The following is a 144,179-nucleotide window of genomic DNA, read 5'->3' as shown; positions in this document are numbered from 1 at the left end:
CAATGGTGACAAAGGACCACCTTGCTTAGTCATTGATTGATTCAAACAATATCTTTATCCATTAATCAAAGTCACAGTTGAACAATATTTTCAGAAGAAAATCTATTCTTAATAAAACCTGCTGGATCAACATGTATTAAACGTGATAAATACTTTGCAAGTCTATTAGCTACTATCTTATAATCTACATTTAATAAAGATATTGTTCGATATGAGGCAACTTTCAATGGGGCTCTTCCTTTTTTGCAATAACTAATTCTAGCTCTAGAAAAGAATTCTGGAAATGCTTTTGCTCTTCTGTAGATTGTTTAAGAACATCCATCAAAACAGGAGACAAGACTTCATAAAATTATTTATAAAACCCTCCTGTAAACCCATCTTCTCCAGGTGATATTCAATATCGCTTCTTCAATTTCAAAATCATTGAAAAGAACTTCCAATTCTGTCCTATCTTTATCGTCCAAAACCGATAACTCCAAACTACCTAAAAAAGACTCAACACGTTCCTCATCCTGACTTACATCAAAAGAATATAAATTCTGGGAAAATGAGTGAAATTCATCATTCATTTCCTGAGGTTCATTATCTCATCGCATTTATTGTCCTTGATGCCTGTTCAGTCTTTAATTGCCGAGCGAAAACCTTATGCGCTCTTTCTCCTTACTCATAGTAACGCTATTTGGATCATTGTATTAATTTTTCATATTTATATGTTTGCATTATATTATAACAGTTTGAACTGAATCAAAAAACTATTTTTATCCACAGTCAAATTTCATTGGAATTGCTTTTCCAACATTGTTATATCCGTCTCCAAATGTTGGCTCTCCGCCAAATACTGTGTCTTAATTCTTGCAGTATAATTGATTATCACACCTCTTCAATAAGCGTTTGAAGCATCCCACAAAACAAATTTACTTTGGACTGAATATGTATTAATTGGCAAATAAGTCTGAATATGGTCTTTGATATAACTTACAAACTTTGGTTGCTTCAATAACATCCCATTAAACCTTCACCGATAAGGGTCTCTACATTATGCAAACCAGAACATGTGCAGGTGCACAATCCTTTATCCAGAACCCTTTGTGGGGGGGTGGGTCACTGTGTTCTGTATTTCAGATTTTTCTGGATTTTGGAAAGCCAGATTTAAGCCCACCCAAATTATGCTGCTGTATCCACCCCCACTCCCTTTCAGTCACACTGCCATTTTCCCCCCACCCCTCGCCCGCCTGACTCGCGCTCCCATCTCTCTCCCCACTTGCTCATGTTTGGTAAAAGGATTGTGTACTTCTACTTAACAATGAGGAATGATCAGACAATTCCTACTCTTATACTCTGCATGTATAAATCTACCCTGTAATTGTGCTGACATTAAGCAAAAGTCGATTCTCAAAAAAGGATCATGTCTAGGTGAATAAAAATAAAAGACTTTTTCTGTCAGAATTAACTCCCTCCACATTTCCACCAAATTCAAATCTTTCATTGAGTCTTACATCCATTTAGCTATTTTGGTTCTTTGTACAGTTTTTGGAAATGTATCCAACACACAATTAAAATCCCCACCAACCAAAATATTTTCATTAGCTTGACCCAGATTCCAAAAAGTTTCAGAAATCGCGTCTTCATTATTTTCATTGGGTGGATAAACATTCATCAAAGTCCATGCTTCAGCAAAAATTTTACAATTCACCAACAGCTCTCTACCCAATGTGGCAGAGAATGATTCCAACTGAAACGGTATCTTCTTCTGAACCAAAGTTGCAACTCACCTCTAGCTTTCGAATTAAATGAAGATGCAAAAACATGTCCTACCCAATCTCTCATCAATTTCATATGTTCTTTCTCAGACAAACGAGTTTCTTGCAAAAAGGCAACATCAACCGTCATTTTCTTTATATATGCCAATATTCACTTCCTTTTCATCTGATTATTAAGTCCTTTAACATTGAAGGTCACAAAATTTAAGTGAGCCATAACTTAATTTCCTCTTGAGATTGGCACTTCACAGAGCAATTACATATTTTAAAAATCCTAACCCACCCCCCCCTTTCAAACAATAAGAAACCCCTGTAAACAATGTAAAAATCTACAAGTACAAAAGTCGGACCCCCCTCTGTGGTCCAGCTGCAGTTAATGCCACAAGTGGCAGTTGGCTTTAGAAGTAGCAGAGACGACCATCACCCCCCAACCGAACATTAAAACCCATCCGTCATCCCAATGGTAACACCCACATTGAGCATGAGCTTCATCTTCACCATCACTCACCAATTCTGATTCCAATTCTTTTCCCTGTTCCCTTCCCAATTTTAACCTCGGGCATTTTCCCCATCAATTCCTTCAAATCTGGGAAGGAATTTTCAAAAGATAATGCAGCATAAAGACTCTCAAAACATTGAGACTGATCTGGCCCATAATTCAACTTAAATATCGTCGGACACCGAAAAGTAAACTTATACCCTTTCTTCCACAGCACTGCTTTGACCAGATTAAACTCTTTCCATCACTTAATAATCTCCTGACTTAAATCAGGATAAAATAAAACCCTATTGCCTTAAACCATCATTGGGCTTTGATCAAGGCAAGCTTTCTGAACTGCAAGCCGCAATATAATTTCTCTATCCTGATATCACAAACATCTTAAAAGAACTGCTCTTGACATTTGACCCAGAAAAGGTTTTCTCCTTCACACCCTATGAGCCCTATCTAAAAAGACTCGACTCCCAACATCTCTGGAATCCATTTCCAGAAATAATTTTACAGGATCTGAACCATCAATATCTTCCGGCAGACCAACTATCTTAATATTATTACGACAACTTTGATTTTCTAACGAATCAATGTTTTTTAACAAATCTCTCTTCTGGACATCCAAGCCTGCAAACAAATCCTCAATATGATCCATTCTCTCTGCATAATGGCCCACACGGTCCTTACAGTCAATAAAAATGTCTTCTATCTTCTTAAATTGATCTTGTCCAGTGTCCACTGCTGTTAAACTCTTATTAATATCAACTTGAATAAATGTAATTTCTTCACACATACCAGCCATTATTTCCTTTATAGCAGCAAAATGATCATTTAAAGTTTCAAAATTTAAGGTCATAGAAGACATAATCTTTTCATTTGGTTGGATCAGTTCTATAGACATGAAGTTGACTTCCATCCCTGTTGCAGGGGCCTTGAAGACTGGGGAAGGTGTCTGTGGTTAAACAACAGCTTTCATTGGAGAAGGAGATGTTCTTAAAGCTTAAGGCCTTCCTTCAGTGAGTCCAACTGCAGCAAATAGTCATTCTTGCTCTTCTTCTTCTCGAATTTCTGAGTTGTCCTCCTCCACCTCATACCTGGCAGCCCTACTGCAGATTTCCTGCATGTGAGAACATCCATCCATGCTGAGAAGCTCAGTAGCACCAGAGGAGCATCTTCAGATGGGCCGCTGCATACAGTCAGTCGCCTTCCCGCGAACTCGCGCTCACATTCGAGCACCCACCCCCCTGCTCTCCTTAGTCAAGCCAGGCTTGGGTCGGATTCCACGCTCACTCTCCTGGCCCACCCCCAGGCCAAAGATCTTGGTGATATCTTGCGTCTCTGGAGGCGCAGAGGATGCAGACATTTCTTCCAGCTTCTCTTGGGTTCCACGTTGAGGATTTGGATCTATCTCTAACTGCTCCTGAGGTTCCTTCTGGAAGGTCGGCCTTGCTTCTTCTGCACTTTTCACAGGTTGAAAACCTAGGTTTTTTTCTAAGTTGCTGGTAATGAAATGGTATTGTATGAACTGACCAGTATAGGCATGGGCTGGCCCACCCTCCTGATGACATCCTCTCCGAGACTCCTCCCTGGACTCCTCCCCTGTGACCCAGGCCATAAAGGTCGAGCCACCTCTTCCATCCCTTCACTTACCTAGCTTGCACGCGGGCCTGCAGTCTTGTATGTAATAAAGCCTATCGCTCCCCTTAGTCTTTGTCTTTTTGATTTTTAGGGCAACTGTCAGTGCCCAACACTGCTGTTTTCCTTTCTTCATTTCCAGAATCCTACAGTAGTAAATTAATGTTCAAAACATTGATAAAGTCAAAAAATTCACTACAGTTCGAGTATTGAATAGTTCAGTCAGGGAGAGGTGTCTTCTCACGTCATTTTCTGATGCCATCTTTCCACGACCCCCCACCCCACCTCCCCTCAGCTGACTCCTTGAACACCATCCAATCCACAAACTCTAGGCAGGCCTGCAGCTGTATTCCCTCACGTGACCACCTTCTGGTTGTCCTGATCTCGTAAGTGTTGTGAGCAATTTTAGGCCCCATTTCTAATAGAGGATGTGATGGGCCAGAGGTGGTTTACAAGAATGATCCTGGGGATGAGCGGAATAATGTTTGCGGAGCATTTGATGGTTCTGGGCCTATACTCGCCTGAGTTTAGAATAATGAGGCAGGACCTCATTGAAATCTGATGAATAGTGAAAGGGCTGGATAGAGAGGATTTGGCCAGTAGTGGGAGAGTTTAGGACCAGTGGGCACAACCTTAGAATAAAAGGATGTCTGCTTAAAACTGAAATGGAGAAACATTTTCATCTCGAGCAGTGATTTTCAAACTCCTCCTCCACACCCCCACCCCCCGGATCATATTCCACTTAATCCCTGTGCCAGAAGTGCTCTGTTAGTAAGGGATTACTTAAGGTGGAATGTAATTGGAAAGAAAAAGTTTGAAAACCACTCTTTTAATTGTACGTCATTGACTTGTTCTGTGCGCGGTTTCATATCTCCAGAGGAAATGGGCCAATGACAATTTTTCTCAGGCAAAATATTTCCTTCACAATTGGGTCCACTGCAGTCTTTCTCAGCCTTTTTTCTCATTCATATTCCACTTTAAGCAATCTCTTACACATTTTTCGACACTCCAAGGAATAAAGTCCCAACCTGTTCAACCTTTCCCTGTAGCTCAACTCCTGAAGATCTGGCAGCTTCTTAGTAAATCTTCTCTGCACTCTTTCAATCTAACTAATACCCTTCCTGTAGCTAGGAATTATTTTTTTTATATAAAGAAAAATCCGATTATTTTTCCAGTAGATGACCCGCTGAGTATTTCCAGCATTGAGTTTTTATTTTACTGCCTTGGTGTATTACTGAGTGATTTGAATGGGAGAAGAAATGTGGGTTGGGTTAAGTAAAGATGTCTAGATTATGGAATGGATTTAGAAAAATAGACGTAAAAGTGGAGGGTTCATGGAAATAGTTAATTCATCTTTTCGAATTTTGGAGTCTCCTGCCGAAAAGCATGGGATAATCGCGGGGCTTAATTCAAACCTGCCGGCAGCAAATTCTTAATGATGTCCCACCTTGTCCCGTGGAGCCCAGCACATATAACCATAGAACAGTTTACAGCACGGAAACAGGCCACGTCGGCCCTTCGAGTCTGTGCCAGTTCACATGAACAACTCCACTATTTTTCCCCTCAACACTCTGGCCATATCCCTCCAACCCCCTCATATCCATGTACACATCCAACCTTCACTTAAATGACAGAAAGGACCCTGCCGCAATGATCCCTTCTGGAAGATCATTCCATTCTGCCACCACTCTCTGAGTGAAGAAACATCCTCTAACATTCCTCCTAAAGTTTTGCACCCTTACCTTGAACTCATGCCCTCTTGTTCCAACCTCCCCTGCCCTCAGGGGAAAGAGTCTACTCTCGTCTAGTCTATCTATTCCTTTCATAATTTTGACTACCTCTATCATAACTTCCTTCATCCATCTACGTTCCAATGAATAAAGTCACTGTCTCCTTAATCTTTATCTGTACTCGAGATGTTGTAAGCCACGTAACATTTTTGTAAATCCTTTCTGCACCCTCTCCACCTTATCTATTTCATTCCTATATTTGGAGACCGGAACTGAAAACAATTCTCTAAACCTGGCCTCACCAATGCCTTAAACAGTTGCAGCATCACTTTCCAGCTATACTCTAGTCTATGCTATGATTTATGAAGCCCAGCGGACCATATCTCTGGTTAAGACCCACTGTCTTAACGTCCCTCATATGCAAGATTTTGCCTCCCATCTGCACAATTTCTGTGCTTTCTCCAAGGTTGATCTTGTCATGAGATACCATCAGATCCCATCCACAAGGAAGACATTCCTAAAACGGTGATTATTACCCCTTCTGGTCTTTTTGAATGTCTTAGGATGCCACTTGAGTTGAAGAATGGTGTTCAAACCTGCCAGCGGGTTATAGACAGTTTGGGCAGAGATTTAGAGTTCCCTACGATCTACTTGGATAACATCTGGTAAAAACAATGGCATCACGAATATGCTGTCCAGACCGACTATATATCATATTCAGGGTGACATTGATATTTCTGAATTAGCCAGTGTCCAGGCAATGGACCCCGATGTTCAGGCATACAGTACGGCCATTACTAACCTGGACATACAGCAGAGGGCAGCACAACTGGGTGGCCAACCTTACGTTGTGACATGTCTTTGGGCTACATTAGGCCAATGTTTCCTGCATCTTGGAGGAAACACCTTATTGACCAGATACACAGCTTATCTCATCCATCCATCAGAACATCTGTCAAGCTCATGTCAAATAAATATGTATAGCATGGACTGAGAAAATGCGTTGTGCAATGGGTTTGCACATGTACCTCCTGCCAGACTGCCAAAATTCAGTGCCACACTAAGGCACCTCTTCAACATTTCCCGACGGAATGCAGACAGTTGGAACACGTGCATGTAGACCTGCTTGGACCATTGCCAGAATCTGAAAACATGAGATACATTCTAACAGTTGTAGAACATTTCACGTGCTGGCCAGAGGCCGTCCCGTTGCCATCCAGTGACACTGAGACAAGGGCCAGAGCATTCATCGTCAACTGGATGGCTAGATTTGGTTTTCCCACATTAATTCCGTCCGCGGAAAACAATTCACCCACGTTCCCACTGGCAACTGAAGTCCACTTTTAAGGCCTGACTCACTGGTCCCAATTAGGTTGATGAGTTGCCATGCGTTCTTTTGGAGTGCACACAGCTCAAAAGTAAGATATGTCTGTGTTGTCCGCAGAGATGGTTTATGGTCTGGTCCTAACAGTTTCATGGGACATTCATTTCACAACCAACTCTGATCTGAATATCCTTCGGCAGCTTCGACATGGTATCACGATCAGCAAAGCTTTTCCTACCCACTGGCTTTGATCCCCTTAACAGAATGTGCCCCACAACTCCTGGACGCTGATTTTGTTTTTGTGCACAGACAGTACACAGGAGTGTTGTTACAACGACCGTATGAGAGCCTTTTCTGCGTGGTGAAGAAGGATGGATTTGAGTATACTTTTGACATTGGGGGACATTCGCAGCTGTTTAGTTTGGACAGACATAAGCCTGCCCATGTGGAATCCGCTTCACCCATTCAGTGCCCCCATCCCAAAAGATGAGGGTGTCCACCTAAGTTGCATGCAGCTGGTGTTTTTCTTTCTGGCGACGGTTCTGGGGGTGTAGCAGCTGTGAAGCGGGCCGACTGGGCAAGGTTCTTTGGTGGGCACATGAAATCATAAGGCAGACAGCTGGGTACTCATCCATTTAATTGACCGCATGCACGTGGTGCTGTGTGCCGAGGAACGGCACGTTGATCTGTGATTTCCCCTGCTGGAAGGTGCGGGACACTCAAAGGGCTTACTTTAAACCTGTGGTCCCGTGGATCGGCAGCTAACTCATAATGATGTCCCATCTTGACCCATAGAGCCCGGGACATGCTGTAAATAGAAGAAGCCTGTAAAGACTGAATAAAGCAGTCTTGTGTTGACTAACCTGGTATGTGTGTGTGTGTGTGTGTGTGTGTGTGTGTGTGTGTGTGTGTGTGTGTGTGTGTGTGTGTGTGTGTGTGTGTGTGTGTGTGTGTGTGTGTGTTGCTTTTCATAGCTCTATCGAAGTAGCCGCTACATATATTAATATTTGGGAGGATTATCACACTTACAGGATACTTTTCATCCATCTAACAGCCTGTGGGAAGAAGCTATTCCCCAGCCTGTAAGACCTCTTTTTGATGATGTACGTGGTTAAAGATGCTGTTCACTAGATCAAAATGGTCTTTGCACTATTCCTTGAGCGCAATTTGAACAACACTCCCAGTAAATGTCATCTACAGAAAAAGGGAGAGCCCAGTGATCCTCACAACTCTGCATCATTCCTGTCTGATGCTTAACAGCAACTAGATCATCCAATGGTGCAACCAGACAGGAGACTCAACTGCGCTCCTGTAAAATCTCAGGATGAGAGCCGTTGGCCTTGACCTCCTCAGCCTCCTTGGGAAGTGTAGGCACTTCATGACCAATGAGGAGGTGTGATTGTTTTGTGTATTAATACGTGTGCTGTATGGATGGGAATTTTATGTGATTGTATTGTCTATTCTTGCTCTTTAACAATCTTTAGTGGATAGAAGTAGTCATTGTACTTTAGGATGTACAATCATGTACAGATTGTCCTTAAATAGCCATTTGGCCCAGATGTCTATTCAGTCCAAGAATACTTTCGATCACAGGCAGATTTTGAACAATAACACCATTCATTCTAAAACAAACATTGGTTTTAATTTTCTTTAAACAGAAAAACAAACAGGATCAAACTTTAACTTATCACTATTAATTTAACAGCCTTCCATTACCGCCTTCTAATTTTAAGTGCAGGTGTATTTAATGTGCATAAAGTTCTTTGACACAACTCCAAGTTCACCGGCATCTATCAATTCTTATACTGTGCACAGAATTCAACATTTATGAATTTTCACCAAGCTCTGGTGCTAAGAAGTAAATGTGTACCCTCCAGGAAGGTTTTTGTTGGTTTCAGAGAGGGATTTCATGCACATTGGACACACATAAAGTGATTCCCTCTGATCAGCCACTTTGGTGTCTTGCCAAAGAAACTTGACCCATCAGGGTTTTCCAAATGATAACCTCTTCTGCAGGTCACAATTGATTTCCTTTTGTTTCCCTTATTTCAGGTGAAACATCATTTCTAGCCAGCCATTTCCTCTTGTATGGACAACAAAGTTTTTCAACAGGCTGAACTGAGAACTCACAACCAGTCTTCAAAACAAGATGCCAGCTTGCCATCTCTCTCTCTCTCTCTCTCTCTCTCTTTTTTTTAGAAAAAGCCTATTTGGTCTCTCCTCTCTGCTTGCAAAACCACATGACCTTCTTAGAACAGCAAACTGGAACCAGCCAGATACTGCACCAGACCCAAATTACTGAGTCCATTCATCTGTTGCTTTAAAAACAATAATCTATTTACACCTGCTTTTGAAATTCTTTAGCAAAACAGCCTCCTTGTTTTATCTTTGCAAAGGCTATCGGCGCCTGAATGACTCACTCTCAGCAAAGCTCTTGCGTTTTAAATAAGATCTGTTTTGTGAAGTGTATGTGTTTGTTTGTGACCTAAACGACTCCTCCAATCCATCTCTTTCAAAAACATCTCTATATACAATGTAAAATATATAATCTGTCACAGGACAGAAGCAGCAGAAGAGCTGTGATAAAATCAATGGTGTCCTTGCAAAAAAAAAAGTGGGAAGAGGTATAATCCAGTTGGCTCTGGTGAGTGTAGTTTGTAATAGTTTGAAACTTGAACCTCTCTCTCTATTTCAGGAGACAATTTACTGTCATGTAATTAAAAAGTGTCATATCACACAAAATTGCTTTTTTCCTGCTGTCAGACAGACAGACTCACGTCTGGCAGAAATTGACTGAAATGCCTCTTACGGTCAGAGAAAGACTGAGTGCTACCCACCACCCCCACCACCCCAAACCCTGGGCCAAGTCACTGAGGGTCTGTGGATTGTCTTTCAATGCTCACAGACCAATCCAAGTCATTGGCAATGTGAGCTCCAGTTTTGAACATCTGACATAATTAGGAACCATTTAGCACTCACTCGTATCCCAGGTCTGATACCTGACACCCTTTTAGCCAGTTTTGACCCAGTCTCTAGCAATCTACAGCCTGTTGTGAGTTCCTTGACTGCTTTGTCCAGAAGCCCGCAGCCTGCGTGGGTTCCTCTCCTCAAGTCACCAACAGCCTGCCACCTATGTGGGTCCTTCAGCTGCAAAACCCCTCACTGGTCTGCTTCCTTGGACACTGACCCGTGGATTGAATCCTCTGCTTCTGAGATGTTGGTGGGGTGTGGTCTTTATGTTTTCTGGTGCTCTGCATTAGTCGTCCGCTTCCCCAGAGTTCACGGTGGTGAGGAAATCTAACAAATCTAAATTTAAAAAATGTAACTAAGAGGAGAATCTCACATGTCTAGAGGGATGGAAAGGGAATTATTACAAATTGAAGCCTGATATTTGAATATTCAGGTGCCAAATTTGCAAAAGCATATTTCTCAAGCTATATGTAATTTTTTCCAAAGGAATACAAGTTTGAATTTTTGCATGTCATCTTGCCATCCCTAAAAATATATATATATCTGATTTCCAAGTAAGTGCAATACATGTCCTCATCACTGCTAATGTTAATTTAACAAATTTCCATTGATATATTAATAGATTTAATTTGGGCCTTGTTCCTTCAATATTTTGTAATAAAGATAAGGTCAGATTCTGCTGGAAAACATCTCCTGTAACTTGTTCCAAAAAATTTGTAATTCTCCCCAAAAAGATCTCACATTAGGACAAAGCTAAGTTGAATGCAAGAAAGTTGCGACATCTTCACCACACCTAAAACATTGATCTGATAATTCTGATTTTATTCTAATCAATTTCATTGGTGTAAGAAGTCACTGTAGAAGAAAAACTAGTTGTGAATTCCTTCCTCACTGCTGCAGTGTGGAACTCTGGTCAATAGTTCCAGACTGCTGAGTTGAAGTGAATTAATACAACTCCCCTGGATCATGTGATCTCTTTTGCCAAATCAGCTTCCTGAGGAGCTTTTCAAATCCAACAGCCTGAGTCACCTGACTCCAGGTGCAGCTTTCAGATAAAATCCTTGCTGACATCTGCTACATGACTGATGTAAAAACAATTATACTGAATTAATTTATGGATCTCCCCATATTTGCCAATCAATTAAATTATTCAGATCCATTTCCCACCTTTGTCTCAACTTATGAACTCCTCATTTAAAAGTTCCTACTTGTAATAAAGAGGATATCATCAAATAATTTATTTTTAACAATTCCTCTTATAAGGAATTTCTATTTGAGTACAACATGGTTGGTCCTAACTTATCCTTCAAATATGCTCTTAGTTGGAAAGAGCAAAAAAGATTGTGATGAGTTATACGATATTTATTTCTCAGTTGCTCAAATGACATTAATTGTCCCCTTTCATAACAATCTTCAACATTTATAATCCCCTTACGAAACCCGCTATCCAGAAATTGATGATCCTTTAAAAAAGATATGAGGATTTTGAATCAAAGCCATTCTGGGTGATGTACATCCACTTACACCAATTTCATCATTTATTTTATTCCATATATTAATCAAATGTTTCAACAATTGTGTATCTTTATCACCAACCATTAATTTCGATTCCCACTTGTATATAAATTCTTCTGCTTTTCCCTCTCCTATTTTATTTGATTCTATTTTAACCCTTTCAAAAAAAGAAGCAAGAAATCTCATTTGAGCTGCTCCATAACAATTTTTAAAATGAATAAGCTGCAGTCCTCTCAATGCAGAATTTGCATTGGGTTACTTGTAACATGGGATTCAATTGGAAATGGGTTCACGTGACATAAACCCACAATGCAGAATGCTTTCTAAGAAGGGAATACAAGAGGAGGGTTGTCTAGGTCTCCAGCAGGATATAGATCACAAGATATAGGAGCAGAAGTAGGCCCGTCGAGTCTGTTCCACCATTCTTCCACTCACCCCCACTCCCCAGCTTTCTCCCCATAACCCTTGATTCCTTGACTAATCAAATACCTGTCAATCTCTGCCTTAAATACACCCAATGATCTCACATGGGTTTCACGACCACTGACAAAATCAATTTTTCCACATTTGTTTTAAATTGACACCCTTTTATCCTGAAATTATGCTCTCCTGTCCTAGAATCCCCTACCATGGGAAACATCTTTGCCATATGTAATCTGCCCAAGCCTTCCAGCATTTGAAATGCCTCTGAGGACCCTCTTATCCTTCTGTACTCCAACTAGTACAGTCGAAGAGTCGACAATTGTTCCTCATATACTCACCCTTTCATTCCTGATATCATTCCAGTAAATCATCTCTGACCTTCTCCAACTCCAGCACATCTTTTCTCAAATACGGTACCCAAAACTCTAATTCTGATTGAATGGAAAGCGAATTCTCCAATGACACAAACACAACAGTTAAATGATATTATGTCTTGTTAATATTTACAAAAATTATAGAAGAGTCAATTAATAACTTTCAACAGATGCTGGGACCCATTTATGGACCATTGTCATAACCTAAAGCATTAGGGTTGTTCTGAAGCTTGGTGCTGTGTTACGAGTCCAGAGGATCCCAAAACCCAGCAGCAATAGATATTCACCAAGACAAATGGTGACTTAAACAAAAGCTGATTTTAATTATCTTTCAAGATGAAAATGGAATAACACTTTAACTTATCACTATTTTATTACTTTAACTGACTTTACCCAACTTTCCCCCCATCTAATTCTAAGTGCACGTGTGTGTAAGTTCAGAAAAGTTCTTTGGTTCACAGTCCAATCTCACTTCTCATTAATCCAAGTTCACTGGTTGCAGGCCATTCTTCTACTGTGCACAGAATTTATCAAATATAATGTTCACAGGTTTGGTGCTCGAAAGGTAAATAATTACTGTTCAGGAAGGTTCTTGTTGGTTTTCAGAGAGAGGTGTGTTGTTCAGGGAAGTATTAGGGTGTTTGTGACTCAACGTATCAGCATCTGAAGTCTGTTATCTCTTCGGAAAAGCTCTGATCGCTTTAGCGTGGAGCAGAGCTGAACCAGGACTTTGCAGGTATTTAAGGGAGTGTGTGGGCAGGGTTTGTTCTGGACCAACAATCTCACCAAATGACTCTGCTTGAAATCAAGATTCAAATCATTTTGAGGAATACAACAGGAATTGTTCAACAAGAGCCTGGTGTTCCCTGAGGAGTTTTCTTTCAATAGTGGAAATGATTTATTTAAAAACCCCATTAATCTTCCTGATGCAGATCTTTGTATTTAACTTTCAGGTTGCTATCTGTTGTTAACTTGGAGGCCTTTAATCAGGTGACTGGGTGGAATCTTTGCTTTAACCAAGCAGTTCGCTTGCAATTTTCCAGCTGTAGGATGCAGTGCAGTTGCTTGCAAGTTTAGCAAGTGGGATTATGATGTGAAACAGCAAATCACAGCGTCATTTTTGTGTTTGAAAATGCCAATGTGAAAATTTTAACTTTGGTCTCCTTGGTTTGCTTAAGTTAACAGAGGAGACGTTGGGTCAAGCTGAGAAGACAGAGGTTGGATGCCCATTTGGAGAATCAACTGGGGAAAGAAGAAAGCACAAAATGAGGGTCTGAAAAAATAATGAAGCAGACTGAAGTGCTGTTGAACCAAACCCAGGTAAAGAATTTAATTTTGTACAGCATACTTAAGAGACCAAATGATTTGGGTTTTTAATCATGGGTCCTCTACCGGCACCACCTACGGCTCCTAGAACGCTTCCACCAGCGTTGTCTCCGCTCCATCCTCAACATCCATTGGAGCGCTTACATCCCTAACGTCGAAGTACTCGAGATGGCAGAGGTCGACAGCATCGAGTCCATGCTGCTGAAGATCCAGCTGCGCTGGATGGGTCACGTCTCCAGAATGGAGGACCATCGCCTTCCCAAGATCATGTTATATGGCGAGCTCTCCACTGGCCACCGTGACAGAGGTGCACCAAAGAAAAGGAACAAGGACTGCGTAAAGAAATCTCTTGGTGCCTGCCACATTGACCACCGCCAGTGGGCTGATAACGCCTCAAACCGTGCATCTTGGCGCCTCACAGTTTGGCGGGCAGCAACCTCCTTTGAAGAAGACCGCAGAGCCCACCTCACTGACAAAAGGCAAAGGAGGAAAAACCCAACACCCAACCCCAACCAACCAATTTTCCCTTGCAACCGCTGCAATCGTGTCTGCCTGTCCCGCATCGGACTTGTCAGCCACAAACGAGCCTGCAGCTGACGTGGACTTTTTACCCCCTCCATAAATCTTCGTCCGCGAAGCCAAGCCAAAGAAGAAGAAATGAACAAAATCTGATTAGAATAGAAGTTTATGGAATGTTTGGAAGTTGCCACAAAAAAATGGAGATATAAATTAAATGTTGTAATTAAGATAAATGAATAATACAATGAGCCTGGTGTCTCAGTATCTGCCTCCCTTGACTGAACATCACCGTTAAACCTTCTCCCCAATATGAACCTGATGTCAAAGTATCTGACACAGTTAATCGTACATCAATATTAAACCTTCGCACGAATTTGAATCCTGTCTCAAAGTTTCTGCCTCAGTCTATCGTACATCAACGAAAAACTTTCTCCCCCCCCCACCCGTGATCCTGGTGTAATAGAATCTGCCTCAGTCTACCGTCCATCACCGTTAAACCTTCTCCCCACTGTGAACCTGGTGTCATGGTAGATATCTCAATATACAGTATATCACCGTTAAACCTTCTCCCCAATGTGAACCTGGTGTCACAGTATCTGCCTCAGTCTACCGGACATCACCGTTACACCTTCTCACTACTATGAACTTGGTGTCACAGCATTGGACTCAGTCTAACATACATCACTGATAAACCTCCTCCCCACTGTGCACCCTGTGACACGGTATCTGATGCAGTTCATGGGTATATCACTGTTAAACCTTCTCACAAATGTGAATCCTACTATAAAATAATACTCCCCTTCTAAGTCTCTCTGTATTCTAATCCCCACCTATTTTAAAATTCCAAAAAAAAGAGAAAAATCAATCCCAAAACAAGCTACTCAAAAGTAGTAGCCCCCTAAAAATCTGGGTGTGGTGAAGTGCACAAGTGGCAGGTGACTAAAGGACTCAGTGTCACCCACCCCCAGTCAGACTTTCACAAAGTCCTGAAACAAAAACATTCAACCCAGTGATTCCAGTCCCACTGATTGTTCCAGATCTTCAATATCGAGAAGACTGCGTCAATTCAACTTTTTTCCCATTCTTTCCATATTTTCCAATCTTCCCATTTCCATTCCCATTGACCCTTCCCTTCGGTGACAATGGTGACGATCGCCCATTTCCTCGTCCATCTGGCAATGAATTAGCAAATAATCAAGCATCGTGGTCATTCTCAAAAAACTGAGATTGAAAATTCCCATAAAAATCTTTCAATACTGCCGCATGACGAAAAGCAAATTTATATCCCTTTCGCCACAGTACTTCTTAGGCTGAATTAAATTCTCGGTCTCTTCTGATAATTTCTTGACTCAGATCTGCATTAAAAAAACCCTATTATTTTGAACCATCAGTGGAGCCTGATTTTGCCGTGTTTTCTGCACCACCAATCGGAGGATCATCTCTCTGTCTTGATATTTAAAACAGCGAATCAAAACTGCTCGTGGTAATTGGCCTGGAAACGGTTTCTTCCTTAATGCTCTGTTCGCTCGATCTAATTCCAGTTCATCTGGAACGAATTACCTGCCCTACACTTCTGGGATCCATTTCTTCAAAACCTTCACCAGATCCGAACCTTGCATATCTTCCGGAAGACCTACTATCTTAACATTATTTCTACGACTTTGGTTTTCTAATGAGCCAAACTTCTTCAATAATTCCTTCTTCTGAATCCCCCAATCTACAAAAGGATCTTACACTATTTCCATTTTTTCTCTATTACACTCCATTTGACTCTTGCATTCAAGAAAGCCTCCTCAATCTTTTTAAAATGATCTTGCACAGTATCCACTGATCGTGTCCATCTCGTAACATCACTCTTAACTACATTAATATTTTGCTTCATAAAAGTTATTTCTTCACACACAGTGTTCATTTTAGATTTCATTTCTGAAAATCCTTGAGTCATCTGATGAGTCATCTGCATTGATATATTTGACATATCTTCCATGAGCTGAGCAATCCCTTCCAGAATAGGAAACACAGAATCCAGTCCAGGATCCATCACCTCCATTTGAGGCTGACGGCTCTCTTCTTCCTCCAAAGCAGTAAGTCCTCTTCCAGTATGGTTGCGGGTCTGGTCACCCGACAACAGCGTGCCGACCTCATCAGCTCACTGTCGCTCAGGCTCCCCCACAGCCCACATCGTCTCCAAAGGTTCGTGGACCCTCAACACACTTTGCATGCCCAGTAGGGCACCGACTGCGCAGGTGCATCTTCTGATGCTACATTGCACTCCCCCGGACCACCAGGCAATGCTGCAGGATCACGGGCCTGTCCTCGCTCAGCTGGCCCACACTCACGCCTGTGTTCATGAGCGCACGAGTCGAAACTGCCAAAATCATCGCTGAGCTGGTGCCATCTTGCGATTGCAGAAGCCGGGCAGGAGTCCTCTGAGACTTGGGGACTCCAGTCGATGACTCCGTTGCTTCAACTTGAACTCGGCCTCAATTCTTCAACACATTTGTAAGGTAATTTCTTCTGAAACTGAGTTTTCGATTTTTTCACATTTGCAGCCATTTCAATCCTCCACTATTTCAGTTTTTTTTATCAGTATTTTAAATCACTTTTACAACTTTTAAAATCGAGCATTTAATAGTCTAACTGGGGAAGGGTGGAACCACCCATCTACCCTCTGTGCCATCTTGTCACAGTATCTGACACAGTTTATAGTAAATCACTGTTAAACCTTCACATTACTGTGAATGCTGTCTCTCAGTTTCTGCCTCAGTCTACAATTCATCAATGTTAAACCTTCTCCCCCTGTTAACCTAGTGTTAAAGTATCAGCCTAAGTTTACCACACATCACCATTAAACTTTATCCCCATTGTGAGACTGGTTTTACTGTATCTGCCAAAGTTTACCGTACATCACCAGTAAACCTTCTCCTCAATGTGAGCCTGGTGTTACTCTATCTGCCACAGTTTAGTGTACATCACCATTAACCTCCTCCCCACTGTGAACCAGGTTTCACAGAATCTGCCACATTTATTGTACATCATTTTTAAACCTTCTCACTACTGTAAACCTGGAGTCACAGAATCTGCCTTATTCTTCCATACATCTCTGTTAAACTTTCTCAGTACTGTGAACACGGTGTCACAGTATCTGCCAAAGTCGACTGTACATCACCATTAAAATTCTCCCCACATTGACCCATTTTTCACTGTTTTTGCCACCATTTATTGTACATCACAGTATATTCCACAGTTTATTGTACATCAGTGATATACCTTCTCCTCATTGTGAATGTAGTGTCACCATATCTGCATCAGTCTTCTGTACATCACCATAAACTTCTCCCCAATGTGAACCTGGTGTCACTTGATATGCCACAGTTAAGATTACATCACTGTAAAACCTTCTTCCAACTGTGTACCTGGTATCACAGTATCTACCACAGCTTATCGTGCATTACTGTTAAACCTTCTCGCTACTGTGAACTCGGTGTCACAGTATCTGCCAATGTCTACCGTATATCACCGTTAAATATTCTCCAAACTGTGAACCTTTTGTCACAGTGTCTGCTCAGTTTATCGTACATTACTGTTAAACCCGCTGGATAAGCTCCAGAGAGCGAAAGAGGAGTTCTCACATCTGCAGGAACTGGGGATCATTCATCGCTCCGACAGTCCTTGGGCTCGCCACTCCACCTGGTCCCAAAAGCCTCCAGTGGCTAGTGCCGCTGCAGAGATTTTCGACGGCTTAATGACACGACAGTACCTGACCGTTACCCCATCCCTCACTTTCAGGACTTTACGGCCAATCTGCATGGCATGAGAGTATTCTCCAAGGTCGATCTGGTGCAAATCCTGTTGCACCCCGAGGATATCCCCAAAGCAGCTATCATCAACCCCTTCGTCTTGTTCGAATTTTTATGCATGCCTTTCAGGCTCAAGAACACCACCCAGACCTTCCAGCACCTCATGGATACGGTGCACAGTGATTTGAATTTCGCGTTCATTTATCTGGATGACATTCTTGTCACCAGCAGAGACTGGGCACAACACAAGTCTCAACTGCACACCCTCTACTCCCGACTGGCCGAATTCGGCCTAATGGTCAGGCCGGCCAAATACCAGTTTTGTGCAGAAGAAAATTTGGATGGGATGAAACTAATCCAGAATCCATCGCACAAGATTGGAGAAATTGGATTGAGCATCTTCAAATACTTGGAAGTTTTGAAGTTAACAGACTTTGGAGTGGCCACATTTGCTCAGTTACACCATTTTTCTGATGTAAGTGAAGATGGTTTTGATCCTGTCAGTTACTGAGTCCTGTGAAATAACCAAGTGCGAGGACATGGTGGATTTATAATGGGAAAAGCCAGAGTGGCTCCATTAAAGTCAGTCACCAGACCTTGAATGGAATTGACTACTGCTACTATGGCGAGCAAAATGGACGCTATGTTAAGAAGAGAATTACAGATGGAGTTAGCAGATCCTGTGTTTTGGACTGATAGAACATCAGTGCTTAAATACATTAATAATGAAATCATGAGGTTTCATGTCTTTGTGACTAACAGAGAGAATGAAAACCTGGACAACAACAAATGGCAGATTTACCACAGGACAGAGTTTCACCTGATGAATTCCCATTTACATCCGTGGAAGTTGATTATTTTGGTCCTTTGCAAGTAAAGTGAGGACGAAGTGTTGAAAAATGATATGAAGTTATTTTCACATGTTTGACTATGAGAGCAATTCATATTGAAGTAGCGTCATTGCTTGATACAGACTCTTTTATTAATGTTCTTTGGCGTTTTATTCCTAGACGTGGTCAAGTAAAAGAATTATGTTCTGATAATGGATCTAACTTTAAAGGAGCTTATCGAGAATTATGAAAAGTTATTCAAAATTGGAATCAACATCAAATTCATGATACATTACTTCAGAAAGAAGTTAATTGGATATTTAATCCACCCATAGTTATGGGTGTGGTACGGGTAAGGGTTAGTTGGTTGTGGAGAACGTTTACAAAGGTCTGTTCTGGGCAGTACTGGGCAGCAATGCTTAATGTTGTAATGGATGCGGAAGCTCTGGGAAGGGGTAAGGGAGGGACTGGCCAGGAAGTCTGCTGATGCTGGGGCCGAGGGCAATGCACAAACATGCTGGGGAAACTCATGGATAGTTTTGTGAGGAGCAGGTCCTGCTTCACGAGTCAAATTGAGTATTTCGAGGAGGTGTCAAAGGAAATAGATGAAGGTCAAGGTCTGTATGCACTGCATGTGGATTTTAGTAAGGTGCTTGACAAGGTCCTCACGGTAGCCTCATTCAGAACGTCGGGAGGCATGGGATCCATGGAGCCTTGGCTGTATGGATTCAGAATTGGCTTGTCTGCAGAAAACAGAGGGTAGTAGTCGATGGAACAATGTCTAGTGGCTCTCCAAAGGGATCTGCTCTGGGACCCCTGCTCTTTGTGATTTTTATGAATGATGATGGGAGTGGAAGGGTAGGTACGTCAGGGGCTGACACAGAGGTAGAGATGTTGTAGACAGTGTAGAAGGTTGTCATAGGTCATCTAGTTTGGAGAGAAGTGACTCCAGGATGGAGTTCAATCCTGTAAATCCAGATATACTTAAACAAGCAACTGGTACAGGTTAATTTCCAGAGTCATTTTCAAGGGCACGAATAACAGTTATTCCAAAGAAGATTGGAGACCCATTAAAAGTAGCTTCATATAGACCAATTTCTTTATTGAATGCGGATTACAAGAACGTGAGGGCAGAGAACTTGGTTAGTGACAGGATTATGAACAGTGTGCAGGACAGAGAAATATTTAGATCCTGCTACATAAATCGCTCAAGGTTGCTGTGAAAATTGAGAGGGAGTTTAAGATGGTGTATTGTGTGCTGGCCTTCAGGAGTCAGGGGATTGAGTTCAAGAACTGAGAGGTAATGTTGCAGATGTATAAAATTCGAGTCAGACCACACTTGGAATATTGTGTGCGAGAATACCAGAGGGCGTCTAAATAAGGTGAGAGGAGGGAACTTTAGGCAAGATGTGAGGGGTACATTTTATTCACACAGAAAGTAGTGGGTGCCTGGAATGCATTGCCAGGGGTAGTAGCAGAGGCTGGTCCATAAAAGGCATGAAAATGATTTTAATATGGGGACAGGTATAAAAGAAAAACAGAAGGTACTGGTGTGAGGGAGGGAAGGGTAATATCGTTGTGGGGTAGGTTCATATGGGTTAGCTGAAGGGATTCGACCAATCCATCCATGATTTGTCCAGCATCTTGCTGTCATGTCGTGGTGAACCAGGGTGTTGCCTGATGGAGACACGGTGCTCTGAGTTCTGCAGAGATAGATCGTGCTTTTCTCCAAAACACACTTCCTCAGGTAAAGCAGAGGAAGGGGAAAGGCCCTAGTATGCAGGGGTAGGGAGGGGGGTGATGGGGGAAGAGTTGGGACCCTCCAAAGTCATCGTGATCAGGCATCGCAGACAGCATCTCTATCACCCATATTTCTCTTCCCAGGTGAAGGAGCGATCTCAGAGACAAGACACGAGTCCAGAAGAACATCGCATCCCATCTGAACAGAGGTCGGACAACATCATGATGTCCTGAATCCCTCCCCTTCTTCTCCCCCTGGCCCTGCCAACCCCATTCCCTGCACCTCCCATGTCCCTTCACCCACTTCCCACCACTTCTCCTCTACCCCTCCTCAATCCCAACCCCCTCCCGCTCACCTTGCCCTTCCCTCACACCTATGCCCTAACCCCAGCCCTCCTCCACCTCCCTTTCCCCCTCCCCTTTCCCCTTCCAACCTTAACCTAGGGGAAGGAGGGGTAGGAGAAGAGGGTAGGAGAAAGGGGGTAATGGAAGGGGGTAAGGGTAGGAGTAAGGGGTAGGGTTGCGGGTGTGGGTATGGGTGAGGGGTATGGTTAGGGGAAGGGGATAGGTGTAGGGGATAGGTGTAGGGGATAGGTGTAGGGGATAGGTGTAGTGTTTAGGTTTGGGTTGGGGAAGGTGGGTAGAGTTAGAGTTAGAGAGGGCTGGGATAGAGGTAGCATTATGGTTAGGGTTAGGAGACATGGGCTCAGATTAGGTCTAGGTTTAGGGTGAGGTTTAGAGTTCGGGGATGTGGGTTTGTGTTGGGTTTAGGGGAAGGGGGTAGGAGTAGGAGGTAGAGGTGGGGTTAGGGTTAGGGTTAGGAGAAGGTGGGTTGGATTAGGGTTGGGGTTAGGGGACGGCATAGGGGTAGAGATAGAGTTAGGGGACGTGGAGTAGTGATAGGGGGTATCGGTAGTGTTAAGGTTAGGGTTTGTTAGGGGTTAGGGTTAAGAGTAGGGGAATGGGAAGGGGGAGGGGAATGGGGAGGAGAATGTAATGGAAGATTTAAACCGTGTTTTATCCTTTTGCAGACTTTGCTTCTGCAAGGCTGAGAACCTGCTTGTTTTTTACAATCAGCAGACATAAGCTAAATTCTACCAAGGGGTCAGAGATGCAGTTATCTGACAAAAGGGCATCTGTGTACCAAGAACATTTAATCTTCCTGCTTGTTTTGGTCACAGACTGTCAGAGGCCTAGCCTTGATGCAAAATAACCATTGTATTCAAATTGATAAGCTGAAAATTATGTTATTCAAACGAAGCCTAATATGCTAGCTTCCTCGCTTATCTTTCTTACTGTGCTGGGAATTGGTGCTTGGGTAAGCAGTTTTTGGGTAATATAAGCCATGGTCCCGCTGCTGAAGTTTGAGACTCTCTGAGAGGTGGCAACATCTGTCAGCAAGAAGAAGAATTTCTGGAGTCCAGCTAACGTCCCAGTCGAGGGAGGTGGAGAAGCTGCTACCGGTGCCCGACAACCTACTACAAGTGTGCAGTCGTTGCCTCGCTTCGGCAGTTGGGACCAGTCCAGGCATTGATAAATATAATTGGGAAGGGTTTGCATATTGTAGTTTGAAATCAGCTTTTGAATTTGTAATGAACCTTTGTATAAACTGAACTGCTCTCGGTGTGTGTGGGTGTCTATTTTCTTTCGGTAGCTCAAACACTGTGACCAATCTCAAATGAACAAAGTGAGAAGTACAAGTTTACGCAGGACATGGAACGGGGTGGAGGAAAAAGGATGTGAACGGAGGAAGCCAACCCTACCCCCTCCCCTCCCCACCCCTTCCCCCACATTATCGCTGCTTATTTTCTCCTCCATCTAGCAGAAGTCGGGCCTCATTCCGGCCAGAACCTCCCGTGGTTTCAGAGCCTCCGTTTCAGGAAGTGCCTTAGACGTTCGCTGCTGGACAGACATCTTGTCTCTTGATTCATTCTGTACCGTTATTATTAAATTAAAAAATGGTTGAGTTTTTTAAAGCTAGAATGCAAAAGGCTGGTCCAGATAGACAACACAGAATAAGGCCCATCGGCCCCTCTCTCCTGCTGGCTGAGTTGTAATCAGTTCATATTCCTCTCCCCGTTTTCATTCTTTGCTCCCATCCAGTTCATGTTGCCTTGTCAATCTCATGGCCTGTGGGAAGAAGCTGCCTGGCTGTCCTGCTTTTATTCCATATCTCCTTCCTGATGGCAGGGGGACAAAGATGCTCTGTGCTGGATATCTGAGTCTATTTACAAATCCCATCCCTGCAAACAATCAGGGGTCCCTTGCCTTGAGGTTCCACCCATGTTACCTCTCGCTCAGCACTCTCTCGTCAGAACACTACTGCACCCTCCTTTCCCTCCTCTCCCAAGTCTCAGTATCCCACTGACAATTCCAGACAGCTGCCATATCTATACCCTGGCCCACCTCAACCAATGGATCGATCAGGACCTTCTCCCCTCAAGAGTTCCAGGAATCCACTCTCGCAATGTCTTGCAAATGAATGTCCTGCATTCTCCTTCCCCCTTGGTTTCCTCCTGTTATCAGGTACCTGCATGGACCCCACCCTGTTGAAACTACCCGTGTTCTCACTGATCTCTCTGCACCTCTACCCTCCATCCAAGGGTCTTGGTTGTCTTGTGGGGCTAGTGGAGAACAAAGCACCAACTCAAGGAGATGTGGAGCAGTACAGACACCCCCAGCTCCAGGAGACAGGGAGAACCACAAAGATGCCCAACTCTGTCAATCGGATAAAACCTGATCATCAGTTGCAAGGTGCAAGGAACTCTCAGTACTGCTGCACGTGGGGCAGGTGTGGCCCATCCCTACACCTCCACCCTGGCAATTCTCAAAACAGTTTTCCTATTCTTGTGGGGGTCCATGTACGTGGTCAATCAATGGGGGCAAGGGTGTTACAAGCATGGCCATCATTGTGTGTGGCTGTGCATGGAACCAAAGTGCAAGGGCACCAAATGGCGCTATGTGCTGAGGTTCTACCTGGCTGAGGTGTTGCGAAAGATTGGTCTGGCCCTGGTGCCGCACATTGTCCCAGTCAGCAGGGCTTTGCCCCATCACCTTCCTGGGAATGGTTTCATAAACAAACACATTTGACCACAAAGCCATCAGCCAGTGGTCAGCAGAGAATTGCTGACACAGAGACTCTAGGCTTGATGGGATACTGTGGGGTGGTCCACTGAGCAGAGCATCCAGAGACATCCAGGAAGTGTTCCAGAGGGCCAAGGACTCACTGCCCAACACCACCCTTCTGGTACACGCCAGGCCAGAGGTACCCACTACTCTCACAGTAGATGCTTCCAGCACAGCAGTAGGGGGCGCACTGGAGCAATTCATTGAAGGGCAATGGCAGCCTCTGGCCTTCTTGAGCAGACACCTCTGGCCACACGAACTCATCTACAGCACCTATGGCTGAGAGCAATCGGTGCTGTATCTGGCAGACTGATGCAGGTAACCTGACCTCAGCTTCACCGTGGGGAAAATGTTTCACGGAGATGTACGAAAAACTGTCACAAACACTGTGACACTGGGTTTACAGCAGTGAGAAGGTTTAACACTAATGTACGATAAACTGTGTAAGATATTGTGAAACCAGGTTCACAGTCGGGAGAAGGTTTAATGATAATGAGATAGATACTGAGACAATGGGTTCACAGCAGTGAAAAGGTTTAACTGTGATGTACGATAAACTTTGGCAGACGCAGTGACAAATGGTTCACATTGGGGAGAACGTTTAACTTAATGTACGGTAGATATGGCAGATATTGTGACAACAAGTTCACAGTAGTGAGAAGGTTTAACGGAGATGTACGGTGGACTGTGATGGATACTGTGAAACCAGGTGCACATTAGTGAGACGGTTTAATAGTGAGGTTCAATGAACTGTGGCAGGTACTGTAACACCGGGTTCACAGTATGGAGGAGGTGTAAAGGTGACACGTGATACATTGGTGCAGATACAGAGACACAGATTTAACAGTGGGGAGAAGGTTTAACGCTGATGTATGGTTGACTGAGATAAATACTGTGAAACTGGGTAAGGAGAGGATTTAGCGGTGATATATGGTAGACTGAGGTAGATATTGTGACACCGGGTTCACAGTCGGGAGAAGGTTTATCAGTGATGTAAGATAAACTGGGGCAGATCCTGTGACACCAGGTTCACAGTGGGAAAGAGGTTTAATGGTGATACATGATTCAATGTTGCAGATACAGTGATACCGGTTTCACAGTAGGTAGAAGGTTAATGTACAGTAGAATTAGGCAGATTCTGTGACAGTGGGTTCACATTAGGGAGAAGGTTTAACAGTGATTTTCAGTAGATTGAGGCTGATACTATGACACAGGGTTCACAGTAATGAGAAGGTTTAACAGTGATGTCCGGTAAATGTTGGCAGATACCATGAAAATGAGTTCACCGAAGTGAGGTTTAATATTGATGTACGATTAACTCTGGCTGATACTGTGACACCAGGTTATCAGTTGGGAGAAGGTTTAATGGTGATGTACAGCAGACTGAGGCAGACACAGTTACACCGAGTTCTCAGTGGGGAGAAGGTTTATCAGTGATGTATGATAAACTGTGGCAGAAAATCTGACAACAGGTTTCCAGTGGAGATAAGGTTTATCAGTGATGTATGATAAACTGTGGCAGAAAATCTGACAACAGGTTTCCAGTGGGGATAAGTTTTACGGTGATATAAGATAAACTGTGGCAAATACTGAGACACAAAGTTAACGGAGGTGAGAATGTTTAACAGCACTGTACAGCAGACTGAGGAAGATACTGCTACACTGGGTTCACAGTGGGGAGAAAGTTTAACGGTGATATACGGAGGAATGAGGAAGATACTGTGTGACCGAGTTCACAGCAGTAGTTAGGAGGTTTAACAGAGATGTACAATAAACTACAGCAGATGGTGTGGCATCAGGTCAACAGTGGGGAAAAGGTTTCATGATGATGTATGTTATAATGTGGCAAACACTGTGACAATGGATTCAGAGTTGAGAGATAGATCAATGGTGATGTACGGTAGACTGAGACAGATAATTTGACACCAGGTTCACAGTGGGAAGGAGGTTTAACAGTGATACACGATTCAATGTTGCAGATACAGTGATACCTGTTTCACAGTAGTGAGAATGTTCAATACTGATGTCCAATAAACTGTGTCAGATACTGTGACATCAGTTTCACACTGGGGAGAAGGTTTAATGTTGTTGTCCAGTGGGCTGAGACAGATACTGAAATGCATGTCCTTCAATCCAAAAAGCAGAGTGACAGGTAGATGAGCTTAGAGCCTGGATTGGCACTTGGAATTATGATGTGGGGGCTTATAGTGAGACCTGGTTACGGGAGGGACAGGACTGGCAACTCAATATTCCAGAATACAAATGTTTTAGATGTGATAGAACAGGGGGTAAAAAAGGGGGAGGAGTTGCTCTGCTTGTGAAGGAGGACATTACTGCCGTGAGGTAGCAGGATGGTTTGGAGGGATCGTCCAGTGAGGCAGTTTGGGTGGAATTGAGGGGTGGAGGAGGCATGAGGGCACTAATAGGAGTGTATTATAGACCACCAAATGGGCCAAGAAGATTGGAGGAACAAATTTGTAAGGAGATAGCATATATGTGTAATAAACATAAGGTAGTGATCATGGGAGATTTTAACTTCCCTCACATTGATTGGGATACCCATACAGTAAGAGGGCTGGAAGGGCTAGAGTTTGTCAAATGTGTACAAGATAGTTTTCTTAATCAATACGTAGAGGAACTGACTCAGGACGGTGTAATACTGGATCTCCTGTTAGAGTACGAGATAGGTCAGGTGTCTGAGGTTAATGTTGGAGAACAAATTGAGTCTAGTGATCACAACTCTATTAATTTTAGGGTAGTTTTAGGGAAGAGCAAAGAAGGGCCTAAAGTTGAGGTTCTGGATTGGAGAAAAGCAAATTTCGAAGGAATAAGAATGGATTTGGGGAGTATTGAGTGGGACATGATTTTTTCAGGAAAGGATGTAAATGAAAAATGGAGAATATTCAAAGAAGAAATGTTGAGAGTACAGAGTAGATGTGTCCCAGTGAGGATCAAAGGAAAGGCTGGAAGTCATAGGGAGCCCTTGGTTTTAGAGGAATATTAGAAATTTGGTAAGGAGAAAGAGGGAGGTGTACAAGAGGTATAAACAACAGGGTGATGAGAAATTGAAAGAGGACTACAAGGAGTGTAGAAAAAATCTTAAGAAAGAAATAGGAAAGGCCGAAAAGAGACACAAAGAGGCTTTGGCAGGCAGAGTAAAAATAAATCGAAAGGGTTTCTATAGGTACATTAAAATAGTGAGGGATAGAATTGGACCCCTTTAGATAGGGAGGGTAGGCTATGTGAGAAGTCAGAGGAGAAGGGGGAAATTTTAAATGATTTCTTTTCCTCAGTATTCACTAGGGAAAAAAATATTGTACCAGTTAAAGTAAAGAAAAATAGTGGAGAGGTCATGAATCATATAAGGATAACCGAGGAGGTAGTGATGGCAGTGTTAAAAAAGATAAAGGTGGAGAAATCTCTGGGTCCAGACAAAGTATTCCCAAGGACACTCAGGGAGGCAAGTGTACAGATAGTGGGGCCATTAACAGAGATATTTAGGATGTCACTGATCATGGGGGTAATGCCAGAGGATTGGAGGGTGGGTGGCTCATGTTGTTCCGCTGTTTAAGAAAGAGTCCAAATGTAAACCTGGAAATTATAGACCCGTGAGTCTGACGTCTGTGTTGGGTAATTTAATGGTAAGTGTTCTGAGGGATGGCATTTACAAATATTTGGAAGAACATGGATTGATAGGGAGTAATCAGCATGGTTTTGTCAGGGGTAGATCATGCTTAACAAACCTTAAAGTGTTTTTCTAGGGGGGGGGGGTTACAAAAAAGATTGATGAAGGGAAGACTGTGGATGTTGTCTATTTAGACTTTAGTAAAGCTTTTGACAAAGTTTCCCATAGGAGGTTAGGTAAAAAGGTAGAGGCATTAGGTATAAATAAGGAGGTAGTGAAATGGATTCAGCAATGGTTAGATGGGAGGTGTCAGAGAGTAGTGGTAGAAAATTGTTTGTCAAATTGGGGGCCGGTGACTAGTGGAGTTCCTCAGGGATCGGTCCTGGGTCCACTGTTGTTTGTTATACATATTAACGATCTGCAAGAAGGGGTGGTGAATTGGATAAGTAAGTTTGCAGATGATACAAAGATTGGTGGTATTGTGGACAGTGAGGAAGATTACCATAGCTTAAAAAGAGATATAGGAAAGCTAGAGGAGTGAGCTGAGAAATGGGTGATGGAATTTAATACCGATAAGTGTGAAGTGTTGCATTTTGGAAAGGCAAATCTAAATAGGTCATATACATTGAATGGTAGACAATTGAGGAGAGCAGAGCAACAAAGGGATTTGGGAGTTATGGTAAATAGTAGCCTCAAAGTTGATACTCGGGTAGATAGAGTGGTGAAGAAGGCATTTGGAATGTTGGCCTTCATAAATCGGAGTATTGAATTCAAGAGTTGGGATGTTATGATGAAATTGTACAAAGCATTGGTGAGGCCAAGTTTGGAATACTGTGTGCAGTTTTGGTCACCAAATTATAGGAAGGATTTAAACAAAATAGAGAGAGTGCAGAGAAGGTTCACGAGAATGTTGACAGGATGTCAGGGTTTGAGTTACAGAGAAAGGTTGAGCAGCCTGGGCCTTTTTTCTCTGGAGTGTTGAAGATTGAGGGGGGATTTGATGGAGGTTTTCAAGATTTTAAAAGGGACAGAGTCAACGTGATTAGGCTTTTTCAATTAAGAGTGGGGGATATTCAAACCAGAGTCCATGGTTTGAGTTGAATGGGGAAAATTATATGGGGAATATGAGGGGGAAATTTCTTTACGCAAAGGGTGGTTGGGATGTGGAATAAGCTTTCAGCGGAGGTGGTTTTAAAATTTTTTTATTTATTTTTCATACTATAAACCACATTGATCAAGATACATACATTTTCCTTTTCAAATATATACAGTGTCATTTTCTCCCCCCCCCTCCCTCTTCCCTTCCCACCCTCCCTACCTGCCCTCCCATTCATTCAAAGCTCAGAATCCAAGATACATCAAACCCGCCAAACAATGTTGTCACTCAACAAAAACAAACAAAAAATTCCACTGAGTCAGTTCTTTTCATTTTCTTCTCCTTCTGTCATTTTAGGTGGTAGATGTCCCCAGTAGGTTTTCTCTATTATGTTTCATGTATGGCTCCCATATTTGTTCAAATATTGTAATATTATTTCTTAAATTATATGTTATTTTTTCTAATGGAATACATTTATTCATTTCTATATACCATTGTTGTATTCTCAAGTTATCTTCTAATTTCCAGGCTGACATAATACATTTTTTTGCTACGGCTAGGGCTATCCTAACAAATCTTTTTTGTGCACCATCCAAATCAAGTCCAAATTCTTGTTTTTTATGTTACTTAGGAGGAAGATCTATGGGTTTTTTGGTATATTGCTTTTTGTGATTTTATTTAATATCTGGTTTAGATCTTCCCAAAAATTTTTCACTTTTTCACATGTCCAGATTGCATGAATTGTTGTTCCCATTTCCTTTTTACAGCGAAAACATCTGTCAGATACTGTTGGATCCCATTTATTTAACTTTTGAGGTGTAATGTATAGCCTGTGTATCCAGTTATGTTGTATCACACGTAATCTCGTATTTATTGTATTTCTCATAGTTCCTGAGCATAACTTCAGCGGAGGTGGTTGAAGCAGGGACGTTATTTACATTTAAGGAAAGACTGGATGATGACATGGAGGGGAGAGGATTGGAGGGTATGGACCAGGTGCTGGTCAGTGGAACTAGGAGGGTGGGGATTTGTTCCGGCATGGACTAGTAGGGCCACACTGGCCTGTTCTGTGCTTTATATGGTTGTATAGCAATGAGAGTTTTAACAGTGTTGGATGATAAAATGTGTCAGAAAATGTTTCATGAGGTTCACAGTGGGGGGAAGCTTTATTGGTGATGTACAGTGCATGGAGACAGATGTTATGACACCCAGTTCACAGTGGGGAGGTTTATCAGTGATGTATAATAAACTCTGGCATAAACTGTTATAATGAATTCACAGAGGGGAGAAGTTTTAAGTGTGATGTTCGGGAGACTCAGACGGATACTGTGAAACCAGGTTCACATTAGTGAGAAGGTTTAACAGTCAGGTTCAATTAACTGTGGCAAGTATTGTGACACCAGGTTCACAGTGCGGAAGAGGTTTAAAGGTTGCAGATACAGAGACACAGAGTAAAAAGTGGGGAGAAATTTTAATGGTGATTTTCGAGAGACTGAGGCAGATATTATTTCACTGGGTTCACAGTAGGGAGAAGGTTTAATGGTGATGTATGGTTGGCTGAGGTAGATACTGTGACACCAGGTTCACACTGGAGTGGAGGTTCATCAGAGATGTACAATTAACTGTGGCAGATCATGTAACACCAGGTTCACAGCAATGAGAAAGTTTATCAGTGATGTACAATAAACTGTGGTGGATAATGTGACACCAGGTTCACAGTGGGGAGAATGTTTAACAGTAGATTGAGGCAGGATATCAGACACCAGATCACAGTACTGAGATGGTTTAACGGTGAGGTACAGCAGACTGAGGCAGATACTGTGACACCGGGTTCCCAGCAGCAGTGAGAGGTTTAACATTGATGAACAATATAGCAGATGCTGTGGCACTAGGTTAACAGTGGAGAGAAGTTTTAATGGTGATATACTGTAGACTGATGCAGATACGGTGACACTGGGTTTGTAGTGGGCAGAAGTTTTGTCAGTGATGTTCAATAGAGTAAGGCAGATTCTTTGATGCCAGATTAACAGTTTTGAGAATGTTTAACAGTGTACGATAAATTTTGTCAGATGCCGTGAAACCAGGTTCACAATGGGAAAAGAGTTAATTGAGATATACGGGAGATATACAGTAGACTGAGGCAGATACTGTGACGCCGTGTTCACAGTGAGGAGAATGTTTAACGATGATGTATGGTAAATTGAGGTAGATACCATGACTCCAGGTGCACAGTAGGGATAAGTTTTAAAAGTGATGTACGGTAGACTGAGGCAGATACTATGAGATCATGTTCACAGTGGGGCAAGGTTTAACTGTGATGTACGATAAACACTGGCAGAAACTTTGACAAATGGTTCACATTGGGGAGAAGGTTTAATGGTGATGTATGGTAAATTGAGATAGATACTGTGACACCAGGTGCACAATGGGAAATAAGGTATAACAGTGATGTACGGTAGACTGAGGCAAATACTGTGACACTGTGTTCACAGTGGGGAGAAGATTTAATGATGATATACAGTAAATTGAGGTAGATACCATGACTCTAGGTGTACAGCACGGAGAAGGTTTAATGGTGATGTACGATAAACTGTGGTAGGTACAGTAAAACTGGCCTCACAGTGGGGGAAAAGTTTACTGGTGATGTACGAGAAACTGAGGCAAATGCTGTGACAGTGGGGAGAACATTTAACAGTTCTGTATGATAAACTGTGGCAGAGAAAGTGACACTGTTTTCACTGTTGGGAGAATGTTTCATGGTGACGTACGATAGACGTACGCAGATACTCTGACACCAGCTTCACAGGGGGGAGAATTTTTATCGGGGATGTACGGTGGACTGAGATAGATACTGAGACAATGGGTTCACGGGAGTGAAAATGTTTAACATTAATGTACGATAAACTGTGTCAGATACTGTGTCACCAGGTTCACCGTGGGGAGAATCTTTAACGAGATGTACAATAAACTCTGGCAGATTCTGTGACGCTGAGTTCACAGTGTGGAGAACGTTTAATGGTGATGTACAGTAGACTGGGACAGAAACTGTGACACCAGGTTCAGGGCAGTGAGAATGTTTAACAGTGATGTATAAAAAAACTCTGGCATATACAGGATCACAGTGGAGAGTATGTTTAATGGTGATATATGGGAGTCTGAGGCAGATACTGTTACAACAGGTTCGCAGTGGAGGGAAAGTCTATGGGTGATGTAAGGTATATTGAGGCGGGTATTGTGACTCCAGGTTCACAGTGGGGAGAAGGTTTAAGTGTCCTGTACGGGAGACTGAGGCAGATACTGTGACACCGTGTTCAAAGTGGGGAGAATGTTTAACATTGATGTAGGATAAATTGTGGCAGATCGGGTGACACCAGTTTCTTAGTTGAGAGAAGGTTTAATGGTGATGTTCGGTAGACTGAGGCATATACTGTCACACTGTGTTCACAGTGGGGAGTTGTGTCAGTGATGTACGATAAACTGTGGTAGATACTGTGGACACCGGGTTCACAGTGGGTTGAAGCTTGAACGGTGATGTATGGAGGTGTGACAAGGATAATGTGACACCGTTTTACATTAGTGAGAAGGTTTAACAGTCAGGTTCAATGAACTGTGGCAGGTACTGTGACACCCGGTTTACAGTACTGAAAAGGTTTATAAGTGATGTACGATAAACTGTGGCAGAAATTGTGAAACCAGGTTCACAGTGGGAAGAATGTTAAAAAGTGATGCATATAACACTATTGCAGATACATTTACACCAGGTTCACAGTAGGGAGGAGATTTAAGGGTGATGTATGGGAGACTGAGGTAGATGCTGTAACACCAGGTTTACAGTGGGGAGAAGGTTAAAAGATGATGGACGGTAGACTGAGGCAAATACTATTACACCAGGTTCACAGGGGGGAGAAAGTTTAACGTTGATGTCCGATAGACAGAGACAGAAACTATGAGACAGGATTCAGATTCGTGAGAAGGTTTAACAGTCAGGTTCAATGAACTGTGGCAGGTACTGTGACACCAGGTTTACAGAACTGAGAAGGTTTAAAAGTGAGGTACATTAAACTGTGGCAGATACTGTGAAACCGGGTTCAGTGTGGGAAGAATGCTGAAGGTGATGTACAGTTAACTTTGACAGATACTGCTGACACCGGAATCAGTGCAGTGAAAAAGTGATGTACAATAAATTCTGGCCTATACTGTGACATCAGGTTCATATTGGGGAGAAGGTTTAATGGTGATATATGGTAGAGGGAGGCAGATACTGTGACACCAGGCTCATTGTATTGTTCATTTATCTTAATTACAACATCTAATTTATATCTCCATTTTTTTGTGGCAACTTCCAAACATTGCATAAACTTCTATTCTAGACAGATTTTGTTCATTTAAATAGGTCACCACAAAAAGCCCAAATCGTTTGGTCTCTTAAGTACACTGCACAAAATTAAATTTTTACTTGGGTTTAGTTCAACGGCACTTCAGTCTGCTTCATTATTTTTTCAGTCCCTCGTTTTGTGTTTTCTGCTATGCCCAGCCGTTTCGCCAAATAGGCATCCAACCTCTGTCTTCTCAGCTTGACCCAACATCTCCTCTGTAAACTTAAGCAAACCAAGGAGATCAAAGATAAAATTTTCACATTTGCATTTTCAAAAACAAAAATGGTGCTGTGATTTGCAGTTTCACATCATAAGTCCACTTGCTAAACTTGCAAGCAACTGCATCGCATCCTACAGCTGGAAAATTGCAAGAGAACTACTTGGTTAAAGCAAAGATTCCACCCAGCCACCCCATTAAAGGTCTCCAAGTTAACAACAGAGAGCAACCTGAAAGTTAAATACAAAGATCTCTATCAGGAAGATTAATGGGCTTTTAAAAAAAAATCATTTCCACTATTGAAAGAAAACTCCTCAGGGAACACCAGGCTCTTGTTGAACAATTTCTGTTGTATTCCTCAAAATGGTTTGAATCTTGATTTCAAGCAGTGTCATTTGGTTAGATTGTTGGTCTAGAACAAACCCTGCCCACACACTCCCTTAAATACCTGCAAAGTCCTGGTTCAGCTCTGCTGCATGCTAAAGCTCTCAGAGCTTTTCTGAAGAGATAGCGGACTTCAGATGCTGGTACGTTGAGTCACAAAAACACTAATGCTTCCCTGAACAACACACCTCTCTCTGAAAACCAACAAAAACCTTCCCGAGTGGTAATCATTCACCTTTTGAGCACCAAAATCTGGTGAACTTGATATATGTTAAATTCTGTGCACAGTATAAGAATGGCCTGCAAACAGTGGACTTGGAGGAATTAGAAGTGAGATTGGACTGTGAACCAAAGAACTTTTCTGAACTTACACACACATTACACACACGTGCACTTTGAATTAGAAGGGGGGTAAGTTAGATAAAGTAAGTTAAAGTAGTAAAATAGTGATAAGTTAAAGTCTTATCTGTTTTCATGTTTAAAGATAATTAAAATCAGCTTTTGTTTAAGTAACCATTTGTCTTGGTGAATATTTATTGCTGCTGGGTTTTGGGATCCTCTGGTCTCGTAACACAGCACCAAGCTTCAGAACAACCCCCATTCTTTAGGTTATAATAATATTCCATTAATGGGTCCCGGCATCTTTTCAAAGTTATTAATTGACTCTTCAATAATTTTTGTAAATATCAACAAGACATAATATCATTTCACTGTTGTGTCTGTATCGTAGGAGAATTCCCTTTCCGTTCGATCAGAATTAGAGTTTTGGGTGCTGTATTTGAGAAAAGATGTGCTGGTGTTGGAGAAGGTCCAACATTAGTGAGAAGGTTTAACAGTCAGGTTCAATGAACTGTGGCAGGTACTGTGACACCAGGTTTACAGTACTGAGAAGGTTTAAAAGTGATGTACGATAAACTGTGGCAGATACTGTGAAACTGGGTTCAGTGTGGGAAGAATGCTGAAGGTGATGTACAGTTAACTTTGAAAGATACTGCTGACACCGGAATCAGTGCAGTGAAAAAGTTTAACAGTGATGTACAATAAATTCTGGCCTATACTGTGGTGAGTGTATGAGGAACAATTGTCGACTCTTTGACTGTACTAGTTGGAGTACAGAAGGATAAGGGAGACCTCAGAGGCATTTCAAATGCTGGAAGGCTTGGACAGAGTACATATGGCAAAGATGTTTCCCATGGTAGGAGATTCTAGAACAAGGGACATAATTTCAGAATAAAAGGGTGTCAATTTAAAACGGATGTGGAAAAATTGATTTTGTCAGTGGGTCGTGAACCTGTGGAACTGAGGTCATTGGGTGTATTTAAAGCAGAGATTGACAGGTAGTTGATTAGTCAAGGAATCACGGGTAATGGGGAGAGAGCTGGGCAGTGGGGGTGAGTGGAAGAATGGTGGAACAGACTCAATATGCCTACTTTTCCCCTATATCTTGTAATCTATATCCTGCGAAAGACCTAGACAACCCTCCTCTTGTATTCCATTTTCAGAAAACAGTCTGCATCATGAGTTTACGTCACGTGAACCCATTTCTGATTGAATCCCATATTACATGTGACACAAAACAAATTCTGCATTCAGAGGATTGCAGCTTCCTCATTTTAAAAATTGTTATCGAGCAGCTCAAATGAGATTTCTTGCTTCTTTTTGTGAAAGGGGAAAAATTGCCTTTAAAATGTATAAAATAGGAGAGAGAAAAGCAGAAGAATTTTTATACAAGTGGGAATTGAAATTAATGGTTGGTAATAAAGATACACCATTGTTGAAACATTTGATTAATATATGGAATAAAATAATTGATGAAATTGGTGGAAGTGGATGTACATCACCCAGAATGGCTTTGATTCGAAATCCTCGTCTCTTTTTCAAAGGATCATCAATTTCTGGATAGCTGGTTTCGTAAGAGGATTATAAATGTTGAAGATTGTTATGAAAGGGGTCAATTCATGTTATTTGAGCAACTGAGAAATAAATATCGTATAACTCATTGCAATCTTTTTTGCTATTTCCAACTAATAGCATATTTGAAGGATAAGTTAGAACCAACCATGTTGTACTGAAATAGAAATTCCTTATAAAGAGGAATTGTTAAAAAGTTTACTTCTGTGATGTCCTCTTGATTACAAGTAGGAACTTTTAAATGAGGAGTTCATAAGTCGAGACAAACGTGGGAAATGTATCTGAATATTGTAATTGATTGGCAAATATTGGCAGATCCATACAAGTTTCTCAATGTATGATACCAATTAGTTCAGCATAATTGTTTTTACATCAGTCATGTAGCAGATGTCAGCAAGGATTTTATCTGAAAGCTGCACCTGGAGTCAGGTGACTCAGGCAGTTGGATTTGAAAAGCTCGACAGGAAGCTGATTTGGCAACAGAGATCATTTGATCCAGGGGAGTTGTATTAATTCACTTCAACTCAGCAGTCTGGAACTATTGACCAGAGTTCCACACTGCAGCAGTGAGGAAGGAATTCACAACTCGTTTTTCTTCTACAGTTACTTCTTCCACCAGAGAAATTGAATAGAATAAAATCAGAATTATCAGATCGATGTTTGAAGTGTGGTGAAGATGTAGCAACTTTATTGCATTCAACTTAGCTTTGTCCTAATGTGAGATCTTTTTGGGGAGAATTACAAATTTTTTGGAACAAGTTACAGAGTTGTTTATCCGCAAAATCCAACTCTATTTTTATTAGGAAATATTGAAGGAATAAGGCCCAAATTAAAACTAGTAATATATCAATTGAAATTTGTTAAATTAGCATTAGCAGGGATGTGGAAATGTATTGAACTTACTCGGAAATCAGATAAATTTTTAGGGATGCCAAGATGACATGCAAAATTTCAAAATTGTCTTCCTTTAGAAAAAATTACATATAGCTTGAGAAATATATACTCTATCCTTTTGCAAATTTGGCACATGAATATTCAAATATTAGGCTTCAATTTGTAATAATGCCCTTTCCATCCCTCCAGACATGTGAGATTCTCCTCTAAGATGTAAAATTTTTAATTAGGTGTGTTAGATTTCCTCGCCACCGCGAACTCTGTGGAAATAGAGGACTAGCACAGGGCACAAGAAAACATCAACATCTGAGAAGCAGAGGATTCAATACAGTGACCATGGAAGCAGACCAGTGAGGGGTTCTGCAGCTGAAGGACCCACATAGGTGACAGGCTGTTGGTAAATTGAGGAAAGGAATCTACGCAGGCTGTGGGCTTCTGGACAAAGAAGTCAAGGAACTTACACCACGCTGTGGATTGCTAAATACTGGTTGGAAATTGGCTAAAAGGGTGTCAGGTATCAGACCTGGGATAAGAGTGGGTCCTAATGGGTTCCTAATCATGTCAGAGGTTCAAAAGTGGAGCTCACATTGCCAATGACTTGGATTGGTCTGTGAGCATTGAAAGACAATCCACAGACCATCAGTGACTTGGCCCAGGATTCAGGATGGTGGAGGGGGGGAGCAGGAGAGTATGAATTTTTTTTGCTTCCTTCTCTGACCGCAAGAGGCATTTCAGGCAACTTCTGTCAATGGCGAATCTGTCTGTCTTACAGCAGGAAATCAAATCAATTTTGTATCATATGATACTTTTTAATTACATGACAGTAAATTGTCTCCTAAAATAGAGAGAGAGGTTCAAGTTTCAAACTATTACAAACTCCACTCACCAGAGCCAACTGGATTATACCTCTTCCCATGTTTTTTTTTGCAAGGACACCATTGATTTTATCACAACTCCTCTGCTGCATCTGTCCTGTGACAGATTATATATTTTATATTGTATGTAAATACGTTTTTGATGGACGGATTGTAGGAGTCATGTAGGTCACAAACAAACACTAACAATTCGCAAAACATCTCTTACTTAAAATGCAAGAGCTTTGCTGAGAGTGAGTCATTCAGGCGCCGAGAGCCTTTGCAAAAACAAAACAAGGAGACTGTTTTGCTAAATAATTTCAAAAGCAGGTGTAAATGGATTATTGTTTTTAAAGCAACAGATAAATGGACTCAGAAGTTTTCTGTTCTAAGAAGGTCATGTGCTTTTGCAAGCAGAGAAGAGTCACCAAATAGGCTTTTTTCTAAAAGATAAAGATGCAAACTGGCATCTTGTTGAAACCCGATTTTGAAGACGGGTTGTGAGTTCTCAGTTCAGCCTGTTGAAAAACCTTGTTCTACATACAAGAGGAAATGGCTGGCTAGAAATGGTGTTTCAACTGAAACAAAAGGAACTCAATGGTGTCCTGCAGAAGAGGTTATTATTTGGAAAACCCTGATAGTGAAAGTTTCTTTGGCAAGTCACCAAAGTGACTGATCAGAGGGAATCAGTTTTGTGTGTCCAATGAACAAGAAATCCCTCTCTGAAACCAACAAGGGCCTTCCTGGAGGGTAAACATTTACTTTTAAGCACCAGATCTTGGTGAAAAGTCATAAATGTTGAATTCTGTGCATAGCATAAGAATTGATAGACACCAGTGAATTTGTAGGAGTGTCAAAGCACTTTATACACTTTAAATACACCTGCATTTAGAATTAGGAGTTACATTAATAGTGATAAGTTTAAGGTTGATTGTTTTTTTGTTTAAAAAAAATAAAAATTTCATTTGTTTAAGTATCCATTTGTCTTGGTGATTTTCTATTGCTGCGAGGTTTTGGGGTCCTCTGGGCCTGTAACAGTCCCAAGATGAGGTCTTCTACTCCAGGACACCCAAAATGTCTTGTTTCTTCAATAAATGCAGATTCCCCCTTACTGTCATTGAAAAAGCCTGCACCTATATCTCCAATTCTCTTTCTGCCCTTACCCCACCTCCTCTTCGGCACTACAAGGACAGAATCTCACAGGTTTCTCACTTACTACCCAACAGCTGCCACATCTGACACATTATCTTTTAACACTTCCAACTTCAGCACCATCCTCTAACCTGCAACATCTAACCTGCTCCACTCATATCCTCTTTTCACAGGTGCACGTCTTTCTGTGACTCCCTCGACGGCACTACCCTCTCCACCCACCACCACCTGATGCACTCCCCATTGGAACTACAGAAATTGCCAAACTTGTCCCTACATCTCCTCTCACCTCCATCCAAGGCCACAATCAGACCTTCCAGTTGAGGCAGAGTTTCACATGAACCCCATCCATCCTAATTTCCTACATTTGGATGACTCAGTTGACCTCGATATCTGCAAGATCAAATACAGACTGGGTGAACACTCTGCTAAACACCTGGGCTCTGTGGATCTGTGAACACAAATGTTTCTAATTTAAGTCGCCACTCACCTCTGTCTGATTTCACTGTTTCCATCTCTTGATCTATTGCCCATTTCAATATATTTACTCCTTGAAGGCAGAAGACTTGACAGTGGTGTTTTCTCCATATAGTTTACCTTTGAACAACTGGCAAAATTAAGTGGCAGTTGTTGCAGAATGAATGAGGTTATTGTTCAAAATCTGCCTGTGATCGAACGTATTCTTGGACTGAATAGACATCTGGGCCAAATGGCTATTTAAAGACAATCTGTACATGATTGTACATCCTAAAGTACAATGACTACTTCTATCCACTAAAGATTGTTAAAGAGCAAGAATAGTCAATACAATCACATAAAATTCTTATCCACACAGCACACGTATTACTACACCAAACAATCACTCCTCCTTATTGGTCAGGAAGGGCCTACACTTCCCAAGGAGGCTGAGGAGGTCAAGGCCAACGCCTCTCATCCTGAGATTTTACAGGAGCGCAGTTGAGTCTCCTGTCTGGCTACACCTTTGGATGGTCTAGTAGCTGTAAAGCATCAGTCAGGAATGATGCAAAGAGTTGTGAGGATCACTGGGGTGTCCCTTCCTTCTGTAGATGACATTTACTGGGAGTGTTGTTCAAATAGGGCTCAAGGAACAGTAAAAAGACCATTTCCGTGCAGTGTACAGCATCTTTAACCACGTCCATCATCAAAATCAGGACTGCCAGGCTGGGGAATAGCTTCTTCCCACAGGCTGTGAGATGGATGAAAAGTATCCTGTAAGTGCGATAATCACCCCAAATATTTATGTATTTAGCGGCTACTTCGATAGAGCTACTAAAGCAACACACACACACACACACACACCACACACACACCAGGCTAGTCAACACAAGACTGCTTTATTCAGACTTTACAGGCTTCTTTAATTTACTGCATGTCCCGGGCTCCATGGGTCAAGGTGGAACATCATTATGAGTTTGCTGCCAATCCACAGGACCACAGGTTTAAATTAAGCCCTGAGAGTGTCCCACGCCTTTCAGCAGGAGAATCCATAGATCAATGTGCCATTCCTCAGCACACAGCACCACGCGTGGTCAGTCAATTAAATGAATGAGTTCCCAGCTGTCTGTCTTATGAATTCACGCACCTGCCAAAGAACCTTGCCCACTCGGCCCACAAGACAACTGCTACATCCCCCCCCCCCCCAGAACCGTCACCAGAAACTAACCCGCTGTCTTGCTGACCATGGATCCGTTATTTTGCTGAAGGCAAAAACGAGTGGCTGGTGGTCTGTGAACACAGTGAAATGCCGACTCTCCAAAACAAATCAGAAGTGCCGTGTGCCTTGATACAATGCACGATATTTCATCTCCAATGGCCATCAATGTCGGCTAAAGAATGTGAGATGTTGGCAATGGCCCTCGATGTACTGTTTTGGAGGTATTGAAATTCGGAGAGATAATACCGGGAAATTCATTGAGCAGGACAGCGTAGGCATCTTTGTGCAGGGTCTGGACCCCGAGATGGGAAACTCTCCCTTTGCTGCAGACTAGTGGGTATGTTTGAAAAGTGGTAGCATGAACCAATTTCCTCCAATTCACGTCTACTAGCAAGTCATGGGACTTTAAAAAATTTGCACCCATAATGGGTTGTGCAATGGAAGCCAATACGCAATTCCAATGGAATGTCACACCTCCTATCCCAAACATGACCCGTCATGTGCCAAAGCAGGGAATTATCATCCCATTTGCTGTTTGAAGAGCCAGGTATTGTTATTGATGTGGTTTATATTTCAAAATAGGTTGGGTGGGAGCAAACGGACCTCAGCACTTGTGTCTACAAGAAACGTGTCGTCTTGAAGATAAAATAGGCCCGTTCTTGTACCAGCTGCCGAGGCCAATAATAGAAGCTGGTTTTTCGTTTCCTGCCTTTCTTCTGTAATAGGTACGTGGCAGGACACATTTATGGGCATTTTTCCCACAATGGCGATGGTAAAAACACCATTTTTGCCGCCCGTCAGCGTCTTCATCCTTCTTTGACTGAACTGCTCTTCGAGGGAGGCAGTGTGGGTAAAACTAAAATATAAGAAGGGTGAGGTTATTATTATAAGGGTATATTATAGGCCGCCAAATGGGAAGAGGGAACTAGAAGAGCAAATGTGCAAGGAAGTAGCTGAGATGCCCAATAGGAATAGGCTTGGGGAAAAAGAGACCCCCATTCAAAGTTGTCTCATATCGACCAATTTATTTTTTAAATGTAGATTATAAGATAGTAGCTAATAGACTTGCAAAGTATTTGACACGTTTAATACGTTGATCTAGCAGGTTTCATTAAGAATAGATTTTCTTCTGAAAATATTGCTTGACTGTTGACGTTGTTTGAATCAATCAGTGATAGTGGTATTAGATGCGGAAAAAGCCTTTGATCAAGTTGAAAGGTACTTTTTATTTAAAATATTTGAAAGGTTTAAGTTTGGACCTTTTTTACCTTTTTTGGGTTAAAGCCTTGTATAAAAATCCTTTGGCGAGTATGGTGACGAATGGACAAATTTCAGATATGTTTAATTTAACACGCTCCACAAGGCAATGTTGTCCTTTGTCGACATTGGTGATAGAACCGGTAGCCCAGGCTAAAAGATAAAATGATAAAATTAGTGGGATTAAAATAAATGAAGAGGAATGTAAGATTCATTTGTTTGCAGATGATGTACCAATATATTTAACAAATCCTCAGCAATCATTATGACATCTGCAAACCTGTTTGGTACAATATGGAAAAATGTCTGCTTATAAGGTTAATTGGGATAAGAGGTACATATTATCAATTACAGAGGAAGATTATACTGCTGGTAAACAGATTACACAGCTTAGATGGACTAAGAAAATTAAATATTTATGGCTATTGTTTGATGCGTCTTATCAATATTTGTGTACGTTGAACTATGTTTTACTAAAGACAAAAATTAAAGCTGATTTAATTAAATGAAAAGGTCTTCCTCTGACATAAATGACACATGTGAATTGTGTTAAAATGAATATTTTTCCTTGTATTCATATCTTTTTCAATCAATTCTATGTTCACTTCCAAACATATTTTTTTAAAGAGTTATGCAGCAATCAGAATATTTTTATAGAAAAGTATATTGACTAGAGTATTATTGCAAACATTGACAGGAAAATATGCTTTCGAGACTACAATGGTCTCATTTTCAGAATTATTTATTAAACTATTAGTTAATTATCAGTTAAAATTTATTAATATGATGTTAGATGTTAATCAATCTCCTCGCTGGGCTAAAGAGGCATTTGCACAGATTTCTCATTCTATTATACATCAATGTATATTTTGATGGACTCCTCATCCTTTGCATTATTATAATGTGCCAGTATTATGACACTTAAGTGATATTTGGAATAAAAGAAATCAGGAAATAGGAACTGGAGATAAGGTTTCATTATAAATTCCATTATATCAGGATAAATTCATATCCTTCTTGATGAATAATCTCAATATTTAAAGATTTGCCATTTGAAAGGTATTCAAGTGTTTGCAGATTGTTTTGAAGATGGGATATTTCTTTCTTTTGATAGGCTTGAGGAAAATTTGAGGTACCATTAAATTCTTTCTTTGCATATTTTAAAGTATGTGCTCCAGTAGTGAAGAATTTTTGGCAGGAATTGAAGATGCCTAAGTTAACTAAATTTAAAAATGTAATTGTAAATGGGGCAGAAAGGGATTTATTTCAGAAATGTATTCTTTGTTGCAAGAGAAAATGGCTAAACTGGATTTAGATAAATCAAAGATTTAACCTTAAAATTATCTGAGGAAGGATGGACTACTATGTGTGAAGATAGTGTGACTAAATTTGGTGGACTATAATTTTCAACATCAGCTGTATTAAAAGCCGGAAAAGTTAAATAGATATGGATTTAGTCATTCAGATTTGTGTATTCATTGTGGGACTCAAATTGGTACTTTTTTTTTCAATTCTGTCTGGTTGTGTGATAAAGTAAGTCTTTTTGGAGAAAAAAATTAAAGAGTTTAAGGCGGATTTATGAGAGACTACTTTAATGTTAGATCCACTGCTTTTTTTAAATAGTGTATATTACAACTTTAACAATGGGTTTAAGAATGGATAAATCTCAAATTGAATTTATTCGGTTCACATTAGTATTGGCTAGTGAATGTATTGTTATTACGTGGATAAATTATGTGGATTTAAATATGAATCGTTGGCATAAAGAAAGCTTGTATTTGTTTGGAAAAGATAACATAATTTTCATAATAATTTTTTTTATGTGAAGACATGGTCTAAAATTTACAGTCTTTTGCCTCTCTTCCTTCTTAAAGAGTGGAGTAACATTTACAATTTCCCAGTGCAGACTTGGCAGACAAGGATAGATGGACTTTAAACATGAACATGGTGAGTAATTAGTGAAGCTATTCATTCAGATATACTCCTCACAACAAGGTAATTCCAAAACACACAAGTTATAGGGTTCCACATGAGAGGCGAGGCCAATAGCCGCAGTGATCAAGACAAAGCAGAATCATACACACCATTACTACCAAGATTTACATTAGTAACATATCAGAGTCAATGTGATACTTTAAGATGAGTTACAGCACAGTAACAGACCCTTTAGGCCCACAAGCCTGTGCCTCCCAATTCACCTTCAACCACCCCCCCATACTTTTTGAACAGTGGGAAAAATCCAGAGCCCCCCCCCCACCCAACGATGGAAGTGCTCAAAAGGCTGTTAGCCTGAAATACTTAGCCGTAATTCATGTAGTGCCCAGAGGCTCTGTGAGAACTCAAACCAATGCTGACTCGAACTGAACCCCTCAATCTGTTGTAATAGTGCCCAGAACACCAAAAAATGGAATCCAATGATCCATGAAAGCCCAAACAATTGTCTCTGCAGAGATGCCGATGATAGGAATTCCATCCTGCCACCTGGTTGTCCTGTCCTCAAACGTGATCAGATAAGTACATTGCCGAGATGACGGAAGTGGACCTTCCAAGCCACAAGGTGCACATGCTGGACATGGGAATCCAAAACAACAAATTCCCCCAGCTTGAATTTCATGTGCCTGGAGACTTTCGGGCGTTGATCCAGCAAGTGAGTCCTTGCCCATAATCCAACATTCTGTTTAACATGAAGCCAGGTAAGATGTTCCTTAACCAGTTTGATTGATGCTCTTCTACCAGGAAGAGATAGATTGTGAAGAGAAATCTCCTGCCTCATAGCCGCCCACACAAATGGCATAGTCCTTTCTGTTGGGGAAAAAAAATCACAGACCAACTCTTCACCCAATTCATCCAGGGTCACATCTTGAAGAAGGAGACTAGAGTTGATCTGGTTTCACAGGATGAACCATGGCAGTGAAATCAATGGCAGTAGTTGAATGTAATGTCACACCTGGATAGGGCACCAGCCACAGCATTCGCCTTTACTCAGATGTGTTGTGTGTCCAATGAAAATTGTAGGATGAAGTCCAAGTGCTGAATCTCTCTGGGCAAGTGGAGATGTGTGCTTCTACTTGCAGTATGCAAAAGAGGCTGGTGGTCTGTACAAATGGTCAAAGGATGACCTTCCAATAAAAAGTTGAAATATTGATTTGGAGATTGGGATTCATGAGGGAATTACAAATAAACTTATTTCCAAATTGTATCTTCTACTTCAAGAGGTATCTCCAAATCCAGACTTGAATAAATAAAAAGATGGAAATTGGATTTGACAACTGAAATTGACCCATTTTGCTGGTCTGACATTTGTTGGGACAGTAATTAATGTTTTCAATAGATAAGTTAATTATAAACTTATTCATCGATTATACTTAATGCCACATCAATTAATTTATTCCAAATTTTTCAAATTTATGTTTTAGATGTGGCACAGAAATTGGTACGTTTATAGATTCTCTCTGGTTATGTCTCAAGGTGACATCATTTTGGAAAGATGTGAGCAATTTTTTGGAACAAATTATAATCATGTTTCCCATCAACACCTGAGCTTTTACTTTTGGGAAATGTAAATGATTTAGAAGCCTAATTCAAGTTCTCAAAATACCAATTAAGTATTTTTTAAAGTCACATTTGCAGTGGCCAGGAGTTGAAAAGCAAATCCATGGAAATCTGAATCCCATCTTAAAATTGATTGTGGGGAAATGCAAAATTGTATTCCCTTAGCAAAATTGATGTTTTATATTAGAAATGGTTATGATACATACATCAAAATATGCAAACCATATTTAGATATGTGTTTTGATATCTAATGTTTTCACTTCCCCACCCCACCACCACTTTTCTTTAATCTTAATGGTTGAACCTTATCATGTTGGTTTAATTCTACTATATCAAATTTCCAGCCTTTCCTTTTGGGAGGGAATAGTTATCACAGGAGCTTTGCACCTAGATCTGTATTTTTTTCTTTTATACTTTTTCTCTCTTCTCACTTTTATGTACAGTACAACCATTTATTTTTTATTCTATTTTGATCATTGAACGTATCATTTGGATATGATTCTATTATTATATTGAACTGTATACAAAACTATAAATATATATTTTTTAAAACAGAAACGTTTCACTGCGAGATAGATAGCTAAGAGTTCTTGCCCACATGTACTATACTTTGCCTGAGCCGGTGACCGCTTGGCTGGAAAAAAAGCATCTCCCAAAGATAATGTCTTTTTGAAGCAGACATCATATCCTTTGAGTTGTTCAGCAAGAGGTCATAGAGATGCTGCGACATTCACCAGGGAACAGTAATAAAAATTCCTCATACCTAAAACCATCACAACTGGCCAAATGTAATGGGGGAGGAAATTCTCAATTTCATGCACTTTCCATTCATCCGGCAAAATACCATGTGGCATAACTCGAGCTCCCAAAAATACAAGATCAGAAACACCAGAAACACTTTCCTGGGATTGATCACGATGCCACATTCCTCAAGCCTCGGAAACAATGAAATAAGGTGGCTCTTGTGCTCCTCTTCATCCACACTTACAACCAGAATCTCCTCGATCAACACAAGCACCAAAAAAACCCAAGGCCAGTGAGTTCATGGTCCATGAACCACTGGAATGTCTGAGCTGCATTCCATAGACCGAATGGTATTCTCAGAAATTCAAACATGCCGAACGGAACCATCACTGCTGTCTTCGTGACATCCGAAGACTCAAATGGAATCTAATAGTAAGCACTTTCTAGATCTATTTTGGCAAATGCACATTTGCCAAGGAGGTTTGCTGAGAAGTCTTCTAAATTTGGAATATTGTTTCAGTCAGGCACGGTGGAATTGTTCAGGGGACGATCATCTCTGCAAGGCCGCCAATCCCTAGTATTTTTCAGAACCATATGCAACCGTGAAGCCCAGCAGCTGTCAGATCTGTGGAATATGCCCAACTCTTGCCAATCCAATCTTGCAATTTTAAGATAATCTGGGGGTTTTACGAGCCTGCGTCTCAGACCCTGCCTTTATATGGTGGCTTATTGCATGTCCGTACACTATTACAATGGGATCACGAATCACTTGAGCAAGGCTCGGAAAGGGCAGGAGTCAGGTTGAAGGCTTGTCAGGCAGCAGATGGCATTGGAAGGACAACAAATGCAGCTCACTTGCATTCGAGAGCTGCAGTCCACACAACGTTTTTTCAAATACATCACTGAAAGATGTGACAAGAAATCCACTCCCAAAATGGAATTTGCCACATTTACAACTGAAAACACACCCAAAATGATTGCAAGACTGATATGAAATGTGAGTGACCTCTGGCCATGTATGATTAAGAGAATTATTTGTAGCTGAAAGAACACATGACATATTAGAAAGTCCATGTTCTTCAGGGGTTGGTGGGACCGGCACTGATCCAAAGTGACAGACAGGTTTGGAATTTTACAGAGATATGCCAAACTAATAACCTACTCTAACAACTGCCGAGTATTTTTCCATTTTCCCAGTTGCCTTCAATAATCTCTCTCAAATGAGAACAAGCTTCCAAGACAAAGGAACAGACCAGGCCACCAAGCCCATTGAGTCTGCTCCGTAAACACTAAGCTACTCGACACTCCTTCCAATTTCTAGACTTTTCCATATATCCCTTCATGCTCTCACTACGAGATACTTGTCTATTTCTTGTTTAAATACTCCCAGTGAACTGTCTTCCACTGCTGTAACAGGCAGTGAGTTCCACAGATCCATGACCCTCTGGTTAAAGAAGTTACTCCCAATCTCTATTTTATATGGATAACCTCTCATTTTCTTATCCTCGATTCACCTACCAAGGGAAACATCTTACCCGCATCCACCCTATCTAAACCTTTCAAAATACAAAATGCCTCCTTGAGATTTCTTCTTTAATTTCCTGTACTCCAATGAATACAACCCAAGAGCTGTCACACACTCCTCGTACGTTATCCTTTGCATTCTGGGAATCATCCTAGTCATTCTCCTCTGCACCCTCTCCAACAACATCACATCCTTTCTCAGATAGGGGGCCCAAAACTGCACCTGGTACTCGAAATGAGCTCTCACCAGTGCCCCATAGAGCCTCATTAACACCTCTTTACTCTTGTACACCATACCTCTTGAAATGAATGCCAACATAGCATTCACTTTCTTCATGACCAATTTCACCTGGTCATTAACTTTTAGTTTTCCTTGCACAAGGACAGCCAGGTCCCTTTGCACATCCAAGATCTGAATTTTCATCCCATCCAAATAGTATGCTTCCTGTTTATTTCCACTGCCAAAATGTACAACTGTACATTTCTCGGTGTTAAATCTCATCTGCCATCATTTTGCCCAGTTTCCTAATCTGTTTATACCCTTCTGCATCTTTACGGTTTCTACACTTCCCACTCTGTCCCCTATCTTGGTGACCTCCGCAAATTTGGCCACAAAACCATTTAAACCACAATCTAAATCATTAATTTCTTTTTCCTTGGAATATATCTATCCTGCATTCCTTTTATTACGGCCACATGCCATTCCAGAATCGATCATTACTGAACCTGAACATGTTTATTGTGATGAACATCTTCTAATAAATGTTCTGGGTTTAATCTTTTAAAATCTTGTTGTGGTTCCTCTTCATCCCCTCTTTGGAAGCTGAATTCACAAAATTTTCCAAATATTTTTTCAGCAATAATTCTGTGGTACAGAGGATTACTCATCTTTCCTAGAGGTTAAAAGTTCCATTTTGATTTTCTTGTCTCAACTGAACATTGTACAAGGTGAAGGCTGATTAAAATGGATTCAGTGATGATGGCCTTCAAACTTTGCATTATTGCTGTGGCTACACATCTTGAATGATAAAATGGTGTTTCTACTGGGAATTAACTCATGGAAATGTTCTAAATACATTCATTGGAGTTAGGCTTCTGTGACAAGTTTACTGCCCATCGGCAACTATCCTTGAAAAGAGATGAATCATCACCCAACAGAGCAGCCCAGGAATAGGCCATTTGGTGAACAATATCTGTGGTGACCATGATGCTCATTTAAATTAATCCCATCTGTCAGCACATGGTCCAAACACATCACCCATTCCCTCTTGTTCATGTGCCCAACCAAATGCCTCTTAAATCGTGGTGATTTCACCATTATCTTGGCAGCGTGTGCCAAACCCCCAACGCACTGTGCAAAACCCTGTCTCACTTCTCTCCTTTTCCTCTCTCATGTTCAATATAGGTATTGTAGTATTTTTACATCTCCCACAGGGGTGGGGGAAGAAGAAATCTACCTTCTCCAGGACTAAAATAATTGGATAAATTTCAACCAGGTCATCTCTCAGCCTCAAATACTCCAAATTTGTCCAACCTCTCCTTAGACCCAATGCTCTAAACCAAGCAACCCCCTGATAAACTCCTTTTGTCATGCAGCAACTAGAAATGCAGAAAACACTCGAAATGTGGCCTAACCACATTTATACTTCATGCCCTGCTCAATGAAGAATACTTTCTTTAACACCCTCCACTTGTGTTGCCTCTTTCAAGGAGCTCGCGCTTGGACCCCAAGATCCCTCTTTGCAACAGTATGACAAGTTCTCTCAAAGTGCAAGACACTTGTCCAGATTAAACTTCATCTGCCATTTCTCTGCCCACATTCATAAGTCATCTGGTTTGGAAGAGAGAATACAAGGGGAACTGGGTGAATCAACAGGAGTGAGAGTGAAACCTGGGGAGGGGAAGGGTGGTGGGCAGGGGTGGTGGGAAGGGTGGTGACCTAGGACAGGGAGGAATGTGTGGAGAGAGATTAGCAAACCAGAATGACAGGATGAAAGCAGTCCCTGGTAAAAGCAGAAAGGGGGAGGGGAAGATGTGACTCCAGCGTGTCGTAGGTGGCAGAAATGATAAAGTGACTGGGGATTGCATGTGGTAATTAGGAGTCCGTAATTATTTGAAAGATATTACTGCAAAATATATCAACAATGAGTAGGAAAGTAGCTTCAGTCTATTCTCCCTCTCAGAAAGAATTAGTTATAAACAAAACAATCTTTCAGCACAGCCAGGGGCAAAAGGGCTCTTAATTTAGTCTTACAATCAACAGACTTTGAAGTTACCCACCGTAAATGACTCAAAATTCAATTCTCAATTCACTGGTGGAAGTATAAGAGCCAGTGGCTTGCCTAATCAGATTAGCCTTATTCTGAGCATCCATATCGACTTCCACGCCATCAAATGCAACCCCAGTTGTTGATCCCCAATATTTTCTATCCTTACCCACTTTGCGACCACACCTACCTGAAACTGGAACAAACAACAACTAATTTTTCCATGTATAAATCATATGCAAAATAATTTACCCACATTTTCACATCACTGTAGCCACTGAGAGATAACTTCTGCCCATCAGGAAACTGCACCAGCCACTACAGGGTGCTATTTACCTTGGTGTTACTGACTCTTTTCCAGTGTTACTTTCAATCATAATGACATACTCAACATGCACAATATTTCTTTTCTTACTGACCAGAACTATAAAGCATTGAGTAAAAATGAGAAAAGCTCAAGTCAACCAGGAGATACAAACTCCTGACCGCAATGTTGAGGTGCACATTTGCTACATTATTGAAGTCTCACACAGCTTACAACAGATATTCAAAGTCAAGCAATAACAGAAATAACAGAATATTACAGCACGGTACAAGCCCTTTGGCCCACGATGTTGTGTTGATCTAGATATTCCTAACAAAAGAATAATACACTGTAGCAGCTACTATGGTAGATGCTACTTCTTTTCTTTTGCTTGGCTTTGCGGACGAAGATTTATGGAGGGGGTAAAAAGTCCACGTCAGCTGCAGGCTCGTTTGTGGCTGACAAGTCCGATGCGGGACAGGCAGACACGGTTGCAGCGGCTGCAGGGGAAAATTGGTTGGTTGGGGTTGGGTGTTAGGTTTTTCCTCCTTTGCCTTTTGTCAGTGAGATGGGCTCTGCGGTCTTCTTCAAAGGAGGTTGCTGCCCGTCAAACTGTGAGGCGCCAAGATGCACGGTTTGAGGCGATATCAGCCCACTGGCGGTGGTCAATGTGGCAGGCACCAAGAGATTTCTTTAGGCAGTCCTTGTACCTTTTCTTTGGTGCTCCTCTGTCACGGTGGCCAGTGGAGAGCTCGCCATATAACACGATCTTGGGAAGGTCCCAAGAAGGTAGATGCTACTAAATAAAGGCAAACACATACAAAGGTAGTCAACTCAATACTGCTTTATTGCAGACATACACAGACCTTTTGTTCCCTGCCTGTAAATTAGCTCGTTAGTGAATACCTGCCGGTCCACAGGATCAGCAGGTTAAGGCTACGAGCCATGAGTGCCCCACGCCTTTAGGCAGGGGCCTTCATCTGATCCACTCACTGTACTTTGCCTCCCAGCACTGTTAGCCCACGATGTGTGAGATAAATCTGTGCACTGACGGTGGCAGTTCGTAATACCGTACTGTGCGCCCGCTTCAACCCTGTTTTTATTTCACCCATGTATGCCTGTCGAAGAGTCTCTTAAATGCTCTTTATGTTATTGTAATGGATAAATATATTTGGAGAAGTTGGTAATATTTGGGATTTTGGTAAGATTGAGTGTAGGTTACATAAATACACACACACATTTTAAAACAGATCTTATTTGAAAGACTGAAGAAATATTGAAGATCTCTGGAGAATGTTATTCACATTCACAAGTAGGTGTTTATCGAACTGATGTCATAAAATGAATGACCATTGTTTGGAAATGGAGCCGGATGACTTAAAGTACCTTTCTGCGGGGTGCTTTGAGGAAAATCACTCCTGGGTTTTGTTTATATAGCAGCTTGAGCAGAAGAAATTAGTTCTGTTGTGAGCAATGAACTCTGTGGTAGCGAGAAGAAAGAAGTTACCATCTGGAAAACCCTGACGGGGCAAGTTTCATCAGCGAGACATTGAGGTGAATAATGGTGGTACCTCAGTTTTGGAAATCCTGGAACAACAAATCTCTCTCTAAAAACCCTACAAGAACCGTCCTGATTGGTAAACATTTACCTTTCAAGCACCAAAACCTGGTGAAGTTTGTACATGTTCAATTCTGTGCACAGCAGAAGATTTCCATGCATCCAGAGAACTTGGAAGAAGGAGAAGTGAGATTGAAATGTGAACCAAAGAACTTTTCTTAAATTTATACACATTACAAACATGTGCACTAAGAATTAGAAGGGGGTTAATTTGGGTTAGTTAAGTATAGAGTTAAATTAAAATTTCATTCTATTTTCATGTTTAAATTTGATTAAAAATAACTTGTTTTAAAAACCACTTGTCTGGGTGAATGTCTATTGCTACTGGTTTTGGGATCCTTTGGGCTCGAAACAATATCTGCTTGGGTAATGACATTGGGCCTGTTTAAAATAGGAAATGGCTTCTACCAGCAGGAGTTTCTATTTGAGGGAAATATTGATAGGTGGCTGGTCACATACGTTTCCCAAAAATTAATACCCTCTCCCTCCCTAAACCACATTCAGCCCCATGACATCTTTCTACGTTGCATTACTGGCACCACCAAGGACCTGATCCATTTCCCATCTCTCCTTGCAATGCCAATATGGCAGCTGCCATTAAGAACTGACAAATCACATTTTAATTCAGCAAGCAAGATGAAAATCATCCTGACGTCCTGCTTAAAAACAAGGGTCAACAAACCTTCCTAATTTTGTCACTTCATTTTTATTTGGATTCCCATGGGGCATTAGTAAAAAATGTCCCATCCATTGGCTCACCAAATTATGAGTAAAATCATGATCCCTGTTCATGAAAACCCATAACATTCAATGTTACACAGATAATCTAGGAAGAATTCTGTAATAAAGTTGAATGAAACATTGAAAGAATTTCCCCCTTATAAACGCTGAGATTATGGTGCGCCAAGAGACCAGGTGAGCAAAAAGAGGTCAAATCACTGCCACACTCGGATAGTCCAAGATGGCACGGACTCCCCTTCACTGATGAGAAGGAGCCCACTCCTAGCACCATGTATGGGCTGAGGAGCCCTACACTTCCACGTAGCGGCAGCCAGCTGGAGAGTGACAACACGACACAATGACATAAAGCTGGAAGTCGGGAAGTACGTCACCAGAAGTGGGTGGGCCAGCGAGCACACATGGGGAGTTTAAAACAGTATGTGGTAGCACTTCCACAGCGGATGCTACAAGGTGATAACTTCTTACTTGCTGCAACCAAACAGGTCTGCAAGATACACCAACCTAAATAGAAAACATGACCAGAAATTCAAGAGATCATAAATTCAAAAGGATTGGTGAAATATAACCATATAACTATTTACAGAGCGGAAACAGGCCATGTTGGCCTTTCGAGTCCGCACTTGTTCACTGATTTTGTGCACCCTCTTCAGGCATTGGTCCTGGTAGATCTTCATTCAATAACGATGGACGAATTCCTTCTTCAGCTCCCTGAGCAGCGCTCTCTCTTACTCTGTATTGTTAACACCAAAGTCCCTATATTTTTCAAGGCATTCGGACGTAACTGAGAAACATGACATTTTAGACACATGGTACGTCAGGATCAGAAGGGTTGGAGCATTATTGTTCAGGTGACACAACTTTAAAAAATAACATCTAACTTTATGAAGAATGTGATGCTACAACAGGAAAAAGGAATGGAATCAGACACATTCTATGAGCATTGGGAAGCAAAGAACATTGGATTGGTTTTCCATCCCTTCCTAAGCGACTCAATGACCCCGACAGGTCCTCCCCGACCTGCGACCGTAGTACCACGTCGGGGGAGGGTGGGTCCACGATGGTCGCAAGTCAAGGTTTTGACCGCGTGCGAGGAGATCTGAAGTCTTAGAGCCTATTTTTAAAATCAAATGATTTGACAAATGAGAACAGAGACACAGGACACGTCAAACCCAAAATGTGTGGATTGACTTTGTGACTCAGTGTCTGGGGGTCCATGGGCTGGGGGCAGCCATCTTAATTTCAGTGCACATGCGCGAGTCCTCGGTTGGTCCTTGCGCAAAAGGTTCACTCATTGGCCGTCCGTTGGCACATGCGTATCAGCCGCACATGGTCGAACTGAACACCAAGTCGCGAACCCACCACGCATGCGCCAATCTCCTTCTTACCCCCTTGCCCACCCCCTCCCTCTGGGCAGCTCCCAGCCTCGCCCTGTCGGCACCATCAGGCCCTGCACCGACGCCTCGGCTCTGGGGCCTGGCGGGCTGCAGGACCGTGTGGCTGAGGAAGGTCCCGACGCCGCCACTAACTTCTTCCATTTTGCGCTCGCGGCGACGCGACAGACTCCGATCAGGCGATGCTGCCGCCAACGTCCCGCCTCCTCACAGCAAGAGCCAATCAACCCGCGAACCCGCCCATCAATCCAACCTGACTCAGCGTCCAATCCAATAGCAGCCTCACCGAATCAACCCATTGGCTCGCACAATTGATGCAACCAATCAGCGAGCGAGCGAACACACAGACGCACCCAATCAGCATCGCAAGACAGAAAGCAGAGCCAGAGGAAGGAGCAGCAAACCATTTGGCCCATCAACTTACAACTACCCCAACAACTCAATCAAATCCTTGGGAAACACGGGATCACTTTGTCCTGGCTCCAAGATTCCTCTGATCTCAAGGAATACATTGTACCCCAACTGCAAGGGAGACTATTTATTATCAATCTTTTCCTTCATATTTATTACCACTTACAATTTAATGCCTGTTACTTTTTTCAAAGTATCTGCATCTAAGTTTGATGCATATTATCCCGCTACGAATGGATATGGCAATAAACTCATCACAAGTCCATGGATCCCAATTTCAAATGAACCTTCAACAGGGAAGAGAATTCCAATGATATTACATTTTCATTGAAGACATTTCTTCAAGTCCAAGCAGCCGATCGGTTATTGGGAAATTGTGACACTTGGTGTTCGGCTTCTTTGCATTATCCTCTCTCGATCCAAGCTACCGTGTCCTCTCATAATGTTGTCAGGTCATCTCCCTCGTTCCCAACGACAAAGAGATCCATATTCAAACTTTCCTCCTATCACCCGCTTAAAACAAACCAGAAACAAGTCTGACGATCTTTGCTGCACTTCTCACGCTTTAGGTAAGGAAACCATACATGTGACTCCCGATGTAAATGAGGAAGACCATTTGATGTTTAATTGGAGCATGCGCGCTACTGTGAAGGGTGGAAAGAAGGACACACACTCAAGAAATCAAAGTCAAAGACTCCTTTATTACACTGGCAGCTCTACTTCTATTCTCTCCCCGCTACTGTCAACTAGAGTGTTGTCACATCCGTGTCGGCCTCCAATTGGTCAGTGTTCCCATCCTTGTTGATTCCTGCTGTGTGGGTTCGCCCCTGGGACGAACGTTGTTGGTCCCCATTGACTCTGCGTGGTCACCACATTCATCGGCCATCTTGTGTACAGGGTGGCATCCCAGTTAACATGATCCCCCACCACCCCAGAACCAGTGATTGGAGCACTGTTCGCTGCTTTTGGTCACCTATATCTGCATTGTTGGGGCTGAGTGGAGACCAGTTTGCTAATGTCCAGATGTGGTGGCTTGAGGTGTTCAATGGTGAAAGTCTTCACAGTTACCGTGAAGTGTGGAATGAACGATACACACCCAAGAAGTCAAAGTCGAAGAATGGTTTGTTGAACAGGAATCTCTTGTATACCCTCCCGCTGCTGACGACAGGACTTAAGAGACGGCAGCACTGGCCTAGGATTGGTGGGTGTTCCCGCCATTGCTCATTGCTTCCCGCTGTGCAGGATGTCACCTGGGATGAAGTTTGTTGGTTCCCGCGTGATCTTCGCAGTCACCGGGTTCGTCAGGCATCTTGTGTACTGGGTTGCGTCCCGGTTAGCGGGAGGCAACAACCATATATTATGGAAGAATGTGGAGCCCATATTTACAAAGGGTGGGTGTGAATATTCCCTTTCTCCTTTAGGCCTCAGTTTATGAAAAGGGACAATAAAGTAATCAATGCTCCCGTTGGTGGTCCCTTGTACTCATTTTTCTTCTTTTCCTTTTAGCAAGGGGATGGAGGGGGCAATGGGGGTGGTCTATGGGGAGATTTCTTTCTTCTTTCTTTTAACTATGCCACATGTATTTGTATTTGATTTGTTTCATTATTAAGTATGTGAATTCTTTGGAACCAGACTGTTGGAACACCTTTTCCAATTTCCAAATTTGTTTCCAGCTCTTCTATTTCTGACATGTATTTCTTCTTCATCCCTTTTGTATGTGATATTGTTTGTCCCCATAATATACAAAACTAGTGGGCGAGGAGGCACAGTTTGACTTCCAGAATAACTTTATCTGGTCACTAATATCCTTGCCAAAATCTGGTTTTTGAAGATGGGTGGGGTTCAAAGGCCATCTCTGTGAATTAGTTGTTTTTTTTCTGGCATCAAGATAGACAGGGTCAAAGGTTCAAGATAAGTATTCGCACGAATGTTCTCCGAATTTGCTGTGTTGATAACAAAGAAAGGCCAATCCGAGTCGAGGAATAATGGGGGGATTGGCCTCCACACATCTATCAAATTTCAATCTTTCAGAAAAGCCAAGGTAGTTTTGGCTGCTTTTATTTGGGATATTGTCGAGGTTGACTTGTCCAGAACAGGATCCAGCAAAAACTAAAGCCACCCCTCCAAGTATATTTTGTCGTTCCCCCGATACCATGAGAAAAATATCCTGAATAAAGAATCATCACTGTTAGGTGGAGGGAAATTTAAAAGTATCCAGGATTCTGAGTAAATCTGACCATCAACTAATACATCTCAGCCTTGTGGATCAATCATCGTCTCTCAAAGTGTTGTTATTGATCGCCCTGGCCTTGGAGTGAAAGAATGACGATGATGCCTGTCCTACCGATTCTTTCCTCAGTTTCTTATGCTCCTGTGTGGGAAGATGGATTTCTTATAGAAAGGCAATATCAATTTGCAGGTTTTTTTTCTGTAGGGTGAACTGGCCACTGACTTCACCAGCAGGCCTCGAAGTGACCCCGCCATTTTCATCACCATGAGACACCTCGATCTATTCTGGAGGTTTCCATTTCTATTCCTTACCGTGTTTGCTTTCAGATTTACTTTTTATGTCATTCTGCTGATCCAAGTTCTTTCCTTCTTTATTTGTAAGTATTTGGACTCCTTTTTCTTGGCAGCCAGCCCCAAGAATAGTTTTCTCCACAGATGTTGGAATTTGCTCAATAGCTGAATCTAGTTGCTTCGACTTTGGTCTGTGGTCCATACTGCAGCTGTCTGACCATAAGTGGGGTTGAGGGTGTTTAAAAGATGTAAAATGTATGTGTTTGGAGAGCCCCTGGGCCAGCGTCCGTCTCACTTCACTACATCATGTGACCCTCACGAGGAGATTTTGATGAAGGTTTGCTTGGATGGGAATTTGTGGAGGTACACCACCGGCCTACTGCAGGGGGAATCTTCTGTACCTGTAAGGGGACTGGACAACACCTGGCCGGCTGTCAATCAGTCGGCCTGAATGGATCAAGCCCCACCCAATCGGGTATCAATTACCCTATGGGATATAAGCCTGCGCCAGCTTCCCAAAGCTCACTCAGAGTTACTACAGCTACAGCCAGCCTGGCTCTGTGGAAGTCTTTGTGATTTAAAGCTTGTTGTGCAGTCTTGTGTGTGTCTGATTCTGGCTAACAGCGCACCACAATTTAATCCACAAAATTTTCCCATGGCTGCCATGGAAAAACTCCTGAGTGCAGGGAGCCTTGAAGTCGTCCCAGAAGCCCAGACATGCTTCGAGATCTGGCAGCACGCGGTCAAGGCAATCATGGAGGCACACACAGGCGGCATCCTGGACTCAGATCGGAAGAGGCTGGACCTACTCCGGTCAAAGCTGGGTCCCCATGACTTCCAGGCACCAAAGGCTGCTCCACGTACAAGAGCACAATGGACACTCTCAAGAACTTGTACAAGCCCCCCATGAATGCGGTCTGTGCAAGATACCTCCTCAGCTCCCAAGCCCAGCAACCCAGGGAGATGGCTGAGTCTTACCTGGGACACATGCGAGAATTTGCCTGACCGTGTCTGATTGAACCCAGGGAAGGCTGATCCGGGACCCCTTCGTCTGAGGGCTACACTCAAGGGCCATCCAGCAGAAGCCGCTGGAAGATAATATCTACACCCTAACTAAGACAGTGGAAGTGGTCCGAACCCTGGAAACCTCAGCCCTGCACCTCGAAGCCTTTGATTCCAGGTTCCCCCAGGCTCCCTCATGGCCTTCTCACACTACAGCTGCAGCCCTAAACCGAGCTGGGGAGGAGAATGTCGCTGCGGCAGGTGCTCTTAAAACCAGCCGGCAGCTCAGCGGCCCTCTATGACCTCCCTGCTACAACTTCTGCCTTCCCTGACTACAAAGGTGCAGCATCCGGCTACGCCAGCGACGATTGCCATGTGTGCCCTGAGCACCTGGACCAGACCCCGCCCCTGACAGTGCCGCTCGGCGACAACTACAGCGACGTCATTTCCAGCTCATGGTGTGACGTCACTTCTGGCTGATGTAATGGCGTCGATGCCACCATCTGCAATGACGTCACTTCTCCCGGCACAATGAACATGAGTGGGGAAGGAGGACAGCCACACAGCGGGCCCCCACGTGCTGACACCAGATTGGGTCAGGCAGTGGACGACACGGAGGGCTCCCGACAATGATGAGAATGACGTAGTCAACACAGGTGATTACCAGGCCGCTCTGCCGATGCTCTCCATGCCTGTGTCCACCATCGGCTGTCGCACGCTGCATCCTTCAGCCCAGGACGACGCCATCTGGGCGTACATCCCCATCTCCAGGCAGCTATGGGGTGCGCAGGACCTCCTTGACCACCAGGGGCCGCTTCAGCCCTGGGGGACGAACATATTTATTTATGAATATTTTCAAAAATATACTTAATAAATGTTTCAATATCATAATATATGAAACTTTTTCTTACAAACAATAAACAAAAGCCAAATGGTCCCTCCCTCCCTCCCTCCTTCCAAACAAATGAATCCGCTCACCATCAAAGTTTATATATCTTTAAAATATATAGTATCCAATTGGGGAAACCATGCTTAAATAAATTTAATAGTTGCATTTATTGTCCTTTTTCTTTTTTGGGCCCCAATGTGGTCCAGGTCTGGCTGCCAGATCTTTACAAAAGTGTCATATTTGTTCTTTACGTTAGATGTGATGTTTCCATGTGTTTCCAGCTGTCCATTTCTGCCGTCCATTCTGCGATAAGTAGAGGGGAGTCCGACATCCAAGTGATCGCACCACTTTTTTTTGCTCCAGCCAATGCTATTTTTATCAATGAGATTGTATATTTGTTCAATTTGTTGCTGACATCCATAACATTACCTAGTAGATAGCACTCTGGGCTGCCTGTGAAAGCCACTCCTGTTATCCCGATTAATTTTTCGGTGATGTCTTGCCAAAATGGCCTCACCTTCACCCACGTCCATGTGGCCCGTCAAAAGGTTCCTGTCTCAGTCCCACATCTTTTTTTGTTTATCATTTACATCAATTCAAGCGTTAACTCAATAAAGAGAATATCATATAACAACAGAATACAAAATGATCCAAAACCTTTGGTCTATTTTCTCCCCACACCCTCCCTCCTCCTCCCCAAAGAATAATACAGTAGGTATTATTCCCAGAGTTATTTGATTTTCTAGCTAATAATTCTTAACCATGAACTAAAAAGAGTGGGTGATGTGGAGGATGTGGATGGACTTTTATTCTCCATATCCATGTACCGTTCCCGATCTGATTCCTTCAACCAGAAGTCTTTTTTTTAACGTGACACCGTTTTGCATTTCATTGTCCCATCCCTCGTTACAAAACTCTCTGCTCTCCACGTTAGTGCTGCACATTGCTTCACTGCTATGTTTGATGTTTATCTAACTTCAGTTTTGTATCTGCTTCATATATATGACCAAGCACAAATATTCTCACGTCCTTTTGTATTTTAATCTTCATAATTTGTCCTTATAATTTACTGAAATCCTTCCAAAATTCTTCCACTTTTACACAGCTCCAAACCGAATGGAAAAAAAAGTCTCGATCACCTGATTACATTGAAAACATTTCTCGGAATAATTGGAGATAAGTCCATTTAATTTATATGGAGTATAGCAGAATTGATGTGGAGATTTTTATTTTTATATCTGGCATTAATCATATTTGTAACTCCCTTGACACAATCTTGACCCTATTCTTGAATTTGTATATTTCAATCTGCTTTCTACCTTTGTTTCAATTTATATAAATCCTTTTCCCCATATTATATTTGATGTCTAGAAAAACTCCTTCCCACATCTGAAACACATTTCTGATGTTTAGGTCATTTCTCTGGGGTAAGATAAAATTGGTGTAAAATATTAGACTGAACCAGTCCATATCCTGCTTTTCTAATTGATGTCGTGCTGTCCTTACACCAATCTGACCAGCTTCTTTCTGAAATCGTCAAATCCAAGTCCGACTCCCATCTTTTTCCTGTGAACTCTGCTATCCTGGTTTTAAATTTTCTCTCTGGAGAGCATCGTACATTTCATTGATAAATTTGGGTGTATTCCCTATCCAGACTCTTTGTTCCATTTAACTAATTTTAGGTGGGGTCAATGTTGGTCCCCATCTTTCTCTTAAGAACAATCTAAGCGGGAGAAAATAGAAGAAGGTCCCATTGGCCACTCCAAATTTGTGTTTAATTGTTTGAAGAATTTCTTCCGTGTTGCAATCTTCAAAATATCTTATACCTCTGTCATAACACAAATTTAATATTCTATTGCCTTTGTTCATATTTTGACACATTGGTACTTTTCTTGAGATCCCTACCTTTTTTCCCTACATTAATTTCTTGCCATGTTCTGAACGGATATATCTGTCTTTTTTTCTCGTGATTTGATTCTCCATTTATTGATAAAATACTTTGCTTCCCTCCTCCATTGTTGTCAGGTTCATGTGGGTCCCACAGGTTGAGAACCAGACCAAAGCAAAGGTACAAAGCACACATTTATTTCCGGGATGGAAGCAGGACAAACCTCAACACACACAGTACGCAGGGGGTAAATATACACTTCCAATAACAAGGGAAAAACTGACAGAGACTGGGGGAAATTACATGAACGTACACATTCAACAGTCAGGATCAAGGTTATACTACGAACCCCCACTCCTTGACTGGTACAGACACGGCTCTTGCTACCTGACCTCGAGTCTCACCCCAACCCAGTGTGGAAGGTGCTACTTATGAGCGACGAGGACTCGAAAGAGGCCGACCAAAGGGGCACATGGTCCTTATAAATTCTGGGGGCAGTACTGGGAGGGCCAGTCACTCAGGGCAGGCTGGGCCCCATTGGCTGCTGTGGTCAATGGCTCAAAGCTAAGTGCAGGGGCTCAGCAGGGGCCAGTCGAGGTGATACACCTGGGCCATTTGGGTGAAGGTCAAGGCTGAGTCTGAGTCTGGCCGGGCTGCCTGCATTGCAGCTCCTGGTGATTTAGGTGGGCCAATTGGGTGAAGGTGAGGCGTGAGTCTGGCCGGGCTGCCTGCACTGAAGCTCCTGGTGATTTAGGTGGGCCAATTGGGTAAAGGTCAGGGTTAAGTCTGGCTGGACTGCCTGCACTGCAGCTCCTGGTGATTTAGGTAGGCCAAATGCAAGGGTCACCTGGGTGACCTTGATTGGCAGGTAGTGTGTCCTCTGAACATGAGTGCAGCAGCGCCACCTGGTGATGGACACTGCCTCTCCATAACACACACACATGTGAAGGCATAAATGCGCACACACAAACACACACACAATCATACAGATGTATACATGCATACACGCATACACACTCACCCACTCCTGCACACACTCACACACAGGCATGCAGATTGATGTACACACACACACGAGTGCATGCACACATATACCTTCATACAAACATGCACACACACATTCATGTGCACACACAAATGAACAGATACACACACAGGCGTGCAGTCACACACACATGCACCTACGCCTCCATCCTCATGAACTCGTGCACAAACACATGTACACATGCACATGCAATCACACATGGTCTCACAGACTCTCACACACAATTGCATAAATCAAGATGAAAGTGGGAAAATGTTTTAGGCAGAAAAATAGATCAAAATGATTGGAAAATGTTACGTAAAGATAATCCCACGACTGCGGAGATCGGGCCGGCACAACGTGCAGAAATAAACAGTGGCATAGAATCATAGAAGATAGGAGCAGGAGTAGGTCATTCGGCCCTTCGAGCCTGCTCCGCCATTCAACGAGATCATGGCTGATCTTAAAGTTCAGTACCCCGTCCCCGCCTTCTCTCCGTAACCTTTAATACCCTTATACTGAAGAAATAGATCTAACTCCCTCTTAAATATATTTAATGAACCTGCCTCTACTGCCCTCTGTGGCAATGAATTCCACAGATTCACCACCCTCTGGGTAAAGAAATTCCTCTTCATCTCGGTCCTAAATGGTTTGCCTATTATCCTCAAACCATGGCCCCGGGTTCTGGACTCCACCACCATTGGAAACATCCCATCTGCATCCATTCTGTCCAGTCCTGCCAGAATTTTATATGTCTCTATGAGATCCCCTCTCAATCTTCTAAACTCCAGCGAGTACAATCCCAATTTGCGCAATCTTTCCTCACAAGTCATTCCTGCCATTCCAGGTATCAGCCTGGTGAATCGCCTCTGCACTCCCTCTATTGCAAGAACATCCTTCCTTAGATAAGGTGACCAAAACTGCACACAATACTCCAGGTGTGGTCTCACCAAGGCCCTGTACAGCTGCAGTAAGGTATCCTTGTTCCTGTACTCAAACCCTCTTGATATGAAGGCCAACATACCATTTGCCTTTTTAACCGCCTGCTGTATCTGCATGCTCGCCTTCAAAGACTGGTGTACAAGTACCCCTAGGTCTCTCTGCACTTCCCCATCTCTTAATCTATTGCAATTCAAATAGTAATCTGCCCTCCGGTTTGTATTACCAAAGTAGATAACCTCACATTTATCCACATTGTCGTGCATTTGCCATGTATCTGCCCAGTCCCTCAATTTATCAAAATCACACTGGAGCTTCCTGACCCCCTCTTCCATCCACACAACCCCTCCTAGCTTAGTTTCATCTGCAAATTTGGAGATATTACATCCAATCCCCTCATCCAGATCATTAATGTAAATTGTGAACAGCTGGGGTCCCAGTACAGATCCCTGTGGCACCCCACTGGTCACCGCCTGCCACTCAGAAAACTCACTAACATGATCCCCAGGATCGCAAACCAGCGTGGTTGGAGGCTCGGGCAGTACAAGACACGCAGCCCTAGAATGGGGCTGGCCAGACTGCCCATTACCAAAGCAAGATCAGGTTGGGGAAGAAGGCAAGAATGCAAGAATATTCCCATGGGCGGGAATCCCATTTACGTTAATCATGCGGCTGATTTCAGCCAATCAAACCAACGGCGAGAATTCCAACTGTATAAAAGGAGCCTTTCCAGCCACAGTAAAGTCAGAGTGTGTGGGTTTGTTCATAGTAGACTCTACAATCACCTACGTGAGTTGGGCCTTACAATCAACCTGGCCAAATGCCAGTTCAGACTGAGCAAGATTGACTTCCTGGGTCACAGGATTACCAAAGACGGGGCCACACCACTACCTAGCAAGGTGGAGGCCATCCGCAAATTCCCGAGCCCCAGAACGACCAGAGGACTACAGGAGTTTGTGGGGATGGTCAAGTTTTCTCACAGGTTAATCGCTGCAGCTGCTCGAGTCATATGCCCAATTTTCACCCTAGCAAAGGACTTGACCTGGGATGACTCTGCACGAGTATTTGTGGAAACTACGCTCCAGTCTACCCAGGCCAAACGCACCCACAGCCCTCACAGTCGATGCCTCAGGAACAGCGATTGGTGAAGTTCTGGAGCAGCAGAAAGGAGAAAGTTGGCTTCCGCTAGCTTTCTTCAGCAAGCATCTGCAGCCCTCAGGATTTCGACAGAGAGCTACTGGCGCTGTACTTAGCCATCTGCCACTTCCGGTACTTTCTCAAGGGAAGGGCTTTCACGGACCTCAAGCCACTGACATTCACCCTGGCTAAGATCTCCGATCCCTGGTCGGTACCCCGATGGAGACACTTGTTTTACATCTCGGAGTACACCACTGATGTGACACATCTCAGGAAAAGACAACATGGTCACGGACGCCTTGTCAAAGCAGAGTATCTACTGTCTGGCTAATGGACTGGACTTCGTGACACTGGAGAAGGCACAGGAGCAAGACGACGAGATCCCTCAGTACGGTCCGCCGTCACGGGGCTCCAGCTTCAGGACATCCCAGAAGATACAGGTAACACTGACCTCCTGTGTGATGTGGCCGCCAGACAGGTTTGACCCATCGTCCCAAAGGCATGGAGGTGACAAGTTGTCAACTCCATCCACGGGCTGGTGCAGCTATCAATCAGGACTACGGTCTTGCTAAAGACCAGGAAGTCAGTGTGGCATGGATTGTGGAAACAAGCCAGTGGGTGGGCCAAGATGTGCACGCAGTCCCAAACAGACAAGATACAGCAACACACCAAGGTCCTCCCACAGACTTTCAAGTCAATGGAAGGAAGGTTTGACCACATCCACGTGGACATAGTGGTGCCTTCACCAATCTCACAGGCTTTCCACTGCCTGTTCATGGTGGTTGACCGTTTCACCCGGTGGCCAGAAACAATCCCCTGGCTGACACATCCACTAGGTCCTACTCCAAAGCACTCCTCTAGTCCTGGGTACCAAGGTTTGAACTACCACACCACATAACCTCTGACATAGGAGCACAATTCACCCCCAGCCTGTGGAGTGATGATGCCAACCAGTGGGGCATTCAGCTACACCACATGATAGCATACCACTCGCTGTCCAACGGGATGGTGGAGCACTTCCACAGGCACCTCAAGGTTTCCCTTAGGACCAGACTCAAGGACTCCAACTGAGTGGACAAACTTCTGTGGGGTCTGCTAAGCATTCATACAGCACTGCAGAAGAAGACCTCCATACACCCTCCACCGAGCTCGTCAACGGAGCACCACTCATGGTCCCTGGGTATTTTGTCCCACTGTCCAGAAGACAACAGGAGGATACAATCACCTTCCTGGATAGCCTGTGTGCACAGGTCAGTTACCTGGCTCCGATCCCACCCTCCAGACACAGGCAAGCCAACTTCAACATCTCCAAAGTCCGTAAAGACTGTGAGTCCATGTTCGTGCACAGAGGGCCAATACAGAAGCCTTATGAAGACCCCTTCCAAATCATCCCAAACAACAGAGCCATCTTCGAATTAGACATTGGTGGCAAACCATAGGTTTCCACCACAGACAGGCTCAAGCTGATACACGCGAACCCGACACAACCTGTGGAGATGCCAGCACCTCGTCACAGAGGCAGATCTCCAAAGGCATTGAGGACTGCATCCACGGACACTAGAAACTGTAGCAATGTTTCTTAGGGGGCGGGGTGGGTCATGAACCGCCACCACGGAAATCAGGCTGGCACAACGCACAGTAACAAACAGCGGCATAACTCATTAACTTGACACCCGTATCACGAACCAGCGTGGTTGGAAGCTGGGGCAGTACAAGTCAGGCAGCCCTAAAATGGGGCTGGCCAGGCTGCCCAGCTAACAGAGCAACACCAGGCTGGGGAAGAAGGGGATTCGTATGGAAGAATTTTCCCGTGGGCATGAATCCTGCTTATGTTATTCATGCGGCTGATGTCAGCCAATCAATCTAACGGCGGGAACTCCAACTGTATAAAATGCACCTTTCCAGCCTCTAAAAAGGCAGAGCTTCAACTCCCAGGGCTACAACGCAAATTATTAATGTTACCTACAGATTTGTACAAAATCATTGTTTGCATCAACTCTCTTTAATGCCTCAAAAATTAAAAAGATTTAATATCTTCAGAATTATGTCTCAGATGTGATAAAGAGATAGGTTCTTTTTGTCATTTGACTTGTCTGTGTCTTAAGGTTCAACCATTTGGGATATAAATTAAAGTATTTTTGGAGGAAATATATTAAGGTTAAACTTCCATTGGATCCAATGTTAATTTTGATGGGAAATATAGAGATGAAAATGAAGGTTTACAATGTCTCAAACTGAATTTTAACGATCAACTTCAGGTGTTTGAAGGAAATGTGCAGCCATGATTCGGAGATGGGGGATGGATTTGGGGATTCAGAGCTGGGATCTCGAAATGAGATCTTGTATTCCTCTGGAAAAATAACATAATTTACATGATAAATATCACTTTGGTTTGGAAAATATGGAGCCATATATACAAGAGGTTGGTTGGAAAACTGAAGCTCTCAATGGCTCATCCTGGTGGAGATTCGCGGTTTCATGACAATTGGTTCGAATTTATATTTCTCTTTGATAAGCTCCTTTTCCTTTTTTTTCTTTTTGGTCGACTTGTGAGGGAAGAGGTGATGGGTAGGAAGGAGTTGTGGGGTAATGGAGAGGGAGGGGGTAATGGGTAGGGAGGTGTTGGTGGGCAGGGAGGGGGTGGTGCGTAGGGAGGGTTGTTGGGGAGGGAGGGGTGATGGGGAGGGAGGTGGTGATGGGTAGGGAGGGGTGATGGGGAGGCAGAGTTGGTGGGTCAGAAAGGGTGATGTGAGGGAGGGGTGATGTTGACCCCCAAGTCCGAGGTGCTTTGGTGCTCTTCGAGCAGTGGATGAACTGCTTCAGTAACTTCCTCGATGCTGCTGCTGAGGTGGTCAACGTCGACAAGAAGAAGTTAAAAATCCTCAGGCACGAGTCGGCCAGTGGGCCTTCCTGACAATCCAAGGCAGTGCGACTCACAACGAGGCAATGTCTGAGCTACAGCTGCTGTACAAGACTAAAGTGAACGTGGCATACCCCCGTTACGTGCTGACGTCCAGAAAGCAACAGCCTGGTGAATCCACTGGAGTTTGTCTGGTCCCTGGTCACACAAGGAAAAGACTGGGGAAACTCATGACCACTATATCCCTGACCCAATGCGTGGAAGAACTGATTTGAGACACCTACGTGTGGGATTTGAGGTCAGATTATATCTGGCAACGACTCCTCGAGGAGGACTGGCTCCCACTCAAAAGGCTCAATCAGAACCTTAGACTCAGCCCAGCGCCATACGGTGTCGATCGCGGGCAGAAAGGAACCATCTCCGTATGTTCCACCACAAGGGCCTTCCGCATGGGACTATGCATCAGGCGCTACCGACCTGACTACGGCTGCAATCACGCTGTCAGCATCGTTGAGATGCAACTTCTGTGAGCAGTCCAAGCATTTGTGATGCCTCTGCCCCACAAGGGTGAGCTACATGTTCAGTCTATGGGAAGAGGGGCCATTACCAGAAAGTCTGCAGGTCTCAACTACAGTCCGGGAGCAGTGCGGCGTGCATTCCTGAGGAACTTCTGGCGCTGACCGCATGCGCGATAAGGGGAGCGCCATGTTGTTGGCCATCACTCCCAACCTCGGCACCTCCGCCTACCACCCTGACAACATCACTTCCGACCAGCACTACTCCATTTCCGTCTTCTTCTTCATCGAACATTGCGTGGTCAACATGGGGGTCACCATCTTGGGAAGGCCTCCCTGCTGATGACATCGATGAAGGGATGTCTATCCTGCATCAGTCACCCTGAATCAAGCCAGTCCTCACGCGATCTCAAACTCCATGATGTGGATCAAGTTGAATGGGCACAAAACAAATGGTCTTTTCAATAGCGGCAGCACGGAAAGCTTCGTGTACCCTGACATGGTCCAGAGACTTTCCCTACCAGTCCGACCCATGACCAGGATGGTTTCAATGGTTGCAAGGGACCAACAGACCAGTATCTGGGGGTATTGTGTAGCATCACTTATGGTGGTGGTGTGGGGGGGGGGGGGAGTGTTATAACAATTTCATATTGTTAATTTGGCCTCGCCTCAGCGCACGGATCCTTCTGGGCCTTGACTTTCAGAATCAGTTCTGGAGTGTGATGATGGCATTCAGGAGACCCTAAGTATCGCTGACCATCCACAGCCATCAGTGCCCGACACTGCCTTGTGGTCCTAGCACGCAGCCACCGGCACCGTCCTGCGGACTCAGTACCCAGTCTCCGGCACCATACTACAACCACACCATGCTACGGGTGCTGCCCTCCATCACAGTTCGTGAACCTCACCCTGGATTGTAAAACAATGGCCACCTAGAGTAGATGCTATAGCTTGGAAGACATGTAGTTCATCCGGTCCTGCTGCTGTTGTGTTATAGCTGTTACTATGGTTGTGGTGTCACCCCCGCTTGTGGATTATGTTCTGGTGGGTTCCATTTTTATTAAAGGTGGGTGAATGTAGTGATATGATTGTATGTGCTGGCTGCCCCTCTCTACGGGTGTCCTTCTAACTTGGCTCCTCCCTTAGTCCTGCCCATGTGACCCCAGCCATAAAGGTCGAGTCCCCTCTCCTTCCCGCTCCTTCCTAGCCTTGGACCCGGGCCAGCAGTCTCTAGTACAATAAAGCCTATCGTTCCCCTCAGTCTTTGTCCGAGTCATATTGGGGATAATGAGAGCGCCCAACAATGATCTATTTAAAAGACTGGAAAGAATGGGAACTTGTGACAAAGCATCTGACCAAATAAGGATAAGACTAAATAAAGAGTTTGGGGTCACAAAATCAGGGAATGGGAGAAGTAAACAAGGGCGGGCTTTAAGACAAGGAGAGGAACAGCATTTGAGAGGTTAAATGAACAGTTCCTCAGTTAAATGACCAATTCAATTAAGAAAGGAGTGGTTTATGAACACAAAGAAATGCATAAAAATGAAAGTAAATATATCAGTGAATGTGCCTTGTCTGAAGGACACCCGCTCTTGCAAGAACGTTGAATAAAAGGTTTTATCACTTCACCCACTGACTCTGTGAAATGATTTCTTCACTTAGCTGGGTTTCTCACAGGAATCAGTTACAATTTAATTCTGTTTTCTTCTTCAAATATAATTAACAACTACTTTTCTTGAAGTAACCCTGTGCTGTGGTGCCTATCTATTGCTGCTGGGTTTTGGGGTCCTCTGGACTCAACTTATAATCATATAAATTATAATAGATCAACATCAGGCAACTTTTACACCTTAAAAGGAGATTTTCTTTGGGTTTTAATTGGCTGGTTTCAGTGACATCACAATCGCCATTTACTCTATAAACATCGTGCAGTGGGCAAGTTGTCAGACTACTTCACGACTCTTGGATATCCTGACGACTTAGCTGAACACATATCACGATGCCGCAAAGAATTACACCGATTTACTTCCCATCACATTGGACCATTCATCGAATGAGTACGATCTCAGAGGAACAAGATTTCACCATCTTCCTACAAGATGAGGGAAGTTCAGGTCACTGTCACCCCAGAGAACATCCCATTCGAATTGCGTGGGAGGAGGATCTGCCTCGAAGACCATGGCAGATCCTCCTTAGAAAGATCCTGAACCGGGTGGCAGTGGCCTGCAGAATGTGCTGCGGTCACTCATAGACCATTCCCTGACCGAAAAACATCCTCGTGCACCAGTCAGTTGCTTAACTGACAACATCAACATTACGCTGCCCATCATCTCTGCATCGAAAGTGGATAATAGGTCTAAAATGTTAATAAATTATGGAAGGTTCACTTTCAAAAAACCGAGAGTGCAAGTGTCCTATCTGCTTTTACCTTGAGGTCTGGCAGTTCATGCCCTCTGCATATGAAGTGAATGTGCTGGGTAGAAGAGTTAAGATGTTATTATAACTGTATTCTGAAAGATAGAGCAGACTTTTAAATGATTGCTGTGAATGACTAAGAAATGGGTATTGGGACACTCACACAGACAGGTCAGCTACAACTCACAACATTCCAGACAACTCTCCATTCTCACCTCTTCCCTAAAGCCAGCTCCTGGTCCTCTGCACAATAACACGAGGACCTGCTGTTACACAAACCAGCTGTCAGACGCAGCCCATTCATAAACGGCTTCCCGCCCACAAACAGCTGACGGTGCGACAAGCTTGTCAAAGAGAATGTGGAAACATCATAAGCCTGCAGACCGAGCAAGGGCCCTGATGGCTTGGCTTTAGTGTCTGGAATTCAACTAACCCCGTTCCAAATCATGAAGACTCTCCTCCCCTCCCCGACTCGCGCTGCCAGTCTCCCCCGTTGGAACCAAGGGGTTAAGTAATCATGGAAAATATGCCTATGTACTATTCATTATATATTCATTATCCATTACTATGTAACAATTTACTATTTACTTCAATTATACTGTTTAAGGGAAATATTAATGCAATTAAGTAACAGCCACAGTATGTAGAAAAGTTGGCTGATTATTCTTCTTTTCTTTGGCTTGGCTTCGCGGACGAAGATTTATGGAGGGGGTAAAAAGTCCACGTCAGCTGCAGGCTCGTTTGTGGCTGACAAGTCCGATGCGGGACAGGCAGACACGATTGCAGCGGTTGCAGGGGAAAATTGGTTGGTTGGGGTTGGGTGTTGGGTTTTTCCTCCTTTGCCTTTTGTCAGTGAGGTGGGCTCTGCGGTCTTCTTCAAAGGAGGTTGCTGCCCGCCAAACTGTGAGGCGCCAAGATGCACGGTTTGAGGCGTTATCAGCCCACTGGCTGATTATAGTATGTGTAGAATTTGCTGCCTCCAAATACAAAGAGAGAAAATACTTTCATCCCCAAAGTTACACTGCTCATTGTAAAGCACACATGGGAGTAAGAGGATAGCAGATAGGAGAAGTTAGACAGGATGAGGTTGGAGGAACCATAGGGACAGTGATTTATTCTGAAACAGGCCAGTGACAGGAAGATAAGTGTATTGCAAGGATAAGCGATAAGACTACCATGACTGAGAATGTCAGAGACAAATAAAATGGATAAACCAATTTAGTAGGAATGATGTCATAAGGGTACACGGGAGGTGTTGATTAGAACAGAAGACTATGGCCAGCCGAGAACAAAGAAATAATTAGAAATATCTGGGGTATGAATTGACTTCTGATCAAAACAACAGGATGTTCTGGCCTTGGGGATTAAGATAGGAGGTCCACATCATCGATAATTGCAGAGCAGGAAATTGCTTGAGATAAATCTTATGCAAGGAGTCTATCAAAGAAAGCCAACTCTTGGTCAATGTAACAATGTTGATGTATATAAACAGAAGAGACTGGACAGTAGGTGTGAGTCTTGGGGAATAGCTCACCGAGAAGGTGATTTAAGAAACAAATGACTGAATCAGAGCTCTGTTAAGTTTTATTCTTGTACTATGTAATAAACTGATTGTGAAACCGAATACCTTCTCCTATCACTTCATTCAACGAGCACGCTGGACTCAGACGACACAGACCAAATTGAGGGTAGGGTAAGGCCAGAGTCCGACACAAACTAAACCATCCTGTCCCTCAATAGCTACCCGAGTGTTATGGAGTAATTCATGTTCTATTCTGTGATTTTAGATGAAATATTAAGAAAGAGAGAAAGTGTTGGGCCTGGACGAGAAGGGCCAGGCTGCCTGTTGCAGAGCTGGAATTGTGAGATGGTTCTAGGAATCATCTTTGAATATCTGTACCATGTCCAAAGTCTGGTAACTCGTCATGTAGAACTGTAAAGTCAGGCAGCTTTTACACCTTAAAAGGAGATTTTCTTTGTGGGGGGGGGGCGTTTCCTCAACTTATAATCATATAAATTATAACAGATCAACATCAGGCAGCTTTTACACCTGAAAAGGAGATTTTCTTTGGGGGGGGGGGTTTCCTCAACTTATAATCATATAAATTATAATAGATCAACATCAGGCAGCTTTTACACCTTAAAAGGAGATTTTCTTTGGGGGGGGATGTTTCCTCAACTTATAATCATATAAATTATAATAGATCAACATCAGGCAACTTTTACACCTTAAAAGGAGATTTTCTTTGGGTTTTAATTGGCTGGTTTCAGTGACATCACAATCGCCATTTACTCTATAAACATCGTGCAGTGGGCAAGTTGTCAGACTACTTCACGACTCTTGGATATCCTGACGACTTAGCTGAACACATATCACGATGCCGCAAAGAATTACACCGATTTACTTCCCATCACATTGGACCATTCATCGAATGAGTACGATCTCAGAGGAACAAGATTTCACCATCTTCCTACAAGATGAGGGAAGTTCAGGTCACTGTCACCCCAGAGAACATCCCATTCGAATTGCGTGGGAGGAGGATCTGCCTCGAAGACCATGGCAGATCCTCCTTAGAAAGATCCTGAACCGGGTGGCAGTGGCCTGCAGAATGTGCTGCGGTCACTCATAGACCATTCCCTGACCGAAAAACATCCTCGTGCACCAGTCAGTTGCTTAACTGACAACATCAACATTACGCTGCCCATCATCTCTGCATCGAAAGTGGATAATAGGTCTAAAATGTTAATAAATTATGGAAGGTTCACTTTCAAAAAACCGAGAGTGCAAGTGTCCTATCTGCTTTTACCTTGAGGTCTGGCAGTTCATGCCCTCTGCATATGAAGTGAATGTGCTGGGTAGAAGAGTTAAGATGTTATTATAACTGTATTCTGAAAGATAGAGCAGACTTTTAAATGATTGCTGTGAATGACTAAGAAATGGGTATTGGGACACTCACACAGACAGGTCAGCTACAACTCACAACATTCCAGACAACTCTCCATTCTCACCTCTTCCCTAAAGCCAGCTCCTGGTCCTCTGCACAATAACACGAGGACCTGCTGTTACACAAACCAGCTGTCAGACGCAGCCCATTCATAAACGGCTTCCCGCCCACAAACAGCTGACGGTGCGACAAGCTTGTCAAAGAGAATGTGGAAACATCATAAGCCTGCAGACCGAGCAAGGGCCCTGATGGCTTGGCTTTAGTGTCTGGAATTCAACTAACCCCGTTCCAAATCATGAAGACTCTCCTCCCCTCCCCGACTCGCGCTGCCAGTCTCCCCCGTTGGAACCAAGGGGTTAAGTAATCATGGAAAATATGCCTATGTACTATTCATTATATATTCATTATCCATTACTATGTAACAATTTACTATTTACTTCAATTATACTGTTTAAGGGAAATATTAATGCAATTAAGTAACAGCCACAGTATGTAGAAAAGTTGGCTGATTATTCTTCTTTTCTTTGGCTTGGCTTCGCGGACGAAGATTTATGGAGGGGGTAAAAAGTCCACGTCAGCTGCAGGCTCGTTTGTGGCTGACAAGTCCGATGCGGGACAGGCAGACACGATTGCAGCGGTTGCAGGGGAAAATTGGTTGGTTGGGGTTGGGTGTTGGGTTTTTCCTCCTTTGCCTTTTGTCAGTGAGGTGGGCTCTGCGGTCTTCTTCAAAGGAGGTTGCTGCCCGCCAAACTGTGAGGCGCCAAGATGCACGGTTTGAGGCGTTATCAGCCCACTGGCTGATTATAGTATGTGTAGAATTTGCTGCCTCCAAATACAAAGAGAGAAAATACTTTCATCCCCAAAGTTACACTGCTCATTGTAAAGCACACATGGGAGTAAGAGGATAGCAGATAGGAGAAGTTAGACAGGATGAGGTTGGAGGAACCATAGGGACAGTGATTTATTCTGAAACAGGCCAGTGACAGGAAGATAAGTGTATTGCAAGGATAAGCGATAAGACTACCATGACTGAGAATGTCAGAGACAAATAAAATGGATAAACCAATTTAGTAGGAATGATGTCATAAGGGTACACGGGAGGTGTTGATTAGAACAGAAGACTATGGCCAGCCGAGAACAAAGAAATAATTAGAAATATCTGGGGTATGAATTGACTTCTGATCAAAACAACAGGATGTTCTGGCCTTGGGGATTAAGATAGGAGGTCCACATCATCGATAATTGCAGAGCAGGAAATTGCTTGAGATAAATCTTATGCAAGGAGTCTATCAAAGAAAGCCAACTCTTGGTCAATGTAACAATGTTGATGTATATAAACAGAAGAGACTGGACAGTAGGTGTGAGTCTTGGGGAATAGCTCACCGAGAAGGTGATTTAAGAAACAAATGACTGAATCAGAGCTCTGTTAAGTTTTATTCTTGTACTATGTAATAAACTGATTGTGAAACCGAATACCTTCTCCTATCACTTCATTCAACGAGCACGCTGGACTCAGACGACACAGACCAAATTGAGGGTAGGGTAAGGCCAGAGTCCGACACAAACTAAACCATCCTGTCCCTCAATAGCTACCCGAGTGTTATGGAGTAATTCATGTTCTATTCTGTGATTTTAGATGAAATATTAAGAAAGAGAGAAAGTGTTGGGCCTGGACGAGAAGGGCCAGGCTGCCTGTTGCAGAGCTGGAATTGTGAGATGGTTCTAGGAATCATCTTTGAATATCTGTACCATGTCCAAAGTCTGGTAACTCGTCATGTAGAACTGTAAAGTCAGGCAGCTTTTACACCTTAAAAGGAGATTTTCTTTGTGGGGGGGGGGCGTTTCCTCAACTTATAATCATATAAATTATAACAGATCAACATCAGGCAGCTTTTACACCTGAAAAGGAGATTTTCTTTGGGGGGGGGGGTTTCCTCAACTTATAATCATATAAATTATAATAGATCAACATCAGGCAGCTTTTACACCTTAAAAGGAGATTTTCTTTGGGGGGGGATGTTTCCTCAACTTATAATCATATAAATTATAATAGATCAACATCAGGCAACTTTTACACCTTAAAAGGAGATTTTCTTTGGGTTTTAATTGGCTGGTTTCAGTGACATCACAATCGCCATTTACTCTATAAACATCGTGCAGTGGGCAAGTTGTCAGACTACTTCACGACTCTTGGATATCCTGACGACTTAGCTGAACACATATCACGATGCCGCAAAGAATTACACCGATTTACTTCCCATCACATTGGACCATTCATCGAATGAGTACGATCTCAGAGGAACAAGATTTCACCATCTTCCTACAAGATGAGGGAAGTTCAGGTCACTGTCACCCCAGAGAACATCCCATTCGAATTGCGTGGGAGGAGGATCTGCCTCGAAGACCATGGCAGATCCTCCTTAGAAAGATCCTGAACCGGGTGGCAGTGGCCTGCAGAATGTGCTGCGGTCACTCATAGACCATTCCCTGACCGAAAAACATCCTCGTGCACCAGTCAGTTGCTTAACTGACAACATCAACATTACGCTGCCCATCATCTCTGCATCGAAAGTGGATAATAGGTCTAAAATGTTAATAAATTATGGAAGGTTCACTTTCAAAAAACCGAGAGTGCAAGTGTCCTATCTGCTTTTACCTTGAGGTCTGGCAGTTCATGCCCTCTGCATATGAAGTGAATGTGCTGGGTAGAAGAGTTAAGATGTTATTATAACTGTATTCTGAAAGATAGAGCAGACTTTTAAATGATTGCTGTGAATGACTAAGAAATGGGTATTGGGACACTCACACAGACAGGTCAGCTACAACTCACAACATTCCAGACAACTCTCCATTCTCACCTCTTCCCTAAAGCCAGCTCCTGGTCCTCTGCACAATAACACGAGGACCTGCTGTTACACAAACCAGCTGTCAGACGCAGCCCATTCATAAACGGCTTCCCGCCCACAAACAGCTGACGGTGCGACAAGCTTGTCAAAGAGAATGTGGAAACATCATAAGCCTGCAGACCGAGCAAGGGCCCTGATGGCTTGGCTTTAGTGTCTGGAATTCAACTAACCCCGTTCCAAATCATGAAGACTCTCCTCCCCTCCCCGACTCGCGCTGCCAGTCTCCCCCGTTGGAACCAAGGGGTTAAGTAATCATGGAAAATATGCCTATGTACTATTCATTATATATTCATTATCCATTACTATGTAACAATTTACTATTTACTTCAATTATACTGTTTAAGGGAAATATTAATGCAATTAAGTAACAGCCACAGTATGTAGAAAAGTTGGCTGATTATTCTTCTTTTCTTTGGCTTGGCTTCGCGGACGAAGATTTATGGAGGGGGTAAAAAGTCCACGTCAGCTGCAGGCTCGTTTGTGGCTGACAAGTCCGATGCGGGACAGGCAGACACGATTGCAGCGGTTGCAGGGGAAAATTGGTTGGTTGGGGTTGGGTGTTGGGTTTTTCCTCCTTTGCCTTTTGTCAGTGAGGTGGGCTCTGCGGTCTTCTTCAAAGGAGGTTGCTGCCCGCCAAACTGTGAGGCGCCAAGATGCACGGTTTGAGGCGTTATCAGCCCACTGGCTGATTATAGTATGTGTAGAATTTGCTGCCTCCAAATACAAAGAGAGAAAATACTTTCATCCCCAAAGTTACACTGCTCATTGTAAAGCACACATGGGAGTAAGAGGATAGCAGATAGGAGAAGTTAGACAGGATGAGGTTGGAGGAACCATAGGGACAGTGATTTATTCTGAAACAGGCCAGTGACAGGAAGATAAGTGTATTGCAAGGATAAGCGATAAGACTACCATGACTGAGAATGTCAGAGACAAATAAAATGGATAAACCAATTTAGTAGGAATGATGTCATAAGGGTACACGGGAGGTGTTGATTAGAACAGAAGACTATGGCCAGCCGAGAACAAAGAAATAATTAGAAATATCTGGGGTATGAATTGACTTCTGATCAAAACAACAGGATGTTCTGGCCTTGGGGATTAAGATAGGAGGTCCACATCATCGATAATTGCAGAGCAGGAAATTGCTTGAGATAAATCTTATGCAAGGAGTCTATCAAAGAAAGCCAACTCTTGGTCAATGTAACAATGTTGATGTATATAAACAGAAGAGACTGGACAGTAGGTGTGAGTCTTGGGGAATAGCTCACCGAGAAGGTGATTTAAGAAACAAATGACTGAATCAGAGCTCTGTTAAGTTTTATTCTTGTACTATGTAATAAACTGATTGTGAAACCGAATACCTTCTCCTATCACTTCATTCAACGAGCACGCTGGACTCAGACGACACAGACCAAATTGAGGGTAGGGTAAGGCCAGAGTCCGACACAAACTAAACCATCCTGTCCCTCAATAGCTACCCGAGTGTTACCCTGGGCAGGTGTCACTATTTCCCCTTTTACAGGAGGGCCACTACCTGGTGATGCCACCCATGCCTTTTGTCCGACATTCTCTAGCTCGGGAATGGGATCAATGACTGTTTTTCCACTGGAATAGGCTGTATATTTTTAACCTACTCTAATTTTACCAGATTCTCCCAAATATATATTCCATGACAATGGGGTTAAGGGCGTAACCAATGTGGCCTTCATCGTGTGAGGTTGCATCAGACTGAGCATGGAAACTAAGTACAAGGGCACCGAGTGCCGCTATGAACCAAGGATCTACCTGTCTCAGGTGTTCTGAAAGATTGGTGCAATGTTCCAGTCAGCTAGACTTTGCCACATCATCTTCGTGGAAATGTTTTCATAGACAAACATTTATGACCACAAAGCCATCAGGTAGTCGTCAGCACGGAATTCCTGCTGACACAGAGAGACCAGGACTTGATGGATAATGTGGGGTGGTCCTCTGAGCAGAGAATCCAGAGACAGACATCCAGACCTCCCTCTGGTTAAGGAGAGTGAGGCCATCATGGACAAGGAGTGTGGCCTGAAGGACCAGGTCAAGGAACTTGAGCTGCAGCTCGATGATCTTACTCTGGTTAGGGAGAATGAGGCTATTGTAGACAATAGCTACAGGCAGATGGTCGCACAGGGGCTCACGGGATGAGGGTCAGTGGGTTACCGTTAGGAGGAGGAAAGGGAGGGGTCAGATTCATGTGCAAGCACCCAAGTCTGTAATCTTCAGAAATCAGTACTCCACCTTGAATACTGAGGAAGGGGATAGTCAGACTATGGTGGGCAGAGGTGTGGTGTCAAACTCTGTAGGGAAAAAAGGAAATGGGCGATAGTGATACGGTGAGGGTTGGTAGGATAAGGAAAGAGACAAGTTTAAATAATTTGAGGGAGGAAAAGCAGGAAGTGTTAAACAGATGTTGCAGTGAAAATTGTTAGAATGGTAGAGAGGAGGATATGCAGAAGGTAGGATATAGGAGATACCTGAGTTATATTTATTTTAATGCGAGGTGCGTAGTAAGGAAGCTGGATGAGCTAAAGGAGTGGATTGACATGTGGCATTATGATATTGTGGCCATTAGCGAGATATGGTTGAAAGAAGGTTGTGACTGGCAGTTGAATGTTCCAGGATTTTGCTGCTTTAGGTGTGACAGAGTTGGTGGATTAAGAGGGGGAGGTGTGGCATTACATGTCAGGGAGGATATTACAGCAGTGCTGAGGCAAGACAGACTGGAGGGCTCGTCAAGAGAGGCAGTGTGGGTAGAGCTGAAAAATAAGAAGGGTGAAGTTACTATTATGGGGTATATTATAGGCCTCCAAATGGGGAAAGGGAACGAGGAGAGCAAATGTGCAAATAGGTGAGATATGCAAGTGAAATAGGGTGGTGTTGGTTTGGGATTTCAATTTTCCAGACATCGATTGGGAAATGTAGTCAGTAAAAGGGCAGGATGGCTTAGTATTTATGCATTGTGTTCAGGATTGCTTTTTGCAGCAATATGTTGTGACGCCAACTAGAGTGGAAGCAGTGTTCGATCTGTTGTTTGGGAATGCAATGGGGCAGGTGACAGAGGTGAGCGTTAGGGCGAACCAGATCCAATGATCATGGGTCCATTAGTTTTAGCTTAATGATGGAAAGGAATAGGTCGGGTCCGAGGTTGAAGGTCTTCGAGTGGGGGAAGGCCAGCTTTGGAGAAATGAGAAGGGATTTGCAGAGAGTTGTGTGGGCTGAACTTTTTCCTGGAAAGGATGTAGAGAAAATTTGGGGGACATTTAGTGGTGAGATTTTGAGAGTACAGGATCTTTATGTTCCAGTCAGGCCAAAGGGGAAGAGTAAAGGTTCGAGGGAGCCATGGTTTCCTGGTGAAATTAAGAGGTTGGTTCGGGACAAGAGGGAGACCTACACCAAATATAAAAAACAAGGGATTGAGGAGATAGGTAAAAAGGGATGAGGTGTCCATAGCCAATCAGGCAAAGGTGAATCCTCAGGGTTTTTTCAGATATGTGAACAGTAAAAGGAGGGTTAAACATAGAATAGGTCGACTGGATGATGGGACCAGTGAACTATGTCAGGAACCGTATGAGATGGAGAAATATTGAACAATTTGTTCTCATCTGTATTCACGAGGGAAGCAGACATTGGGCTCTACAAGATAAGAGAGGCAAAGGGGTTAGTTATGGAAAGAATATGGATTAGTAAAGTGAGAGTTTTGGAGCTTCTTGGGTCAGTTAAGGTGGATAAGTCTCCTGGTGCTGATGGGATTTTTCGCAGGACTTTAAGGGAGGTGAGGGAACAAATAGTGGGGGCATTGACAGTGATTTTTCAAAGATCACTGGAGGAGGGTGTGGTGCCACGGGATTGGAGGGTTGCAAATGTAGTTCTGTTGTTCAAAAAAGGCAGTAGGTGTAGGCCAAGTAATTATCGGCCAGTAATTTTGACTTCGGTGGTGGGGAAGGTTATGGAGGGTATTCTTCAAGATAGGATGTACAAATATCTGGATAGGCAGAGATTTATTGGGGCACCCAGCATGGGTTAGTGAAGGGAGAATCATGTTTGATGAATCTTGTTGAGTTTTTTGAAGAGGTGAGGAGAAAAGTAGATGAAGGTAGGACGGTTGACGAGATCTATTTAAATTTTAGTAAAGGCTTTTGATAAGGTACTGCATGTAACGTTAGTTAGGAAGGTTCATCACTAGGGATTAATAGATAGTGAGATGGGTTCAGAGGTTGCTGGGAGATAGACAGCAGACAGTCATGGTGGACAACTGTCTGTTAGGATGGAAGCCTGTGACAAGTGGTGTGCCTCAGGGATCGGTGTTGGATACCCTGTTCTTTATCATTTATATTCATGATTTGGTTCAGGGGGTGGTTAACAGGGTAAGCAAATATGCAGACGATACAAAAATTGGGGAAGTGGTGGATGGTGAGGAAGGTTTTCTTGGATTACAGGATTTGGTTTGTTTAGAAAAGTGGACTGATGGAATTTAATGTTGACAAGTGTGAGGTGCTGCATTCCGGAAAAAATAATCAAAATATGACCTATGCAGTTAAGGGGAGGGTGACGAGGAATGAGGAGGAACAGAGGGATCTTGGAGTTATGGTACAGAGTTCACTGAAGGTGGATTCCCATGTAGACAGGGTGGTTAAGAAGGCATATGGTCTGCTGGCCTTCATAAATCATAGCATAGAGTGTAGGAGCTGGAAGGTGATGCTGCAGCTCTTTAAGGCATTGGTGAGGCCAGGTTTTGAGTTTTGTGCTCAGTTCTAGTTTCCAAATTATACGAAGGATATAGATAAGGTGGAGATGGTGCAGAGAAGATTTACAAGAATGTTGCCTGGCTTACAGCATCTGGATGAGAGGGAGAGATTAAGGAGACTGGGACTTTATTCATTGGAATGTCGATGACTGAGAGGGGACTTGATGGAGGTATTTAAAATTATGAAAGGAATAGATAGACTAGACATAAACAAAATCATTCCTCCGAGGGCAGGGAAGTTTGGAACAAGAGGCCATGAGTTAAGGGTAAGAGGGCAAAACGTTAGGAGAAATATTAGAGGATGCTTCTTCATTCAGGGAGTGGTGGCAGAATGAAATGTTCTTCCGAATGAGATAGTTGCAGCAGGGTCCCTTCTGTCATTTAAGAGATGGTTGGATGTGTGCATGGAGGTGAGGGGGTTGGAGGAATATTGGCGGAGAGTGGGAGGATTGAGCTAGTGGATTTGTTCTCGTGAACCGGTGATAACTCGAAAGGCTGACATGGCCTGTTTCCGCTCTGTAAATGGTTATGTGGTTACATGGTGACACAGTTTTGCATTTCAATGTCCCGTCCCTTGTTACAAAACTCTCTGCTCTCCACGTTAGTGCTGCACATTTCTTCACTGCTGCTATGGCTGTTTGAAATTTTTCCAAATTCATTTTTGTATCTGCTTCATAAATATGATTCGTATTTTTATCTTCAGAATTTGTCCTAATAATATACTGAAATCCTTCCCAAATTCTTCCACTTTTACACAGGTCCAAACCGAATGGAAAAAAAAAGTTCCGATCACCTGATTACATTGAAAACATTTCTCGGAATAATTGGAGATAAGTCCATTTAATTTATATGGAGTATAACAGAATTGATGTAGACAATTGTAATTTTATAACTGACATAAATCATATTTGTAACATTCTTGACACAATCTTGACCCTATTTCTTCTTGAATTTGTATATTTCAATCTTCTTTCCACCTTTGTTTTGATTTATATAAATTCTTTTCCCCATATTATATTTGTTGTCTATAAAATCTCCTTCCCAAAAATTGAATATTCTATTCCCTCTGTTCATAGGCAATAACACATATTTACACACTGGTGCTTTTCTTGAGATCCCTACCTTTTTTCCCTAAACATACATTAATTTCTTGCCACATTCTGATCAGATCTATCTGTTTTTTTTCTAGTAATTTGACTCTCCATTTACTGATAAAATACTTTGCTTCCCCTCCTCCATTGTTGTCGGGTTCGTGTGGGTCACAAAGGTTAAGAATCAGACAAAAGCGAAGGTACAAAGCACACTTTTATTTTGGGGATGGAAACAGGACAACAGGGTCGATGTGTCAAGAAAACCTCCACACACAGAATACGCAGGGAGTAAATGTACACTTCTAATTAGGAGGGAGAAACCATCAGAGCCTGGGGGAAATTACATGAACGCACACATTCAACATTCAGGATCAAGGTGATACTGTGAGCTCCCACCCCTTGACCGGTATGGACATGGCTCTTCCTAGCTGACCTCGAGACTCACCCCAACCCAGTGTGAAAGGTGCTACTTACTAGCCATGAGGGAGTCGAAAGAGAAAGAAGAAAGGGGGACATGATCCTTTAAAGTTCTGCGGGCCGTGCTGGGAGGGCCAATCTCTCGGGGCAGGCTGGGCCCCGTTGACTGCTGTGGCCAATGCTCGAAGCCAAGTGCAAGGGCTCAGCAGGGGTCAGTTGAGATAATTCACCTGGGCCAATTGGGTGAAGGTCAGGCGTGAGTCTGGCCAGGATGCCTGGACAGCAGTTCCTGGTGATTTACGTGGGCCAATCGCAAGGGTCACCTTGATGGCTTGGAGTGAGTCTTTGGCCTTGATTGGCAGGTAATGTGTCCACTGAACTGGAGCACAGCAGCGCCTCCAGGTGGTGGATACTGCCTCTCCATTGACAATCCACCCCTTCGGAAGACATGCTGATTGCCAATAAAGTGCGACAGGTAATAAGAAGATTTAATGGGGCAATGCAAGGGTGCATATAAATTGACAATCACATCATGGAATAACTATAGCAATGATAACAAAAATAAGTGCAATCCCCCAGTGAATGATAGTCACCCAAATGCCCCTCATGGAGCCAAATGGCCCCCAGGATCCCCATGAGGTGGTGATGCTGGTCCCTGGATTTTTGAATTTTGGCCATTGAGTCCCGAATGTGGTCAGTCAGGTGGGTGATGTTAAAGGATTCCTTGGGAATGTAGGTGCAGCACTCCTGGCCAATGACAGCACAGCCGCCAGCAGGTAGTCCAGGGCTATCTGATTTGGCATTTCCACCATAACTCTCTCCTTCAGCTCCACAACTGTCCAGGTCAGGGTGTCCTGTGTATGGTGCAGGGACACTGCTGTCTCGTTGGCCAACATCTCTAGGAGGGTGGTCATCTGGGTCACTTCGTTGGAGAGCCATGCGGTGCCATATCTGAGGAAGGCGATCATCCAGAATAATTCGCCTGCAGTAAGGGCACGTTGCAGTGGTCGCTAAAAGGCTGGGTGCTCCCATAGGTCATCAAGAGAGTGGATGTAGGGCACCTTGAATGTGGGGAAATGGCAGCCCTACCAGGTGGCAGTAAGCTAGGAGTAGATATGGTGGCCACCTACCCAGTGGGTCCCATTTATGGTCCAGGGGCCCCCCACCTTGCTGACACCAACAGAGGTGGTGATGCGGAGGCCGGTTACATTGTGTGCTAGCCGTCACAGCTGCCGTCTGGGAGGGTGGAGGTGTGTCTTTGGGGGAGTCTTAACCAACACTTCTTTGGTCTATGGAGGAGCTGTGGGATGATGCAGAGTGTCGGGACTTGAGTGGTGGTCCAATTTTAGGCAGGCAAATACTGGTTCCTGAAGCATCCACCCCATCGGGAGTCAGTGGAAGGAATAGTGTTGAGTTAACCCAAACCCACTGAAGCAAAGAGTCTCGGTAGGCAGTTCATCTGAGAGTCGTCTAGTTGGTTGGGGTTGAGTGGTAATGCTTGATTGGTGTGTGCTGGAGTTTGGACACAGACCCTGCAGTCTGAACTATTCGTGGTGGTGATGAAATCATAGGTAATGCAGAGGAACGTGATCACCGATCTGACATTGCCAATGGTTGCCGCTAGCAGCAAGGGTAGAAGCAGTGCTTGCATGTCCTGTGGGGTTGAAAAAAAATTCATTGTCCCTTTGTGAGATGGTGGGTGTGGAGACAGGAGAGTTTGCTTTGGCCCAGAATTGCGAACTACTGGGAATATCCTGGACTGAACGTGACAATCTCCCCCAACTCTCCCCAATACCTCACTCTCAGGGGTTTTTGGGGGCTCTGGTTCCATGGATGGGAGTGTTGAATGTGGTGAGATATGGGGTTGTCTCCTTGGCTGGTGGGGCGTGGGTTAAAGTGATCCACAGCCTGTTGCAGCACCGTCAGCTCCACCCCCCACCGACCCACCTTGATGTGTGCGAGTGGGTCAGAGTGCAGATGCTCTCTGTGAACTGGCCTTTCATCCTTTCAACCAACCAGGATGCCTGGGGGTGATAGGGGATGTGGAGCAGCCAGGATATCCCCACCTCAGCAGCCCAGTCTTGGGCTTTAGACCCCGAAAAGTGTGAGCCAGGATTGAATCGCTCCTCCAACAGGATTCCGTAAATGGAGGACAGGGGCTGTAATCCTTTAATGGTGTTATTCTGGTCGGCTTTCTCACAGGAAGTCGAGCACGTCGATTTTGGACTGATTCAGGGTGAGGGCGACCCTGAACTGTTCTGTCCATCATCATGTGCTGTAAACCCCTAGATGGCTGCTTTTGCGGTGAGCCCAGGCAGCCAGTGCCCCATTGTCAGTGTCTGGTGGGGAGGTGGAGTCAGTGCATCTTTGAGCAACTTTGGCCAAGGCCACATTGTGCGCAGCCTCCTCTATGGTGTTGCAGGTCTGGATGTCTACGTGGTGAACTGTGATCTCTCTGTGGGGGCTTGGTCCCAGAGCAACTGCCCGTGGTGCTGTCCCCAAAGGGGGCATCGTGGATTTCTCACCCTGTCTCATGCCATTGGGCCATACAGACCACCATGCCATTGGCCACTGCCCATGAATCGGGGTGGATGTTAATGGGCCCAGTGGTGTCCTGAAGTGTGAATGCCATTGCTGCCAGTTCAGCAAGTTGGCTGGAGCCCCCCTCTCCCTCTTTGATGATGACGTTCCCCATGGTAGAGTAGAGAGCCGCTGCCTTCCGGTATTGATTACCCCCTTTCCAGCGGCTCGAGCTGCCTGTGATCCAGGCTTGTATCTGGCTGTGTGGGCTCACTGCAAAATCAGCCACCGATGGGCTGACAGCACATGACAATGGGCAGAACAGTTCAGGGTCGCCCTCACCCGGAATCAGTTCAAAACCAACGTGCTTGACTTCCCCATCTGTCAGCAGGTAAAGTCAAGAGGAAGGCCAACAGGGCCTCCGGGACAAATTTGCTGTGGCATGGGAGCTGGTCGTGTATGGCAGATCAATGATATTGGACTCCTCCCTCACCAAGATTAAAAAAATACCTAGTATATCCTGACCATGGTGAATACGTATTCTGCTGCACTGGTGGCAGTGTCCTGTGAGAAAGCCAACCACAATAACACCATTAAAGGATTACAGCCCCTGTCCTCCATTTACGGAATCCTGTCGGAGGTGCCGATCCAATCCGGGCTCACACTTTTCGGGGTCTAAAGCCCAAGAATGGGCTGCTGAGGTGGAGATATCCTGGCTGCTCCACATCCCCTATCTCCCCCAGGCATCCGGGTCAGTTGAAAGGATGAAAGGCCAGTTCACGGAGAGCATCTGCACTCTGACCCCCTTGCACACATCAAAGTGAGGGGGGGTGGCTGACGGAGCTGCAACAGGCTGTGAATCACTTTAACACACGCCCCACCGGCCAAGGAGACATCCGCATATCTCACCACCTTTAACACTCACATCCCCGGAAACAGATCCCCCCAAATCCCCCGAGACTGAAGACTTGGGGAGAGTATGGGTACAACAGCCATGAAGTCCACCCCAAAAGGGGGGAGATTGTTGCTTTCAGTGCTGGAGATTCCCAGTGGTTCGCAATTCTGGGCCTAACCAACCTCTCCTGTCTCCACACCCACCATCTCACAAAGGGACAATGAGTTTTTTTTTCCACCCCACAGGAACATGCAATGCCTGCTTCTACCCTTGCTGCTAGCGGCAACCATTTGCAATGTCAGATTGCTGATCACGTTCCTCTCCATAACCTATGATTTCACCACCACCACGAACAGATCGGACTGCTGGATCTGTGTCCAAACTCCAGCACACACCAAACAAGCATTACCACTCACCCCCAACCAACTGGACGACTCTCAGATGAACTGCCTACCGAGACTCTTTGCTCCAGTGGGTTTGGGTTAACTGTATGGGGTGGACCTAATGGCAGCTCACCACCCCTGGTATCTCTGCTTAACACTATCCCTTCCACCGACTCCCAATGGGGTGGATGCTTCAGGAACTGGTATTTTTCTGCCTAAAAGTGGACCACCACTCGAGTCCCGACACTCTGCATCATCCCACAACTCATCCATAGACCAAAGAAGTGTTGGTGCAGACTCCCCCACAGACACACCTCCACCCTCCCAGTCGGCAACAGTGACGACCGGCACAGAGGGTACCCGGGCTCCGCACTCCATTGGTGTCACCAAGCTGGGGGGCCCCTGGACCTTGAATGGCACCCACTGGGAAGGTGGCCACCGTGCCTACTCCTGGCTTCCTGTCACCTGGTAGGGCTGCCATTTCTCCACATTCGTGGTGGCCTACATCTACTCTTTTGATGACATAGGGGAGCACCCAGCCTTTGGTGACCACTGCAACAAGAGAGCTTTTACTGCAGGCGAATGGTTCTGGATGATCGCCTTCCCCAGATATGGCACTGCATGGCTCTCCAATGAAGTGACCCAGATGACCACCCTCCTGGAGATGTTGGCCAATGAGACAGCAGTGTTCCTGCACCATACAAAGGACACCCTGACCTGGACAGTTGTGGAGCTGGAGAAGAGACCTATGGTGACAATGCCAAATCGGATGGCCCTGGACTACCTGCTGGTGGCTGTACTGTCATTGGCCAGGAGGGCTGCACCTACATTCCCAAGGAATCCTCTAACATCACCCATCGGGCTGACCACATTCGGGACTCAGTGGCCAAAATTCAAAAATCCAGGGACCAGATCCACAAGCATCACCACCTCATGGGGACCCTGGGGGCCATATGGCTCCACGGGTGGCATTTGGGTGACTATCATTCACTTGGGGACTGCAATTATTTTTGTTATCATTGCTATAGTTATTCCATGATGAGATGGACAATTTACATGCACATCGGCATATAATAAGACCTTCTTATTACCTGTCGCACTTTATTGGCAAGCAGTGTGTCTTCCGAAGGGGTGGATTGTCATGGAGTGGCAGTGTCCACCACCTGGTGGCGCTGCTTTGCTCCAGTTTGGTGGATACATTACCTGCCAATCAAGGTCAAAGACTCACTCCAAGCCATCAAGGTGACCCTTGCGATTGGTCCACCTAAATCACCAGGAGCTGCAGTCCAGGCAGCCCGGCTAGACTCAACCATGACCTTCACCCAACTGGCCAAACTCAATCACCAGGAGCTGCAGTCCAGACATCCATGCCAGACTCACACCTGACCTTCACCCAATTGGCCCATGTGAATCACCTCGACTGACCCCTGCCAAGCCCCTGCACTTGGCTTCGAGCATTGGCCACAGCATTCAATGGGGCCCAGCCTTCCCTGAGTGATTTGCCCTCCCAGCATGGCCCGCAGAACTATAAAGGACCATGTCCCCCTTTGTTCTGCCTCTTTTAACTCCTCGTGGCTAGTAGGTAGCACCTTCCACACTGGGTTGGGGTGAGTCTCGAGGTTAAGTAGGGGAGGGAACTCACAATATCACCTTGATCCTGAATGTTGAATGTGTACATTCATGTAATTTCCCCCAGGCTCCCTGCGTACTCTGTGTGTAGAAGTTTGCCTAACATATCGACCCTGTTGTCCTGTTTCCATCCCCAAAATAAAAGTGTGCTTTGTACCTCCGCTTTGGTCTGGTTCTTAAACTGTGGGACCCACATGGACCCGACAACAATGGAGGAGGGGAAGCAAAGTATTTTGTCAATAAATGGAGAGTCAAATCACAAGAAAAAAAGACAGATAGATCTGATCAGAACGTGGCAAGAAATTAATGTATGTTTAGGGAAAATTGTAGGGATCTCAAGAAAAGTACCAGTGTGTCAAAATATGAACAGAGGCAATAGAATATTAAATTTGTGTTATGACAGAGTATAAGATATTTTGAAGACTGCTACATGGAAGAAATTCTTCAAACAATTAAGCACAAATACGGAGTGGCTAGTGGGACCTTCTTCTATTTTCTCCCACTTAGATCATTCTTAAGAGAAAGATAGGGACCAACGTTGACCCCACCTAAAATTAGTGAAATGGAACAAAGAGTCTGGATGGGGAAAACACCTAAATTTATCAATGAAAATTCAAAACCAGGATAGCAGAGGTCAGGAGAAAGATGGGAGTCGGACTTGGATGTGACAATTTCAGAAAGAAGCTGGTCAGATTGGTGTAAGGACAGCACAACATCAATTAGAAAAGCAGGATATGGACTGGTTCAGTCTAATATTTTACACCAATTCTATCTTACCCCAGAAAAATCACCTAAGTATCAGAAATGTGTTTCAGATGTGGGAAGGAGATTTTATAAACATCAAATATAATATGGGGGAAAGGATTAATATAAATCGAAACAAAGGTGGAAGGAAGATTGAAATATAAAAATTCAAGAAGAAATAGGGTCAAGATTGTGTCAAGAGTGTTACAAATATGATTAATGCCAGATATAAAATACAATTCTCCACATCAATTCTGCTATACTTCATATAAATTAAATGGACTTATCTCCAATTATTCCGAGAAATGTTTTCAATGTAATCAGGTGATCGGGACTTTTTTTTCCATTTTGGTTTGGACCTGTGTAAAAGTGGAAGATGTTTGGAAGGATTACAATATATTATTAGGACAAATTATGAAGATAAAAATACAAAAGGACGCGAGAATATATGTGCTTGGTCATATTTATGAAGCAGATACAAAACTGAAGTTGGAAAAATATCAAATAAACTTTCTGAGTCCAGCCATAGCAGCAGTGAAGAAATGTGCAACACTAACGTGGAGAGCAGAGAGTTTTGTAACGAGGGATGGGACATTGAAATGCAAAACTGTGTCACCATATAACCATTGACAGAGCGGAAACAGGCCATGTCAGCTTTTCGAGTCCACACCGGTTCACCAGAACAAATCCACTAGCTCAATCCTCCCACTCTCCGCCAATATCCCTCCAACCCCCTCACCTCCATGTACACATCCAACCTTCTCTTAAATGACAGAAGGGACCCTGCTGCAACTATCTCATTCGGAAGAACATTCCATTCAGCAACCAGAATCTGAGTGAAGAAGCATCCTCTAATACTTCTCCTAAAGTTTTGCCTTCTTACCCTTAACTCATGGCCTCTTGTTCCAACCTTCCCTTTTTCTCAGGGGAATGATTTTGTTTATGTCTATTCTATCTATTCCTTTCATAATTTTAAATAGCTCCATCAAGTCGCCTCTCAGTCGTCGACATTCCAATGAATAAAGTCCCAGTCTCCTTAATCTCTCCCTGTAATCCAGATGCTGTAAGCTAGGCAACATCCTTGTAAATCTTCTCTGCACCCTCTCCAGCTTATCTATATCCTTCCTATAGTTTGGAGACTAGAATTGAGCACAGTACTCCAAACCTGGCCTCACCAATGCCTTAAACAGCTGCAGAATGTCCTCCCAGCTCCTACACTCTTCACTATGGTTTATGAAGGACAGCTGACCATATGCCTTCTTAACCACCCTGTCTACATGGGAATCCACCTTCAGTGAACTCGGTACCATAACTCCAAGATCCCTCTGTTCCTCTCCATTCCTCGACACCCTCCCCTTAACTGTATTTGTCCTATTTTGAATATTTTTTTCTGGAATGCAGCACCTCACACTTGTCAACGTTAAATTCCATCTGTCAACTTTTCCAAACAAACCAAATCCTATAATCCAAGAGAACCTTCCTCACCATCCACCACTCCCCCTATTTTCGTATCATCTGCATATTTGCTTTCCCAATTAAGCACCTCCTCAACAAAATCATGAATATAAATGATAAACAGGGAACCCAACACTGATCCCTGAGCCACCCCGCTAGTCACAGGCTTCCATCCTAACAGATAGTTGTCCACCATGACTCGCTGCTTTCCATCTCCCAGCCACCTCTGAACCTATCTCACTATCTATTAATCCCTAGCGACTGAACCTTCCTAACTAACCTTACATGCAGTACCTTATCAAAAGCTTTACTAAAATTTAAATAGATCTCGTCAACCGCCCTACCTTCATCCACTTTTCTTATCACCTCTTTAAAACATCAACAAGATTCATCAAACATGATTTTCCCTTCACTAACCCATGCTGGGTGTCCCCAATCAATCCCTGCCTATCCAGATATTTGTACATACTATCTCGAAGTATACCATCTATAATCTTCCCCACTCGGAAGTCAAACTTACTGGCCGATAATTACTTGGCCTACACCTACTGCCTTTTTTGAACAACAGAACTACATTTGCAACCCTCCAATCCCGCGGCACCACACCCTCCTCCAGTGATCTTTGATAAATCATGTCAGTGGCCCAACTATTTGTTCCCTGACCTCCCTTAAAGTCCTGCGAAAAGTCCCATCAGGACCATGAGACATCCACCTTAATTGACCCTAGAAGCTCCAAAACTCTCGCTTTACTAATCCTTATCCTTTCCATAATTAAGCCCTTTGCCTCTCTGATCTTGTATAGCCCAATGTCCGTTTCCCTCGTGAATACAGACGAGAAAAATTTGTTCAATATTTCTCCCATCTCATACGGTTCCTGAAATAGTTCACTAGTCCCATCATCCAGTGGACCTATTCTATGTTTAACCCTCCTTTTACTGTTCCCATATCTGAAAAACCCTGAGGATTCACCTTCACCTTATTAGCTATGGACACCTCATCCCTTCTTTTTGCCTTTCTAATTTCCATCTGAAGGTTCTTCCTGCAATCTAAGTAATGACCAGACATCTCCTTAATCCCTTGTTTTTTTATATTTGGTAATAGGCTTCCCTCTTTTCCCAAACCAACTTCTTAATTTCATCAAAAAACAATGGCTCCCTCGAACCTTTAGTCTTCCCCTTTGGCCTGACTGGAACATAAAGATCCTGTACTCTCAAAATCTCACCACTAAATGCCCCCCAAATTTTCTCTACATCCTCTCCAGGAAAAAGTTCAGCCCACACAACTCTCTGCAAATCCCTCCACATTTCTCCAAATCTGGCCTTCCTCCACTCGAAGAACTTCAACCTCGGACCCGACCTATTCCTTTCCATCATTAAGATAAAACTAATGGACCCATGATCACTGGATCCGAAGTTCTCGCTAATGCTCACCTCTGTCACCTGCCCCATTGCATTCCCAAACAACAGATCGAACACTGCTCCCCCTCTAGTTGGCGTCTCAACATATTGCTGCAAAAAGCAATCCTGAACACAATGCATAAATACTAAGCTATCCTGCCCTTTTACTGACTGCGTTTCCCAATTGATGTTTGGAAAATTGAAATCCCCAACCAACACCACCCTATTTCACTTGCATATCTCACCTATTTCCTTGCACATTTACTCTCCTTGTTCACTTTCCCCATTTGGAGACCTATAATATACCAAAATAGTAACCTCAACCTTCTTGTTTTTCAGCTCTACCCACACTGCTTCTCTTGACGAGCCCTCCAGTCTATCTTGCCTCAGCACTGCTGTAATATCCTCCCTGACATGTAATGCCACACCTCCCCCTCTTGAACCACCAACTCTTGTCACATCTCAAGCAGCGAAATCGTGGAACATTCAACTGCCAGTCACAACCATCTTTCAACCACGTCTCGCTAATGGCCACAACATCATAATGCCACATGTCAATCCACTCCTTTAGCTCATCCAGCTTCTTTACTACACTCCTCACATTAAAATAAATACAACTCAGGGATCTCCTACATCCTACCTTCTGCAAATCCTCCTCTCTACCATTCTCACAATTTTCACTGCAACATCTGTTTACGACTTCCTGTTTTTCCGCCCTCAAATTATTTAAACTTGTCTCTTTCCTTATCCTACTAACCCTCACCGTATCACTATAGCCCTTTTCCTTTTATCCCTACAGAGTTTGACACCACACCTCTGCCCATCATAGTCTGACTATCCCCCTCCGCAGTATTCAAGGTGGAGTACTGATTTCTGAAGATTACAGACTCGGGTGCTTGGACATGAACCTGATGCCTCCCTTTCCTCCTCCTAACGGTAACCCACTGCACCTCGTCCCATGGGCCCATGTGCGACTATCTGCCTGTAGCTCTCGTCTATGATAGCCTCTTTCTACCTAACCAGAGTAAGGTCATCGAGCTGCAGCTCAAGTTCCTTGACCTGGTCCTTCAGGCCACACTCCTTGTCCGTGATGGCCTCACTCTCGCTAACCAGAGGGAGGACTAGATATCTGTCTCTGGATTCTCTGCTCAGGGGACCACCCTGCAGTATTCATCAAGTCCTGGCCTCTCTGTGTCAGCAGGAATTCTGTGCTGACCACTATCTGATGGCTTTGTTGTCAAAAATTTTGTCTATGAAAACTTTTCCACAAAGGTAATGTGCCAAAGTCCAGCTGACTGGGACATTGCGCCAATCCTTCAGAACACCTGAGACAGGGAGATCCTTGGTTCATAGAGGCACTTTGTGCCCTTGTACTTAGTTTCCATACTCAGCCTGATGCAGCCTCACACGATGAGGGCCACATTGGTTACACCCTTAACCCCATTGTAATGGAATATATATTTGGGAGAATCTGGTAAAATTAGAGTAGGTTAAATACATACACACATTTTAAAACAGATCTTATTTGAAATACTGAAGAATTCATATTCAGTTACATCACAGAAACGATGGAGAATGCTATGCACATTTCACAAGTAGCTGCTAATTGAAATGAGGTCATGAAATAACTAGACCATTGTTTTGGTTTGGAGACAGGCTGGCTGGTTGAATATCTACAAAATGCCGACAGAAAGGTCACCCCAGGGTTTTGTTTAGCTAAGACAACAGCTTGACCAAGAAGGATAACTTCTGTTGTTTGCTGAAGAGGTGGGTGGGGGGGGGGGGTTTGCAAGTGAGAGAGTCACAAGGGCTTTCTAGTAGTCTCAATTGGAGTGAGAGAGAGAGAGAGAAAGGGCTGAAACAAGCTTTCTCATCCAGAGTGTGTGTGGCACTGAAAGCAGCTAAACAGTGCAAGCCAGGAGAAGATTGTATGAACCAGAGTGGCAGATGGCTGGAAGCGCTATCTGTCTGATGTTTCTCTCAGAATAAGTGGAACAGGAAGGAACACAGTGCTAGCATGAAAGAAAGAGGTTATTATCTGGAGAACCCTGATGGGCCAAGTTTTATCAGCGACACATTGAGCTGACTAATGGTGGTAGCTCAGTTGTGGAAATCCTGGAACAACAAATCTCTCTCTGCAAAGCCTACAGAACTTTCCTGAGTGGCAAAGCCTGATGAACTTTATACATGTTCAATTCCTTACACAGTATCAGAATTGCCTACAACTAGTGAACTTGGAAGAATGAGAAGTGAGATTGAACTGTGAACCAAATAACTTTTCTTAAATGTACACACACATCATACACATGCGCTTAGATTAGAAGGCGATTAAGGTTAGTTAAGTTAATAGAGATAAGTTAAAGTTTGATTCTGTTTTAATATTAAAAGATAAATAAAACAACTTATTTTTAAATAACGACTTGTCTTGGTGAATGTCTATTGCTGCTGGGTTTTGGGGTCCTTTGGGCTCATAACACCATAGTCTGGTGACGTACATGGACCTCCTTCCCACTCCATCCATTTTGGACCCCCACATGAAGAGGGAAACTGCTCTGGTAATAGCCAGGGCAGAGGTGTGTGGGATGGGCCACGCCTGCATCACACGCAGCAGTACCGAGAGCACCTTGCACCTGATGACCAGGTTCTTCCCCATTACTGCTAAGGAATGTCATTCCCACAGACCCAATTTCTGGTGAACCTTTACAATCGGCTCTGACCAATTCTTGTTGCATGCCTCGGCCTCTCCAAGCCAGTTCCCCGACACCTTCAGGTAGTCAGATCTGACTGTGAAGAGGACAGCGGACTGATTTACCAAAGTGCATTCCTCGCTTTTGTTCCAGTTTACCCTGGAACATAGCATTGTATACTTCTGGGCCCAGCCACTTCCAGACTTGTGTACAACTCAGCCGGTCTTCCAGAACTGGGGGTCTCTGTGCTGGTCCCTGTCTCCTGGAGCTGGGGGACTCTACACTGCTCCCTGTCTCCTGATATTGGTGCTTTGTTCTCTACCAGTCCCACAACACAACCCTGACCCCTTTACGGAATGTAGAGGTACAGAAGGATCAGTGAAAATATGGGTAGTTTTGCCAGGGTGGGGTCCATCCAGGAGCCTGATAACAGCAGGGAACCCGTGGAAGGGGATGGAGGGCATTCGATGGTGCACCAGCAGGACACTGCTGAGGGTGCGGATTCCCTCGGGCTCTCGAGGGTAGAAGGCGCAGGTTATTCCAATGGTTTAGGTGAGGTCGACCGTTTACATCCTGTACCACACGGATTGCAGGCTCTTCAATCTGAGGCACCTGCAAGCTCACTCCAAGACACAAGAGGAATTTGTCCGTGAACTACTCTTTGCAGATGATGCCCCTTTTGTTTCCCATTCAGAGCCAGCTCTCCAGTGCATGATGTCCTGTTTTGCGGAAACTGCCAAAATGTTTGGCCTGGAAGTCCAGCCTGAAGAAAACTGAGGTCCTCCATCAGCCAGCTCCCCACCATGACTACCAGCCCCACCACATCTCCATCGGGCACACAAAACTCAAAACGGTCAACCAGTTTACCTATCTCGGCTGCACCATTTCATCTGATGCAAGGATCGACAAAGAGACAGACAACAGACTCGCCAAGGCAAATAGCGCCTTTGGAAGACAACACAAAAGAGTCTGGAAAAACAACCACTTGAAGAAACACACAAAGATCGGTGAGTACAGAGCCGTTGTCATTACCACGCTCCTGTTCGGCTCCGAATCATGGGTCCTCTACCGGCATCACCTACGGCTCCTAGAATGCTTCCATCAGCGCTGTCTCCGCATCATCCTCAACATTCATTGGAATGACTTCATTACCAACATCGAAGTACTCGAGCTGGCAGAGTCCGCAAGCATTGAATCCATGCTGCCGAAGACCCAACTGTGCTGGAATGGACACATCTCCAGAATGGAGGACCATCGTCTTCCCAAGATCGTGTTCTATGGTGAGCTCTCCACTGGTCACCGAGACAGAGGTGCACCAAAGAAGAGGTACAAGGACTGCCTAAAGAAATCTCTTGGTGCCTGCCACATTGACCACCACCAGTGAGCTGATAGCGCCTCCAACCGTGCATCTTCGCACGTCACAGTTCGGCGGGCAGCAACCTCCTTTGAAGAAGACCGCAGAGCCCACCTCACTGACAAAAGACAAAGGAGGAAAAACCCAACACCCAACCCCAACCCCAACCAACCAATTTTCCCTTGCAACCGCTGCAACCGTGCCTGCCTGTCCCGCATCAGACTTGTCAGTCACCAATGAGCCTGCAGCAGACGTGGACATATCCCTCCATAAATCTTCGTCCACGAAGCCAAGCCAAAGAGAGAGGTGAGGCCAGGGTCCAAATTAGAGCAGGCGCAGGTCATCAAAGGTGAACATAACAGGTGCCTGGAACTGTGATGAGGATACTAAGGGCTGGTAGAGGTAGGTAAGGAGGGGGTAGTTGTGTTCCGATGAGGGATTGATGAGGGAGAGGCCACATGGATGGGACTTCGAGACAAGGAGCCTCTGATTGTCCAGGGATGGGGCCTGTAAATAGACCCGCAGACATCCAGCACATAGCATCTTTGACCCAGTACCATCAGGAAGGAGATATGGAGGAACAAAATCAGGCTGACAGGCAGGGAAATAACTTCTTCCCACAGGACGTGAGATTGACAATGTAATGTGAGTTGAATGGGTCTGTGGAATGAAAAGGTTGAGAGGGATGTGGACTGTTTCCAAGCAGCTTGGCCAGCAGAAAAGAAGGGCCGAAAGGACTGTTTCGGAGTTGTCTATCTGGATCACACTTTTGAGTTGAATCCTTAATAAAATTCATGACAGGCTGGACTATCATTTTAGATGGAGATTTTAGATTGACACATGCAGCACGGGAACAGGCCCTTTCAGCCTATGAGCCACAACCACTCAATTACACCAATGACCTACAACCCCCAGTACATTTTAAATGGTGGAAGGACCAGGAGCACCTGGTGGAAACCCACGCAGACACAGGAATAATGTACAACTCCCCAGTGACAGTGTCAAATTCAAACTCGGCTTGCTGGCCTCTTGACAGCATTGTTCTAACCGTGGCACTAACCTCACCACTCTCAATGATTCCCAGGATTCTTCCTCCTACTTTCCATGAGTTGTGATTGCTTCCAATACCAGTGCCCTTGTTTCCCTAATGCTCTGACCCCTGCCCAGTGACTCTGTCCCCAATGCCTCTCCCTGGCCGGATGATCACCACTCTCTTTCCCAGGTCTCACCCAAATTTTAATACCCCAATTCCACTCACCCACAGGGCCAAGGGTAACGAGGAGGGGGAAGCTCCTGGCTGTGGTCACAAAGCTCGTTGAAGGACAATGGAAGCAGGAGTCCTGGAGCAAGAGGTGAAGGGCAGAGTTTACTGTAGCAACCAGCTGAACTGGGCTACATTCTCCAGGGTCGGGGGAGAGAGAGGACTGGCTCAGATGGGACAGATATCCCTGTGCCAAGGGTCAGGGGATTCCCCAGCTTGGTGAAGGTATGGGACGCTGCCACCGGGAAGGAGATGGAACACTGCCCTCCCCACATCTCCACTGTCTGGGGGTCCCAGGAGCAGCTCAGATTCCAAGGCCTATAGGTGGGGAAGGGGGATGGGTGATCGATTGGAGAGGATCCCAGTGAGAGAAAGGGTTTGGTGGGAGGACAGACCTGATGGAGGATGGGCTAATTGGGGTGGGGTTTGGGGATGGGGACTTTGGGCTGCGCATGTTGGGGGACAGGGGCTTGTTAAAGGCCCTGGTGGGAGGCAGGAGCTCTGGGGATGGTCCAAGAAATGGGCAGAGCATTGGGGAAGGGCCCAGAGGGGGACAGAGGCTTTGGGGATGGGATCGGTGGGGGAGAGGGTCTTTGTTGACAGGCCCGCTGGTGAACAGGGTTTTGGAGATGATCTCAACAGGGGAGGGGGTTGGGGACAGGCCTGGTGGGAAATGGGGGCTTTGGGGATGGTCCTGGTGGGTGACAGGGGATAGTATTGGGGATGGACCCAGAGGACGGAGACCACCCTTGGAGCTCTGCTTCACCATCGGGTCACTTACATTGGCCCACGGACGTGCTTTGATCTGTGGGAACTTGAATTCGGTGCACTTGGGGTTCATCTCCCGGATCTGCACCCTGGTTGAGGTCCCCAACACCTGTTGGAACAGAAACCACCTTTACTACTGGCTCGAGGTGAGGGGAGCAGGAGGGTGACAATGGGAGGGGATGCAGTGTATGTGTACCAGGTCAGGGACATGGGACGAGCCCTAGAACTGGGGTGGTGGTGAAGGCTGAAACCTTAGGAGCATTTAAGAGGCTCTGAGTCACGTGGATGAAAGAAGAACGGAGGGTTATAAGGGAGGGAGGGGTTAGTTATTTTTATTTTGGTAGGAATACATCGGTCGGCACAACATCGAGGGCTGAAGTGCTTGTACTGTGCTCTCGTGTTCTATGTTAAACCTGTTGGTCTTTCAGCAAGTGGAGATGTCAGGGCGGCAACGCTGTTGACTGGCACATTCCAGGCTGCAGGAGTCATGCGGAGGGATGGACAGTGGGTTGGCGCAGCCAACACGAAGGCACTATGGGGATGGATCATAATCCTCCCATTACCAGGCACTGAGAGGCTGAGACCAAGGGGAACTCCTCTAACAGCAGAGGGGGACAGTAACCACACGGTATCAAAGTGGTGGCAATGAAGGTAAACAGAGACGTATACAGCAATGTGCAGTGAAGGGAATATCTGGATACAACAGGAGGAGGAGAAAAGACTTGCAATGGTCTTCCTCTTTGTAAATAATTTGTAAATAAAGTCAATTTTGTGGGGGGGTGGGGCGGGCAAGAGAAAAGCCTTACTCAGTCAACTTTGCTTCATGAGATACATTCTCCGATCCAGGACATCTCTTCTGCACCCACTCCAAAGTACAAGGTCAAATTTATTACCATTGGATAGCACAAGTACGACCTGAGAAATAGGGTTTCTGGGGTAAACACATGCCAACACACAACCAAGCCCTCACACCAACAGACAAATGATACATGTGCAGCACGTCCAGAAAAATTACTTGATATTGTTGAATAAGTAGCAGAGTCGAGGAGTATTTGTATGAGCAGCTCATCAACTATTGTTCCACATTTTCCCTGCCCAGAGGGAGAAGTTGTTCTTGGGCCTGGAGGTACTGGCTCTGAAATTCCCAGATCTCTTTCCCGACGGGAATAGCTGGATGATGCTGTTGGCCGGGTGAAGGGGTCCTCGATGATTTAGTCAATGATCGTAGTGGATCACATTGATATTTGGGGTGGTGGGGGGCAGGAGTGTATCCCCAGTGTTGCTCTTGGCCACTTTAGGTCCTGTGGATTGACCTCTGATATTTTTTTAAAATATAATTTATAAATTAAATCCACAAACATTTCACAATTAATAATAACACAAATCAAACGCAAATACGTGTCATAGTTAAAAGAAAGAATAAAGAAATCCCCCCATAAACCACCCCATTCCCCTCCATCACTTTGCTAAAAGAAAAAGAAAAATGAGGACAAGGGACCCCCAAACAGGAGCACCGATTACTTCAACATGTCTTTTCATAAACTGAGGCCTTAAGGAGAAAGGGAATGTCAGAGCCTCATTTAAATATTTAAACACACCCTTTGTAAATATGGGGTCCATCTGCTTCTAGAATATATGGTTATAGTGGCCTGCGACCGGGACGAAACCCATTACACAAGATGGCTTATGAACGCGGTGACTGAACAGACCCTGTGAGAACCAACAAACTTCATCCCAGGTGACATCCTGCACGGCGGGAAGCAATGAGCAATGGCAGGAACACCCACTACTTCGAGGCCGGTGCTGCAGTCTCGAAAGACCTGTCGTCAGCAGCGGGAGAGTATATAAGCAGAGCTGCCAGTTCAACAAACCCATCTTCGACTTCTTGGGTGTGTATCGTTCATTCCACACTTCACGGTTAAATATGCTGGATATTGGTGCGAAGCAAGAGACTTTCAACATCGACCACCTCAAGCCAGCACATCTGGACATTATCAAACTGGTCTCAAGTCAGCCCCCACGACGCAGATATAGACAACCGAAAGCAGCGAACAGCGCTCCAATCACTACTTCTGGGGAGGTGGGGGTTCATGCTAACTGGGATGCCACCCTGTACACAAGATGGTTGACGAACTTGGTGACCGCACAGAGTCCACGGGGACCAACAACTTTTGTCGCAGAGGAAAAACCGCACTGCAGGAATCAACAAAGGTGGGAGCACTGACCAATTGGAGGCCGGCACGACTGTGACATCACTCCAGCAACAGCAGTGGGGAGAGAATTGAAGTAGAGCTGCCAGTGTAATAAAGCAATCTTTAACTTTGATTTCTTGAGTTTGTGTCCTTCTTTCCACCCTTCACAGTAGCGCGCAAGCTCCAATTTCACATCGAATGGTCTTGTTCATCTTACATCAGGAGTCATGTGTACAGTTTCCTTATCTGAAGCGTGTGAAGTGCACAAAGATCGTCAGACTTGTTTCTGGGGTGTTTTAAGCAGGTGATAGGAGGAAAGTTTGAATATGGATCTCTTGGTCGTTGGAAAAAAGGAAAATGACCTTACAACATTATGAGAGGACACAGCAGCACGGATCGAGAGAGGATTGTTATATAGAGAATTTAGGTTAAAATGACTTAAGTTAAAATGTGATGATTAATCATAAAAAGGGAAGCCAGAACGGACAGGGAGCTTACTAGCAGCCAAGGACACAAGGTTCAGCTGGATATGTTTTTTTAAACATATCTTTTCATGGTCATAGTGAGAGACATGCTGGAGACAAAAGATTGATAAGAAGGGTGAGAAACAGAATTTAGTGTATGTAGAGTTCGCAGCGTACGTAACGAACGTGATAATTAAAAATGCAGTTATACTTAGAATGCTTTTGCAATACTAACCAATTAAAACAGTATTAATAAGAAGGGGAAGGGCAAACAATAAGGGCATAAAAATCAATGCACTGTATGTATCGGGGCTTAACTGGTGAGAAGCCAGTTGAGTCCAACTCTGCAGACTTGTAAATAATGCTTGTCGTGTCATCAGTTTTAAAGAGACTCATGTGTGAGAAGTTTTATTTCTGACAAATGGGCTTCGTCCGGGATCTACACTCCGGCCGTGAGGGGAGGCGAGAAGAGGGACATCGGAGGCGGTGCACCCCGCTGAGTTCAGCGGCTCCTAGTCCCTTGCTCGTCGCTTCGGGCGGCTTGAGCGAGTGGTATCCGGACAAGGTGACACGACAAGATGGAGAGGAGAAGGGTGACGGTTCAATCCCCGGGAAGACACCGGTAAGTGACGACTTACGATTGTGGTGTGGGGATTGGGTAACAGGTGTAACGGGATACACCTGTTTGGAAAAAAAACCTAACGTAATAGATCAGGTATAGAGCTTTTGTCGTGGCGTGAGGACCCTGTTGTGGGACTCTAGGATAGACCCCAGGGAAACCTCGGCGGTAACCGAAGGAGGGTCAGCACCTCCGACGAAGTGCCGAGAAGAGAGGGGTCAACCCCAGGGAAACCTCAGCGGTAACCGAAGGAGGGACAGTACCTCCGACGAGGCGTCTGAGAAGAAGGGAGTAGGGTCCAGAACGAGAGGGTCCTCAGCAACGATAAACAGATCTAGGTGGGAAAATGGGAGGATCAAAATCTAAGGGCTCGTCTGAAAATTCAGGACAATTCCTGGGAGTTCCCCTTGACAGCCCTTTGGGGAGAATGTTTGAAAATTGGGATAGTAAAAGATATCGAGACAAAAACAAGAAAAAGATGGTCCAATATTGTCTCCTTTGGTCGAAACAACCTATTAAAGGTTCCTCGATCTGGTGGCCGAAATTTGGATCTGATGAGGATTGGGTTAGACGAGCATTAAACATATATGTAAATTCGAGACCAAAGGTGAATCAAGAAGAGTCAGCGTATGCATTTTGTTGGGTTCCCTGGCCAGGATCCTTAACAAAATGTTTTAAATTGAGGGTAGCGGGAGAAAAAAAGTGGGAACCTCTGGACAACCTTCCCCCTCCTTACATTCCCCCGGTGCCTACTGCGCCCGAGGAAAGCTCATTACCGGAGGGGAAAGGTGATGAATCTGATTGCCCAGAAAGGGGCCGGGAAAAAAAGGATGAATTAAGGGAGTCGGACCCTAAACTTCCACTGGTAAACCGACCCTGGACAAGATCCCAGACTGGTCCAGGACCATCAAAGTTTTCAATAAGCCTAAATCCCCTGAGGGAAGTTCCTATGGGAGGACCGGGAGGGGGAACGGGATATGTGAATGTTCCCCTAACTAGTACAGAGGTGCGGGGATTTAAGAAAGAAATGAAAAAGTTATTGGAAGATCCTATAGGACTGGCTGAACAGCTCGACCAATTCCTGGGACCAAACACATACACGTGGGAAGAGATGCAGGCAATAATGGGAACATTATTCTCACCCCAGGAGAGGCAGATGATTCGACGGGCTGCCCTCCTCATGTGGGAATATGAACAACCTGGGGACCCCAGACCCCATGAACAAAAATATCCCTTAAATGAACCCAGGTGGGACAAACGAACACCCGAGTGATTGGCAAGTATGAGACAATATAGAGAGTGGACAATTAAAGGGATACGGGAGGCTGTGCCAAAGGGTCACAATTTCACCAAGGCATTTGGGAACCACCAGGGGAAAGATGAGTCCCCTACTGATTTTTTGGAGAGGGTGAGAAAGAATGTCCAACAGTATGCGGGCTTGGACCCTAGTACACCAATGGGTGAACAGCTTATTCGAATTGAATTTGTTTCCAAATCATGGCAGGACATTAGAAAGAAACTAGAAAAGGAGGAGGACTGGAGCGAAAAACCCCTAAGTGACCTGTTAAAAAAGGCGCAAAAAGTATATGTGCAGAGAGAAGAAGATCAAAAGAGGGCGACAAAGGTTATGGTACAGACTATCCGACAGATGAATGCCGAATCCAGAGGGGAAAGAAAACAAAACCTTCCTCTAAACAATCCAAGATATCCAAGAGAGGGAAGACCCCGGAGGTTCGTTAAGTGCTATTACTGCAATGAGGAAGGACACTTTAAGAGGGAATGCCCCCGATACAAGAGGGAATTGCGTGCCCTCGAACTTATGGAAGAAGATTAGGGGGGGTCAGGGGTTCCAAATGTTAGGGACCAAGTATAAGAGGGAACCCCTGGTAAAACTAAAAATTGGTCCCAAGGGAGAAGAGGTGGTCTTTATGGTGGACACAGGAGCGGAACGAAGTAGTGTAATAACTGTGCCAATCGGAACTGAGCCTGTAAAAAGTAATTTGACAATTTCTGGGATAGAAGGGGCTCCCAGAATGGTATCAATAATTCCCCAAGTAACAGTGAAACTGGAAGAAAGAGAAGGGGTACAAGACCTCTTGTTGTTACCGTCGGCTGGATTTAACCTCCTAGGAAGGGACTTACAGGCTCTCCTAGGTTTGGGTGCTCTCCCTGTGGATGGAGAAGTGCGAGTCCACCTCTGTGCTCTAAAGGAAGAGGATGAACGGCAGATTGACGAGAGAGTCTGGTATAAGGAGGGAAATCGAGGAGGTCTGGACATCCCACCTTTACATGTCACATTAATACCAGGTCATCAGCTGGTAAGGAAACGTCAGTATCCTATTTCTTTGGAAGGGAGAAAAGGGCTACAGCCGGTAATTGAGACTCTAATACGAGACGGACTATTAGAAGAATGCATGTCACCTTATAACACCCCTATACTCCCAGTGAAAAGTCAGATGGATCCTATCGCCTAGTTCAGGATCTAAGAAGTTTGAATGCTATTGTTCAGACCCGCCACCCAGTGGTGCCTAATCCCTATACTATTATGAGTCGGATTCCCCCAGACCATGAGTGGTTTAGTGTTATCGACTTGAAGGATGCCTTCTGGACGTGTCCATTAGAAGAGGAAAGTAGAGATATGTTTGCGTTTGAATGGGAAAATCCATGGACAGGCAGACGGAGACAGCTTCGGTGGACTGTATTGCCCCAAGGGTTCACTGAATCTCCAAACCTGTTTGGACAAATGCTAGAACAAATCCTGGTGGACTATCCACAATCTGAAGATTCCCAACTAATGCAGTATGTGGACGATATACTATTATCAGGACCCAAGGAACAAGAAATGAGGGGAGATACAATTAGACTCTTGAATTATCTGGGGAAAAAGGGTCTACGGGTGTCCAGGAACAAGTTACAGTTCGTTGAGAGAACTGTGGTATATCTGGGACACCAGATAAGTAAAGGACAGAAACGGATTACCCCTGAACAGATTGTGGGAATCACTAGAATGCCGTTACCCCGTAATAAGAAGGAAATAAGACAATTCCTGGGACTCTTAGGTTACTGTAGGTTATGGATAGAGGACTACTCAGCTTTGGTGAAGTTTATGTATGAAAAATTGACAAATGAAAATGAATATCCATTGAAATGGACCCAGGAGGAGGAGGGATGGTTCGAGGACTTGAAGCATCGCCTGACACGAGCCCCAGTACTCACTCTGCCCTCTTTAAAACAGCCCTTCCAGCTATTTGTCACTCATAACCAAGGAACAGCTGTGGGAGTTTTAACACAGGAAAAAGGCGGTCAGCGACACCCAGTGGCTTTCCTTTCCAAAATGATGGACCCAGTGTCTCGCGGATGGCCGACGTGTATCCAGGGAGTAGCGGCTGCTGCTCTGTTGGTAGAGGAAGTACGTAAACATACTTTTGGAGGAAAGATGACTGTGTACACCTCCCATTCTGTGAGTGTTTTATTAACACAAACTGCCCATCGATGGCTGACTGATTCTCGCATATTAAAGTATGAAACCATTTTAATGGTCGGAGAAGATCTACAGTTTGCAAAGATTAATAGCTGCAACCCAGCTCAGTTTTTATACGGCAGTGAAACAGAGAGAGAGGTGGAGCACGACTGTGTCGAGTTGACAGATCTTCAGACCAAGACCCGAGAAGACCTTTGCGATACTCCGCTGGGAGAAGGATATGAATTCTACATTGACGGCTCCGCTAGATGTGTTGACGGAATGAGAAGAAGTGGGTATGCTATAATAGAAGGAAATACTTGGAAAGTAGTAGGATCCACGAGACTACCTGGAAGCTGGTCAGCACAATCCTGTGAACTATATGCCTTGCAGAGAGCCCTCAGAATACTGGCAGAGAAAACTGGAACGATTTACACTGATTCCAAATACGCATACGGGGTAGTGCATACCTTTGGTAAGATCTGGAAGGAGCGTGGTCTAATTACATCAAGAGGAAAGGAATTGGCACACGAACAGATGATTACTCTGACTTTAGAAGCCTTGACATTACCCCAGGAAATAGCAGTGGTCTACATACCAAGCCATCAAAGGGGAGATACCCCGACAGCAATTGGAAACAGACTGGCTAATGAAGAAGCCAAAAGGGCAGCCATGCAACAAGAAGTCCGTTTGCTGACCTTAATCCCAATAAGACAAGGCATAAAGAAGGCTCCCATTTTCACTGCTAAGGAAGAAAAGGACATGGCTCAGCTGGGCGCAACCCAGCTGCCTGATGGAACATGGAAGACACCAGATGGAAGAATGGTTCTAAATAAAGAAATAACTCGCAATATTTTAAAACACCTGCATCATCAGAGCCACTGGGGCACCCAAGCCTTATGTGACACAGTGCTTCGAGAATATGTGTGTAAGGGAATCTACACCTTGGCCCAACAGGAGGTGCAGAATTGTCACCTATGCACAAAAATTAATAAGAAGGTAATGAGGACAGGGACCATGGGAGGTCAACCATTAGCCATACGCCCTTTTCAACGTATCCAGATCGACTTCACAGAGTTACCTCAAGTCCAAAGATGGAAGTATCTGTTGGTGATAATAGATCACTTTACCCGATGGGTGGAAGCCTTCCCAACAATAAATGCTACAGCCTCTACAATAGCTCGCCTCCTCCTAGAACAGATAATCCCCAGATATGGTATAATGGATTCTATAGACTCAGACAGGGGTCCACATTTTTCTTCAAAAATCCAGCAATTGATTTGTAATGCATTACAGGTCTCTTGGAAATTGCATACCCCTTGGCATCCACAAAGCTCAGGGAGGGTTGAACGTATGAATGGAACCCTAAAAATGCAATTGACAAAATTAATGGTGGAAACTAAAATGCCTTGGATAAAGTGTCTGCCCCTGGCTTTATTGAGAATTCGTACTGCCCCACGAAAAGATGTAGGATTGTCCCCTTATGAAATGATGTTTGGGCTTCCCTTCTGGAGTACAGTTGAGGGGTGTCCCACCTTGGGGGAAGGGGATATATTTGTTAGGAACTATTTACAGGCACTGTCACGCTCTCTTACAGATTTACGAAAGAGAGGACTATTGGCACAAACACCGCCTCTAGACTTTTCTTTACACAAAGTGGAACCAGGAGATTGGATCCTCATCAAGACCTGGAAAACTGAAAAATTCCAGCCCCAGTGGGAAGGTCCATACCAAGTTCTCTTAACTACAGAGGCTGCAGCACGAACAAGAGAGAAGGGGTGGACGCACGCATCCAGATTTAAGGGACCTGTAGAGGCGCCTCAGGACCCTGATACGAACTCAGATTGGACTTGTGTTCCTGGAGAAAAACCTCTTACCTTGCGATTTCGCAGAAAGACTTGATTCACAATGTTATTGTTATGTTCTTTGATTTTTCTTAGTTTGCCTATGTCTTTATCAGGTGTGAAATGTAAGAAATGCAGAGACACAGTGGTCCTGTTTCAGGACCACATTTGGGGAAGAAAGGAGGGTAATTTTATTTCCCATACCTCAGTTCCTGAGAAATGCTGGGCAGAATATACCACCCAACATCCATATACCCCTTGTGTGGAAAAAGAAGGAAATAATATGGGTCATTATATACAGATTCCTAATACCACTCCTTTCCCTCTTAACAGTTGGAAGGGTGACTCAGGCCCACCATGCCCTGATGGACTCTGGTTTTGCATACACCAGCGTACTATTCCAATGAAAAGTTCCACTCCACACTCGAAAGTGCCTGCCCCTTTAAGACAGCCGGACTTAGTTCGAGTCCATCCAAATAACCATGAAAGTTTCGGTCATGCAGTTGGGGGAGATAACCTTTTTGTAGATCTTGCAACTAAAATTGCAGGAACTTTTAATGTAACCAATTGTTGGGTCTGCGGGGGTCCACGGATGTCAGAGCAATGGCCTTGGTGGGTGGAGTCCCTCAATTCATTGACCATGATTTCCCGAATATGGACAACTAACCGAACGAGATCAAGAGAAACTTGGTCTCTCTCTAACGTCCCCTCTGGTTTTTATTGTCTCTCACGAACCGGCAAATACCCAGTAGGAAAAAGTCCCTGCAAGGCTGTATGGATTCGCATTTCGCCTGGTATTTTCACTTGGTTTCCTAAACCCCTGACTTGGTTCTTATCCACTGTTTTTAAAACTAATTGCCTACCCCTGTCTAATAGCAGTATTCAGTTTTGGAATTGTACCAGTTCCACCATCACAGGACCATACCAGTCAAACCCTGTTCTTAAAAGAGTTTGGGAAAGGGGGTATGGAGATCCCCAAATGGATTATTCTGGGTATGTGGTAATAAAGCTTATACTCGTCTTCCCTCACAGTGGAGTGGAACTTGTTTCCTAGGAATAATCCTCCCAGAATTTTTCCTCCTACCCCACGATCACGGTCATAAATTAGGAGTGAAGGTTTTTGATACATTACACCGTCAGCCCTGCTCTAGCACGGTACATTTGGGACAATGGGGAGATGATTGGCCTCCAGAACGCATAATTCAATATTATGGTCCCGCTACATGGGCTCAAGATGGATCCTGGGGTTATCGTACTCCTATTTATATGTTAAATCGCATTATTCGCTTGCAAGCAGTCCTTGAAATTGTTACAAATCAAACAGCTCTAGCCCTGCAATTACTTGCATCCCAGCAAGGTCAAATGCGCTCTGCTATGTATCAGAACCGTCTGGCCCTAGACTATCTCCTAGCCACAGAAGGAGGTGTATGTGGAAAGCTTAATTTGACTAACTGCTGCTTACAGATTGATGATAATGGCCAAGCCATTCGAAAAATCGCTGATAATATTCGTACTTTGTCCCATGTACCGGTTCAAACCTCACATCCTTTTGCAAAATTAAATTAGATAGACAAATGGTTTGGAGGAACCTGGTGGCGTACCTTATTGTGGGTCATCGGAGGTATTTTATTCCTCCTACTTGTTTTGCCCTGTATTATTCCCTGTCTACGCAGCCTGGTGATTTCCATGGTCCAACAGGCTATGCAACCAGGGGGACTGGGAGACCCCGTTAGAATTTTACTTCAACACAAGATTAATTTATCATGAAACGTTTCTCTTCCCCGAGTTAAAATCCCCATTCATATATATATAATACACACATTTTAAAGAGAGAAAGGGGTGGATTGTTATATATAGAGAATTTAGGTTAAAATGGCTTAAGTTAAAATGTGATGATTAATCATAAAAAGGGAAGCCAGAACGGACAGGGAGCTTACTAGCAGCCAAGGACAAAAGGTTCAGCTGGATATGTTTTTTTTACACATATCTTTTCATGGTAATAGTGAGAGACATGCAGGAGACAAAAGATTGATAAGAAGGGTGAGAAACAGAATTTAGTGTATGTAGAGTTCGCAGCGTACGTAACGAACGTGATAATTAAAAATGCAGTTATACTTAGAATGCTTTTGCAATACTAACCAATTAAAACAGTATTAATAAGAAGGGGAAGGGCAAACAATAAGGGTATAAAAATCAATGCACTGTATGTATCGGGGCTTAACTGGTGAGAAGCCAGTTGAGTCCAACTCTGCAGACTTGTAAATAAAGCTTGTCGTGTCATCAGTTTTAAAGAGACTCATGTGTGAGAAGTTTTATTTCTGACAGTACGTTGAGTTAAAAACACCGTAATACTTCCCTGAACAACACACCTCTCTCCGAAAACCAACAAGAACCTTCCTGAGTGGTAATCATTTACCTTTCGAGCACCAAAGCCTGGTGAACTTTATATATGTTCAATTATGTGCACAGTATATGAATGGACTGCAACAAGTGGACTTGGAGGAATGAGAAGTGAGATTGGACTGTGAACCAAAGAACTTTTCTGAACTTACACACACATTACACACATGTGCACTTAGAATTAGAAGGGGGGTAAGTTAAGTAAATTAAGTTAAAGTATTAAAATAGTGATAAGTTAAAGTGTAAATCGTGTTCATGTTTAAAGATAATTAATATCAGCTTTTGTTTTAGTCACCATTTGTCTTGGTGAATATCTATTGCTGCTGTGTTTTGGGATCCTCTGGTCTCGTAACACAGCAACTTCAGGTTATGATAATAGTCCAAAAAAGGGACCCGGCATCTTTTGAAAATTATTAATTGACTCTTCAATAATTTTTTGTAAATATCAACAAAACATAATATAATTTAACTGTTGTGTTTGTGTCGTTGGAGAAGTGCCTTTCCATTCAATCAGAATTAGAGTTTTGGGTGCCGCATTTGAGAAAAGATGTGCTGGTGTTGGAGAAGGCCAGAGATGATTTACTGGAATGATATCAGGAATGAAAGGGTTAGTGTATGAGGAACAATTGTCGACTCTTCGACTGTACTAGTTGGAGTACAGAAGGATAAGGGGGACCTCAGAGGCATTTCAAATGCTGGAAGGCCTGGACAATTAAAAACAACATTTGTTAAAGTATCCCTTTGTCTTGGTGATTTCCTATTGCTGCTAGGATTTGGGGTCCTCTGGGCCTGTAACAGTCCCAAGATGAGGTCTTCTACTCCAGGACACCCAAAATGTCTTATTTCTTCAATAAATGCAGTTTTCTCCATACTGTCTTTGATAAAGTCTGCACCCGTATCTCCAATTCTCTTTCTGCCCTTACCCCACCTCCTCTCCAGCCGAACAAGGACAGAATCCCTCAGGTTTCTCACTTACCACCCATCAGCTGCCACATCTGACTCGTTAACCTTGAACACTTCCAACTTCAGCACCATCCTCTAACCTGCTCCACTCAGATCCTCTTTTCACAGGGGCACATCTTTCTGTGACTCCCTCGACGGCACTTTCCTCTCCACCCACCACCACCTGATGCACTTCCCATTGAAACCGCAGAAATTGCCAAACTTGTCCCTTCCTATCCTCTCACCTCCATCCAAGGCCACAATCAGACCTTCCAGTTGAGGCAGTGTTTCACATGCACCCCATCCAACTTAATCTCCTACATATGGTTGACTCAGTTGACCTCGATATCAGCAAGTCCAAATAGAGACTGGGTGGCCATTTTGCTGAACACATGCGCTCTGTGGATCTAAACTTGAGCCTCCTGTGGCCTACCATATCAATTCTCGAACCCTTCCAACAACATTTCTGTTGGCCCCATCCTTCACCAAGGTGAGGGTAAACAATCTTAAAGAAAACACATTATATTCCTCCTGGGCAGCCTTAAACTCTATAGCATGAACACGAATGTTTCTAATTTAAGCAGCCACTCACCTCTGTCTGATTTCACTGTCTCCATCTCTTGATCTACTGCCCATTTGAATATAATTACTCCTTTAAGGTAGAAGAGTCGACATGGTGTTTTTCCTATATAGCTTGCCATTGAACAACTGGCAAAATTAAGCGGCAGTTGTTGCAGAATGAATGGTGTTATTGTTCAAAATCTGCCTGTGATCGAAAGTATTCTTGGACTGAATAGACATCTGGGCCAAATGGCTATTTAATGATAATCTGTACATGATTGTACATCCTAAAGTACAATGACTACTTCTATCCACTAAAGATTGTTAAAGAGCAAGAATAGACAATACAATCACGTAAAATTCCCATCCATACAGCACACGTATTAATACACAAAACAATCACACTTCCTTATTGGTCAGGAAGTGCCTACACTTCCAAAGGAGACTGAGGAGGTCAAGGCCAACGGCTCTCATCCTGAAATTTCACAGGAGCGCAGTTGATTCTCCTGTCTGGCTGCATCATTGGATGGTCTAGTAGCTGTAAAACATCAGACAGGAATGATGCAAAGAGTTGTGAGGATCACTGGGGTCTCCTTTTCTTCTGACGATGACATTACTGGGAGTGTTGTTCAAATAGGGCTCAAGGAATTGTACAAAGACCATTTCCATGCAGTGCTCAGCATCTTTAACCACGTCCATCATCAAAATCAGGACTGCCAGGCTGGGGAATAGTTTCTTCCCACAGGGTGTGAGATGGATGAAAAGTATCTTGTAAGTGGGATAATCATCCAAAATATTTATATATGTAGCGGCTACTTTGATAGAGCTACTAAAGGAACACACATACACCAGGTTAGTCAACAAAAGACTGCTTTATACAAACTATACAGGCTTATTTTATTTACAGCTTGTCCCGGGCTCCATGGGTCAAGGTGGAACATTATTATGAGTTTGCTGCCGATCCACGGGACCACAGGTTTAAATTAAGCCCTGTGAATGTTCCGCACCTTCCGGCAAGAGAATCCACAGATCAGCGTTCCATTCTTTGGCACGCAGCACCACGCGAGGGTTGTCAATTAAATGGATGAGTACCCAGCTCTTTGCCTTATGATTTCACGCACCCGCCAAAGAACCTTGCCCACTCAGCCCACTAGACAGCTGCTACACCAACCCCCCCCACCCCCACCCAGAACCCGTCGCCAGAAACTGAAACACCAGCTGCATGCACCTGAGGTGGACCCCCTCGCCGTCTGGGCTTGGGGCACTGAAGAGGTGAAGCGGGATCCACATGGGCAGGCTTGAGTCTGTCCACATTAAACAGCTGTGAATGCCCACCAATGTCCAAAGTATAAAGAACCCCATCTATCTTCACCACGTGGAAAGGACCCTCATACAGTCATTGTAACGGAACTCCTGGGATAAAAACAAAATCAATATCCAGGAGTGGTGGGGGAACATTCTGCTTAGAGGATCCAAGCCAGTGGTTAGGAAAAGGTTTGCTGATCGCGACACCATGTCGAAGCTGCTGAAGGATGTTCAGATCAGAGTTGGTTGTGAAATGAAAGTCCCATGAAACTGTAAGGACCGTACCATAAACCATCTCTTCGGACAATGCAGACCTATCTTCCTTTGGAGCCGTGCACACTCCCAATAGAACCCAGGGCAACTCATCAACCTAATTGAGACCGGTGAGTTGGGCCTTAAGTGCGGACTTCAGTTGCCGGTGGAAACATCCACAAAGCCGTTGGACCGTGGGTGAATTCTGTTCCGCGGTCTGAAGAAATGTGGGTCGGGAAACCAAATCTAGCCATCCAATTGAAGATGAATGCTCTGGCCTTTGTCTCAGTGTCACTGGATGGCAAAGGGACGGCCACTGGCCAGCGTGTGAAACATTCTACGTCTGTTAGAATGTATCTCATGTTTTGAGATACTGGCAATGGTCCAAGCAGGTCCACATGCATGTGTTCCAACTGCCTGCGTACCGATGGGAAAGGTTGAAGAGGTGCCTTAATGTGGCACTGAATTTTGGCAGTCTGGCAGGAGGTACATGTTCAAACCCATTGAGCGACACATTTTTTCAGTCCATGTCATACATATTTATTTGACATGAGCTTGACAGATGTTCTGATGCATGGATGAGACAAGCTGTGTATCTGGTCAAAAAGACGTTGCCTCCAAGATGGTGGAATCACTGGTCGAGTGTAGCCCAAAAACATGTCACGAAGTAAGGTTGGCCACCCAGTTGTGCTGCCCCCTGCTGTATGTCCAGGTTAGTAATGGCCGTACTGTATGCCTGAACATCGGGGTCCATTGTCTAGACACTGGCTAATTCCAGAATATCAATGTCACGCTGAATATGATATACAGTCAGTCTGGACAGAATATTCGTGACGGCATTGTTTTTACCAGAAATATAGCGCACGTCCATGGTAAATTCTGAAATATATGATAGTGACCCTGCTGTCTTGCCGGCCATGGATCCGTTATTTTGCTGAAGGCAAAAACGAGCGTCTGGTGGTCTATGAACACAGTGAAATGCCGACCCTCCAAAACAAATCAGAAGTGCCATGTGGCTTGATACAATGCACGATATTTCATCTCCAATGGCCAAAGATGTCAGGAAAAGAACATGAGGAGTTGGCAATGGCCATCGACGTACTACTCAAGAACCACACCCAGGGCCGTACTCGAGGCATCAGGACTAAATGTCAAGGAAGTGTCGGGGTTAGGATGGGGGAGCATTGCTGCGTTGATTAAAGCATCTTTGGCATTGCAAACTCAACCTCTGCCTCTGTTCTCCAGGGATCATCCCTGTGCTTTGTGGTGAGGATCGGAAACCATGGTCGAAGAATGTCAGTAGCTGCTGGAATGAATCGGTGAAGAAGTTTTTCATGCCCAAGAATTTCTGCAGGCCCTGAACCGTGGTAGGTGTTGGAAAAGCACAGACTGCCTCTACCTTGATGGTTAAGGGAAATACACCATTGACCATGATCTTGTGTCCCAGGAAGTCGATGGTGGACTTGCCAAATTGTTATTTGCTATGGTTGATGGAATTCCTGCAGCCATTGGAACAGACAGCCTAAATGCAGTTGGTTATATCCTGTTCAGTTTGACTGGCTTTGAGGACGTCATCCAAGTAGATGGAAGTGAACTCTGCCCAAAGCATCTATAAGATGCTAGAAAGTTTGAGTGGCATTCTTCAGCCCAAATGGTATCTTTAAGAAATTCAAAAAGCCCAAAAGGGGTAACAATGTCATCCTTATAGACCAGGATCTGACTGTATCCCTTGACAAGATCAACTTTGGAGAAAACATGGAAAATGTGCAGATGGGCAGAAAAATGTTGCATATGAGGGAGAGGGTATCTGTTGGGTGTAGTTAATGAGCCTACAGTAATTGCCGCAGGGTCTCAATCCATCTGTTTTTTTGGGTACCGTGTGGAACGGTGATGCCCAAGGACTGTTGAAGCACTGAATGATGCCTAATATCTCCCTTGCAGTAAACTCTGCCCTTGCCTGCCGCAGTGAATCAGTTGGAAGATGATGAGCCCTGGCGTAAATCGGCAGGTCTGAAGTGTCTATGTAATGGGACACACCTTGGTCTGTTTTGGAGGTGTTGAAATTAGGAGATAATGGTGGGAAATTCATTGAGCAGGACAGCATACGCATCTTTGTGCGGGGTATGCATCCCGAGGTAGGAAATTCTCCCTTTGCTGCATACCAGTGGGTATGTTTTCAAAGTGGTGGAATGACCAATTTCCTCCACTTCACGTCTACTGGCAAATCATGGGACCTTAAAAAATTTGCACCCAAAATGACCTGTGCAACGGAAGACAATACACAATTCCGACGGAATGTCACACCTCCTTTCCCAATCGTGACCCGTCCTTTGCTAAAGCAGGGAATTGTAGCCCCATTTGCTGCTTGAAGAGCCAAGTGTTGTTATTTATGTTTTTTTTTCAAAATAGGTTGGTTGGATATTTGCACTTACTAGCGTCGTCTTGAAGATACAATAGGCCAGTCGGTACTTGTGCCAGATGCCGAGGCCCCAACTGGCAGCCGTTCTTTTCATTTCCTGCCTTTTTTCTAATAGATAAATGGCGGGACACATCTATGTGCTTTTTTCCCCATTGGCGATGGTAAAAACACCATTCTCACCGCCTGTCAGTGCATTCATCCTTTTTTAACTGAACTGCAGATATAGGAGGCTTGTAGGACACAGGAGATGGATCTACTGATCAAAGCGGCTGTTTGTGAGCAGATGATTGCATTGCAGTATGATCGAGCCTGTCAGCCTCCCACGCTACATCATGGGGATGGCAGAAATCCATGTTAACGATTGGTATTGCGACACGACCTGGGAGTTTGGACAGGAATAGAGTCTCAAAAAGTAAACAATGAGAATGGCCATCTGCTAATACGAGCATCTCATTCATTAGATCAGATGCATCCCTGTCACCCAGGCCCTCCATATTTAAAAGCTCATGTCTAGTCAATTCCAGGAGAAATAGGCAGAACCTGGTTTAACTGCAGCCGTGGTGGCAGCTGCTGCAGTCGTTGTGTCCATGATCACTGGAGATTCAAGCTTCGGCTGAATTTTGCATTCGGGGCTCACCATTTCTGGCGGCAACTTCGGTACAGCTACTAAAGTCATATACATACCCATGTTAGTCAACACAAGACTGCTTTATTCAAACTTTACAGACTTCTTTTATATACCACATTACTTGTCAGGGAAGATATTACAGCGGTGCTCAGGCAAGAGACTGGAGGTCTCATCGAGGGAGGCAGTGTGGGTAAAACTAAAAAATAAGAAGGGTGAGGTTACTATTATAGGGGTACATTATAGTCTGGGAAATGGGAAGGGAGAATTAGAAGAGCAAATGTGCAAGGAATTAGCTGAGATCTGCAGTAGGAATAGGGTGGTGTTGTTTGGGGATTTCAATTTTCCTAACATCGATTGGGAAACACAGTCAGTGAGAGGGCAGGATGGCTTAGAGTTTATACAATGTGTTCAGGACTGCTTTTTGCAGCAGTATGTGGAGATGCCCACTACAGGGGGGGCAATGTTCGATCTGTGGTTAGGGAATGAAATGGGATGGTTAACTGGGTAAGCAAATATGCAGATGATATGAAAATAGGGGGAGTGGTGGTGGTGAGGAAGGTTTTCTTAGATTACAGGATTTGGTTTGTTTGGAAAAGTGGACTGAAAGATGGCAGAAGGAATTTAATGTCGACAAGTGTGAGGTGCTGCATTCCAGAAAAAATAACCAAACTAAGACATATGCAGTTAAGGGGAGGGCATCGAGGAATGCAGAGGAACAGAGGGATCTTGGAGTTACGGTACAGAGTTCCTTGAAGGTGGATTGCCAGGTAGACAGGGTGGTTATGGCATATATCATAGCATAAAGTACAGCTGGAAAATGATGCTGCGACTGTTGAAGGCATTGGTGAGGCCAGGTTTGGAGTATTGTGTTCAGTTCTGGACTCATTTGTCAAAGGAAGGATATAGATAGATGGAGAGAGTGCAGAGAAGATTTACAAAAATGTTTCTTGGCTTACAACAGCTAGAATCCAGAGAAAGATAAAGGAGGGCTCATCGAGGGAGGCAGTGTGGGTAAAATGAAAAAATAAGAAGGATGAGGGTATATTATAGGCTGCCAAATGAGACATGGTGAGACATTATTAAGAGTTTGCTATCGATCCATGGAACCAGCAGGTTTAAATTAAGCCCTGTGAATGTCCTGTACCTACCCGTAGAAGACACCACAGATCAACGTGCTGTTCCTCGGCATGCAGCACCGTGCACGTGTGGTCCATTAAATGGGTGAGTGCCCAGTGGTCTGTTTTATGGTATTGCGCGACGTCGGAGAACTGCGTCACCAACGGTTCACAACGTGGGCTGTGTGCCCGCTTGGCCCTCTACATATATTTATTTAGTTGATTCATTTGGTCATTACGTGCTGCATATTGTGTGCTTTTGTGCAGGCACCATGGTAGTTTTGTCGGGTTGTAGATGTACGACCCAGTGCATCACTCCATGGATTCACAGAATATAACAGCACCGATACAGGCCCTTCAGCTTTTCTAGTCTGTGCCAAACTCTTATTCTGCCTTGTCCCACTGACCAGCAACCAGTCCATCACCCTCCATCTCCCTCGTATCCCTGAACTTGTCCAAACTCTTCATTGCTAACATTGAGCTCACATTTCCTCATGCAGCTGGCAGCTTGTTCCACTTTCCCACCACCTTGTGTGGAGAAGCTCCCCCTCATGTTTCCACTAAACTTTTCCCCTTTCATCCTTCGCCCATGTATTAAGGACTTTTCCAAGAGGCAGTCTCAAGAAAACAACCTCTATCCTCAAGGACCCTCACCACCCAGACCAGGCGTACTTCACACTGTGATCACCAGGGAAACAGGTCCAGGAACATGAAGACGAACACCCAATGGTACAAACACAGCTTCTCCCCCTCTGCCATCAGATTTTTGAATGGACAAGGAACCACAGTCACTCCCTCACTTACTCTTCATTTTGCACAAATGGATTTCTTTTTTTAAAATGTAATTTAGATCAATATTTGCACCTGTATTATTGCCACAATATGACAAATTTTCTGACATGTTCATCACAATAAATTTTTAATTCTGAACACTGCGCGTACATCAGAAAACAATCATAGCTCAAAAAACATTTCAAAAGATGAATTAACTATTTCCATGCACCCTCCCCTTTTATGTCTATTTTTCCCTGCCCTCCTCCCCCCCCCGCCCACCTCCCCCCCCCTGCCCTCCCCTCCCCCTCCCCTTCCCTCCCCTCCCCTCCTTGCCCAGCCTCCCCCTCACCCTACAACTCCCCCTTCACCCTCCCCCTTACCCCTGCCTGGCCCCGCCCCCTTCCCTCATTCACCTGCCCCGCCCCCTCCGGGCTCCCGCCCCTCCCAACCCCTCCCTCTCCCTCATCCCCATCCCCTCCCCGCCCCCTGCACCGACCCCTCGGCTCCACCCAAACACCCCGCTGGTACCGGCCGCTCCCGGGTGGGTCCCGGCGGGCTGCGGGTCGCCCGCTTTCCCTGGACCGCGTGGCTGAGGAAGGTCCCGGCGCTGCCGCCAACTTCTTCCCTTTAGGCCCGCGGCGACGCGACGGACCCCGAGCAGACGACGCCGCCGCCAATGTCCCGCCTCCTCACAGCAAGAGCCAATCAGCTCGCGAAACAGCCCATCAATCCAACCAGACTTCAGCATCCAATCCAATAGCGGCCTCACTGAATCAACCCATTGGCTCGCGCAACTGAAGCAACCAATCAGCGAGCGGGCGAGCGAACACACAGGAGAACCCAATCAGCATCGCAAGACAGAAAACAAAGGCAGTGGAAGGAGCAGGAGACCTTTCGGCCCTTCCACTTACAACTACCCCAACAACTCAATCAAATCCTTGGGAAACACAGGATCACTTTGTCTTGGCTCCAGGATTCCTCTGATCTCAAGAAATACATTGTACCCCAACTGCAAGGGAGACCATTTATTATCAAACTTTCCTTTATATTTATTACCGCTTCCAATTTAATGGAGGACACAAGTGGTTGTGTCAGCCAGCTGGACCGCCTCGGGGAACCTCATGGAGCAGGCAATCTTGGTGAGAAGGTAACTCATCCCGCGGGAGGCCGGTAGTGACCCCACAATCTCATTGTAGATGTGGCTGAACCTATGTGGTGCTGGCTCGAATGTCTGGCATGGTGCCTTCACGTATGTCTGTATTTTGATCATCTGGCAGAGTGTGCAGGCCTTGGCCCACTGACAACCTGTTTCTGGAGGCTCAGCAAGACCAACCGATTGACCACCATTTTGACAGTACTGATGGCCGGGTGCGTCAGATTGTGCACCTCATCATAAAACTGCCACCTCAATGCTGTCGGCACGATGAGGTGGGGTTTGCCATTGAAATGTCGCAGAGGACCGTCTACTTACCAGGATCGATGTTAACATCGTCTAGCCTGAGCCTGGACATTGCTGTCTTGCTTGCAAGGATCTCAGGGTCATCCTGCTGTCCCCTGCCGAGGGCTAAGTAGTCTATTCACTGGGACAGGGCCTGGACAGACTTGATTGCGGGGATGGGGCAATGCGTCACCCACGATGTGTTGAATGTCTGTAGTGAACTCAGACTCATATGAGAGGAGTCGCTGCTGCTTGGCCGACCACAGGTCTAACACTTTATGGAAGGCAAAAAATAATGGCTTCTGGTCCATGAAGACACTGAATTGTCTACCTTCCAAAAATACCTTAAGTGCCTGACTGCCAGGTACAGCACCAATTGTTCTCAGTCAAAGACGCTGTATTTGAGTTCAGGTGGCCAGAGGTGTCTGCTAAAGAAGGACAGGGGCTGCCATTCCCCTTTGATGAATTACTCCAGTGCATCCCCTACTGCTGTGCAGGAAGCATCTACTGTGAGAGTGGTGGGTGTCTCTGGCCTGGCGTGTACCACAAGGGTTGTGTTGGCCAGTGCGTCCTTGGCCTTCTGGACGCCTCCAAATCCTATTGTCCCAGGTAATGTCTTTACCTTTCTCCGCATGATGAGGGCCACGGGGAGGCGTGGCAAGATGGCGTAAGGATCAGACGTGCCTTCCAGTCCTCTCCTGACTCTATCTTAATGTTTTGTCTAGAAATGCCCGTTAAAATTCTTTAAAAGTTTAGATAACTTCAGTGCTGTTAATTTAACTTATGATGGTAAAATTGGTGGAAAAGAGCAAAAAAAAAACGACAACAGATTATCAAAAAACTACATTTTCCAAAAGTTCAAGTTTTGGAGCCTACCTACAGGAAAGACATCGAGACTCAGCCTGAAATGGATCCCAGGAGAAAGGTACAGCTTTCGGATGTTGAGTTCAATATTACATCGGTAGAGCCCTCTAAAGAGGATGCCAAACAGCCTTTAGAACAAAGAGTTACTCAGGTTCGCACATGTGCAGTAGCATCTGACGGCAATGTTATGAATGAACCACTTGTAGTAACATCAGTTGAAGTACCGGCTGGGGAAAGGCATTTGTCAACTGTAGCGGTGGCACTGCAAACTGCACCTTTTGAGATAAAAGAACCTATACAACTTGATGGACTGGAGAAAACCCCGGCCAGCGTCCTCCAGTCATTGCTGGAGAGGCTGTGGCAGGGGTTTCCACACGCAGCTATACTACAAGGAAGACAACCAGAATGAAGGAAGCAAAAGAAGACCCTTTGGTTATGCAGAAGAAGCAGGAATCTGTTGAGCCAGAATCTCTTCCAATTGAAAAGATTCTTGTGAATCTTGAATCTAAATTATCTTATACAATGCAGGGATTATCCAAGATTATGACTGAACTTGGTACTAGGTTTAATACTCTGTGGTGAAAATACATTCTCAACAGATGGCTGAGTTTGGAGCTTTTAAGCTTGAAGTGAGAGATAAATTTAATTCGTGTGAAGAAGATATATACGAAATACGAGATCATGTTTCAGATGTGACCAAAATGGTCAAAGACTTACAAACTCAAAATAAAGATTTGGTGAAAAAGATTGATTATTTGGAAAACCAATCCAGACGGAACAATATAAAGATTATTGGTTTGCCGGAAGGAATGGAGGGACCAGACCCAAGAAAATGTTTTACTGAATGGATTCCGCAGGTGCTGGGTCAAGACATTTCCCGGAAGATATAATACTGGAACGTGCTCACAGAGCCTTGCGTAGAAGACCTATTTCAGGTCAAAGTCCAAGACCTGTTTTGGTTCGTTGGTTGAATTATTACGACAGAGAAATAATTTTACGAGTGGCTATTAGAAATGCACAAGAGAAAATCACCCTTGATGATTCAAAATAATCGAGTTTTCTTCTATGCAGATTTGAGTCAAGAAGTTATGTTCCAATGACGGGAATTCAATTCTGCTAAAGAGTTGTTGTGGAAGAAAGGTTATAAGGCAACCTTTAGATATCCAGCTGTTTTGAAGGTTTTTCAAGATGGTTACCAACCAAAGTTCTTTGATTCTCCAAAGGAAGCTACAGCATTTGCTCAAGAGCTGCCAATTACTCGGTTTCAACAGAGACGTAGTCGCCGCGATCTCTAAGGAGACGAGAGATGGAAGAAAAGAGCCGTGCTCCAAGAAGGAATGGTTGTAATGGTGACTCGGCAGTTGGAGCTGATTAAAAGAAGAGTTGTTCTTTTTTTTTAATTTTTTTTTAAAAAAGGAATATTAAATAATGATGATGTTAGTTTAAGATGAAGTGAGAGTTGGGGGAGAGAACTGGATGGGCACTATTTCCTGAAAGTCATCTGCTACGTGTGAGTTATCTCACACCCATTTTTTTTGGGAGTTACCGAATTGCGTGGTTTAGACGGGAGGGGGTATTTTTAACCTCCTACCTGTTATTTTTCCTTTTTTTGTATTATTAGATTAAAGAGTTAAGGGTTTTCTTTTGTGTTTATAAAAAAAAGCATAAGAAAGTATTTGATTGTTTAAAAAACTAAAAATTCATGTGGTTTTTTTTGTAAAGTTTATTCAGTAGATCAGGAATATTTGAAATTTAAATGTGAATGGGATGGATAAGTTTTTTTTAAATATTTTTTCTTTAACTTTAAGGTGAAAGGAGTGGTAATTCTGGTGCATATTATTTTGCTATTTTAGTTATAGAACGAAGGGAATAATGGTGAAAGTTATAAATTGAATTGTACAATTCTTAATGAGGCTTGAATTTTGTTTGTGGCTTATGCTCTATTTGTTGAAGATATAGATTTCGTTGTAGATGTATTTTTATTATTTGGATATCTGAATTTTAACGTAATGTTTGGGGATATTTAAATGTGGTATTGGAGCTTTTATTGGGTAATTATTCAAGGTTAAAAGGGAAAAATGGTGGAAGAGTACCAAATTTGAATTGTACAATGTTTAATGAGGTTGGAATTTTGTTTTAAGATGGCAGTTTATGTGACTAATATGATGTTAGATGTGAAGTTAGTTGATATTTGGTGAAGGTTTATCTCTATACAGAAAGTTTTATTTTTCATCTTTTTTTTTCTCATGCTACAATTTTTTTTAAAGAATTGATTATTGTTTAAGAATTTTTGATAGACAATGTTACTAATTTTACTAATTTTTTATATTAAGTTTGTTAATTATATGTTTCATCTTAACTCTGTTAAATATATGCATTTAAGTTTGATTTAAATATGTTTTTTAAGTCTGATATCTTAGTATTAATTACTTTTCTTTTTGTTAGTATTTTAATCGGTTATGTTTTTGGTTTTTTTTGTAAGTGGGTTTTTTTCTCACATATATTATTAACTTTATTAATTCTTCACTCTTTATATTGGGGGGAAGGGGGGGTTGGACTAATTTGAGTTGGGTTATTAATGTGTAATAATTATTGGGGAGGGTATACTTTATTTAGATTACTGATACTGTATTGTAATTTTATTATTTTGTTCTTAATTTTTTAAATGTAATTCTATATGTTATTCATGTTATAAAATCTTAAATAAAGTTTAAAAACAAAAAAATGATGTCGGCCACTACCGGTATGAATCGGTGATAAAAATTAATCGTACCAGTGAATTCTTGCAGCCCCTTCATTATGTGGGGTTTGAGGAAGCACTTAACAAACTCTACCTTTTCAAGCAGGGTTTAGTTCCGTGCCTGTTGATTTGACCCCCAAGGAAGTCGAACGTTTCCAACCTGAACTAGCACTTAGCAAGGTCTATATAGTAAGTCCAAATTCCCGCAGCCAGGCGCACAGTCACATTAGATGGTCTCTGTTTAGCTTCATTGCCACCACTTTGACATATTGTGGTTACTGCCACCCTCTGCTGTTGGAGAATATCCTCCTTGGTCTCAGCCCCTCAATGTAACTAAGAACCCCTAAAATGCCCCTAATGTTTTGGCCTTCATCACTACTCCTGGCAAGGCATTCTTGACACCCACAACTCTGGGTAAAAGAAAATACCCCTGATATCTCCCCTAAATCTTCCTCCCTTTGCTTTAGACAGATGTCTTCTAGTGTTTGCTACTCCCATCTGGGTTTCAGGCAAACTGAAGGGCATCTTTCACTGAGTTTCTGGTTTTCCAGCAGTTCTGGATGTCTGTCTCTGGATGCTCTGCTCCGTGGACCACCCCGCAGTATCCCATCTAGTCCTAGAGTCTCTGTGTCAGACATTCTCTGCTGACCACTGCCTGATGGCTTTGTGGTCAAATGTGTTTGTCTATGAAACCGTTCCCAGGAAGGTAAAGGGGCAAAGTCTTGCTGACTGGAACATTGTGCAGCACCAGGGCCAGGCCAATCTTTCGCAACACCTAAGCCAGGTAGAACCTCAGCACATAGCAGCATTTGGTGCCCTTGCACTTTGGTTGCAAGCACAGCCACACACAATTATGGCCATGCTGGTTACACCCTTGTCCCCATTGATTGACGATGTACACTGTCCTTCTCCAGACTCTATCCATTTTGGACCCCCACATGAATAGGAAATTTGTTTTGGGAATTGACAGGGTGGTGGTGTGGGGATGGGCTAAACCTGGCCCACGTGCAGCAGGACCGAAAGTTCCTTGCACATTGCACCTGATAATCAGGTTTTACCCGAATGACAGAGATGGGTATCTCTGTGGTTCTCCCTGTCTCCTGGACCTGGGGGTCTTTGTACTGCTCCCCATCTCCTTAAGTTGGTGCTTTGTTCTCCACCACCCCCACAAGAAATCCAAGACCCCTGGATGGAGGGCAGAGGCGCAGAGAGATCAGTGAGAACATGGGTAGTTTCAACAGGGTGGGGTCCATCCAGGCGCCTGATAACAGGAGGAACCAAGTGGGAAGGAGGATGCAGGGCATTCGATAGCAGGACATTGCGAGAGAGTGGATTCCTCGAACTCTTGAGGGGAGAAGGCGCTGGTCGATCCAGCGGTTTAGGTGGGGCACGGTATAGACATGGCAGCTGACTGGAATTGTCAGCGGGTTACTGAGACCTGGGAAAGGAAAGGAAGGAGGGTGCAGTAGTGTTCTGAGAGTGCTGAGGGAGAGGCAACATGGGTGCCACCTCAAGGCAATGGTCCTCTGATTGATTGCAGGGATGGGCTCTGTACATAGACTCATAGATATCCAGCACAGAGCATCTTTGTCGCCCTGCCATCAGGAAGGAGATATGGAGGAATAAAAGCAGAGCAGCCAGGGAGGGAAGTAGCTTCTTCCCACAGGCCGTGCGATTGACAAGGCAACATGAGCAGGATGGGAGCTAAGAATGAAAAGGGTGAGAGGAATATGGACTGATTACAACAGCTCAGCTAGCAGGAGAGAGGGGCTGAAGGGCCTGTTTCTGTTTTGTCTATCTGGACCAGCTTTTGAGTTCAAGCTTTAAAAAACCCAATCATTTTTAAATTTAATATCAACGGTACAGAATGAATCAAGAGACAAGATGTCTGTCCAGCAGCAAGCGTCGAAGGCACTTCCTGAAACGGAGGCTCTGAAACCACAGGGAGGTTCTGGACGGAAAGAGGCCCAGCTTCTTCTGGAAGGAGGAGAGGAGAGGCAGGGGAAATGCGGGGGAAGGGAAGGGGAGGGGAGGGGCTAGGGATGCCGTCCACCGTTCACCTCCCCTTTCCTCTACCCCGTTCCCCTCCCCTTTCCACTGCCCGTTCCCCTCCCACATCCCCTCCCCCTTCCCGTCTCCAGTTCCCGTCCCCCGCTCGCCTCCCCCATTCCCCTCCCCCTTCCCTTCCTCCTACTCCTAACCCTAACCCCTAACAAAATCCTAAACCTAACCTTAACACTACCGATACCCACTACCACCACTCCACGTCCCCTAACTCTACCGCCACCCCGTCCACTAAACCTAACTTTATTCCTACGCCTATGCCGCCCCCTAACCCCAACCCTAATGCTACCCACCATCCCCTAACCCCAAACCTCACTCCTCCTCTACCCCCCTGCTCCTACCCCCTTCCCCTATACCTAACACAAGCCCACTTCCCCGAACTATAGACCTAACCATAAACCAAGATATAGCCCGACCCCATGTCTCCTAACACTAACCCTAACTCTACCCAACTTCCCCAACCCTAAACTAAACCCTATCCCTATCCCTTACAACCTACCCCCTTCCCCTAACCCTACCTCCTACCCCTTCCCCATACCCGCACCCCCTACAACTACCCCCTTCCCCTACCATACCTCCTACACCTTCCCCATACCCACACCCCCTACAACTACCCCCTACCCTATCCCTTACAACCTACCCCCTTCCCCTAACCCTACCTCCTACCCCTTCCCCATACCCGCACCCCCTACCACTATCCCTACCCTATCCCTAACAACCTACCCACTTCCCCTAACCCTACCTTCTACCCCTTCCCCATCCCCGCACCCCCTACCACTACCCCCTACCCTACCCCTTACCACAACCCCTACCCTTACCCCCTTCCACTACCCCCTTTCTCCTACCCCCTTCCCCTCCCCCTCCTTCCCCTAGGTTAGGGGTAGGAAGGGGAAAGGGAAGGGGGAGGGGAAGGGGAGGAGGAGAAAGGGAGGGGAAGTGGGAGGGTTAGGGGAGGGGATGGGGGAGGGGAAGGGGAGGCGGAAAGGGGAAGGGAAGGGTGGAGGGGAAGGGGGAGGTGAAGAGTGGAGGGCTGGGGTTAGGGCATAGTTGTGAGGGCAGGAGAAGGGGAAGGTGAGCGGGAGGGGGTTGGGATGGAGGAGGGGTAGAGGAGAAGAGGGGAAGTGGGTGAAGGGACATGCAAGAGGCAGGGAATGGGGTTGGTAGGGCCAGAGGGATACGACGGGGAGGGGTTCAGGCCATCATGATGTTGTCCGTCCTCTGTTCAGCTGGGATGCGAGGTTCTCTGGACTCGTGTCTTGTCTCTGAGATCACTCCTTCTCCTGGGAAGAGAAATACGAGTGATAGAGATACTGTCTCTGAGGCCTGATCACAATGACTTTGGAGGGTCCCAACTCTTTCCCCATCATCCCCCCTACCCCTGAACACTGGAGCCTTTCCCCTTCCTCTGCTTTACCTGAGGAAGTCTGTTTTGGCGAAAACCACGATCTCTCTCTGCAGAGCTCAGAGCAACGTGTGTCCATCATGCAACACCCTGGTTCTCCACGATATGGCAGCAAGATGTTAGATAATCATGGATGGATCAGTCGAGACCATTCAGCTGATCCATCTGAACCTACCCCACAACAATGTTACCCACCCCTCCCTCACACCAGTACTCTCCATTTTTCTTGAATTCCTGTCCATATTAAAATCCTTTTCATGCCTTTTTTGGACCAGCCTCCGCTACTACCCCGACAATGCATTCCAGCCACCCACTACATTCTGTGTGAATAAAATGTACCCCTCACGTCTTGCCTAAATTTCCCTCAGCTCACCTTATTTAGACGTCCTCTGGTATTCTCGCCCCAGGAATGCACACAATATTCCAAGTGTGGTCTGACGAGAATTTTATACATCTGCAACGATACCTCTCGGTTTTTGAACTCAATCCCCTGACTCCTGGAAGCCAGCGCACAATACACCATCTTAAACTCCCTCTCAATTTGCACAGCAACTTTGAGCGATTTATGGCGCAGGATCTAAATATATCTCAGTCCTGCACACTGTTCATAATCCTGCCATTAACCAAGTGCTCTGCCCACACATTCTTGTAATCCGCATTCAATGAAGATATTGGTCTATATGAAGCTACTTTTAATGGGGCTCCAACCTTCTTTGGAATAACTGTTATTCGTGCCCTTGAAAATTACTCTGGAAATAAACCTGGACCAGTTGCTTATTTAAGTACATCTGATTTACAGGATTGAACTCCATCTGTCACTTCTCTGCAAACTGGATGACCTATGACAACCTTCTACACTGTCTACAACATCTCTACCTCTGTGTCATCCCCTGACGTACCCACCCTTCCACTCCCATCATCATTCATAAAAATCACAAAGAGCAGGGGTCCCAGAGCAGATCCCTTTGGAGCGCCACTAGTCATTGTTCCATCTACTACTACCCTCTGTTTTCTGCAGACAAGCCAATTCTGAATCCACACAGCCAAGGCTCCATGGATCCCATGCCTCCGGACATTCTGAATGAGGCCACCGTGGGGACCTTGTCAAGCACCTTACTAAAATCCTCGTGCAGCACATACAGACCTTGACCTTCATCTATTTCCTTTGACACCTCCTCGAAAAACTCAATTTGACTCGTGAAGCAGGACCTGCTCCTCACAAAACTATCCATGAGTTTGCCCAGCATGTTTGGGCATTGCCCTCGGCCCCAGAATCTGCAGACTTCCTGGCCAGTTCCTCCCTTACCCCTTCCCAGAGCTTCCGCATCCATTAGAACATCAAGCATTGCTGCCCAGTACAGGCCCTTTGGCCCATAAAGGCTGTACTGACCTTTGTAAATGTTCTCCTCAACCTTTACCTGTACCACACCCATAGGAACATAGGAAGTGGGAACAGGTTAGGACAAAAATGGCCTATCGAGCCTGCTCCGCCATTCAATACGATCATGGCTGATCTAATTTATGACCTAACTCGACCTACCCTGCCTTCTCGCCATATCCCCAAATTCCTCTATCATGTGGAAATTCTGTTCCCTCACATCCACATGCTCGTCTCAGAGACTTTTATATGTACCTATTCTACCAACCGCTACCACTTTCTCCGGTGACGCATTCAAAGCTCTCACAACTCTCTGCATAAAAAAAATCTCCCCTCACCTGAAGCGGATGCTCTCTGAGATTTGCACCTGACACTTTAGGAAAGGTTTCTGGCTGTTCATTCCATCTAAGCCCCCCACAATCTTATTTAGAATAAGTTATTAAGCTGTGGAAGGGGCAAGTTGGGTGAGGGAGGAGGGGAGAGAGCTGGTGGGGGAGGGGTGAGAGCTGGTGGGGAGGGGACAAGGCCGTGTTGGGGAGAGGGATCAGGACCGCGTTGAGGTGGTGAACGGACAGACATGGGTGGATCTACCTGCCGAAATAAAGGAGCAATAAGAAGGACATCTCGGGATCTACCAGCATCTTCTGGGGCTTGATGTCTCAATGGAAAACCCCCTGAGGATGGAAGTAGGCCATGCTCTGCTACAGCTGGTACATGAACATCTGGCAACACAACGATATAACATGAACCACTCTGCCTCCACACTTGCCAGGTCCATATCCTGAGGGTAAGGGGAGGTGGGTGAAGGGCCCCTCCCTGCCAATCAACATCCATCCTCATCATCCTCTCCACCCCTCTCCCCTCACTACCCTTTCTCTCCTCACCAATACCCATTGAGACCCTCATGCACCCTTCATCGATATCCAGTCCCCAGCGAGACTCAGCCAGTAAACTCCTTCATATCCTCCAACCCCACCATCCAAGCTTGCCCCAGTGGACAACTTGACCACCCAGACCCACAACCACCTTGATGTAGATCATGGGAATGGGCTGCTTGGCCTTGTTGAAGTGCTGGGCCATGCAGTGAACCGTCTCGGGAACATAGTCCAGACCCAGATTCAAATAAACCTCCTCTTTCTCTTAGACACAATACAAACATGTCAGCTGGATTTACCCTACAACACCCAGTGCCTCTCCCAACTGGAGTGCCAGCCCCTCCTGCTCTCTGTAGGCCTGATGCCCCCACTGCTCAACACAACATGGCATGAATCAGCGAGCAGAGCGTCAACAGGCCGTAGTGGACCCGTCCGCTGCCCCATCATTCGGCTTCTGGTGAGACTGCACAAAATGTGCAGCTCTGACCGCCCTCCCTCGTGAGGCAAGTATTCACCGGGAGAGAAAAACCATTGACGTTTCGAGATGAGAAATGTTTGCAGCCGGGTGTTGGCTGGGGTCGAACATGTGTAGGTTGAGTTGTTGGGACGATTCAGAGCAGGCGTTGATTTGGAAGGGCACCAAAAGGTTCTGGGGAAGTGAGTTATGTGGGAAAATACATTCGTGAAATGAATTGGGGAAACAGACTGGAGGGGCTGAGTGGCCGAATTTGGCGACCTTGTCTTGTGGTCTTGGCTGCTGCTGTCTGGAGTTGAAATGGCAAGAGGTCATGAGTTAATGGGTGAGGAGCAGGGCAGCCAGCGTCAAGGAGTCGGCACTGGTCAGAGGGGCAGGATGGAGGCAACAGAGAGACTGCAGCGAGACAGATCGATTGAAGGAATGGGGAAGGTAGCAGCAAATGATATGCATCAGAGTGAGGGTGGGGTGGGTGCAGGTGGATCTTACCTTGACTACAGAGGAGTAGAAGTTGAGAAGAGGGACGATGATGGTGTGATCCAACTTTCGCACGATCTGCAGTTTGCGGTTCTATGGCGAGAGAGGAACGTCAGCAAGGCTGGGCGATGGGTCGGGGACCTGAGGGGCGACTTGTCCAAGTTGAGGGGGGAGGCGGAGAGGAGATTCGTCAAGAGGTCAGAGGTGGGGAACTCCAAGGGAGGCCGAAGTGGGGGACTTTTCGAGAGTCAGTTGCGGGGACTTTTCGTGTCGCTGGAGTGGGGACTCGTCAGGGGGTTCAATGAAGTATCATTTCAGTTTTTATGATTGTTTTCCCAGCTTCTACTAAACAATTAATTTGCAGAAAATCTCTGATATTTGCCAGGTGTGTGTGTGTGTGTGTGTGTGTGTGTGTGTGTGTGTGCGTGTGTGTGTGTGTGTTTGTGTGTGTGGGGAGGGTGGGTGCTGTTGTGGGTTTGTGTGACTTTCTCTGTTTCCAAACCCCATGGCCTCTGTCAGATGCTCCTCTTTCCACCCACCCTTCAAAAATGTGTTTGGGGTGTTTGTCAATTGGGTGTAATGGTGTGAAACGGGCTCATGTGTCGCAAAGGCCTGTGAACGTGCTGTAGGCCCTAAAGTTAAATATCAGGGTTTTTCATTTCCACACAACTGCTCCTCCCCCTCACCTTGAATCTCTCGTCCTGCAAGATCTTCTTGATGGCAATCAGCTCTCCGGAGTCCACCAGCCTTGCCTGGTACACCACACCGAAAGATCCATTGTCGATGATTTTATCATCTGTGCAGGACACCACCTTGGGGACGTTGGGTCCATGACACGGTGTGGCCACCTCTGTTGTGACCTTATTGCCATGTCCTCTGGGGCAGAAGCAGCAGCATTTACACACCCAGAGGGTACACAACAGGTCATTTATCCCAACCCAGCCTTGCTGTCCAAGTTAGTCTCTACCCCTCCCTCTAACTCCCTTCCAAGGGTCACCTAAATGTCAGAATTAATCCTCTGGTGGTTCGTTCCAGCCTCTCAGTAGAAATATTGCCACCCCAGGTCCCTCTTTGATCACTCTCCTCAGACTGAGGCCAGTTCTGCAGCCGTTCACTTTGTTTACAACCCTCCCTCCATGGGAGCACGTCCCGGGGAGATGAAGCACTCTGAACCCCACCACGGGTTTAGCAGAAGCCCTACACATTCCCAGAAGCTCAGCAACACCGTGATCTTCTATGATGCAAGCGAGACCTCGTCGCATGAGGGAGCAGGTGGTGCGGAGAGAGCCCCACGCTTCACCGCTCAACTCTGCTGGGTCCGCCGCAGCAGAAACACTTTCTAGCACCTTGATCCAGGTCCACTGGGGGAAAGAATCCTATCCCGGTTGGGGGGGTGTGGGGGTGTATGCAAGGGTGGAAGCGATCTTGTAACCCGGGGGGGGGGGTGGGTGGAAGAGCGGTCCTGTCTCTCAGTGGACAGATCCCATTCCAGGTGGAGGGGGAGCTCTGTCCTATTTCTGTTGAAAGGTCTACTTTCCATCCCCCTCGCAACTTCTCTTCTCCCTCAGACACCTCACACTCTCCCCTGCCCCGATTCCTCTACCACACTCTCATCCACCACCCAACACCACCCCCATGGTTTTCCCCAGTGCCTTCCGTCCCCTCGCACCCCATCTCCCCAGCTCAACCCTATGTCCCCTACCTCTGATCCAATCTCCCTTGACATTAGCCTGTGGTGCAACCCCATTCCTTGGTTCTCCCCTCCACTCCTACAGACCCCATCCCTGTATTCCCTCACATGCCATTGTTCTCCCCTCCCCAGTCCCCTCCAGCTGCCTCATAAAGTGCCCTGCACACAGGATGGGGAGAGGGGATTAAATGCAGCCTCCATTCTCTCCGCGCACACTGGGTGAAGGATGGTGCCAGAGGAGGCTCTGTCCCAGTCGGGGAGCCTGTAACAGGCTCTTTATCTCACCCATGGGTGCAGTGTGCATTTAAACACAACCCTGTTGATCAGAGGGTCCCTGGGATGAGACTGCGTCCTATTCCGACACGTGGGCCAGAATCCCCTTCCAGGAGAGGCATCTTTCTCTTGTTGCTGTGCCATGGCACGACTCAGCTATGGCTGCCCCATGCAGTGACATCATCACCCCCTCTGTGTCATCATCTCCCCACTCTGTGACACCTCCCCTCTCTGTAACACCACTAGTGTAATGGGCAGGGACATCCAACCATTTAAACCCTCCTCAATTTCCCCAAGCAAGGGGAGAATAATTCAGCTGGTCTAAATTACTCGTTGTTATCTATTCTAACTCCTAGATATTTGATCCCATTTTGCCGCCACATTTGTTGACTATTTTCTTGACATTGGCTCTAATCCCCCTTCCTAAGTGACATGATTTTGCACATATCCCAAAAGAACTTATACCCAGAGATCTCCCGATAGTCCTCCAGGGTGGAGCACAACTTGGGCAATGAGTGTGTCAGGTCTGTCAGATATATCAGAACAACTTCTGCAAATAAATTGATTTCATGCTCTTCCTGGCCTGTTCTGAAACCTTTAATGCCTGAAACCTGGCAAATGGCCTCAGCTAATCGCTCCATGGCCAGTACAAACTCACTCACTGGGGGAGTGGGGAGGAGTCAGACCTTGATTGGCATGCCTATTGGCTACCTCTGTCCCTCTCATCTCGACATCAGTGGCTCAGGTTGGGGGAGTCTGCGCTGCCTCCTGCAGTGCACAGCAGCGCTGCTGGACCACCTTTATCTCCTTATTTTCCTGGGCCCTCTCCAAATCTTTCCTTTCTATGATCTCACATTGGTTTCTCAGGAGAAACACTGGCAGCCAAAAGGCACCCTCTGATTCCCCTTAGATTTTGGGAACCCCGACTTCTTGAAGTGGGACAACACGTGGTGACCTATTTTCTCAAGATGTGGATCCAGGAGCTTGGACCAGTCTACCAGTTTGCCGTGGTCCGCCAGCATGCTTGCCAAGCTCCCCAACCCTGCACTCTCGTCAGTCCACCCGCAGATCTTGTTCTCCCTGCTGCACTCGATTTCCTGCCCCGATTCCAAAGCATCTCCACTGCAGCTGTGTTCAGTCGGAACTCGAAGGACCCTGCTCACTGCACCAATTATTATGTGTGTGAAACTGATTCGAGGGTTCCCAAGGGTGGCGAATTTGAACACAGTTGTCTTTTATTGACACATGTAGTGAAGTCGCATGAGGAGTAAAAGACACACACAGACACAAACTCGCCGGATTAATCGATACACTTGCAACCACTCGTGGATAGAAGACTTGACAATCAACTTGTCACATACGATACCTTGAACAGGTCATTCATTCACTCATTGATCTTGGATGCCTCTGGGTGTTAGGGGATATGCAGGTGGCCCCAAATACTTGGCATCACCACCCATTGCTGGTTGGACGTTACCCGATAGGGCATTCCACATATGGAGCACGCTTAAATGGTGCTTGGTTGGCCCGCTGGCAGGACATCCGCGTATGTGCTGACCATCGTGAGAACATATCACTTTTTATTTTGACAGGGGAGAGGCCTGATATGGTCAATTTATCAGACTTGGCCAGCTCCCGAACCCCAGCGAATGTGGCCCTTGGTTTTAATTGCTGACAAATAGGGCATTTGGCCATCACAGTTCTTGCAACATTATGAGACCCCCAGATCCTCTGTCCATCATAGTGCCCCCATATGCACACATTTATGATGCACCAATGCTGCCAAGGCTCCGGGGTCACTCTGCTTGGGGAAAATGGTGGCAGAGCATATTTGAGCAGCTCAGTCCACAGTGGCATCGCGTCAGCTTCAGTAGTTTTCCTGGAGGTGTGTCCATCGACGTGGTGGACCCTGACTATTCTTTTGTTGTTCCATCTCTCAGAAGATCTGCCAGTGCTGTTGTCCTCAGAGCAGGCAGCCATGGATCTGCCTCCCTGTCTCCTGCCGCCAACCCATCCACACTGACGTGTTGTTTGGCACAGCCCAGAAATCCTGTTGCACTAATTGGAAAAGAGGCTCCTGGGCCCGCCTGGTTGTCCCTTTTCATATCAGTGCCACAGCTGCCAGCTTGGACAGTTGGCTCTCCCCTCCACCACACCCTCTTGTGTCAGTACTTTATCTGTGGTGGGCTGGAGCGCTCCCACCTTACACCGCTGTTTTTCGCACCTCCACCAGCCAGAGCCGTCAGTAAACCAAGCTTTTTCCTGCTGTCCAGCATCGAGGGTGTTGAACGGTTTGCCCCAGGCCATGGTGCCAAGCTCTTCTCAGGGTCATTCAGGTGCGAGGCTGTCACTTTCGGGCAGGACATGATCTGTTCTTGCAAGTGGCTCAGCCCTTCGGACCTGGCCTCTGTGCGGTCTGCCATGTACCACTTCTTTGGTCCGCTGTGAGTGGCATCCGCAGATTTAACCCATCACATGTTGGGGAGGTGTGGCTGGAGTGTAACTGTCTCTGCTTCCATCTGGTTCTCTGTGGTGAGCAGGCGAGCATCTGACACTCAGATGGGGAGTCGCGGGAGGCAGCTTCCAGGAGGGAATTGAACCAGAAGCTGTGTGGGACTCGGTGGCCTTGCCTCTTTTGCTCAAGGCTCCACTAGGCAATTGTCTTCATGGCAGAGACAAGTCATTCGAAGGGTCTTCCAGTTTTGAGGGATTGGTGGGTGCTTGTGGTCAGTGGCAGTGGTGTTCAACAGCGTGTTTTGCCATTTAAGAAGCCATTTGTTGTTCAGGTCATCAATGAAGCGGAGAGTTTTTTTTTCTGGGCAACATTGTACAGTAGATGGAGGGGCAGGGAGAGATGGGGAATATGTTGGCACCAGTAACCCAAAAGACCCACAAAACTTTGTGCCTCAACTTGTTGGTGGGCACCGCAATGAGGATTTTGCTTTGAGCAACCATTGATATTTCTCTGCTGCCTGGATGCTCAGGAAAAGGACTGTTGGACTAGGACCCTGGACCTTTTCCAGGTGGTGCCTCCCTGGTGCCAGTGTCTGGGGTGTTGCTGTTGGTGTCCAAGACATCCTAAAGTGGGCCAGAGGTTGTGGTACATGGAGATACCAATGACATAGGGAGGAAAAGGGAAGAGTTCCTGAAAAGTGGGTCCAGGGCGTTTGGTGAGAGCTGAAAATAAATAGCACGAAGGGAGTTATGTTGGGATGACTGTCTGGGCCATGCGACAGTGAGAGCAGGAAGAGAATGAGGTGGAGGATGAAGGCGTGGCCTGAAGGTGCAGGTTAAGAGCTCCTTGAGGGCATCCTATTTGCCTTGCTCGGGAGGCTGATGTCAGAAGTCGATGAGCCTTGCTGCCATGTCCTGATGAGCAAGAACATCATGGAGGAGTAATGGATGTCATCAGCGGTGATCTCTTGGAGGTGGAACTGGTCCTTGGCCTGTTTGAACCCCACGTGTGGCTGCGACATCCAGAACATTGACAGCTTCAACCAAACCATCTGAGGAGCCGCCTGGACCGTGATCTTCACATCCAACTGAAGGGCTGGGTCCTGCTGAGGTCACCACTGTAGCAGACACTTCTGTTGAAGAGAGAAGTGAAACGGGGTAGGATATTGGGGATGGGGGTGGGGGGTGGTTTCTTTATTCTTTCTTTTATAGATGCCACACATTAGATGAGCATTATTATTAATTGTGTGAATTTGTTGTGGTTTTAAGTTTATAAATATTTTTTAAAAATGATCGGCAGGACCACGAGTGGCAGATAGGATCATGGGGACTCTGTCCCCCCAACCCACCCACCCCAAATATCAATGGGATAAACCGGGTTCATTGTCAATGTCGTCGAGGATCCCTTCCACCTGCCCACAGCATTTGGCAGCTCTTCTCATCAGGAAAGAGGTCGAGGAATATCGGAGCCAGTAGCACCAGGCCCAGAAACAGATTCTTCCTGCGAGCAGTGAGAATAGAGAATGATGGATGACCGGCTCAGACAAAGACTCCATGACTCTGCTATTGATTCAACAGAATTTATTTCTTTTTTGGGAGGGACTGCATGTGTATCATTTGTCTCTCTGTGCGTAGTTCCCGTTGTGTGTTTGCAGAGGTTTCCATCATGAATACAGTTTCCTCAGGTTAAATTTGAACGGGTACAGAGGAGCTTTCCTGGATTGGAGAATGTATCTCATGAAACAAAGTTGACTGAGTTCGGGCTTTTCTCTGTTTCAGCCCAAAATTAACTTTATTCTAAAATTATTGACCAAGAGGACAACTGTTCCACGTCTTTTCTCATCCTCGTGTTGCATGCCTATATTCCCTTCACTGCTCATGTTCTCTGTTTAACATCATTCAAGCACTTTGACACCTTGTGGTTACTCCCTGCACTCTGTGGTTGAAGGGGTTCCCCTTAGTCTCCGCCCCTCAAGACCCGGGGGATGAGAGTCCTTCCCCACAGCGCCCTCGTGTTGGCTGCACCAAGCCTCAGTACATCTCTCAGCAACCTGGAATAGGCCGGTGGGCAGTGTTCCCTCACCCACATCTCCATGTGCTAAAAGACCAGCAGGTTAACGTCGAACAGTTATGCCCTTCGGACCTCGATGTTGCGCTGACCTATCAATTCCAAGCAAAATAAAAACTAGACCCTTCCTCCTTCATAACCCTCCATTCTTGCAATGGAGGGAGTGCAGAGGCATTCATCAGGCTGATACCTGGAATGGCAGGAATGACTTATGAGGAAAGATTGCGCAAATCGGGATTGTACTCGCTGGAGTTTAGAAGATTGAGAGGGAATCTCATAGAGACATATAAAATTCTGGCAGTACTGGACAGAATGGATGCAGATGGGATGTTTCCAAGGATGGGAAAATCCAGAACCCGGGGGCATGGTTTGAGGATAATAGGCAAACCATTTAGGACGGAGATGAGGAGGAATTTCTTTACCCAGAGAGTGGTGAATCTGTAGAATTCATTGCCACAGAGGGCAGTAGAGGCAGGTTCATTAAATATGTTTAAGAGGGAATTAGATATATTTCTTCAGTATAAGGGTATTAAAGGTTACGGAGAGAAGGTAGGGATGGGGTACTGAACTTTAAGATCAGCCATGATCTCGTTGAATGGCAGAGCAGGCTCATAGGGTCGAATGACCTACTCCTGCTCCTATCTTCTATGTTTCCTTCATTCATGTGTCCAAGAAGCCCTTAAATGCCGCTAATATTTCAGCCTTCATCACCACTCCTGGCAAGGCATTCCTGGCACCCACAATTCTGTGTAAAAACAAGTACCCCTTATATTGCCACTAAACCTTCCTCCCTTTGCTTTGGGCTTCTAGTGTTTGCTTCTCTTATCTGGGTTTCACGCAGACCAAAGGGGATCTTTCACTGAGATTCTGGTCTTCCAGCAGTTCTGGATGTCTATCTCTGGATGCTCTGCTCAGGGGACCACCCCACAGTAGCTCATCAAGTCCTAGTCTCTGTGTCAGCAGGAATTCCATGCTGACCACTGCCTGATGGCCCTGTGGTCAATAGTGTTTGTCTATGCAACCATTCCCATGAAGTTGATGGGGCAAAGTCCTGCTGACTAGGACATTGTGTGGCATCTGGGCCAGACCAATCTTTCGCAACACCTGAGCCAGGTAGAACCTCAGCACATAGTGGCTTTTGGTGCCCTTGCACTTTGTTTCGAAGCACAGCCATACACAATAGCCATGCTGGTTAGGGTTGACGATGTACATGGTCCTCCAGACTCTATCCATTTTGGACCCCCACATGAATAGGAAATGTGTTTTGGGAATTGACAGGGTGGAGGTGTGGGGATGGGCCACACCTGCCTCACGTGCAGCAGTACCAAGAGCTCCTTGCACCTGATGACCGGGTTCTACCTGATTGACCGAGTTGGGCATCTCTGTGGTTCTCCCTGTCTCCTGGAACTGGGGGTCTCCTTACAGCTCCCTATCTCCTTGAGTTGGTACTTTGTTCTCCACCATCTCCACAAGACAACCAAGACCCCTGGATGGAGGGCAGAGGCGCAGAGAGATCAGTGAGAATACGGGTAGTTTCAACAGGGTGGGGTCCATCCTGATGCCTGATAACAGGAGGAAACCAATGGGGAAGGAGGATGCAGGGCATTCGATAGCAGGTGGGGCAGGGTGTAGACATGGCAGCTGACTGGAATTGTCAGGGGGATACTGAAACCTGGGAGAGGAGGGGAAGGAGGGTGCAATTGAGTTCTGACGAGAGAGTGCTGAGGGAGAGGCAACATGGGTGGAACCTCAAGGCAAGGGACCCCTGAATTTTTTGCAGGGATGGGCTCTGTAAATAGACTCCCAGATATTTAGCAAAGAGCATCTTTGTCCCCCTGCCATCAGGAAGGAGATATGGAGGAATAAAAGCAGAGAAGCCAGGGAGGGAAATAGCTTCTTCCCACAGACCGTGAGATTGACAAGGCAACATGAGCTGGATGGGAGCTAAGAATGAAAAGGTGGAGAGGAATATGGACTGATTACAACAGCACAGCCAGCAGGAGAGTGGGGCCGAAGGGCCTGTTTCTGTGTTGTCTATCTGGACGAGCCTTTTGAGTTCAAGCTTTAAAAGACCAAACCATTTTTAAATTTAATATCAACGGTATAGAATGAATCAAGATACAAGATGTCTGTCCAACGGCAAGTGTCAAAGGCACTTCCTGAAACGGAGGCTCTGAAATTACAGGGAGGTTCTGGCTGGTATGAGGCCCGGCTTCCTCTGGAAGGAGGAGAGGAGGCAGGGATAATGTGGGGGTAGGGAGGGGGAGGGGAGGGGGTAGCGATGCCTTCCTCCATTCACCTCCCATTTCCTCTACACCGTACCCCTCCTCATTCCCATGCCCATTCCCCTCCCCCATCACCGCCCCATTTCCCGTGCCCTGCTCGCCTCCCCCGCTCCCCTCCCCAACCTTACCCTAACCCCTAACAAACTCTATCCTTAACGTTAACACTACCGATACCCTTAAATACTACACCATGTCCCCAACCCTAACTCTTATTTCTACTCTGTCCCCTAACCCTATTCCTACGGTGTCCCCTAAACCCAACCCTAATCCTACCCACCTTCCCCAAACCCCAACTCACACCCCACCTCTACCTCCTACTCCTACCCCCTTCCCCTAAACATATCACAAGCCCATTGCCCTGAACTCTAAACCTAACCCTAAACCTCGACCTAACCCGAGCCCACATCTCCTAACCCTAAACCTAACTGTACCTCTACCCGTCCCTGACCCTTATCTTAATTCTACCCACCTTCCCCAACCCTAACCTAAACCCTACCCCTATCCTCTACACCTACCCCCTTCCCCTAATCCTACCCCATACCTGCACCCCCTACCACTACCCCATTACCTACCCCTACCCTCTCACTACCTCCTTTCTCCTACCCCCTTCCCCTATCCCTCCTTCCCCTAAGTTAGGGGTAGGAAGGGGAGGGGAAGGGAAGGAGGGGAAGGGGAGGAGGGGAAGGTTAGGAGGCGAAGGGGAGGGGCAAAGGAGAGGGGAAGGGGAGGTGAAGGGAGGAGGGCTGAGTTTAGGGCATAGGTGTGAGGGTAGGTGAAGGGGAAGGTGAGTGGGAGGGGGTTGGAATGGAGGAGAGGTAGGGGAGAAATGGGTGGGGGAAGTGGGTGAAGGGATATGGAAGAAGTGGGGAATGGAGTTGGCAGGGCCAGAGGGAGAAGGGGAGGGGTTCAGGCCATCAGGATGTTGTCCGTCCTCTGTTCAGCTGGGCTGCAATGTTCTTCTGGACTCTTGTCTTGTCTCTGAGATCGCTCCTTCTCCTGGGAAGAGAAATACGAGTGATAGAGATGCCGTCTCCGAGGCCTGATCACGATGACTTTGGAGGGCCCCAACTCATCCCCCATCATCCCCCTCCCTACCCCTGCACACTAGGGCCTTTCTCTTCCTCTGCTTTACCTGAGCAAGTGTGTTATGGAGAAAACCACAATCTATATCTGCAGAGCTCAGAGTACCGTGTCTCCATCAGGCAACACCCTGGTTCACTACGACATGGCAGCAAGATGCTGGACAAATCATGGATGGATCAGTCAAGTCCCTTCAGCTGACCCATCTGAACGTACCCCACAACAATATTACTCTTCCCTCCCTCTCACCAGTACCTTCTGCTTTTCTTTTATTTCTGTCCTGAAATTAAAATCTTTTTCATGCCTTTTTTGGACCAGCCTCCATTACTACCCCTGGCAATGCATTCCAGCCACCCACTACATTCTGTGTCAACAAAATATCCCCCTCACATCTTGTCTAAAGTTCCCTCATCTCATCTTATTTAGACGTCCACTGGTATTCTCGCCCCAGGAATGCACACAATATTCCAAGTGTGGTTTGACTAGAATTTTATACATCTGCAACGTTACCTCTCAGTTCTTGAACTCAATCCCTGACTCCTGAAGGCCAGCACACAATACACCATCTTAAAATCCCTCTCAATTTGCACAGCAACCTTGAGCGATTTATGGAGCAGGATCTAAATATATCTCTGTCCTGCACACTGTTCATCATCCTGCCATTAACCAAGTGCTCTGCCCTCACATTCTTGTAATCTGCATTCAATAAAGATATTGGTCTATATGAAGCTAATTTTAATGGGTCTCCAACCTTCTTTGGAATAACTGTTATTCGTGCCCTTGAAAATGACTCTGGAAATAAACCTGTACCAGTTGCTTGTTTAAGTACATCTCTATTTACAGGATTGAACTCCATCTGCCACTTCTCTGCAAACTGGATGACCTATGACAACCTTCTACACTGTCTACAACATCTCTACCTCTGTGTCATCCCCTGACGTACCCACCCTTCCACTCCCATCATCATTCATAAAAATCACAAAGAGCAGGGGTCCCAGAGCAGATCCATTTGGAGCGCCACTAGTCATTGTTCCATCTACCTCTACCCTCTGTTTACTGCAGACAAGCCAATTCTGAATCCACACAGCCAAGGCTCCATGGATCCCATGCCTCCCGACGTTCTGAATGAGGCCACCGTGACGACCTCGTCAAGCACCTTACTAAAATCCACGTGCATCACATACAAACCTTGACCTTCATCTATTTCCTTTGACACCTTCTCGAAATACTCAATTTGACTCGTGATTCAGGACCTGCTCCTCACAAAACTATCCATGAGTGTGCCCAGCATGTTTGGGCATTGCCCTCGGACCCAGCATCTGCAGACTTCCTGGCCAGTCCCTCCCTTATCCCTTCCCAGAGCTTCCGCATCCATTACAACATTAAGCATTGCTGCCCAGTACTGCCCAGTACAGACCTTTGTAAACGTTCTCCACAACCAACTAACCCTTACCCGTACCACACCCATAACTATGGGTGGATTAAATATCCAATTAACTTCTTTCTGAAGTAATGTATCATGAATTTGATGTTGATTCCAATTTTGAATAACTTTTCATAATTCTAGTTCAGCTCCTTTAAAGTTAGATCCATTATCAGAACATAATTTTTTTACTTGACCACGTCTAGGAATAAAACGCCAAAGAACATTAATAAAAGAGTCTCTGTCAAGCAATGACGCTACTTCAATATGAATTGCTCTCATAGTCAAACAAGTGAAAATAACTCCATATCGTTTTTCAACACTTCGTCCTCACTTTACTTGCAAAGGACCAAAATAATCAACTTCCACGGATGTAAATGGGAATTCATCAGGTGAAACTCTGTCCTGTGGTAAATCTGCCATTTGTTGTTGTCCAGGTTTTCATTCTCTTTGTCAGTCACAAAGAGATGAAACCTCATGATTTCATTATTAATGTATTTAAGCACTGATGTTCTATCAGTCCAAAACACAGGATCTGCAAACTCCATCTGTAATTCTCTTCTTAACATAGCGTCCATTTTGCTCGCCATAGTAGCAGTAGTCAATTCCATTCAAGGTCTGGTGACTGACTTTAATGGAGCCACTCTGGCTTTTCCCATTATAAATCCACCATGTCCTCGCACTTGGTTATTTCACAGGACTCAGTAACTGACAGGATCAAAACCATCTTCACTTACATCAGAAAAATGGTGTAACTGAGCAAATGTGGCCACTCCAAAGTCTGTTAACTTCAAAACTTCCAAGTATTTGAAGATGCTCAATCCAATTTCTCCAATCTTGTGCGATGGATTCTGGATTAGTTTCATCCCATCCAAATTTTCTTCTGCACAAAACTGGTATTTGGCCGGCCTGACCATTAGGCCGAATTCGGCCAGTCGGGAGTAGAGGGTGTGCAGTTGAGACTTGTGTTGTGCCCAGTCTCTGCTGGTGACAAGAATGTCATCCAGATAAATGAACGCGAAATTCAAATCACTGTGCACCGTATCCATGAGGTGCTGGAAGGTCTGGGTGGTGTTCTTGAGCCTGAAAGGCATGCATAAAAATTCGAACAAGACGAAGGGGTTGATGATAGCTGCTTTGGGGATATCCTCGGGGTGCAACAGGATTTGCACCAGATCGACCTTGGAGAATACTCTCATGCCATGCAGATTGGCCGTAAAGTCCTGAAAGTGAGGGATGGGGTAACGGTCAGGTACTGTCGTGTCATTAAGCCGTCGAAAATCTCTGCAGCGGCACTAGCCACTGGAGGCTTTTGGGACCAGGTGGAGTGGCGAGCCCAAGGACTGTCGGAGCGATGAATGATCCCCAGTTCCTGCAGATGTGAGAACTCCTCTTTCGCTCTCTGGAGCTTATCCAGCGGGTTTAACAGTAATGTACGATAAACTGAGCAGACACTGTGACAAAAGGTTCACAGTTTGGAGAATATTTAACGGTGATATACGGTAGACATTGGCAGATACTGTGACACCGAGTTCACAGTAGCGAGAAGGTTTAACAGTAATGCACGATAAGCTGTGGTAGATACTGTGATACCAGGTACACAGTTGGAAGAAGGTTTTACAGTGATGTAATCTTAACTGTGGCATATCAAGTGACACCAGGTTCACATTGGGGAGAAGTTTATGGTGATGTACAGAAGACTGATGCAGATATGGTGACACTACATTCACAATGAGGAGAAGGTATATCACTGATGTACAATAAACTGTGGAATATACTGTGATGTACAATAAATGGTGGCAAAAACAGTGAAAAATGGGTCAATGTGGGGAGAATTTTAATGGTGATGTACAGTCGACTTTGGCAGATACTGTGACACCGTGTTCACAGTACTGAGAAAGTTTAACAGAGATGTATGGAAGAATAAGGCAGATTCTGTGACTCCAGGTTTACAGTAGTGAGAAGGTTTAAAAATGATGTACAATAAATGTGGCAGATTCTGTGAAACCTGGTTCACAGTGGGGAGGAGGTTAATGGTGATGTACACTAAACTGTGGCAGATAGAGTAACACCAGGCTCACATTGAGGAGAAGGTTTACTGGTGATGTACGGTAAACTTTGGCAGATACAGTAAAACCAGTCTCACAATGGGGATAAAGTTTAATGGTGATGTGTGGTAAACTTAGGCTGATACTTTAACACTAGGTTAACAGGGGGAGAAGGTTTAACATTGATGAATGGTAGACTGAGGCAGAAACTGAGAGACAGCATTCACAGTAATGTGAAGGTTTAACAGTGATTTACTATAAACTGTGTCAGATACTGTGACAAGATGGCACAGAGGGTAGATGGGTGGTTCCACCCTTCCCCAGTTAGACTATTAAATGCTCGATTTTAAAAGTTGTAAAAGTGATTTAAAATACTGATAAAAAAAACTGAATAAGTGGAGGATTGAAATGGCTGCAAATGTGAAAAAATCGAAAACTCAGTTTCAGAATAAATTACCTTACAAATGTGTTGAAGAATTGAGGCCGAGTTCAAGTTGAAGCAACGGAGTCATCGACTGGAGTCCCCAAGTCTCAGAGGACTCCTGCCCGGCTTCTGCAATCGCAAGATGGCACCAGCTCAGCGATGATTTTGGCAGTTTCGACTCGTGCGCTCATGAACACAGGCGTGAGTGTGGGCCAGCTGAGCGAGGACAGGCCCGTGATCCTGCAGCATTGCCTGGTGGTCCGGGGGAGTGCAATGTAGCATCAGAAGATGCACCTGCGCAGTCGGTGCCCTACTGGGCATGCAAAGTGTGTTGAGGGTCCACGAACCTTTGGAGACGATGTGGGCTGTGGGGGAGCCTGAGCGACAGTGAGCTGATGAGGTCGGCACGCTGTTGTCGGGTGACCAGACCCGCAACCATACTGGAAGAGGACTTACTGCTTTGGAGGAAGAAGAGAGCCGTCAGCCTCAAATGGAGGTGATGGATCCTGGACTGGATTCTGTGTTTCCTATTCTGGAAGGGATTGCTCAGCTCATGGAAGATATGTCAAATATATCAATGCAGATGACTCATCAGATGACTCAAGGATTTTCAGAAATGAAATCTAAAATGAACACTGTGTGTGAAGAAATAACTTTTATGAAGCAAAATATTAATGTAGTTAAGAGTGATGTTACGAGATGGACACGATCAGTGGATACTGTGCAAGATCATTTTAAAAAGATTGAGGAGGCTTTCTTGAATGCAAGAGTCAAATGGAGTGTAATAGAGAAAAAATGGAAATAGTGGAAGATCCTTTTGTAGATTGGGGGATTCAGAAGAAGGAATTATTGAAGAAGTTTGGCTCATAAGAAAACCAAAGTCGTAGAAATAATGTTAAGATAGTAGGTCTTCCGGAAGATATGCAAGGTTCGGATCTGGTGAAGGTTTTGAATAAATGGATCCCAGAAGTGTAGGGCAGGTAATTCGTTCCAGATGAACTGGAATTAGATCGAGCGAACAGAGCGTTAAGGAAGAAACCGTTTCCAGGCCAATTACCACGAGCAGTTTTGATTCGCTGTTTTAAATATCAAGACAGAGAGATTATCCTCCGATTGGTGGTGCAGAAAACACGGCAAAATCAGGCTCCACTGATGGTTCAAAATAATAGGGTTTTTTTAATGCAGATCTGAGTCAAGAAATTATCAGAAGAGACCGAGAATTTAATTCAGCCTAAGAAGTACTGTGGCGAAAGGGATATAAATTTGCTTTTCGTCATGCGGCAGTATTGAAAGATTTTTATGGGAATTTTCAATCTCAGTTTTTTGAGAATGACCACGATGCTTTATTATTTGCTAATTCATTGCCAGATGGACGAGGAAATGGGCGATCGTCACCATTGTCACCGAAGGGAAGGGTCAATGGGAATGGAAATGGGAAGATTGGAAAATATGGAAAGAATGGGAAAAAAGTTGAATTGACGCAGTCTTCTCGATATTGAAGATCCGGAACAATCAGTGGGACTGGAATCACTGGGTTGAATGTTTTTGTTTCAGGACTTTGTGAAAGTCTGACTGGGGGTGGGTGACACTGAGTCCTTTAGTCACCTGCCACTTGTGCACTTCACCACACCCAGATTTTTAGGGGGCTACTACTTTTGAGTAGCTTGTTTTGGGATTGATTTTTCTCTTTTTTTTGGAATTTTAAAATAGGTGGGGATTAGAATACAGAGAGACTTAGAAGGGGAGTATTATTTTATAGTAGGATTCACATTTGTGAGAAGGTTTAACAGTGATATACCCATGAACTGCATCAGATACTGTGTCACAGGGTGCACAGTGGGGAGGAGGTTTATCAGTGATGTATGTTAGACTGAGTCCAATGCTGTGACACCAAGTTCATAGTAGTGAGAAGGTGTAACGGTGATGTCCGGTAGACTGAGGCAGATACTGTGACACCAGGTTCACATTGGGGAGAAGGTTTAACGGTGATATACTGTATATTGAGATATCTACCATGACACCAGGTTCACAGTGGGGAGAAGGTTTAACGGTGATGGACGGTAGACTGAGGCAGATTCTATTACACCAGGATCACGGGTGGGGGGGGGGAGAAAGTTTTTCGTTGATGTACGATAGACTGAGGCAGAAACTTTGAGACAGGATTCAAATTCGTGCGAAGGTTTAATATTGATGTACGATTAACTGTGTCAGATACTTTGACATCAGGTTCATATTGGGGAGAAGGTTTAACGGTGATGTTCAGTCAAGGGAGGCAGATACTGAGACACCAGGCTCATTGTATTGTTCATTTATCTTAATTACAACATTTAATTTATATCTCCATTTTTTTGTGGCAACTTCCAAACATTCCATAAACTTCTATTCTAATCAGATTTTGTTCATTTCTTCTTCTTTGGCTTGGCTTCGCGGACGAAGATTTATGGAGGGGGTAAAAAGTCCACGTCAGCTGCAGGCTCGTTTGTGGCTGACAAGTCCGATGCGGGACAGGCAGACACGATTGCAGCGGTTGCAAGGGAAAATTGGTTGGTTGGGGTTGGGTGTTGGGTTTTTCCTCCTTTGCCTTTTGTCAGTGAGGTGGGCTCTGCGGTCTTCTTCAAAGGAGGTTGCTGCCCGCCAAACTGTGAGGCGCCAAGATGCACGGTTTGAGGCGTTATCAGCCCACTGGCGGTGGTCAATGTGGCAGGCACCAAGAGATTTCTTTAGGCAGTCCTTGTACCTTTTCTTTGGTGCACCTCTGTCACGGTGGCCAGTGGAGAGCTCGCCATATAACACGATCTTGGGAAGGCGATGGTCCTCCATTCTGGAGACGTGACCCATCCAGCGCAGCTGGATCTTCAGCAGCATGGACTCGATGCTGTCGACCTCTGCCATCTCGAGTACTTCGACATTAGGGATGTAAGCGCTCCAATGGATGTTGAGGATGGAGCGGAGACAACGCTGGTGGAAGCGTTCTAGGAGCCGTAGGTGGTGCCGGTAGAGGACCCATGATTAAAAACCCAAATCATTTGGTCTCTTAAGTATGCTGTACAAAATTAAATTCTTTACCTGGGTTTGGTTCAACAGCACTTCAGTCTGCTTCATTATTTTTTCAGACCCTCGTTTTGTGCTTTCTTCTTTCCCCAGTTGATTCTCCAAATGGGCATCCAACCTCTGTCTTCTCAGCTTGACCCAACGTCTCCTCTGTTAACTTAAGCAAACCAAGGAGACCAAAGTTAAAATTTTCACATTGGCATTTTCAAACACAAAAATGACGCTGTGATTTGCTGTTTCACATCATAATCCCACTTGCTAAACTTGCAAGCAACTGCACTGCATCCTACAGCTGGAAAATTGCAAGCGAACTGCTTGGTTAAAGCAAAGATTCCACCCAGTCACCTGATTAAAGGCCTCCAAGTTAACAACAGATAGCAACCTGAAAGTTAAATACAAAGATCTGCATCAGGAAGATTAATGGGGTTTTTAAATAAATCATTTCCACTATTGAAAGAAAACTCCTCAGGGAACACCAGGCTCTTGTTGAACAATTCCTGTTGTATTCCTCAAAATGATTTGAATCTTGATTTCAAGCAGAGTCATTTGGTGAGATTGTTGGTCCAGAACAAACCCTGCCCACACACTCCCTTAAATACCTGCAAAGTCCTGGTTCAGCTCTGCTCCACGCTAAAGCGATCAGAGCTTTTCCGAAGAGATAACAGACTTCAGATGCTGATACGTTGAGTCACAAACACCCTAATCCTTCCCTGAACAACACACCTCTC

The 144,179-nt window shown here is 44.8% G+C and overlaps 1 protein-coding gene across 1 annotated transcript; it reads right to left on the bottom strand.

Annotated features, from left to right (window-relative positions):
• Positions 1-39,725: 39,725 nt before the first annotated feature.
• Positions 39,726-116,098, bottom strand: LOC138745207 (uncharacterized). The gene is made up of 5 exons (XM_069902268.1): positions 116,061-116,098; positions 115,471-115,736; positions 95,981-96,076; positions 41,015-41,156; positions 39,726-40,602 (listed from the first exon to the last, which is right to left on the bottom strand). The coding sequence occupies exons 1-5, from the start codon at positions 116,096-116,098 to the stop codon at positions 40,320-40,322; spliced, it is 825 nt and encodes a 274-aa protein (XP_069758369.1). The 3' UTR covers positions 39,726-40,319.
• Positions 116,099-144,179: the final 28,081 nt, after the last annotated feature.

The sequence above is a fragment of the Narcine bancroftii genome, chromosome 11, assembly GCF_036971445.1.
Source record: "Narcine bancroftii isolate sNarBan1 chromosome 11, sNarBan1.hap1, whole genome shotgun sequence".
Lineage (NCBI taxonomy): Eukaryota > Metazoa > Chordata > Chondrichthyes > Torpediniformes > Narcinidae > Narcine > Narcine bancroftii.
This window is presented reverse-complemented; position numbering and strand designations above follow the sequence as displayed.

Excerpts from the sequence above, each read along its gene's own strand:
- LOC138745207 (XM_069902268.1), bottom strand. The coding sequence starts at position 116,098 with ATGAGTTACCTTCTCACCAAGATTGCCTGCTCCATGAG. Across the intron at positions 115,737-116,060 it reads AAGATTGCCTGCTCCATGAG|TTGCGCGAGCCAATGGGTTG; the intron begins GTTCCCCGAGGC and ends TGGTTGCTTCAG. Across the intron at positions 96,077-115,470 it reads GACCCACCCGGGAGCGGCCG|GTGTTGGGGACCTCAACCAG; the intron begins GTACCAGCGGGG and ends CTGTTCCAACAG.